This window comes from Wyeomyia smithii, chromosome 1 (assembly GCF_029784165.1).
Source record: "Wyeomyia smithii strain HCP4-BCI-WySm-NY-G18 chromosome 1, ASM2978416v1, whole genome shotgun sequence".
Lineage (NCBI taxonomy): Eukaryota > Metazoa > Arthropoda > Insecta > Diptera > Culicidae > Wyeomyia > Wyeomyia smithii.
The window spans coordinates 134,066,093-134,210,271 of NC_073694.1; the positions used below are offsets into that span (position 1 = coordinate 134,066,093).

At 38.3% G+C, this 144,179-nt stretch overlaps 6 protein-coding genes and 1 pseudogene across 10 annotated transcripts; 4 read left to right on the top strand and 3 right to left on the bottom strand.

Moving 5' to 3' along the window:
• Positions 1 to 3,900: 3,900 nt before the first annotated feature.
• LOC129718294 (non-specific lipid-transfer protein-like 1) lies at positions 3,901 to 4,445 on the bottom strand. Its single transcript, XM_055668932.1, has 2 exons — positions 4,248 to 4,445; positions 3,901 to 4,183 (listed from the first exon to the last, which is right to left on the bottom strand). Exons 1-2 carry the CDS (start codon positions 4,372 to 4,374, stop codon positions 3,993 to 3,995), a joined length of 318 nt encoding a protein of 105 aa, XP_055524907.1. The 5' UTR covers positions 4,375 to 4,445; the 3' UTR covers positions 3,901 to 3,992.
• Positions 4,446 to 7,936: 3,491 nt separating this feature from the next.
• LOC129728097 (uncharacterized) lies at positions 7,937 to 20,883 on the top strand. Of its 5 annotated transcripts, none has more exons than XM_055686490.1 (5): positions 7,937 to 8,088; positions 18,384 to 18,516; positions 18,882 to 19,217; positions 19,460 to 19,562; positions 19,622 to 20,883. In XM_055686490.1, exons 2-5 carry the CDS (start codon positions 18,426 to 18,428, stop codon positions 19,674 to 19,676), a joined length of 585 nt encoding a protein of 194 aa, XP_055542465.1. In that variant the 5' UTR covers positions 7,937 to 8,088; positions 18,384 to 18,425; the 3' UTR covers positions 19,677 to 20,883. The 5 variants fall into 5 exon arrangements, with proteins under 5 accessions (XP_055542465.1, XP_055542489.1, XP_055542498.1 ...); XM_055686514.1 differs by having other exon boundaries at positions 18,384 to 18,507; XM_055686498.1 differs by having other exon boundaries at positions 7,943 to 8,099.
• Positions 20,884 to 21,134: 251 nt separating this feature from the next.
• LOC129717202 (uncharacterized) lies at positions 21,135 to 23,546 on the top strand. Its single transcript, XM_055667055.1, has 3 exons — positions 21,135 to 21,174; positions 21,542 to 21,877; positions 22,120 to 23,546. Exons 1-3 carry the CDS (start codon positions 21,135 to 21,137, stop codon positions 22,227 to 22,229), a joined length of 486 nt encoding a protein of 161 aa, XP_055523030.1. The 3' UTR covers positions 22,230 to 23,546.
• Positions 23,547 to 33,023: 9,477 nt separating this feature from the next.
• On the bottom strand, positions 33,024 to 85,349 carry LOC129725621 (autophagy-related protein 2 homolog A). The gene is made up of 12 exons (XM_055681666.1): positions 84,403 to 85,349; positions 49,320 to 49,647; positions 44,343 to 44,445; positions 38,964 to 41,309; positions 38,685 to 38,902; positions 38,384 to 38,634; positions 38,180 to 38,330; positions 36,728 to 38,097; positions 35,280 to 36,645; positions 35,064 to 35,218; positions 34,867 to 35,013; positions 33,024 to 34,342 (listed from the first exon to the last, which is right to left on the bottom strand). The coding sequence occupies exons 1-12, from the start codon at positions 84,568 to 84,570 to the stop codon at positions 34,112 to 34,114; spliced, it is 6,834 nt and encodes a 2,277-aa protein (XP_055537641.1). The 5' UTR covers positions 84,571 to 85,349; the 3' UTR covers positions 33,024 to 34,111.
• A 2,311-nt stretch (positions 85,350 to 87,660) lies between these two features.
• Positions 87,661 to 89,676, top strand: LOC129717203 (uncharacterized; annotated as a pseudogene).
• LOC129733225 (uncharacterized) lies at positions 89,275 to 92,390 on the top strand. Its single transcript, XM_055694897.1, has 2 exons — positions 89,275 to 89,408; positions 89,462 to 92,390. The coding sequence occupies exon 2, from the start codon at positions 91,036 to 91,038 to the stop codon at positions 92,374 to 92,376; it is 1,341 nt and encodes a 446-aa protein (XP_055550872.1). The 5' UTR covers positions 89,275 to 89,408; positions 89,462 to 91,035; the 3' UTR covers positions 92,377 to 92,390.
• Positions 92,391 to 140,392: 48,002 nt separating this feature from the next.
• Positions 140,393 to 142,015, bottom strand: LOC129733912 (28S ribosomal protein S5, mitochondrial). Its single transcript, XM_055695524.1, has 2 exons — positions 141,664 to 142,015; positions 140,393 to 141,607 (listed from the first exon to the last, which is right to left on the bottom strand). The coding sequence occupies exons 1-2, from the start codon at positions 141,884 to 141,886 to the stop codon at positions 140,457 to 140,459; spliced, it is 1,374 nt and encodes a 457-aa protein (XP_055551499.1). The 5' UTR covers positions 141,887 to 142,015; the 3' UTR covers positions 140,393 to 140,456.
• Positions 142,016 to 144,179: the final 2,164 nt, after the last annotated feature.

Genomic DNA, 144,179 nt, shown 5'->3' on the forward strand with positions numbered 1-144,179 from the left:
CAACGCTAGTCAATCGTTCGTTCCTTTGCCCCGGCGAAAGCCGAATTGAGTATCTGAAAGTAAACCATTTGTTTCGACCCATTTGTCTAACCGTAAGAGGATCATTTTCTCCATTAATTTCCGGAGGCAAGAGAGCATAGCAATCGGCCTATAATAATTGTGATCAGAGGCGGGTTTTCCGGGTTTTTGAATAGCAATGACTTTTACCTCCCTCCAGTCGTGCGGAACAATGTTTCGCTCAAGAAACTTGTTGAACAAGTTCAACAAGCGTCTTTTTGCAGAGTCGGGTACAGATTCTTCAACAAGTTGAATTTAATTCTATTCAACCCTGGAGCTTTATTGTTGCACGAGAGGAGAGCCATTGAAAATTCCAACATCGAAAATGGAGGCTCTTCAGTAGCTACTAAAAACGCGTCGCGAAAGGTCTTCTGTGCGGGGACAGAGTCCGGACAGACCTTTTTGGCGAAATCGAGTATTCAGCGATCTGAATACTCCTCGGACTCGTTCGAAACGTTACGATTCCGCATGCGCCTGGCGGTATCCCAAAGAGTGCTCATCGCTGTTTCCCTCGACAACGCGTTCACAAACCGCCGCCAGTATCCGCGTTTTTTTGCTTTTATCAAGCTCTTCATTTGTCTATCCAGTAAATCGTACTTTCGGTGCAAATCGATAGTGCCTTGTTCTCGGAAGGCCAAATACACCGAGGACCTCCGCGCGTACAGGTTTGAGCACTCTTTGTCCCACCACTTGGAGGGAGGGCGCCGTCTAATCGTTACCCCGGGTATCGGTTTCGTCTGAGCTTGAGTCGCGGCGTCGATGATCAAGCCAGAAAGGAACGCGTATTCTTCCTCCGGAGGAAGTTCCACGTGGGACTCGATTCTTTGCGATATTATGGTCTCATAGGACTTCCAATCAATGTTACGTGTGAGGTCATACGCAATATTGATTGGATCCGTTGGAGTTGACCCATTAGCAATTGAGATAACGATTGGTAGGTGATCACTACCGTGGGGATCATTGATTACCTTCCACTGGCAATCTAACGCTAGTGATGTCGAGCAAAGGGATAGGTCAAGCACGCTTTCGTGTGCTCGAGGATTAGGTACACGTGTCGCTTCCCCAGTATTCAAAAGTGTCATATTGAAGTCGTCGATTAAGTTACAGATTAAAGAAGATCGGTTGTCGTCGTACAGCGACCCCAATAGCGAACAGTGAGAATTAAAATCTCCCAATATCAAAAAAGGCGCGGGAAGCAACTCTGCTATATCAGTGAGATGCCTCTGTTCAATCCGCGCGGATGGAGGGATATATAACGAAACAAGGCAAAGGTCTTTTCCATTCATATTCGTTTGAATGGCAACGACTTCAATATTCGAGATCGAGGGGAGGTCGATTCGGAAGAAGGAATAGCACTTTTTAATCCCTAAAAGTACCCTTCCACCGTGTGAGTCTCGATCTCGACAAATTATGTTAAAATCGTGGAAATTGAGTTGATCGTTTGAATTGAGAAAGGTTTCACAGAGCGCAAATGCGTCACACTTGTATGTATTTATTAAATGAGAAAATAGATCGAATTTGGGGATGATACTTCTGCAATTCCACTGTAATACAGTGATAAAATTCCTAACCTCTTTCGCCGTATTAGTCATCGAAAGATATGATAGCTGAAATGCGGGGCCAAGTTGCTGCTAGTTGCTTCAAAAAGGTTTTCACTGTAGGAAAAAGGGCAAGAAGAATATTTTGTAGGGGATCTGGTATGTTGAATGTTTTAAATATCTAGCCCACAATATCAGAAAATTTTATGAATCCTGTTTCTTTTTTATCTTCTGTTCGAGAAATGGGTGCACGAGGGGTTTTTGGTGCCCCAGGAAGCGGTGGGTACTCCTGGTTTGATTGAAAATTAAAACCGGGAGGTACTTGCTTCGGTTTTTCTGTGTGAATGTTATATTTTAAATGTTCGGTATAGTTGTGCTGTTGGCTACCAAAATTTTGTTGTTTAGAATGAATAACAAATCCAGCAGAAATTATGAAGGTGCATTTTTTAAGTGTTGGTGTTAATCTATTTTAACAAATAATAAGTTCGAATGAGAAAGGCTTTGTTTGACCACTAGGTGGATTAATTTAGGTTTTATTTTCTCATTTCGCCATGATCAGATAATGTATCGCTAACCTTTCGTAATTTCTATAAAAAATAAGATTTTGAAAAACGAAGCTTTTCAGAATAATTTTTAGTTTGTTAAATTTTAATTTAGTTTTTGATTTTATTTTTTTAATTTTTCCGCGGGGTATATTTTTTTCGAAAAAAAAATCACTGTCTTCAACTGGCTCTAATATACTTGTAATCATCACTCCCATATTAAAATTTGAACTTCTCAAAATTTAGTCGTGATAAAAATGAAATTTTTAATAGTACGCATTTATATGTTGCGTAACGCGGAATTTGGCCTTTTTCTTACTTACCTAGCCCCAGACCGATGTGTCGTTGTCTGCAAAGGCCGCGCAGGTCGTATTATAGTTGATTCATTTTGCTCGCTGCGTGCCGAGTCACCTCGTTCCAGTCGGATCGTTTTAGAGAACCATTTTCACCGGACTCTCATCCGACATCCGTACGACATGCCCAGCCCGACTCCCGACTCTTGTCGTTCGAACGATGAGTGGTTTTCTCAGCAGCTGATGCAACTTGTGGTTCATACGCTTCCGCCATGATTCATTTTCGATCTGCACTCCACCACAGATGACACGCAGCACCTTCCGTTCGAAAATTCCAAGCGCGCGTTGGTCCACTACGATCATGGTACAGGTTTCTTGGCCGTAGAGGACTACCGGCCTGATCAGTGTTTTGTAGATGGTCAACTTCGTGCGGCGGCGGATTTTTTTCGAGCGGAGCGTCCTTCGGAGTCCAAGGTAGGATTGCCTGCAATGAGGCATCGACTTATTTATCTGCTGGTGTCGTTGTCAGCAGTCATCAGTGAGCCCATGTACACGGACCCGTCTACCACCTCTATTTCATTCAATATGAATTCGAGGTGGGAGGTTGATAAAGTCTTCTCTGGAACCTCTTCCTCTAATGTACTTAGCCTTCGATACGATACGCTCGTCCAATTCGTCCAGCGTCAGCCTTAATTTTGCATGATGATCTAGCGCAATGTAACCTTAAAACAAAAACCTTCTCGGCTCCGCAAAATGGATTTGTTGAATGCCATCATCGTTTAATGATCTAAGTAAGATTGAAATGTATCGATTGCAGCCCAGGCTTGCCAGGTCTACGGATTCCTCCATAGATCTACGGAATCGTTTCACTTCTTTAGATGTACGGTATATAGATACTAGCGTAATGTCGTGACGTCGGGTCTCGTCATAAGTCATTAATCTTTATTATTTTTATTAACCTTAACCATTTTTTCTGAGTCAAAAAAAAATTAATAGACATTTATACATTTGTATTTTGTCAGGTTGTAATGACACTGCAAATGAGGAAAAATCATAACCAAACTATCAAGAAACGGTCGGACAATACCACAAAAGATCTAAATTATTGCTGGCAGTGGGGTTCATACAAAAAAAAACAACGTTATGATAATAAGAAAATATTAATAAAAATTCAATAAGAAATATGGCCCTCGTTTTAAACGCAACACGACGTGATTTTCCACCTATGTTAGAATTCTATTTGAAAAACACTTGGTTTTGTGTTTGCGGGCTTTGATAACCGTGTGATTTATTTTGTCGGATTTAAATTGACAAACTTCCCGAAAATCATTCAAATCCGACAAAAAATTGTTTTGTAAATTTTCAATTGATCAAGAAGTTTAATGTAAAGTCTCATGTCGAACAGACATTTCAAATTACTTTGTATTCTGTATTTTCTCATTCCAGATAAATTGAATAATATGACAGGTATTGATAAGTTTACCTCAGTAATAATTTATTTCAAATCAGTACACTGGTCATGCGAATGTCACACCAAATATTTTTCGTTTTTCCATTAAAGTTTAAATTGCATCAACAAGCGCCTGGAACAGAGCTTCGTCTCCCTTCATTTTAATCTTCTTTTGCTCTACAGCATCATGTACAGTGATGGCTTTAGTTCCGACAGCAATTAAGTCTTCGTCCTTGAGATTAATGACAACATCAGCATCAGACACTTTACCCTCAGTCACTTTCAGATTCTTCAAATCCACAACTGTAACAACGAAATATAGCATTGCTTCAAACATGCTCTTTATCTGCAAATAAAACACGCTTACCTAACTCATGAACTCCATCAGAAGCTTCAATGATCAGCTGGAAAACTCCCAAAACCTTACGAGGACCATTCGGATCAATTCCGGCCACACGCACTTTGATTTTTTCAATGACAGCGTCGCACTTCATAATTTTTTGATTGTTTGGAAGATCGTTAGCTATGTTTTGGGAAGACTGCCAAATAAATACTGATATCTGTACACAGTGGGTGACACTTTTTATAGGACTGCTTCTAAAATCAAGTTTATCAATGCATCGGGTTTCGAAGTCGTATAAATCGAGAATAATAGTCCTTAATCCGAATGCGAACGCGTATTTGTTATCGCGTTTGAAATCAAACGGATTTTGCATTCGGATTAACCGATTAACGATTAAGTTCGTCTGGTAACATTTGCATGAACTCACCGTCTAAAACTTGTCGTTTTTTAGAAACGTTCAAACAATTTTCAATTTAAAAGTGCTGTCTAAAACAAAAAAAAATTATCGTCAGAGGGATTATTGAAGTCATAAAGAACTAATTTTTCGAAGACAGATGCTCTGCAATATGAAGATTCATCATGCAAGAAATTAAAGCTGTAGTACATCTTTCACCTCCCTGACGATGATAGAACAAACCTGACGATAACAGAACTGGAACTCTATGGTCTTAACGGTCTTAACTGACAGACATTTTTAAACAGATATCCAGCGTTTTACGCACCATAATGGCGGTCGCTATACATACTTAGATTTTATTGCCGAGAACTCAACAGCTGATAAATTCAGCGAAATGATCTACAAATTTACGGCAGAATTTTCAAGAACTTCGACAAACAAAATGTCAATACATGCTGGTTTACGGTAGATCGATATATTTGCTGAATGCTCGTCGAAATAGATTGCTGACATTTGTTAAAAACTTCGCCGAGCTCGATCAGCTGTTGAGAAGTTTGCCGAGATAAATTAAGTGTGTAATGCGTCTTCGTAATATGCGAAATTCTCTGCTTACGTCAGATTTAGGATTTCTGAAAAATTGGTAACACAAATGTTGCCAGATATATTTTTCTCTTGATAAAATTAGAGTAGGGGTACTGGGGGTAATCCCGGCACTGAGGGTAAGACCGTCACCCCTGGGATTTAACTAGAAAACGCTAATTAACTGCATTTTGGAATATGTGAAGTGTTGGTATTTAATATTTTAGACATTTTAAGACACATCGAAGCCACCGTGAAACGTCAAACGTCAAAATAATAGACAAACATACGCTACTGCAGCTGATGCGTAAACGGATGTAATTTTTAGTGAGTGGAACTCAAGCTTTTATTCATTTGAAAAGACTAAAATAGTTTTTCGTTGCTCTACAATTTATTGCCTGTATTGTTAGCAATCACAGGAATTCGATCTGGGATAAATTGGAGCGATAAATTTATAGAAATACTCTTTATGAAAATATGTGTGCTGTGGGGTAACACCGTCACCCAGTGAGTGGGGTAAGCCCGACATTGTCTGAGGCTAGTTGGATGTTACTGACACACATTTCTCATCTATTACCGATGACTCGCTGCCAAATAAATTGATTAATCGACTTAGAACCATGCACCCAAGCTCTTCTGTGATTTATGAATGATTCCAAGGGTTATTAGAGGTGTGTACTGAATCTAGTCACAAAACTGACCGCTTTCCCGATGGTATTTGAAATATGCTCCGGTGTGGTCATTGTGATCCTGGCTTCGGTTAAACTAGTTGATAATATGATTTAGAGTGCTACATGATAGGCTTGCCGAGTATCAAATTCTTTCATTGTTTATACATAATGTTCACCGGAACTTGTTCCGGCAATCTCCCCAGAACCAGGTAACCGACACCAATCAAATTCAACAGTAACATACAGAAATGTAAGATCTCTCATTTGGCGGTTTCCGAATTCAAATTGGTTCAGTTAATTCGAGTAAATTCATGAACACACTTAGGTGCCGGTGTTACCCCCAAGGGGTGCCGGTTTCACCCGCACTAATTGCTAAACGTCGTTTTTATCTTAGTTTCAAAACTTCACTATTCCTTGTAAATTAACAGTTTGAAGGAACTGAAAACCTTCATATCTTGTAGAAAACAATCTGGGCAATGATTCTGTGAAAGAAATATAACAATATTCGCCATCAAGTGCTACTAAAGAATCATTTTCCTAAGGAGGCCGGGCTTACCCCCAGTACCCCTACCTGTAAATATGTATAGAGTGGCGACACTGTCAGAATTGGAATAAAAAATATCTGTCAGTGTCATTCCAATTGAGCAAACAACCTATAAAACTCGTGCGGGAAAAAGAGAAAGGATGTTCAGTGTTATCAGTGTTATCAGCGTTACTTTGGATGAAACGGCGCCACTCTAGTTATTTATAGGCACTCTAGATAAAATATATGAAAACTTCAAACTGACGTAAGTTGTTTAAAGGGTGGGTAATTTATTAGGAACTTTGAATTATAGCGTCCGTCATTACGGCTCATAAAAAGCTGGATAGGGCCCTATTACAGAAGACGAGGCGTGTAAAATGTTGTATTACGGAACGCGAGTGAAACTTAGTTGATGACAGTTGAGTCACAAACGAGTTGAGCAGTGTCGCAGACAAGCCACACGTTTAAAATGTAGTCGACTCACCATCTGTAATACCAAAATCAGACGAGTAACTCGCCGCGTATGTCATTGTCAATGTAATGTTTTTTCTGCAATGATACATACCACTGCAGTATTATATCAGTCACATATGCCATATGTGCGTCAAAACCATCAGCTAGTTGTTAGTATTTGAGTTACCATAATGAATTTGAATTCTTGATAATTTAGTATGAATTACTGTGACTTAATTTAGAAAATTGGATTGTCATAGTTGATCGTTTCCTCTATGTGGAATATTTATGAATATTTATGATTATTCATGTTTCGAATCAGGTGACAACCTTGTTTTCTGCAAAAAAAAAAACCATCGCAGTCAAGTTCTCTTTTTTAGTAGATCATGCAATTGTAACAAAAATGCCCTCAAAATATTACGTGTGGGGTGCAAATTCTCGTAGAATGGACCATTTATTGTCGTCACATACACAACGGTTACATACGATATAGGTAATTCGATCTTCTCAAATTACCTTGGCAGACCTCGTTCAGGGTTTGACCCTTAACGCGTTCCATCCTATTCTGCCCTTGGTATTCACCCAATCACCCATTACTCCAGTCCGAAACTCGTTACGATGACACGCGACTTCCACCTGCGGATTTATTCTATGGTAAGAACAGCAATTGTGTCCAGCGTTAGGATCGGCAGTAGCGCAGCTTTACCGTCAGTAACAATGAATAACGATACCTTTCGTATGCATGTTTTGCCATGGGATAAATCCATCGTACGATCTAATCCAAAAGAAAAACGACAAGGAAGACAAGCCTTTCTTTTTAATCTCATCAAGCCAGTTTACTAGTAACCGGGTAAGTAGCAGAAAAAACCTTCCACGATGTACCGCTATAAGGGTTGTTTGAAAAAGACGTCACTGTCTATGGTGATCTTCTACAATTGTTCACTTAAGCAGCCTTTACGAGCCTCTTATTTTTTTTTTAAATAAAAATAAAATAATAAATGTCTCGCAACCACCCGAGCTGTGGCCATCATTTTTTAATGCCCCGCTGGCGCGCGATTCTCTTCGGTGGCTCAGACAGAATCCCAATACTTCTTCGGATGGTATTTAATATCTAGACTGTTGGTCGCGTTTGCGGATAAAATATTTTCAGTCCTGCTTGAAAAATCGACTCGGAAAGGTGCACAAACGCATTCTCAATCACGTTCAAACTGTTTTATTTACACGTTGCCGGTAGTGTGTATGGTAAGATGAAGGTGAAATCAAACATTTTAACTTATCACATAAATGAATGTGTGATGAGCGTTCGGAACAATCGCTTATCACATAACAGAATACTGAATTTAAATTCATGGCCCATTCAGCCGGTTTGATAGCCACTTGCAAACCTAAACTAAAACAAGCTTTTGTTCGAAATTTTAAAAGATTTTTTTGTGTGTGTACGTATTTTGTGCGTATTAGAATTGTGAACCGTGTTTTTTATACGGGGTGAATATAAATTTAAATCGTACTATAAATTTAAAAAAAATTGACTCCTCATCAACCAAGTTAATTTTGACATTAATTCAAATACCAAGAGATTGAAAAGTGTAGTACATTTTGTTATGAAACGTTTTTTTTTTTGTTAAATCTATAAAAATTGTGGTTCAAAAGTAGTACATAATAAACAAGGAATTGAAATTTTTTTTATTTTGTTTTTTAAAGAAATTTGTATTCAAAATGCTATTTTTAATAAAAAGTTCAGGATGGAAAAATAAGAAGAAAATTCTTGGAAGGTTAGGTTTAAAAAAATATATATTATTTCAACGTTCGTTGCAACGACTTCGAACAATTTAAATAATCCTTTTATATCGAAAAGCTTGTTATAATTTGCTTTGTAAATGCATCCATTTTCTAGGTATTTTGGATTTAAATTGGGAGGATTAGAAAATTCCACATTAAGCAAGGTTTACAGTTCCAAGTGAAGTGAAAAATTTGGCAAGTGAAAAGTGTAATATGTCGCTAGCGAAATCTGTCATGAAAACCCGGTTGTGGAACACACAGGTATTTCACCAGTCTGTCGTTAACAGTTTATGCCAAACAAAATTCATGAGTTTACTCTTCGTGCGAGGTGAAAATTGGTCGGAACTGACAGGACTTGAATGCGCTGAGAAGTTAAGTTTTCGTAAGCTGCGTCTTTTTTAATTGGAGTGTGCATGCGTGCAAAAAGAAATGCCCAAATGAAAAAGATGCGATCCACAACTTTCGATTTTGCTGGATTTAATTCGTTTACAGTTCCAAGCGGAGTGAAATTTTTCAACTTGCATTTTTTATGCGCTTGAAAATAAGAACATTTTGTTCGAGTTTTTTAAATTTTTTTTCCAATTTCAAGAGAATATTTGAGAATATCGATTATTCCAATGATGAAATATATAATATTTTAATAGTAATTTCAAATTCTCAAGCTTTCGACGACTAACTTTCTACATGCATCCGGTCTTGAGATATTTCAATATCAGGTTTGAAAAATTTCAATTGTTTATGAAAATATGTTTTTGTGAGTTATTTTTTGGCTCTCAAACAACAAACACTGATTTATTGAAATGAAGATTTATATAACACATTTCATTCTTTGAAATCAAAGAGATTGAATAAATAGTGAAGTGTGACAAATATAGCATATCAACAAATTTCTGAAGAATACCGTTTGCCAAAAATAGTAGAGACACAGACAATAGGACGTAACACTAAAACCTAGCTCCATCGCCACAAAAAACGATCATTTCAAATTTCCAATCGAAGAACAATCATCGCGCGATAACACCGTCTGGGGCGCTGTCATGCAATCTCATACATATGTTGTGGTTCCCAATGTGACACATGCACATACGCAAGCGCTGATGTCGAAATGCAAGACGCAGCGCGAACACGGCAGCAAATAGTTACTACAGTCACACCTCGATATAAGGCAACTTTATTTTTATTTTCGTTACGTTAAATCGAGTTACCACAGACAAACAGACGTGCCTCTTCGAACAAAAATCCTGAAAAATATTCGTCCCTATTCGAAACGTTACACTCATGCGCCACCATGTGAGCTTATTGCCTACTAACTTGTTTTCGTGAAACGGTTTTTGTCTTTGCTAATGGGAGTGCATGCTTGCTCAAATCAACACAAGCGGCATTACTGGTGGTTTTGGTCTTCGATAATTAAAAGGCACGCTTGCTTACAGCGACACTAGCGGCATTATTGCCCACTAAGAAAAATTTCAAAATTATCGTTATTTTTCTGGTCGATGAAATCGTCATCGAGTGGCACGTCTTTTTGTCTGTGGAGTTACGTTATATCGAAGCAAACAAAAATTTTTTTTAATTAATGTAAGAATGTTAATTATTACTCAAATATGCGCGAAAACCCATTTTCCATCACCTATCAGTATTTTTAAACCTTTCCTATGCCCATTTAGAAATATTTTCAGAAGCAAAAAAAAATTTTTTTTTCAATTGATACACAGGTTACTCAAAGATGCGAGAAAACCTATTTCCAATCACCTATCAGTAATTTTGAACCATTCTTATTCCCATGTAGGACAATATTCAACAAGCAAAAAAAAATTTTTTTTAATTGATGCAAGACTGTTGGCGGTTACTCAGAGATTCGCGAAAACCTATTTCCCATCACCTATCAGTATTTTTTAACCTTTCTTATGCTCATTTAAAGAAAATTTCAACAAGCAAAAAAAGTTTTTTTCTAATTGATGCAAGACTTTGAATTGTAACTAAAGGATGCGTGAAAACCTATTTTCCACCACCTATTATTATTTTAAACCTTTGTTATGCCCATTTAGGACAATTTTCCCATTAGTTTCATTAATTTTAAAACTTACTACAAACATTTTCTTGAAGCAATTTAGGCCCCAAAAACAGTTGCTGTATCATTTATTTTCAATTTCAATACATTTTCAAAGTTACGTTATATCGAGGTAAAAGTTACGTTATATCGAGTTACGTTATATCGAGGTTGCCTTATATCGAGGTATGACTGTATCGTAAAGTACTGTTATCATCCCGAACAATGATTTTATTGAAAATTTGGTCGAAGTGTTATGTCTGTTAGTCTGTGGTAGAGGTATCCACGTGGCGCTCGTATGCTTATAGACTATCTCACCGAATCTTTTTAACCTCACTTTTCTGACAGCTAGTGGTAACTTTGTTTACGTTTTGAACATTTTGCTTTTTTCTGACTGAGCAGTTATGTGCGTAGCGGAAATGCTGCTTAATTTATAATTGTTCTTAGTGTACTGGCACCCCACGCACAACATTAAAAGGTCGTTTTGGTCACAATTGAAATGATCTGCTATAATTGAGAACAAAACTGCATCACCCGAAGGTAAACAAAGTTACCAGTAGCTGTCAAACTCAGGTGCGTGACGTCACCGTACGATGGTCTATACCCAGTCGTAAAATGTGTATCTTTCATTAGACGCCAATGGAGTTGAGTATTTTTACGAGTGAGATTCTTTATACAAACACTACATGAGTTCCTCTGAATTGTTGAGAGAGAATCAAAGATTTACGAGTATTCCAATTTGGACAACAAATATTAGAAGCCTTTAATGCACCATGATGACTGACACTATACAGTATGTTCGTAGCTGGGAGGGAGAAACGAATGCTACACTCAAAACAGAGAACACGCACATGCGTCGTTTTCTGATAGCGTGTAACTATCTTTTTGCTGTAACGCATGCATGACTGAAACGAAGTTTTTAGTAACATCAGGAATTCGCGTTGACGGTGTAGCTCATATTATCGATTGCGGGAGAATTCATCTCGCAAGATGCATGAAAAACCCCATAAAAGTGCGCGGTTATAACCAATCATATTGGTGTCTACAAAAAGTGCGCAAATTGAATTTCCGCACTTTTTGTAGAAGATATAACCGCGATTGGACGTACCCGCGCACTTCTACAAGAATTTTTCACGGGAAAATTTGTCGCAATCAACAATTTTTGTTTGGTTTTTGCGTGCGAAAAAGTAGGAAGGAAATATTCTTGCTTGTGTCATCACCGACATTTTGACAATTGCATGAGAGCTCACATAAGTGCGAACAGCCTTCAAAATCTTTTTCAACGCGAATAATGTGCAAATTTTACAGACTAATTTTTCGAGTCTGTGTTTTTTTTTCTTCAATTTGCCGTTGTATAGAAGTTTTTTCAGAGTTTTGAGTTCGACCGTAGTGAAGTGTGTTCGAAATTGTAACCAAAGCCTTAAATCCAGAGAAGCGCAAGTTTAATAATCGAAGTACGCTAGCATGATTATTACTTAAAGTTTATGAAATTTATTATTTTACGTAAAAACAAACCAAAATATTATGTGAAACGACAATGAATGCAAAAACTGTTTGCGATGAATATTTTTTCGAGCAACTGATCAAATTCAAATTAATTACGAAATTCAGAACTATTTTCTGGCAACACTGCCGGTCAAAACTTATATTGACGTTGACTAACGTCTATATCGAAGTTAGGCCCCTGAATTTAAAAATCTAGTAATTCAACCAGGGAAAACCAGAGAAAAGTGGTCAGGTTTTGAGCGCTTATTTTGCAGTCATCTATAATCAGGTTTTCGAGGTTTTGGCATCAATCGATCAGAAATTCTTTTACGGTTAAATTTATGTAACAAAAACAAACTATTGTTTGAGATACACTATTGAAAAATTGGTAATTAATATCGATTGTCTAAATCATACCGCGCAGCCAATCACTACCTCTCTTCCCAAGCACAGTCGACACTAACGGATACAATCGATCTGACTTTGTTGTTATTGTTGTTGTCACTTTCTGTTTCCGATGTTTATGCTGCTGCTAGCGGAAAAAACCTTGCAAATATGCATCTTTTTGTTGGTGTTAATTTTACGACAGCGGCCGGCGCCCCATCATTCTGATTCCAAAACCGCACCAGTGACATGCGGACGCTAGGTGATAGCAGCTGAAAGGAGGAAATACAAAATAGTACCGGTCATCTCGTGCCGGTTTCACCCGTAATGCTGGTGGCTTTAGTAGTAAATGGCTACTGCAAAACACTTAAATGGCTGGAATTCTGGACGGACTAACCAGGAAACTATAATCGGCAACTGGCACCTTTTGGTGCCTCTAAATTTTGTTACAGAAGCGGCAAATTGAATTTTCTGTTTTACCAAATGATGCTGCTAGCGGAAAAAACCTTGCAAAAATGCATGTTTGTGTTGGTGTTAATATTATGACAGCGGCCGGCGCAGCTTTCAAGAAACATTTGTCTCTTCCATTCCATAATTTGCGTAGCCCATCCCACTTTTAATTTATCTGACGAAGCCTTGGTATAAAACGTACCGTTCGAACATTTCACCCCATCAGTTTCATTACTAAACCGTACCGGCTACATACGGACGCTATCTTGAAAGAATTCTGGACGGACTGACCAAAAAAATGGATATATTCGGCACCTGGCCCCTTTTGGTGCCTCGAAATTTTGTTACAGAAGCGGCTAATTGAATTTTCTGTTTTATTACGAAATGCTGCTGCTAGCGGAAAAAACCTTGCAAATATGCATCTTTTTGTTGGTGTTAATTTTACGACAGCGGCCGGCGCCCCATCATTCTGATTCCAAAACCGCACCAGTGACATGCGGACGCTAGGTGATAGCAGCTGAAAGGAGGAAATACAAAATAGTACCGGTCATCTCGTGCCGGTTTCACCCGTAATGCTGGTGGCTTTAGTAGTAAATGGCCACTGCAAAACACTTAAATGGCTGGAATTCTGGACGGACTAACCAGGAAACTATAATCGGCAACTGGCACCTTTTGGTGCCTCTAAATTTTGTTACAGAAGCGGCAAATTGAATTTTCTGTTTTACCAAATGATGCTGCTAGCGGAAAAAACCTTGCAAAAATGCATGTTTGTGTTGGTGTTAATATTATGACAGCGGCCGGCGCAGCTTTGAAGAAACATTTGTCTCTTCCATTCCATAATTTGCGTAGCCCATCCCACTTTTAATTTATCTGACGAAGCCTTGGTATAAAACGTACCGTTCGAACATTTCACCCCATCAGTTTCATTACTAAACCGTACCGGCTACATACGGACGCTATCTTGAAAGAATTCTGGACGGACTGACCAAAAAAATGGATATATTCGGCACCTGGCCCCTTTTGGTGCCTCGAAATTTTGTTACAGAAGCGGCTAATTGAATTTTCTGTTTTATTACAAAATGCTGCTGCTAGCGGAAAAAACCTTGCAAATATGCATCTTTTTGTTGGTGTTAATTTTACGACAGCGGCCGGCGCCCCATCATTCTGATTCCAAAACCGCACCAGTGACATGCGGACGCTAGGTGATAGCAGCTGAAAGGAGGAAATACAAAATAGTACCGGTCATCTCGTGCCGGTTTCACCCGTAATGCTGGTGGCTTTAGTAGTAAATGGCTACTGCAAAACACTTAAATGGCTGGAATTCTGGACGGACTAACCAGGAAACTATAATCGGCAACTGGCACCTTTTGGTGCCTCTAAATTTTGTTACAGAAGCGGCAAATTGAATTTTCTGTTTTACCAAATGATGCTGCTAGCGGAAAAAACCTTGCAAAAATGCATGTTTGTGTTGGTGTTAATATTATGACAGCGGCCGGCGCAGCTTTCAAGAAACATTTGTCTCTTCCATTCCATAATTTGCGTAGCCCATCCCACTTTTAATTTATCTGACGAAGCCTTGGTATAAAACGTACCGTTCGAACATTTCACCCCATCAGTTTCATTACTAAACCGTACCGGCTACATACGGACGCTATCTTGAAAGAATTCTGGACGGACTGACCAAAAACATGGATATATTCGGCACCTGGCCCCTTTTGGTGCCTCGAAATTTTGTTACAGAAGCGGCTAATTGAATTTTCTGTTTTGTTACGAAATGCTGCTGCTAGCGGAAAAAACCTTGCAAATATGCATCTTTTTGTTGGTGTTAATTTTACGACAGCGGCCGGCGCCCCATCATTCTGATTCCAAAACCGCACCAGTGACATGCGGACGCTAGGTGATAGCAGCTGAAAGGAGGAAATACAAAATAGTACCGGTCATCTCGTGCCGGTTTCACCCGTAATGCTGGTGGCTTTAGTAGTAAATGGCTACTGCAAAACACTTAAATGGCTGGAATTCTGGACGGACTAACCAGGAAAATATAATCGGCAACTGGCACCTTTTGGTGCCTCTAAATTTTGTTACAGAAGCGGCAAATTGAATTTTCTGTTTTACCAAATGATGCTGCTAGCGGAAAAAACCTTGCAAAAATGCATGTTTGTGTTGGTGTTAATATTATGACAGCGGCCGGCGCAGCTTTCAAGAAACATTTGTCTCTTCCATTCCATAATTTGCGTAGCCCATCCCACTTTTAATTTATCTGACGAAGCCTTGGTATAAAACGTACCGTTCGAACATTTCACCCCATCAGTTTCATTACTAAACCGTACCGGCTACATACGGACGCTATCTTGAAAGAATTCTGGACGGACTGACCAAAAAAATGGATATATTCGGCACCTGGCCCCTTTTGGTGCCTCGAAATTTTGTTACAGAAGCGGCTAATTGAATTTTCTGTTTTATTACAAAATGCTGCTGCTAGCGGAAAAAACCTTGCAAATATGCATCTTTTTGTTGGTGTTAATTTTACGACAGCGGCCGGCGCCCCATCATTCTGATTCCAAAACCGCACCAGTGACATGCGGACGCTAGGTGATAGCAGCTGAAAGGAGGAAATACAAAATAGTACCGGTCATCTCGTGCCGGTTTCACCCGTAATGCTGGTGGCTTTAGTAGTAAATGGCTACTGCAAAACACTTAAATGGCTGGAATTCTGGACGGACTAACCAGGAAACTATAATCGGCAACTGGCACCTTTTGGTGCCTCTAAATTTTGTTACAGAAGCGGCAAATTGAATTTTCTGTTTTACCAAATGATGCTGCTAGCGGAAAAAACCTTGCAAAAATGCATGTTTGTGTTGGTGTTAATATTATGACAGCGGCCGGCGCAGCTTTCAAGAAACATTTGTCTCTTCCATTCCATAATTTGCGTAGCCCATCCCACTTTTAATTTATCTGACGAAGCCTTGGTATAAAACGTACCGTTCGAACATTTCACCCCATCAGTTTCATTACTAAACCGTACCGGCTACATACGGACGCTATCTTGAAAGAATTCTGGACGGACTGACCAAAAACATGGATATATTCGGCACCTGGCCCCTTTTGGTGCCTCGAAATTTTGTTACAGAAGCGGCTAATTGAATTTTCTGTTTTGTTACGAAATGCTGCTGCTAGCGGAAAAAACCTTGTAAATATGCATCTTTTTGTTGGTGTTAATTTTACGACAGCGGCCGGCGCCCCATCATTCTGATTCCAAAACCGCACCAGTGACATGCGGACGCTAGGTGATAGCAGCTGAAAGGAGGAAATACAAAATAGTACCGGTCATCTCGTGCCGGTTTCACCCGTAATGCTGGTGGCTTTAGTAGTAAATGGCTACTGCAAAACACTTAAATGGCTGGAATTCTGGACGGACTAACCAGGAAAATATAATCGGCAACTGGCACCTTTTGGTGCCTCTAAATTTTGTTACAGAAGCGGCAAATTGAATTTTCTGTTTTACCAAATGATGCTGCTAGCGGAAAAAACCTTGCAAAAATGCATGTTTGTGTTGGTGTTAATATTATGACAGCGGCCGGCGCAGCTTTCAAGAAACATTTGTCTCTTCCATTCCATAATTTGCGTAGCCCATCCCACTTTTAATTTATCTGACGAAGCCTTGGTATAAAACGTACCGTTCGAACATTTCACCCCATCAGTTTCATTACTAAACCGTACCGGCTACATACGGACGCTATCTTGAAAGAATTCTGGACGGACTGACCAAAAAAATGGATATATTCGGCACCTGGCCCCTTTTGGTGCCTCGAAATTTTGTTACAGAAGCGGCTAATTGAATTTTCTGTTTTATTACAAAATGCTGCTGCTAGCGGAAAAAACCTTGCAAATATGCATCTTTTTGTTGGTGTTAATTTTACGACAGCGGCCGGCGCCCCATCATTCTGATTCCAAAACCGCACCAGTGACATGCGGACGCTAGGTGATAGCAGCTGAAAGGAGGAAATACAAAATAGTACCGGTCATCTCGTGCCGGTTTCACCCGTAATGCTGGTGGCTTTAGTAGTAAATGGCTACTGCAAAACACTTAAATGGCTGGAATTCTGGACGGACTAACCAGGAAACTATAATCGGCAACTGGCACCTTTTGGTGCCTCTAAATTTTGTTACAGAAGCGGCTAATTGAATTTTCTGTTTTACCAAATGCTGCTGCTAGCGGAAAAAAACCTTGCAAAAATGCATGTTTGTGTTGGTGTTAATATTACGACAGCGGCCGGCGCAGCTTTCAAGAAACATTTGTCTCTGCCATTTCATCATCTATGTAGCCCATCCCTCTTTCTATTTATCTGACGAAGCCTTGGTATAAAACGTATCGTTCGAACATTTCACTCCATCAGTTTCATTATTAAACCGTACCGGATACATACGGACGCTCGGAGGAAAAACAAAATAGTACCGGTCATCTCGTGCCGGTTTGATCCGTGATGCTGGTGGCTACTGCAAAGTACTAAAATGGCTGGAATTCTGGACGGAAACCAGTAAACAAGAAATCGGCAACTGGCACCTTTTGGTGCCTCGCAGTTTTATAATAGAAGCGGTTAGTTGAATTTTATGTTTTACAATTGCTGTTGCTAGCGGAAAAAAAACCTTGCAAAAATGCATGTTCATGTTGATGTTAATTTCACGACAGCGCTAGGTGTTAGCAGCTGAAAGGAGGAAAGACAAAATAGTACCGGTCATCTCGTGCCGGTTTCACCCGTTATGCTGGTGGCTGTTAGTAATAAATGGCTACTGCAAAATACTAAAATGGCTGGAATTCTGGACGAAAATAATCGGAAACTGGTACCTTTTGGAGCCTCGAAATTTTGTTACAGAAGTTTTGTAAAAGAAGCGTTGCAATTCCCTATACTATTTGCTTCAATGGAATATTTTTTTTTTAAGAATACGGTAGTCAACGTCATGCGGTCGTGTCTTGAATACCACCCTCCTACTTTTTTTTTTCTAGATTCCTTGGTTTATTTTCTTTAAAAATCATCTATCAATATTTTTCGGACATCTTACGTCTATGAATTGTAAGAAAAAGAAAAAAGAGATTTTTGACAAAAATTGCGCGACTTTGCTATAAAGAGGGGGGTCCTAGAGAGCGGGAGGTATTCCAATCGACACCAAAATTGGGTTTTTTCCAAAGAGACAGTAGATGAATAATTCCCCCAACTTTGAACAAAATCTGTGATGGTCATGTCCAAGTGGCATGTACACTTCGTATGGAATGACCCATATTTCATTTTTTGAGGCAAATAATCTGAGCAGTCGGAATTACGGCGCGTAACTTTTTTTTCTACTCAACTATAGGTATTAACTATATTATTCGAATTTATTTTATTTTTTACAGTGAAAAAAAACTGCACTTAACATCACGTGATTTAGGAGGAAGATGAAAGCATACCAACGGAACAGCACCATGTTCTTACTATTCATTGTTACTTATCTAACTGCAGCCACAATTTCGACGATTGGTAATACCGGTAATACACGAAATATAATATTTCGGTAGAGATAATTTAAAATATTCATATTTCATTTGGCGACCAGAGGTTCGCCCATTCATCAAGCGCGTTAACAAAATTCGCATCACGCAATGGCGAATGAAGAGTTCGTAATATGTTAATCGAATATTAAATTATTCTCTAGCGAAACAATTTACAATAAAACGGACCGTGATCCAAAACTAATAGTTAGGAGAGAAAGATATTTTGAATAACCTTATATTTTGGAAATGATATCAAAATCGATTATTTATATTGATAAAAAAACTTGGCGGTATATGAAAAAATATGCACTGTTCTGCACTCATTACTTATTAACTTATTTAACTTTCTTCGCGGTACAGTACAAGCGCTTCAACAAGATGTTTTGCCTCAACAGCTGATAGTTGCAAATTCCGATCAACTTCCACCGGCTATCGATTTGGAGAAGATCCCTAAAGATACTCGCCCAGAACTAGATGCAAATCCATCTCTTCAACTGATTTTACGTGTGCTTGACACATACCGTTCACCGTTCTCCACACAATCAGTTGTTATGTTACCTGAGCAGCGAGCTCTACCAAGTTGTCCACTATGTGATGCATCGGTTTATAGTTATTGTGATTACAAAGTATACCACGATAGTTGCTGCTGTGGAAGTACAAACGGCATTTATAACCCTGGAGGTTTAGGAAGCAATGGTAGGGTAGGGGATCGTCAACAAATTACGTAAAGGTTTCTGTCGAGAATGGGGTCTAAATTTCTTTCGCTCCACTTGTATTCAAGATTTAAGATGTTGAAAAAAAAACTTATGAAACTACAATATTTTTAAAATTTAAAATTCGAAATAAAAAAAAACAAAAATCAAAATCTCACGTAATTTGTTGATGACCCGGAAACAGAAATTTTCTTCGATAACACATTTCATATAAAATCTTTTCAGGTATCGGGTATGGAGGTTGTGGTTTTCAAGAAGATTGCAGTTTCATTTATGCCAACTCATGTTATGAACATCAGCTCATCGTCAATTGTTGCTGTAATTCACCGTATTGAAAAAAATCATATCACATTGATTAAACAATAATAAAGATAGTGTTTCCAACAGTGATTGTGATTGCTCAGTCGCCACCCTGGAAGGCCGCTGCTGGCCCACCTGCTAGGCCTGAGTGCTAACCTATCAAGCTTATCCGTTTTCTTAGGTAGCAATAGACCATTTTACGAATTGACAGGTGTCACGGATCCTGCTGATGTTGATGATGCTTTTACGTGCGTTATGTCAGCGGTTCCGTGCTTTCTGTCAAAATTTTATTCATGAATTTAGTTCAGAAACGTCTTGTAAAATGGTCTATGAGTATTGTTACTTCGAATCAGCGATGCCAGATTAGAAGACATGTTTTCTATTTTAAGGTATTTAACCAGCAGTGAGGATATCCTTGCTAAGACAAAGTGAAAACATTAGAAAATATGGGAAGACAAGCGCAATTTGCATGCAGAGGTGGCGACTTTTTTTTGCTCGACATCTTTCGATTTGCCGATAATTATTCCAGACCAAGGGAGAATAAACGTCAAAATAATGCCTGCCAATTAATCACAGCGTCAACATTTAATTTAAAATGCTTACAATAACTATCATTTTAATTGAAAACTGAAAACAATCGTTGAGTTTTCGCTTTATTCATCTAAAAGAATATTCATTCGAGAATAAGTTAACTGACAATTGGGTCCTGAAGATATACCAGTTTTTAAATATCATTGGAAAAAGATACGTTTTCTGAACAAAACGTAATTTAAAAAAAAATGTTTGTCGTCGTCTTTCGATTTTTTGAATGGACAATAAATTGAAATTGAATTGAATGGACAGTTCGCTTATGTACGGTATATGAGCGTTTTACTCTGAAAATTACACTACTTTAGCTAATACATAAAAATCTGAAACCGTGTCAAACTTTAGGACCCAATCATGAGACGTTTACTCTATTTCAAACCAACCAAAAAGTGGGTACCAGAATCAAAGAGTGAAAGATGAAAAAAGTATGCCACACGAGCCCCTTGTTCCAGCCTTCGGTCATTTTCACCTGACATTTCGAGTGGAAAGACAAGTGAAGACATATTTTCCCGGAGCGTGAAGACATTTGAAAAAAAAATGACCTGGCATCTCTGCTCCAGATATATGCACCAGACCGCGTAGCCGTTTCACCGTTTCCTTTCGCTAGCAGATGCTGGTTCCATTTATTAGAAAATAGTATTACCATTCCCGCTGAAAACTGCAAAAAACAATCGAGACCGATATTTTTTATATATATGTGCAATGAAATACATAATGATAATAGTATCAATAAATAATAATTTGCCTGTTCTGTTTCCGCCTCCAATTTGTTTTCTTTTTCGTTGTATGTTGGTGTGGAGGCTCGTATGGAATCATCCATAATTTTTTTTATTCTCGCTTATTTTCCGTCGGTCTTGTTCCGCCACTGTTGTTTGTTTCAATCACCGACGCCCGGGGAGGTGACTCCACCCAGGACCCTAACTTACGACCCATTGATTAACGAACTGGCGCCAACGGCTTTATTTCCTCATGCGATGGAAGGCGTGATCCCAGAGTTTTCTCGCCTCAGAAAATGTCCTGGTTCCGGCTAGAATTGAATCTAGACCAGTTGGGTTGGTTGTGAATGGATCACAGGCGTCAAGCTTGGTTTGCGGAGACGATACCAAGTACGCTTGGCCCCCGCTTATCATCCATAAATGACGTAGCTTTTTTTAGGTTAGAAGTTTTAGTTTGCTTTATTTAGTTTTACGTCAAACTTGCGGTCGTGGTTTAGCACACAACTCTTTCTGTTAATTCTTATAAGCACTCACTGTTCTTCACGTTTAAAATCTAGTCGACTCGCCATCTATAATACCAAAATTGGAAATGATATCAAAATCGATTATTTATATTGATAAAAAAACTTGGCGGTATATGAAAAAATATGCACTGTTCTGCACTCATTACTTATTAACTTATTTAACTTTCTTCGCGGTACAGTACAAGCGCTTCAACAAGATGTTTTGCCTCAACAGCTGATAGTTGCAAATTCCGATCAACTTCCACCGGCTATCGATTTGGAGAAGATCCCTAAAGATACTCGCTCAGAACTAGATGCAAATCCATCTCTTCAACTGATTTTACGTGTGCTTGACACATACCGTTCACCGTTCTCCACACAATCAGTTGTTATGTTACCTGAGCAGCGAGCTCTACCAAGTTGTCCACTATGTGATGCATCGGTTTATAGTTATTGTGATTACAAAGTATACCACGATAGTTGCTGCTGTGGAAGTACAAACGGCATTTATAACCCTGGAGGTTTAGGAAGCAATGGTAAGGTAGGGGATCGTCAACAAATTACGTAAAGGTTTCTGTCGAGAATGGGGTCTAAATTTCTTTCGCTCCACTTGTATTCAAGATTTAAGATGTTGAAAAAAAAACTTATGAAACTACAATATTTTTAAAATTTAAAATTCGAAATAAAAAAAAACAAAAATCAAAATCTCACGTAATTTGTTGATGACCCGGAAACAGAAATTTTCTTCGATAACACATTTCATATAAAATCTTTTCAGGTATCGGGTATGGAGGTTGTGGTTTTCAAGAAGATTGCAGTTTCATTTATGCCAACTCATGTTATGAACATCAGCTCATCGTCAATTGTTGCTGTAATTCACCGTATTGAAAAAAATCATATCACATTGATTAAACAATAATATAGATAGTGTTTCCAACAGTGATTGTGATTGCTCAGTCGCCACCCTGGAAGGCCGCTGCTGGCCCACCTGCTAGGCCTGAGTGCTAACCTATCAAGCTTATCCGTTTTCTTAGGTAGCAATAGACCATTTTACGAATTGACAGGTGTCACGGATCCTGCTGATGTTGATGATGCTTTTACGTGCGTTATGTCAGCGGTTCCGTGCTTTCTGTCAAAATTTTATTCATGAATTTAGTTCAGAAACGTCTTGTAAAATGGTCTATGAGTATTGTTACTTCGAATCAGCGATGCCAGATTAGAAGACATGTTTTCTATTTTAAGGTATTTAACCAGCAGTGAGGATATCCTTGCTAAGACAAAGTGAAAACATTAGAAAATATGGGAAGACAAGCGCAATTTGCATGCAGAGGTGGCGACTTTTTTTTGCTCGACATCTTTCGATTTGCCGATAATTATTCCAGACCAAGGGAGAATAAACGTCAAAATAATGCCTGCCAATTAATCACAGCGTCAACATTTAATTTAAAATGCTTACAATAACTATCATTTTAATTGAAAACTGAAAACAATCGTTGAGTTTTCGCTTTATTCATCTAAAAGAATATTCATTCGAGAATAAGTTAACTGACAATTGGGTCCTGAAGATATACCAGTTTTTAAATATCATTGGAAAAAGATACGTTTTCTGAACAAAACGTAATTTAAAAAAAATGTTTGTCGTCGTCTTTCGATTTTTTGAATGGACAATAAATTGAAATTGAATTGAATGGACAGTTCGCTTATGTACGGTATATGAGCGTTTTACTCTGAAAATTACACTACTTTAGCTAATACATAAAAATCTGAAACCGTGTCAAACTTTAGGACCCAATCATGAGACGTTTACTCTATTTCAAACCAACCAAAAAGTGGGTACCAGAATCAAAGAGTGATAGATGAAAAAAGTATGCCACACGAGCCCCTTGTTCCAGCCTTCGGTCATTTTCACCTGACATTTCGAGTGGAAAGACAAGTGAAGACATATTTTCCCGGAGCGTGAAGACATTTGAAAAAAAATGACCTGGCATCTCTGCTCCAGATATATGCACCAGACCGCGTAGCCGTTTCACCGTTTCCTTTCGCTAGCAGATGCTGGTTCCATTTATTAGAAAATAGTATTACCATTCCCGCTGAAAACTGCAAAAAACAATCGAGACCGATATTTTTTATATATATGTGCAATGAAATACATAATGATAATAGTATCAATAAATAATAATTTGCCTGTTCTGTTTCCGCCTCCAATTTGTTTTCTTTTTCGTTGTATGTTGGTGTGGAGGCTCGTATGGAATCATCCATAATTTTTTTTATTCTCGCTTATTTTCCGTCGGTCTTGTTCCGCCACTGTTGTTTGTTTCAATCACCGACGCCCGGGGAGGTGACTCCACCCAGGACCCTAACTTACGACCCATTGATTAACGAACTGGCGCCAACGGCTTTATTTCCTCATGCGATGGAAGGCGTGATCCCAGAGTTTTCTCGCCTCAGAAAATGTCCTGGTTCCGGCTAGAATTGAATCTAGACCAGTTGGGTTGGTTGTGAATGGATCACAGGCGTCAAGCTTGGTTTGCGGAGACGATACCAAGTACGCTTGGCCCCCGCTTATCATCCATAAATGACGTAGCTTTTTTTAGGTTAGAAGTTTTAGTTTGCTTTATTTAGTTTTACGTCAAACTTGCGGTCGTGGTTTAGCACACAACTCTTTCTGTTAATTCTTATAAGCACTCACTGTTCTTCACGTTTAAAATCTAGTCGACTCGCCATCTATAATACCAAAATTGGTCAGACGAGTAACTCGCCGCGCACCTCGTCTTCTGTAATAGGCCCCTCAATATTGACAAAGGAGAAACTCAATACAAATGTGTTTCTGGATATCTTTCAGAACCATGATTAGGTACACTTGCAGTCTTGGCTGCGAAAAACAACGATGTCCAACAACGAAACCATTGAAAATCAACATTTTGTGTTAATAATGCAGTAGATTGTACGAATTATTACAAAGAAGTTAACAACTTATGACGAGTGCCCAAAACTCGACGTAAAAGTCGTCATTGCAATGCAAACGCGTAGGTTGGGAGGGAGAAATTAATTCGTCCGGTCATTGAAAGGCATAGCCTCCACTCGTCAACCAACTGCAGCGCCACAGAGCGTTGCGACCCGAACAGCTGTTTTCTGCTGGCCGTCGACTTTCAGCGGTATAAACTGTAGCGAATAAGCCAGCAATTGACGCCGGTGCCGTTGCCGTTGCGCCGGTGTCGAATGGATTGATATCTTTCAATAAAGAGTCGAGAGTTAGTACTTGTACGATACAGATGTCTTTTAATTGAACAGTCGTCCGTACCATTTTGATGTGATTCCGACTGGCATCACCTAGGAGGTGATTGGCATCCATATAGGATACCGCTTGCACTGAATCTAAACGTCGAGAGAAAACAAGTAAACTGCATCGCGTTTAGTTGTTTGGTCGTGTGTAAGGAAATAGTTTTTACCAAACGCACTAAAAGTGTGACAGCGGGAAAAGCGCCATACAATGAAAACGGCCTGAAGCTGATAAACTTTGCCGCGGCCAGACGAATGGCCATATATAGCTCCTATTTTCCACGTTTAACTAGTCGGAACCATACCTGGAGGCATCCAAATGAAGAAGCCTACTGCCAAATCGATCACGTACTGTTTGGCGGCAGGTACTTTTTGAATGTTATTGATGTTAGGTCTTTTCGGGAACCAAACATTGACTCTGATTATTATCTCGTCGTTTGTAAGATCCAAGCACGGTTGTCGAACGTACTGAAATCTCGCACAGAGAGGAAGATGCGTTTCAACATACAGCGGTTGAAAGCTGATGACTGGCAGAAGAATACGCCAGAGAGCTGGATCAACGAACCGCAGAACAGCAGGAGGAACAAGTGGAAGGCATAGATAAACTGTGGAGTAATATTTAAAGTGCCATTGAAACGACTGCGAGAGAGGTGGTAGGTACGACGCGTGGAAGACAGCGTAACAGCTAGTTTGATGCTGAGTGCCAGAGAGCGACATGCGAAAAGAACCGTGCCAGGAGCCGCATGCTTACTGTGGCTACACGTCAGAACAGAGAGAGATACAGGGGGGCAAGAGCTGTCAAAAATAGAGTTTACCTTCGGAAGAAACGCAGGTAGTGCTCACCAGCGCAGAAGACAACTTTGCTAGAAACGACGTGCGGAGCTCCTATAGAACAGTCAACAGAGTAAGAAGCAGGAATTTTCCCATGCCGGTCATGTGCAATCTGCTTACGGATAAACCAACGGATGCAGCCAGGTGGTAGGAGCACTTTCAGGCTCTATTCAACAGTGAAAAGCGAGAAGAGCAATACAGGAACGGATTAAGATTATGAACGACGAACAAGCTGTGAAGTAGAGAAGGTCGGGTTTCGGGTTTTCGAACCCGAAACCAGAACCCGACCCGTATCCGACGGGCTCGGGTCAGGTTCGGGTTTGAAAATACCAGGCTTAGGTCGGGTTTTGGTATGAAAACCCGAAACCCGACTATAAAATGCCTCTTGAAGGTGCAGTATGAACAGCAAACGTGCAAAAAGACGGTACGATCATCGCGTAATCTAACATGCTTTTTGGTTTTGTGGACGACATTGATATCATCGGCTTCGACCGTAGGGGCGTGGAGTAGGCCTTTAGGCGAGGTTCGGGCTCAAAACCAAAGTACATGGTAGTTGGCAAGGAGCATGATAGTTCCGGTGGTGTTGGTGCTGAAGCGGAGATTGATGGCGAGCGGTTTGAAGCGGTCGATGATGTCGTTTATCTTGGTATGCTTGTGATATGTGACAACGATATGAGCCGCGAAGTGAAACGACAAGTTACAGCTGCGAACAGGGCTTTTCTACGGACTACGTAATCAGCTTAAGTCCCGTAGTTTGCCAACTCGCACAAAACTAGCGCTGTATAGGGCGCTGATCCTCCCGGTTGCCCCCCTTTACGGACATGAAGCATGAACGCTGGTCGACGAATGCTCGGAGTAGTTGAGCGTAATGTTCTGCGATTGATACGATAGATTAAAAGATGAAGTGTGGTGCAGACGCATGAATCACGAGTTATACCAGGTATACTAACATGCTAATATAGTGAAGGTTATACAGCGGGACAGGCTTCAGTGGGCTGGACATGTAGTCAGAATGCCTGACGAGAGGCCCGCTGAAACTATATTCAGCCGAGAACCAGGAAAAGGCCGTCGACTCCGTGGTAGGTCTCGCACTCGGTGGATGGGCGCGGTGGAAGGAGATGCGCGATCTGCTGGTGTACGAGGTGACTGAAGAGCAGCTGCCCAAGACAGAAGAAGCTGAACATCTCTAATTCGTTCGGCCTTAGACCGGTAAACGGTCCGTCGGCCAACAAAGTGAAGTAAGTAGGTTATCAACTATCCAACGAATCATGCTCCGAAGCCTGAACCAACCAAAATAAAGGAATGCGACAAGATTGTACGTAAAGCATCGAAAACCCGATGTATTACAAGCAACGATACTTCAAGGAAAATTGGAGACGTGGATGCTCTCATTCCGTTAAACCCATCATTTCAAACGATTCAACTTTTGAGTTTGAACGTATCCGTTGTAGGGAATAGCTGTTGCTTTGCAAAATTATGTATAATAAGGGAAAACCAGTGCGTCTTGAACTGTCCTACAGATCAGACGTTTTTTCGGTTGCTTGTGGACTGGTCTTTGACTGCCTATAGCTTCAAAGTTTGTGTTTTGTCAGTGTGTCTTTTAAAGACTACCTGAAAGTTATTTCCCATCAGTGTTTCTCAAGACTACCTACTTTTGAATTTAACATTTGTTTTAACTTTTTTCGTATCACCCGAAATGGCTGGACGGAAAAAGAAACCTCGCATCGCTGCGGGGAGGAAAAGAGAGGCATCTCTTTCTGACACATCGAGTGTCTGTAGTGACAATCCTTTTGATATTTTGCCTGAGCAAGAAGCTGGTGAAATGGAAGTTACCAATAATGAAACTATACAAAATATAAAATCTTTAAAAAAGGAGAAAGTTCCACCTATTGTGGTAACTATTTCTTCTGAATTTAATATATTCAAAAAGGAACTTTCAACGTTTGTTTCTGACGTTAAAGTTACCTATCAAATTGGCCGTAGAGGTGAATGCCGCTTATTAGCCGACTCAGTAAAGGGTCGTGATCGTCTTGTTCAGTATTTAACTGACAAGATGTACAAATTTTTTACATATGACACCAAGAACGCCAAGCCGTTCAAGGTTGTCTTGAAAGGTCTCACCAACGATCAAACCGTTGATGAGATCAAACTTACTTTAACAGAATTACTTTGCATAGCCCCTACCCAAGTAATTCTAATGAAACAAAAATCACGAGGCGAAAACAGTCAGAGAACTGGAATTTCCCTTGTTAATTATTTAATTCATTTTAACCGCAATGAGGTTAACAACTTAAAATTTTTTGAAAAAGCACATGCTTTGTATAATGTGCGTGTAAAGTGGGAAACTTATAGGAAGTATGGCGGAGGTGAAAAGCATATCACCCAATGCCGTACTTGCCAACGTTATGGCCATGGTTCCAAATTCTGTAACATGGACCAAAAATGTCTTAATTGTGGAGACTCTTCTCACAAAAAGGACACATGTCCTGTGAAAGAGAGTAAAAATTTTCGCTGTGCGAATTGTAACGGCAACCATATGTCAAATTTTTATCAATGCCCAGTCCGTTTAGCAATTGTTAAGGCAAGGCAAGGTAAACAAAATTAAATTTCTCAATTAAAACCAACTTCAAAACAAAATTCTCCAAGCGTACCAGTGACGCATAGTTTACCTACTCCTTTGCATACCCGTTTAACTTATGCACAGGTTACAGGTAGTTCGAACATTATACCGCCTAGTGTTGGTAGTTCGAAAATGACCGTTAATATGGGTAAGCAAAACACGCTAGAAAATAATTGTACACCTATTACTCCAGCTAATATTGCTGCCGAAAATATTTTTTCTAATGTCAACTGCCTGGGGCCTATTACGACAGGTAAACTTTCTTTTTTGCAACAGGCAATGTTCGATCTTATGAACGCCATGTTGCAGGCAAAATCAATGTTTGAAGCCATTCAAATAGGCACAAATTTTACTATTAAAATTGTTTCTAATTTAAAATTTAGCAAAGATTTTAAATAAAACAATTAAAATATTAAATTGGAATGCTCGCTCATTGAAGGCCAATGAGAATGAGCTTTTTAATTTTTTAACAGTAAATAATGTGCATATTGCAATTATTACTGAAACATTTTTGAAACCTAACATAAAATTAAAATATGATCCCAATTACGTGGTTCATAGATATGATAGGATTCAGGGTTCCGGCGGTGGAGTTGCAATTGTTATTCATCGCCGAATCAAACATCGTGCTCTTCCCCATCTTGAGACGAAAGTTATTGAAACTTTGGGAATTGAAGTTCAAACTGAACTTGGGATTTTATTTATTGCCGCAGCATATTTACCATTTCAATGCACACGCGAGCTCAAAAATTATTTTAAAGGTGATTTACAAAAACTCACCAGAAATCGTTCGAAATTTTTCATAATCGGCGATTTTAACGCTAAACATCGTTCATGGAATAATTCTCAAAGTAATTCCAATGGCAATATTTTATTCAATGATTGTTCTTCAGGATACTATTCTATTTTGACTCCGAATAGTCCTACATGCTTTTCTTCTGTAAGAAACCCTTCAACAATTGATTTGGTGCTGACAGATCAAAGTCATGTATGTAGTGATTTGATCACACATGCTGACTTTGATTCTGACCATATTCCAATAACTTTTTCTTTATCACATGAATCAGTTTTAAACCCTATGAGCTCTGTTTTTAATTATAACAAAGCTAATTGGGAAAGATACAAAAATTATATTGAGAGAAATTTCAATAATGAGCTTGATTTGCAAAACGAAGTTAATATTGATTCCGCTTTGGAAGCATTAAAATGTGCAATTGTTGATGCCAGGAATTATTCTGTTCCAAAGGCTCAAGTGAAATTTGATTCACCAATAATTGACGAAAATCTTCAACTTCTAATTCGTTTGAAAAATGTCCGCAGACGTCAATATCAACGTTCTCGTGACCCTGTTTTTAAAACTATTTATAAAGATTTACAGAAAGAGATTAAACATAGATTTACTCTTCTGAGAAATCAAAATTTTGAGACTAAAGTTGAAAAATTGAAACCATATTCAAAACCATTTTGGAAGCTGTTGAAGATTCTTAAGAAACCTTCAAAGCCTATTTCAGTTTTAAAAGATGGTGAACGTTTTCTTGTATCCAATGAACAAAAGGCTCAAAGACTTGCTCAGCAGTTTGAGAGTGTTCATAACTCAAATTTGAATTTTGTGAGTCCAATTGAAAATGAAGTCACACGTCAATTTGATTTAATTTCTTCCCAGAATTTTTTACCTGCAGAAATAATTGAAACTAACTTGAATGAGATTAAATCAATTATTAAAAATTTCAAAAATATGAAAGCACCTGGTGACGATGGAATCTTTAATATACTAATCAAACATCTCCCTGAGAGCACAATGGATTTTTTAGTGAAAATTTTCAATTGCTGCTTCAAAATTGCATATTTTCCCAAATTATGGAAAAATGCAAAAATTACTCCCATTTTAAAACCGGATAAGAACCCAGCTGAAGTTTCAAGTTATCGACCAATCAGTTTGCTTTCTTCAATAAGTAAACTGTTTGAGAGAGTTATTCTTAACAGAATGATGTCAAACATCAACGAAAATTCAATTTTTGCAAATGAACAGTTTGGATTTCGCAATGGGCATTCCACAACTCATCAATTGCTCAGAGTTACTAATATGATACGAGCTAACAAATCTGAAGGTTATTCCACTGGAGCTGCTCTTTTAGACATAGAAAAAGCATTCGACAGTGTTTGGCATAAAGGTTTGATTGCGAAATTGCAAACTTTTAATTTTCCAATTTTCCTAATCAAAATTTTAAAAAATTATCTTACTGATCGAACTCTGCAGGTTGTCTATCAGAATTCAAAATCTGATAGATTTCCTGTCAGAGCAGGTGTGCCTCAAGGTTCAGTCTTGGGTCCAGTCCTGTACAACATATTCACTTCAGATCTTCCTGATTTGCCTCCAGGATGCACAAAGTCATTGTTCTGCGATGACACAAGCATTTCCGTAAAAGGAAAAAGTCTTCGTGTCATATGCAGTCGATTGCAGAAAAGTTTAGATATTTTTTCTTCCTACTTGCAAAAGTGGAAAATCTCTCCCAATGCTTCTAAAACTCAAATGATAATTTTTCCGCATAAGCCTAGGGCTTCTTTCCTCAAGCCAAACAATAATCACGTTGTCAAGATGAATGGGGTTATTTTAAGTTGGTCCGACAAGGTTAAGTACTTGGGACTAATTTATGATAAAAAACTTATTTTTAAAGAGCACATTGAGAGTATACAAGCCAAGTGCATCAAATATACGAGATGTTTATATCCTCTCATTAACAGGAATTCTAAACTTTGTTTAAAGAACAAACTTTTGATTTACAAACAAATTTTTAGACCAGCAATGCTTTATGCTGTACCGATCTGGTCAAGTTGCTGTTCAACAAGGAAGAAAACGCTCCAAAGGATTCAGAATAAAATTCTGAAAATGATTTTGAAGCGTCCTCCTTGGTTTGGTACACTCGAATTACATAGACTTACTGGTGTTGAACCATTAGAAGCTATGTCAAATAAAATTATTAACAATTTTCGACAAAAATCGTTGCAATCCTCAATTGCTACGATAAGTTCTCTTTATAGCCAATAAGTTAGCAATTAAGTTAGTTGTAAGTTTACTTCCCCTTTTCTGACAAGTAGGTTTAAATCCCTACGAATGATAAGTCCTAATTGCGAAAGCAAACAAATCCTAACAATTAAAATTACAAATTTCTAACAGTGTTGAGAAGTCACCATTTGTGATTGGACACACATACTCATTATTTACTAATATTTATCATAAATACCTTAAGTATATACTAACAAATCCCCCTTAAAAAAAAAAATAAGGGAAAACAATTTCAGTGAAAGAATTTAAATTAAAAACTACATTTTTGGGATAAGTTTCAAAACAAATTTGAAGTTACTTCCAATTATAGTTTAGAAAATTAGGAAATAACAATTAAATTAACAAATAAACAAAGTTTATTTTTCTTTGTTTCATTTGGATTAAATTTGATGCTATTCCTAAAAATACATAAAATATAAAAAACAGCCTAAAATATTAGGCTTGAGTCTAATGAAATCCACCGAAGAAAAATAGTCAGTTTGCTTCACCAAAGTTTGCAAAGTTTCATTCAACTCAAAAATTATGAGATTTTGCTATCTTTAGATCATTTGGCATCCGGATTTTCTCAATGGCAATATGTGATGAACTGTGCAGTATCCAGCAATTGCAATATGTTAAAAAAATTGTAAAGGTATGAAAAAAAAGAACAAATCCACAAATATCTAAATGAATATACAGTGATCACCCGATTATATCTCACCCCGATTATTTTTGGCGTGATAAAATAGGGAAAGTGATAAAATCGGGAAATTTTTAATTTTTTTTTCTTTGAAGATGTTAAAACAATAACTAAATACGTAAAATCAGCGATTTTAATTTTTTTTGGAAAATTTATCTATACAAACATATGAAAAAAGCTGCAGTAGTTTTTTCATAAATCGATATATCTGAATAATGGCAAAAGATAGAGAAAAGTTGTCAAGGGATGAATTTGAGAAAACTGTCTGAGCTTTTAAAAATATTTAAAAAATTCAATTTGAGATCCTGTATTGAAAAAAAATTTCAAAAACAAAAAGTGACTATAAAAAATCGATCATCACTATTTTTTTAGAACATTTTTTTAGATAGATGATTCAGTTGCCTAAAACTTTTCTGAACAAACCTAAAAAAATCGATGTAAAGTTGCAAATAAGTTACAATTAAGTTTTTTATTCGTTCATGTTTTTGTTTGAATTGGTAAAATGAATTACTTGCTTTTTTGTAGCGCAGTACCATAAGCAAAATATTAGATGTTCACACAACACTAAACTTTGCCGAAGACAGCATGCTGATATCTCTCACATATTGCAACCAGAAAACTCTTAAAATGTAAATAACGATTTTTAATGCCTTCTCATAGAAAACTTTATGTTGCTTGCAATATGTAAGAGATAGAAACATGATGTCTTCTGTAAAGTTTCTTGTTTTGAGATCACCTAATACTTTGCCCAAGACACCAAGCGTCTATCTTTATCTAATGAAAAAGTAAATATTCTATCTCATTTTTAGGAGGATTGATCACCAAGCGTCAAAAGATGCGTTTTCAAATATTTTGAAACTTCTCCGAACATATTATACGGTTATAATAAACATTTGTATCACTATTCAATTATTCGCACGATAACAGCAAAATGTAACATTGTGCATCGGTTGAATTTTTAATGTAAACTGCATCCCGAATGATACACAGAATTATGAAAAATATCTTAAATATTGAAGCGTAATAGAAAATCAGTTCACCCTGACATTTTTTTAATTAAATGTTTTATGATGATAAAATCGGGTGAAAAATGTGATAAAATCGGGGGCAGATAAAATCGGGTACAGATATAATCGGGTGATTACTGTATCAACAAAAGTAAAAGATCAGTTAATCTAGCTTTTCTCCGCATAATAATAGAGATAATGGTTTCAAGTATAAATATTTTATTTATGTTCCTTTTTACATTTTCTTTCAAAATGTTTTTAGTTTTTCATATCAGTATAAATACAAACTGTTTGCAAATTCGAACCTAATTCAAGTAAGTTAATTAGATTGTTTTCTTTTATGCGCACTTACATTTACCAAAACATTTTCGATTAGAAAAAAAAACTAAGTGGACTTTTTAATAAACGACTGATAAAAAACTTCATAGTCAATATTCATTCCAAGCCACTCATGTATCTTAATTTATTATTTATCCTTTAGACAAAAAACCGCTGTTTTACGAAAATATGTTATGGGGATATTAGTTTAGAAATATAGGCGATCTCTACAACTTAACTTCAATCCATAAGAAGAGAGCTTCTTCTGCAGTAGAATAAACGTTGTCTTGTAAGAATAAGTTTTAGAGAGTTTTGCCATCTATCATATTCAATTACTGCAATTGGTGCGACTTTTCAGTTTTTATTATCTTTATGCTGCCAAAACAGTTGGAAATCAAGATTATTATTAATAAAATAGAATGCTCCTTTCAAAACCATGATTTTAATTTTTAAACTGCAAATTGATACAGCAAGTTTCAAGTTTATCACATACTTTTTGTATCGGTTAAAAGCTTCTACACACTTAAAATTTTTTGCCGGGTCTCGGTAATTTATTGCCGAGAACGGCACCACTGAGTGCTCGGTTAAAAAAAATAATGACAGCTATCACATTTTTTCGTGAATCTCGGTTCACCTAACTGATATTTCGGCTCGTTAATATTTTGTGCCGAAACTTCAGTTAGGTTGAACCGAGATTTTCGAAAAAATGTGACAGCTGTCATTATTTTTCTAACCGAGCACTGAGTGGTGCCGTTCTCGGCAAAAATTACCGAGATCCGGCAAAAAAATTCCAGTGTGTAGTTCTACTGTAGCTGATATAGGACGCATAGATGTAAAGAGTGAAAATATAAACTGCCTATTTCGCGACGAAACTGAAATCTTATGTTAAAATTTACAACCGAAAGATAACTCATTTTGTATCACGGATCGAACGTCCATAACTCCATTAAAAAATTACAAAAATCGCACTGCTCATTCCACATCATCTTTGTATTTTTCGCGTGCTTCAGCCCGTGCGTCCGGTACAAGTTGATTCTTGACACCACCGAGCACATTGCTAGTGGCTTGTGTGGCCAACACAAGTGGCTGAACAACCATTGGCGGAATTTGACGCATTACAGCTCCGACAGCACCAGTATATCCTTTCTGATCGTGTTCTAAGGCCGTCAACTCAACCAAATTATGCGCAGTGTCACTTATACCCTGAAACAATAATTGGAATAAAATTCCGATTAGTATCTATTTATATCGAATTGGTATCTGAGGTGTAGTTACATCGGTGCTTAAACTAAAATCGACCGTTTTTACAATTAGAGTCACATCCGAACTACCTTGCTTTTTTATTACTACACTTATGGACTAAAACTGTTGATTGTTGAGCTACAACAGAACTACACTTTGTCTGATCCGTAAAGCACGCGAAAGAAACAGTATAGTTTAAAAACATAGGTGTAGCTTCGCTTGTCTGTTAATTTTTCAACCGCAAAACGGTGAAGTACCGCCGCAAAAAAAAATCGACTTAATGCAATGATACTGAAAATATTAGATCGCATAATGTTTTCGTCTGGTGTTTTATGATTTTTATGTTTATATCGGCAATCCAGTTAAACCTCCAGGAATTAATATCGATGGGGCCATCGACTTAGGGTAGGGATATACTTAACAAACTCAACATAGCGTCTCACTAAGCCTGTTAACAAAGTTGTAAAAAAAATTATTCCTCTTACCTCCTTCACGATCTGTAAAGCATTAGTCATTCCCTCACGAATGTCTTGAGGAGGATGCAGTCGTTTTCGCTTGCCTTTCTTATTCCCTCGACCGCGTCGTACTGAAGGTCCTGGGGAAACCATATCGTAAGCGGTTTCCGCCGTTATCTAAAAGTAATTGGATTAACAAAGAACTACTATTGAAACAAAACAATTACCTGTAACAAGTGGATAATTCTGGTGGTGATTTCTAATGCCGCCAGTGCAGTTCTTGCCGTAAAGCTTTGCGCTCCACGCTGAAGGCCGCGAACAATACGACCATCCTTTTGATATTGTTCGATTGGAAGCCAGAATAAATCCCATATACCCTGAACTGTTAAATAAAGAAATATGAAAACATGTGAAACAACTTAAAGTCAAACGCCAATACTTACAGAGTTGTAATAATGAATACATAGGTCCAACACCACCGAGAATTTTGGGAAGTTGCTTCTTTTTAATGTCTTGTAGCCATTCCTGAAGCAAAAAATTAAGTAGACGATCCATTCCCAAAATACCGTGCCTGTGAGATATTTTTTTCAACCTGATCTCAGAACACTGCAGTTGCCCGAGGCCCATTAGCAAACCGGCTAGTGGTCCACGAGACAGTTCAACTCTTTTACCGTGATAGTCAATACGTATAGGAACATCAGGACTGAAAATTACGTTACGGAAATATACTGGAGGTATATCATCCCCTGCTTCGCTGCTGGTTTCCTGTTGCTCTTTATTTTTTTCATCTTCATCAATAAGAAGCATCAAATTTTCCGACACCATTTTTCTAGCTTGTAATTCTTGTGCTGCTTCTGGTAGTTCAACCATCATAACTGGCTGCTGGTGGGACAATGTTGTAATATTACTCCGTCCTGGTTGGTGTTGCATTCCATAATCAGTTAAATCTCCGCCACCCCCAAGTTGGTTAAAGAAGTTAACCATGAAAAGTAGCGAATCTTGATCGATGTTGAGTCGTATGGGTTGCACAGATATCCGCAAACAACACTCTTGTGCTGAAAGTGCAGGATTTGGACGCAGGTGAAGCGATTTGATAACTATCATGTGATTGTGCCCTTTGCTGCTTCGTTGACCGACACTAGACTGGTAGAGAAATTTTTTTATATCTGATACGGCTAAGCGATCCCAAATCTCTAACTCTGTGATTAAAAGCACCTGTCTGGAGGCCTGCTCCGTATTCGATGGATAAACTTCGTGCGAAAATTTGACTTTGTTCAACTGAACTTCCATCATTATATCGTGCCTTCGTTCCGGTCCACCACGACCCTTCCAAGTTAACTTTTGCGTCAATGTTGGACCAAAGCATACCGATGGAGAACCTTTAGAGTAGCTAACACCACATTTATACGCTTCAGACATCGGCAAATGCGCAAAGTTATTCTCTACCTGAGAAATTTTTGTCTTGGCCTTTTTCTTATCTTCTTCCGTTAGAAAATCGTGCCCGCCATACAAATGCCATGTAACAGACATTTCACATATCGTATATCTAGTTACTGCCATCGGGAACTCTTTTGGTGCCAACAGCAAGTCTGGTTTCCCCGTAGGAACACTAAAATGGTTATCTACTATGCGGATAGGTTCCTCAAGAATTGGAACTTCCTGGTTACCACAATGAGGTCGTTCTTCGTCTGCTATGAAGCAAAAATCATCGTCAGTATCAGAGCTAACTTTTCTTTGATCATTTTTGGTAGCGTTGTTTAACTGCTTTGGCATATCAAACTTGTTGACATCGCCGAGATCCATTGTTACCTGTAGCATACAATAATTTGTGTTAATGTTGTGTTTTAGTAAATGTGATCAGTAATGATAAAAAGTTAAAACTGTTTATTACCTGAGGCAACGCTTCTACCACTTCTTCATCCACATCATGCTCCTTCTCCAGTCCCATTACCGAACATTCGAAATTGAGTAAATCTCTCATTTCAGTATTGACACTTCCAGTGTCTTCTGATTGCTCATCGAATTGTCGTGGCTTTAAGTAGTGATCATCATCCTGGTACGACGAAGGAACACTTGAACCTTCTTCTATACTCAGAGAATCATCGTCGGAAGTGAAACGTCTTTTGTTACTGTTGTCTGAAACAAGATTATTCATCAACTTTTTCTTTGCAGCTGTCGAGCTTTGATCTTCGTCGGGAAAGAAGAACACTTCTACGCCTTCGCCATCTGCTATAATCTGATCGTCTCGCAGATCGCCGACATTACTTTGTAGATACAAACTTTCTTCCATTGCGTCAGCCATCAGAGTGTTAACTCTTTGTTGTTGCTTGGGGGTTACCTCTGGCGCACAATTAGGTTTCACTGGCAAAAGATCACCCTCAGATTCACCACTCATAGGCAAAACGGCTATCGTTTCATTAGTTTCTGAATCGCTGGAAACGTCGTCCTGTGCCAACAAATCACCTTCTTCAGCGAGATAACGAATAAGTTGGGCCAGCGCTCTACCAGAATCAGCGCAAGTACGCACATGAACATCATTCATCGCAGTCCGAAGATCAAGCTTTGGAAAAGAACTTGTGGCCTTTTCATTCAAACGAAGAGAAATCTCAAACAGACCCAACTCCACCAAACATACTAGCGCGTTGGCAGGTAAAACGGTTACTTTGTTGTCATCGCGTATTCCGGTATTACTACTGCTACTCTTTCTCCTCTGATTTTCTTTTTCATTTATCACTGGTAACATGGCAGAAATTTGAGGCGCTAGACATAAGGTTGCATCTTCCGCAATGAATCGTAGCGTTAAACCTGAACTTTCATTCGTAATATTACTACTAATCATAAACGATCCGATAGTGATAACAGCCCTATATGGGAAATACAAAGGCCGGTAATCTATCGCGCAGTCCCACAAATGCAGATGCATTTCAGTAATAACGCCAAAAGGAGTATATCCATGCACAGGATAGTCTACAACATTAAACATATCAAGCAATTGAGTCAACCACGAATGCTGGGGTAAAGTCGAGTGATGCCGCAAGGTGGTCAGTTGTACACCCGCTGCCATGCGAATTCGTTTGATACTTTGCTCGGGTACAGTCTTGATTTGAATGGCCATTGTAAACATTTCTCGGTTGGAGCAACCGCGCTGCTCATTTATAGTCAAATTTTTAGGTGTGGGATAAAGGGTACTAAAAACATGCGCCGGAAGTACACTATTCACTAACCGTAGTGGTGGATTGGCAGCTGGTGTGGGAATTAAACCTGTTAAAACAAAAAATGTGTAAGCTTCCTTATCCTGATTTCTATGAAATAAATATAAAAACAAACTAATAGAGATCTTTACCGCAATGATATACATCAGCCGCTTTCCCTTGAATGCATAGATAACCTAGATTGTTATCTCCATGAAAACCATTCACAGAAAAGATACTAGCTGACTGCAGTTTCATTATAAACTCTCCTAATTGACCAGGTATAACATGATTTTGTGCATCCTACAAAAAAAAATAGTATGTGCTGGATACAATAACACAAAACTGCAACTTACCCGAACAGGGGCAAACATAGTCAGCATACCATGACCAATTTTTAAATGAAAAGAAATAGCGTTACTCCTATCAACAAATGATGCTTTTCTGTGCTGTTGTGCTCGGCGTCGGCTATTGTGCTTGCGCTGGTCGGAGTATTCTGCCTCATCGTCCTTTCCTAGTAATCGACGGTTGTTCCGATCATACACGGAATAAAATATTCCATCTGAATCAGATTCAGATTCGGAGTTGGTAGTCGATGAGCTGGAATCTAAAGGTAAATTCAGCAAAAGTTGTTCCTTTAAAAAATACTTTACATACCTAACTGAATAGCACTCTGACACATTGTAAAAGGAACATAAATGCTGTCCATCATTCCCATATTTGCTAACCCGAATGGCGATTCGTCAAATGCTACCTTAGACGCACTCACATTGGCACTAGCCTCTGTCGCAACATTTGCAGCTGGTGCACTCGGTTCCCACAATAAAAGATCAGTACTAATACGATTGTAAATAACCTCATAGAGGTGCTTTGATCTGCAATGCCAGATGAATTAGTGTGTATGGTAAGCAAAATAATACAACCAAAAATACTTACTTTAATTGGAAGCTGACAACAGGAAAATCTATTCTAATTTGCACCTTACTTATGCCCATAGCAGCTTGGCAGAATTTGTTTAATTCCTCACAATCACCAGGGAGAGTAAGTGTTTCTGGATCATCCGCAGAGGCTTTAGTATGGGGGGTGTCACTTTCCCGGCACACACGTTTTGCGCTAAATGGTGTATCAGCTTTACTTTTATTCATTTTAACCTCTATACTCTCACCAGACGTTTGGTCGCTATCACTTTCCTCACACTGTACAACACGATTACTCTGATCGGACGTGTCTTGCATACTTGGTTCCTGTAGTAGCTGAATGGCAGTATCACTTGGAATTTCTATAACTATTCGTGGATATTCGAATCCTGCTCTATCCTGCTTCTTCTGATCAGCAAACTTACTATCTAGAACATTATCTGTCATCACAGCTTTGCCAATATTTACATTGTCGGTCTTTAGTTCACTTTCATGGTAGAAGAACTGGATTTCGTTTGCCGAAATGTCGTAAATAGGATGTGGATTTAGTGTTATTACTCCACGAGCTTGTTGGAGATTAATTAGAATAAAGTCTGGTCGGATGTTGCGACGCCACCAGGGAATTCGCTGTGGGTCGTGGATGGGTCTCAGGTCAGGGATTGGGAAACGCAGTCGGAAGTCAATTAGTGGAGCTTCCACATGTATTTCGCATTTCGGCTCCATTTTCCGATTTGTGGACCCTGGCACACTGGATGATGTCGGAGAATTCACTGGGGTCGTTTGGTTATAGTAAGCAGCAAAGGGATACTGATAAATTAAAGAGCTTAGCCGATCTAGGAGAGTAATGTCGAATTCGGTAAGAAAAGAACCAAGTGAAAGACGAATCTCTGTTTTGGGAGGAGTAAATCTTTTCCCACTTGATCCTTTGAGAGCGTTACAAGTTTGCTTGAAGTTCAGTACCAGTTCCGGTCGCTTTGGCAGCGCACTTGAGTTGTTCTTCCGATAGAATTCAACTAAGGGTACAGACGTATCCGTTAAGATTTCTCGAAGATCTGCCCTAGCAACAGAAATCGAAAAACGTAACACAGTTCCTAGTCGATTTCGCTGTTCCTCTCCTTCCAGTATAATAGGTGCCATGAGCAACCGCAAATGACTGCAATCACAACCAGCATCCATTATAAGACCAGCATTCAGGATATCATTCGCACCAGCCCCGAGGCCTAAGTTACCAACAGACCAAAAAAAATGTTCAGTTTTATTGTGCAATTTTTGAACACTTGCTTCGCTCAATGGAGACTGTTGAGAATCCGTTTGACTACTTTCCACCAAAATGTCCTCGTGTAATAAAACCAACGCTACAGCTGCTACTCTGATATTAAACTTAGAAATATCTGCATCGGCATCAGGATCAATGATACGTCTTCTGCTAGCAGAAGTTGTTCGCGATGCCATACTTGAAGACGTGAACGAACTGGTCATTGAACTGTTGGAAGACTCCACCATTTCCGAAACTCTCTCATCTTCTAGAAAATCATTCACTGAAAATCCCACGTGATCTTGAACCATTGTTTGCGTGGGATCCGCTAGGGACCAACCTTGGTTAAGGCCGATCCCTCCAGACATGCGACTGATATTATGTTTAAAATCCAGTTCTGTCTCATCTAATCGTTTTGGTTTGGAATTCAAATCAGGCGGAGCGCACTTCGTTGGAGTGGGCATTTCGTTGAATCCAAGAAAAGTATTACTAAGCAGTACAATCGCGTGTAGTTGCCGTGGTGACAAAAAAAGCTGCAAACATCCCAGAGACATTTCCAATTCTACATTAGGACCAGTAAGATTACATGCCTGTTTCATTCTAATCCGTATTTCCTGCTTGGAAGTTATCTTGCCTGTTAAAACTTCTCCCGAATGAAAGTACTGTATAGAGTCTTCTTCGTGATCATCATCATCCGAAACCCCAGTGGCATTCCCCATACTTTCGGATTGTTTAAAACTATTATTAATATTGCTACTATCACATACATTTGCATAGCTAAGAAATTCCTTTCCCCCTATGGTTGCTCCTGCCGTCAATGTTGGATCCGTCGGTAAATCCGATATTGTACTTAAAAACTGCTCACTGGCAATTAGACTATCACGCTTACGGAAAAATTCTTGATGCTGTCGTTGTTGCTGTCTAGGATTATGTATCCGGAATTCTTCCGTATAAAATGTAACTCCTTCCATGCAAACATGATGCGTCACATGTGTTGAGATAAGGAAAGATTTTTGTTTGGGTTCCTGCTGTTGTGGCAAGCTACCGTCCTCACTGAAACTATCCTTGCGATCGGGCGGATCATTTCCAGCTTCATTCTGGTACTCGATACTGTTGAAGAGAAAAAATATATGTTTAAGCTTCTTCAGTTAAATAAGCGAATGGTTCAGATACAAGCGCAATTGGTTCCACCAGACGCTGACCTCAACTAGAAAATCTGGTCCATATCACTACTTGTGTCTACGACGTCAAAATAATCGTATACGTTAATCTAGTTATGACTGTATCTTTACTGATTAATGTTCATTACTTATGTAACTGATATGAAAAAAAATCAGAATTCTCTAAAGTACAAAATATATTGATCAAAATCTAGAAAAATTCAACACTCTGCGAAATTAAAGAAAATTGAAAGATACATTAATAATAAACTAGAATTGAAAACAAAACTATCACGTGGTTTAGTATATTTACATTTTTTTCAATTTTTATTTGTTCACACAACATTTATTGGATACGGCACAATTTTCTCTTTTTAATTATTTTTGGTGTCAGAAGCGCAGCTGCCATTAGAAATATCTTCAGAAAAAATAGGGTATCTCCATTGTCGTCAGGTTTTACCTATTATCGTCAGGGGAGTAAAAGGAGTCCAGGATCGTTTTCTTGTATAATGGTTTTCCATGATGCGCGTTCTTCAACACCCCGGACGATAATTGGACAAACCTGACGATAATAGAACCGATAAAAGCAAAGCCTTGGTGCTACATTCCGATTCGGAACTTGACCTTCTGTTTACTATACACAGACTTCGCAGCCAACCGTTAAGTGTACAGGACAATTGCGGGGCTAGGCGCTACGATCCTACTGACACTAACAGTCTCTCCCGAGTCGAGACTCGAACCTACGACGACCGGCTTGTTAGGCCAGCATCGTACCTCGAGACCAGATGGGGATACCATACCATACCACATTTTCCACGATCTTTAGATTGTCCGGGATTTTTGAGGATCACATAGAATTGATGAAAACGAAAAGCGCCGAGTACAGCCTGAACGACATATGCAAACACAATTATTTCGACGGCGAATGGGTTATTTAACGTTACATAATATATTATTTAAACGTTAATTCTATTGGAATTGTTTAGTTCTACTTGGCCGAATGTCTATACCTAGAAACGTTCCTAACCACCCCGAACACATATATAATTATTTTCTCATTGTTACTTTCATTGCACTCTAATCCACATCCGTTAAATAGATAAAAGTATTCCTATAGTACTTATTCTCCAACCCTTGAATGCGCAATATTGTTGTAAAACAACGTTGCGAACAAGCACCGCGATAAGCACCGCGCAGGTAACTTCTCAATAAGTAGTACCGTGCTGGATCGAAACCCGTACAGTATCGAAATCCGTACACCTTGATGTTTTTCTTCAGTTTTAAGCATTATAAAAATGAAAATTCATATGATAGTTACATGTACATGTCCGTTGAGCTGTTGGCCTTCTGTTAAATTAAACTATGCGCCGGTAGACCATGAAATAAAAATATTAAAAATAAAAAATCAATGGTGAATCGGTTTCAGTTGTCATTTCGTTGTATCGTTAGAGAAAATACTAAGGAAACGTTCTTCAGATAAAAACGTTTTTCAAGTGGGACATAAGTGTTTTACTCTGTGAATCTTTTTGAAATTGATGGAAAAGGTAAGTCTTTGTCATTTTCAAGCTGTATATTGGCTGGTAAACTGTGCCGTACGGATTTTGATCTTTCTTAATTGCTTGAATCGAAATCCGTACAGCGTGTGTATCATGCATATATTGTTGAACTTTCTTCTTGTTTTCAGCATATAACGGAAGAAAACAAGTATAAATGTACGGCAGACAATTTCGAAGGAGCTGTGACTGAAATGCGCAAGGGAAAGTCGTACCGGGAAGCTTCGAGAGGTCCCGGCGTTCCGGTCGCTATAATAAGGGGTGCCGCAACGAAACGCTACGAAAATTGCACTATTTCAGCTGATATAAAAAATTAGAAAACCGTGTGAAACTTTAGGAACCAGTTGATCCTCAAAATATTTTTATTCGTAAATTTAAAGATAAATTATAAATTAAAGATGTTCATTTTTGTTCTTTTATATCTATACGGATTTTGATTCTTTGCTGTATGGACTTTGATCCAGTCTATATCGCGTGTGTGCGGATTTCGATTCAAAAGTGTACGGGTTTTGAATCAGACAAAAAACTGTGAACGGATTTCGATTCGAAACATGTTCTATTTAAACATGATTTTTTCGAGTTTCAGAGTGATTTTAATCATTTTGCTTGAAAATAGTGATAAAATATAAGTAGACCTATAAGTAAACAAGTCAGTTTAAAGCAATATGTGATTTCTTGATTTTATATTGACCGTCGAAGATTATCATGCGCTTAGGTGTACGGATTTCGGTCCAGCACGGTACTGCAAAAGGGTGAACGAAAAAAAATGTGCGAACAGCAAAAACGTCCGGAAAATGCCACAAGAGATTAAAAAAAACTACTGGTCGCAGTGGGGTCCATACAAAAAAAAAACTCTTCGCTCCCACAACACTCGCGATCAGAGATGCCAGATGAACGGAATCTACGGATGGTCTCTCCAAAAAGTCCGGCATCTCATTTCGCGATGTTGCGAAATTCAAGAAGGGATTAAAGATATGTACACTAAGGTCTTTTTTACGGCGGGTTTGCTTTCCTCCATTACTCAGAAACAGAACAAGATATCGATTTCATTTCAATCATGTGTTCTGTTTAAGGCTAAAAATAAAATCATATAACAATTTCCAAAAAAAAAACACAATTTTTGGTGTAAATACTGAAAATTTCAAATATTTCATTTTTACCTTGAGGTTGACCACTGTCAAAATCAAACAAGGTTCAAATACTTTAGGACGGTTTTCTTCTTCAAATGTTCAACTCGTTTTTGCGCGGTCCCATAGAAATTTGGAACGCATCCGCCGAGTAAAAACGACCTTAGGCGGCATCCGCTTGCGCATGTGTACGACAATTTAAAATTTTGGACGAATATATTAAAAATTTTGGTTTTGTTTGATAATCCAGAGCGGTTAGATTAATCCAACCTATGGTAATGATATACAGTGATGAATATTTACCTTTTTATTTTCACTATAAGTGCAACTCCACAATCACTTCCAGGGGGTAAGTATTCGATACGCACTTCCGTATTAACCAGTCTGGCTTTGATACGATTAAGAACTACAGGAAAGAAAAGTAATATACAAAAAACGTTATCATACAAATATCAGAATATAAGTCATACTGATACATGTTATTAATATATTCAAAAATTCAATAATTTTTGGGTATGAACAAGCATGTTCGGGTGCAGAACTTCACTTTTGTGCGTCCAATTTCAATTTACTGTATCTCAAACTGTCAAAACTGTCTAGACCATTTCCATGCCAAATGATCCGAAAATAAGCAAAAATTTATGACTATTTTTTAATTGAATGGAACATTACACACGTATTTAACTTAACAAGCTGAGTATTTTTTGCGGGTGGACATATTATTCAGAATTTTTTTTTCTAATCGTTGTTGCCAAGAAACCTTCGGTTGTAGATAAAACTGTCTTAAAATGAGAAATAATGATGCTTTACAAACATATATACACCGTTAGAAAAAAAGTTGTTTCGACCAAAATAAATTATAAATAAACACTGAGTTTTAGTTTACAACATAAAAGAGCCATATTTTTCAGGAAACCCAAAGTTATAACATGTTTTTGATAAAAACTCCAAGATAGAGGAATTAAAGATTTTAAAAATAAACATAATTTTAATTTTGAAAATGAAGGGTAAAGATTTCAAAAAAAAAAACAAAATTAATCCACCTAGCGGTCAGACCCAGCCTTTCTCGTTCAAACTTTTATTTGTTTAAATAGATTTACATGAGCGCTTCCTAAATCCTCCGCTAAATGTATATTCACTCTTTAGGTTCTAAAATATTGATGTTGTAATCCATACATATAAAAATGCAGTCCGGTCTGTCCGTCTCTCTGTCATCCATATAGGCTCGAAAACTACCGAACCGATCGACGTGAAAATTTGTATGTAGGGGTTTTTGGTGCCGATAAAGGTTCCTATGATAGTTTGAGACCCCTCCCTCTCCTGGAAGGGAGGGATTCAATACAAATGAAACATAAATTTCTGCACTACTCAAGAACAAACCAAGCAAATGAAACCGAATTTGGCATGTAGATATTTTAAGGGGTAACAAATATGTCCATAATAGTTGAACGCCTCTCCTTTTTCTGAAAGGAAGGAGTTCCATACAAATGAAACACAAATTTCTGCACATCTCGAGAACTAACCAACTAAATGGAACCAAATATGGCAGGTAAATGTTACTAGTGATAAAAAAATATGTTCATAATATTTTGACACCCCTCTTTCTTTTGGAAGAGAGGGGTGCCATACAAATGAAACACAAGTTTCTGCCCATCTCAAGAACTAACCGAGTAAATGGAACCAAATTTAGCATGTGAATGTTTTTCCTTTTCTGGAAGAGAGGGGTTCCATACAGAAGAAACACAAATTTCTGCACATCTCGAGAGCTAACCAACTAAATGGAATCATATTTGGCAGGTGAATGTTTTTAGTGGTAACAAATTTGTTCCTTAAGCGGCCTCGGACAACATTTTGAATTGTAAGATGGCAACTTCCGGTTTCTGGAAAACAGCCAAAAATGGCAGATTTCCACCCAATATAATAGTATCTGGATCTAAAATGCTACACAGGAGCTAAAATCGATCGAAATTGTCTTCAAATGTCATTATGAAATCCAAAATGGCGACTTCCGGTTTCGGAAAAACATGCGCAAACGACCAAATACCACCCAATAGGGATATTTCCGGAACCGTAATGATGCACTGGAGCCACAAATCGACTTCAGACAACATTTTGAATTGTAAGATGGCAACTTCCGGTTTCTGGAAAACGGCCTGAAATGGACGATTCCCATTAAATATGAGTATCTCCGGAACCAGAAAGATGGACAGAAGCTAAAAATAGATCACAGACACAATCTTGAATTTTAAGGTGGTGACTTCCGGTGTCTGGCAAACGACCGGAAATGACCAAAAACCATTCAATATGAGTATCTCTGGAACCAGAATGATGCAATGAGCTAACAATTGACTTCAGGCACCATTTTGAATTGCTAAATGGCAACTTCTATGAAACAGTCGAAAATAATACTCAATAAGGATATTTCCGTAATCGAGACGATGCATAGAAACCAAACATTGACCCTGGATACCATTTTGAATTTAAAGACGACCACTTTTAGTTTCTGGAAAACAACCAAAATAACTAAATGCCTCCGAATATAGGTATTTCCGGTGTCAGATTGATGCCAGAAAATCTGCTGAAAATGACCGAATACCACCCAATATGAATATATTCAGAATTAAGGCGATGTACAAAAGCCAAAAGTCGAGGATGTTGTCATTTCGATAAAACCAATAATTTTAAACGATTTGTAATTTGACTTTGGCAACAAGACCTTCTATTTGATACTGATTTTATGAAAATCGGTCCAGCCATCTCTGAGAAATATGAGTGAGATTATACAGTCTTCAGAATACGTTTCATATCCTATGACCGATTCTTCATACATTTGCAGATTTTAAACACATGGCAATTAGTGTTGAAATGTCACCAATTGTGGCAGAACACACAATATTAATTCTGAATAGATATTTCAGTACATAAATAAATTATTACAAACCCCCCCCCCCCCCTTTAACAAAAAAAAATTAAAACACATGGCAAGGAATCAATGAATTTGGAACGTTCAAATAGTACGATACCACATTTAAATTATGTTGAGGCCACATATATCGATCAAAGCAGGTATAGTTTTAAAAAGTCTTTGAATTTCTCTTCTTTCCATAACTTTTGAGCCGCATATCAAATTGTTATGATGTTTGTTATTTGTAAGTTTGAAAGATGACTCGTTCGTATGACAATAGTTATGTTCAAATAAGTCATGTTATCTTTGAGATTATAGACTTTCGTTGTTTTATTAAAAAATTATTATATAACGGTTGCTTAGGTTTAATTATAATCAAATGAAATGGGAACGTATAGGGCAGCCAAACTTTGAAATCACGTGTTCAATCATAATTCATCAGTTAACCCTTCACTAGCCCGCTTATCTGATGATGATATTGATCAAATCGGTTGTGTAGTTTCTGAGATAATGATGTTTCGTGGTTTTCACATTCCGGTACATTACATACGAAGTTACAGTCCGTTTACAGTAAAATTCAATAGGGTGTTATGAGGTAGCTGGACTTATTAATTGACACTAATTTCATGGAAATCGGGTCAGCCATCTCTGAGAAAAGTGAGTGAGTTAGTTCAAGTAGTCTTCAGAATATGTTCCTTTTCATAGCTGGATTTAACATTTTTAAACATAACAGGCAAAGTAATAGTCCGATTGCAAAACAAATCAATAAAGTCTTATGGGGCAACTAGGCCTTCCATTTGACACTGATTTTATGAAAATCGGTCCAGCCATCTCTGAGGAACATGAGTGAGATTAAACAGTCTTCAGAACACGTTTCTTTTTATAACTTTTGAACCACAGATTCAATCTTTATGAAATTCAAAAGGTAGGGGTATTTCAGGTAGCCCGTTCATTTGAAACCAATTTTGTTAAAATCAGTTGTGTAGTTTCTGAGATATTGATGTTTCATGATTTTACATTTTGATAAATAACCTCTGAACCAAAAATCCGATTACAATAAAATTGAATAGGGTCTTATGGGACATCAAGATCTTTCATTTGCAATTAATTTCATGAAAATCGGTCCAGCCATCTCTGAGAAAAGTAAGTGAAAATAAAAATCTGCACATAATAATTTATTTCGATCAAAAAAAGGTTTTTTTTTTAGGGTGTATATTTTTTGTTGAAGAGTTCGAATGAAACCTATGCCAAAATGCTCATGCCCTTTTAGAAAATTACTCTTGGGTTATAAAAAATCATCTACTCACGGAAAATACTCAAGTTATATGAGTTGTAACCCCAGTTTATCATTTAGGGTAGGGAACATATTGTAAGCAGCTTTATGAACCGCTTATGTATTTATGCGAAATACTCGAAACATGTTGGGTGAAATTCAAACAGTAGTATATCAATCTGTTCTCTATCGTTTTCTCTGTCAGTTTGAGTGTTTTAATTTGAATTTTAATAATATAAAACAATTCTTCGAGTACACCGCCGCACATTGTTTTGTAAAAAAAAAATTGTTCTTCACCTTATTTAGTAAGGGTTAACAACAAGAGCTGCAAAGAAGTATATACAGTCTACCTAATGACGTTCTATTCTAAATTCAGCCAGCCGAATACAAAATTTACCAGTTGCAAAAATGTTACCAAAGTTACGTTAACTTTTTGAATAAAACTGCTCACCCTTCAATTGAAATGGAAACATTTTGAGTTATTATTCACAAAACGAACAAACTGATTCTGCTTGATATTGCCATATAAAAAAACGGAAAAAGCAAACTACAACCGCTGCTAAAGTATTTCGATACACTAACCAATTTACTTAGCTTATGAAATGATCATTCAGATCTTAGAACAAAGATCTACAATCAGAGTCAATGAAATTATGTATACGCCGCGCCAAAATTTATTCTTTAACTTAGTAGGTAAATATGATTTTCGTAATTAATCTAAATAAATATATAGTGTTATATTTGTGAAACGAAAAAAATCGGCGAATAATCTCTCAAAACCACGAGCACGTTGCACCCGCATCCAATATACGTCAAAAACGAAAAACATGCGGACGCATGCTAAGACTGGTATAAGTAACTGACAAACCCAAACACAGATAAAAACAACACATACTCAAACTTTGCTAATCCACCTTCTAATATATATATATTGTATTCAACTGGCTCAATGCTTTCCTGTAGGTTGCGTTTTTAGAAATTGGGTCAACAGGAATGTGTTCGCAGACAAGAAGGTCTATGATTCTCGTTTGTTTACAACCTTGTACGCGCAGTACCCAGTATTGCGTGTTAGCAAAATGTAATAATAAACCAGCCAACTCACCGTTGTCAATAATTTGCGCAAACTTTTCCAGGCCTTCAATTGTGTTAGTCGGAGCAGCTGATGGCGTCTCGGCGCTGCAACCTTCCCGCTCCAGACACTCCTGAGCCAACTGCATCGAACTAGACATGGATGACCACATCGATTCGAACATGGAGGTGCCATCAGTAAAACGGGCTTTTGGTCGAAGACTGATTGACAGATTTGTCACCTCAATAGAACTGTCCTTGGCCAGCGGAGCATCATAGGGGATGTTGACCGTCACTGCTCCAATATGTCCGCCAATCACTTCGACACCCCAACCCTGTCCTTCGCAGAGATCGTTCAATGCCTGTAAAGAAGAAAAATACTTTGTGTAAACTTCAGAACAACGAATTAAATTGAAATATTATGAACACTTGAAGGATGAAAATTTCAACATTTAGAAAATTCTTCACTTTGCACGCATCCCGAGTGATTTTTGTAGATTTTTACTCTAATTCCTAAAGGTTTACGTGCAAATCTTTCATTAGAGACATAACTCTCTGAAGATGTTGTTTTTTTTTCTCAACTTGTCGGGTAGAAATACGTATACATGAATCGTTTTATTGTGAATAAAAAATGTAAACATATAACTGGATCTTTTAAAGTTTCTCCTAATAATCCAATAGTCTATTCTCAATCCAGAAAAGTATGTGGTTGTGGGATGGCGTGATCCACTCACTCACAATCCAACCGGTTTAGGCTCAATTCTAGCCGGCGCCGATACATTTTCTGGGGCGAAAAATCTCTAAATTTATCCCTTCCATCGCATGAAACACAAGAGACGTTAGGGCCAGCCCTGGTTCGGATCCACTCCAAAAACGTCGGTGAATGGCACAATAGTGGTCTATTGAATCGACAAAATTTTGATTTCCCGCTTTTTTCGATTTCGATTTTCCCGATGTTTCAGTGTTTCCTTGTTAATAAATAGGAGAAGACGAACTTTGGCATGTTTATTTATATCCTTGCAAAAATAGTGTTCAAATAATCAACTTTAGCGAATTCGTTCATAGAGTCCTAGACTACTTTCGCCCATTTTATTTCCAAATCGTTGTTATTAACATTGCAATATATTTTTCTGCTTTGGATTTCATATATGATTTAAGGTATTTTGATGCAAAAACAGTTTGGAGTTTGGACCTATTTCAACTTAAAGGGTGACAGTAGCGCCATTTTGAATTTTTAGAAATCGAACACTTTCAATATTTTTTCGACGCCACTTTTTTTAAAGCAAATAGCAGGAAGGTGGTATTCAAGATGCGATCGCATGACGTTGACTACGGTATTCTTATATTCCATTAAAACAAATAGTAGAGGGAATTGCAATTCCAGTATTTGTTGCAATTTTATTTAACAGTGCATTTCTGAATACTGAGACGTTAAAACGTTATAAATAATAATATACACTAAGGAATTCCGGAATTTACGCGGTTTTTTATTTTTTGCGCGGATTTCGGTTTCCCTTCACTCGGAATGCAGAATTAACGATGGTTTTTTACGCGGATTCCGGAATTTACGCGGTTTGTTTTTACGCGGATTCCGGAATTTACGCGGTTTTTTTACGCGGTATGTATCCCCCGCGTAAAAAGCGACTTCAGTGTATACTAAAAGAATGGGTCTCTCTTATTTAATCGCTGTCATTTAATACATATTCGAATCAAACCTTTGTTCGTAGCTGCACTACCAAGACAATCATTTAATTTAGCGAATGGGGTATAATTTTTCTATTTAAGCAAAAAGCAAACTCAACGAAACTATCTGAAATTGGAGACCAGAACGACTCAAGCGAAAATTTTAAATTTAAAAATTGTTTGATATTAAATCGATAAAGCTCATACTAGTTTAGCTCTAGCCCAGCATATAACTTCATGTATTTAAAAAAAAGTGGAAGAGGTTGTTTATAATATACGACCACAAGTTAATGTAGAATTACGACAGCCTGTCTAATGTCAATATATTTTTTTTGCAATAGCTTTGGAAATACACTCGATTAGGGTTAATCAATTTAATGGTGTGAAGCGTTCGAAATTCTGCTGTGATGTCAAACTATAACCGTCATCTCCAAGACGTTACATCCTTGCTATCATTATGCTCTTCCAAAAACATTTAGTAGCCTTGAAAAAGGCCGGTTGCTGTACGTTGTGAAATGGTATAACTGGGAAAAGGGGTGTGACTTAATTATTTCCAGTTATATCATTCTACAACGTTCGAAAAATTTTATTTCGTATTTCGTAATACTAATGAACGAAAAATACGAAAAATACATCATTCTGGCTCAGAGCGATCTTTTGATAAGCTCCGCCTTTATTTTCAGTTCCAACAGATTTTCTCAGTTTCGTAACACGGATGTTCAAAAATGATTTCTTGTGAACATTCTGTCGAGCCGGACCGATAGAGCTCTCATAGAGGCAACGAAATAACATGACGTATTGTGTCGTGTTGTGCGGCTTGGAGGAAGAAAATGTTCCCGTCTCCGTGTCGAATAGAAGCAGATTATTGCGTGTTTGATATTGCCTATGGTAGACATGAGTATGAAGTTGGAAATTCTGCTGTGATGTCAAGTGATGTGAAGAAACTTGAAATGAAGGCGGAGTCTTGTACTAGTAAAATTCCGCCTTTATTACAAGTTCTTCAAGTTACAACATAGTTCTAAAAATATCAGGAACAGAAAGCGACCTCGAGTAAACAACAACAACAACAAATCGTTTACAAAGTCAAATCGGTTGTATCTGTTAGTGTCGACTGTGCTTGTGAAGAGAGGTAGTGATTGGTTGCTCAGTATGATTTAGACAATCGATGTTATTTATCAACTTTTCAAAAGTGTATCTCAAACACTAGGTTATTTTCGTTACATACATTTAACCGTAAAATAATTTTTGATCGGTTGGACCGAAACCTCGAAATTCTGAAGAGAAATGACTGATATATAAGCGCTCAAAACCTGACCACTTTTCCCTGGTTGAATTACTAGATTTTCAAATTCAGGCGCCTAACTTCGATATAGACGTAAGTCAACGTCAAAAACCAAACATCTAAGAGTCACATTTCAAAAGTATTAACTTTATCGAAGATTCTGTCACGTAGCTTATACGAGATTTTTATATTTTGACCGATCTTAACCAAGAATACGACCCTTTCCCCGCAAAAAGAGGAGCATCATGGTGATTTTGTTGTTAATGTATCTTCGAGTATCGCTTACACTCTTGATATTACATTGAACAGATTCTAAATAAGTTAATCCTACATAGAGATAAACTCATTTCAGTACTGTAGGGGAATTGTGGCAAAATTTACATGTTACTGACATTTTACGTGGATCAGATACCTACAAATAAATTTCTGAGACTGTTTTTGCCTTTCTCCTAGAAAAGTATAGCAATCACTTGCAAAACCGAAGATATAAAAGTGCTCCAAAGGGCCGAATGGCATATATCACTTGACTCAGCTCGACGAGCTGAGCATTTTCTGTATGTATGTGTGTGTGTATGTGTGTGTATATGCAGATTTTTATTCTCACTCACTTTTCTCAGAGATGGCTGGACCGATTTTCATGAAATTAATTGCAAATGAAAGGTCTCGTTGTTCCATAAGACCCTATTAAATTTCATTATGATCGGATTTTTAGTTTAGAGGTTATGGTTCAAAATGTAAAAATCATGAAACATCATTATCTCGAAAACTACACAACCGATTTGAACAAAATTGATTTCAAATGAACGGACTACCTGAAATACCTTTAATAACTTGCGGTTCAAAAGTTATAACAAGAAACGTGTTTTGAAGACTGCTTAATCTCACTCATGTTTCTCAGAGATGGCTGAACCGATTTTCATAAAATTAGTGTCAAATGGACGGTCTAGTTGCCCCATAAGACCCTATTGATTTGTTTTGCAATCAGACTATTACTTTTCCTGTTATGTTAAAAAATGTGAAACCTAGCTATGAAAAGGAACATATTCCGAAGACTCTTTGAACTCACTCACTTTTCTCAGTGATGGCTAACCCGATTTCTACAAAATTAGTGTCAACTAATAAGTCTAGCTGCCTCGTAACACCCTATTGAATTTTACTGTAATCGGACTGTAACTTCGTCTGTAATGTACCGAAATGTGGAAATCACGAAACTTCATTATCTCAGAAACTACACAACCGATTTGATCAATATTATTATCAGATGAGCGGCTAGTGAAGGGTTAACTGATGAACTATGATTGAGCACGTGGTTTCAAAGTTTGGCTGCCCTATTTGTTCCCATTTCATTTGGTTATAATTGAACTTAAGCCACCGTTATGTATTAAATTGTTAATAAAACAACGAAAGTCTATTATTTCAAAATTACATGACTTATTTGAACATAACTAGTGTCATACGAACAAGTCATCTCTCAAACACACAAATAACAAACTTCATAACAATTTGATATGTGGCTCAAAAGTTATGGAAAGAAAAGAAATTCAAAGACTATTTAAAACTATACCTGCTTTGATCGATGTATGTGGTCTCAACATAATTTAAATGTGGTGTAGTACTATTTGAACGTTCCAAATTCATTGATTCCTTGCGATGTGTTTAAAGTCTGCAAATGCACGACGAATCGGCCATAGGATATGATCAAAGTCAAAAGACAAATTGTTTGAAATGATTGGTTTTATCGAAATTACAAAATTTTCGACTTTTGGCTTTTGGTGCCCTAATTCTGAATATATTCACATTGGGTGATATTCGGTCATTTTCAGCAAATTTTCTGGCATCAATCTGACACCGGAAATACTCATATTGCGAGGTATTTAGTTATTTTGGTTGTTTTCTAGAAACTAACAGTGGTCGTGTTTAATTTCAAAATGGTGTCAAGGGTCAATGTTTGGTTTCTATGCATCATCTCGATTACAGAAATATCCAGGTTGAGTATTATTTGGTCATTTTCGACTTTTTCCTATAAGTTGCCATTTAGCGATTCAAAATGGTGCCTGAGGTCAATTGTTAGCTCATTGCATCATTCTGGTTCCAGAGATACTCATATTGGATGGTATTTGGTTATTTTAGACAGTTTTTCACAAACCGGAAGTCGCCATCTTGGATTTCAAAATGGTATTTAAAATAATTTCTGGCCTCTGAGCGTCATTCTGGTTGAAGAAACACCCATATTGGGTGTAATTTTCCGCTGTTTCCCAGGAACCGGAAGTCGCCAACCTAGAATCCAAAATAGGGTCTGTGGTCGATTTCAGCTGCTGTGTATCATTATTGATCCGGAGATACTCATGTTAGACGGAAATCGGCCATTTTGGCTGTTTTCCAGAAACCACAAGTTGCCATCCTACAATTCATAACCCAAGTTACAATCCTAATGCGATTTGGTTTTATTTATATTTTATGGTAGTTTTATCAAAACATTGCTGAATATATCGAGTTTTATCACAAGGTTTTTCAAGAACTTGTGGTTTTTATTTATCAGCAGTTTTCAAGAGCAATTAAAGAACACTTGAAGAGTCCTCCATAAAACTTATTCATCAATAAGTCTAGTGACCTGAGGAGCGGTTTTTAAACCTACTTAATATCCCTTTTAAAATACCTATAAGAAACTTCCATAAAACTTCATGAGAGTTTTACGATAGTATTATGGTACTTATCATTGAGATGAATCTATCTTGAAAATGTGCCCAAAATTTTTCCTTAAGCCCATTTTGTCTCGTGAAAGAGAAAACATTCGTGAAAGAAAAGAATCTAAAATAAACACAAATTTTTCAGCTCATTTAAGCAACTAACTCCTTGAGTCAAGTCAAGTCAAGTCAACCTACATCATATTAAATCAAATCATTTAAGTGTGTATACTTTTGTTGAGAATAAGCATCAAAAAATGATATTCATGCTCCTGCTTCATTCATTATGTTGCATTTCTTCATTTTGCCCATTCATGTTTTAAGGCCCTAGCCTATAACCGATTTGAGAAATTTAAAACATGTAAAAGGAACAAGAAATTTAAGCAATACCATGGGCTTGGATGCAGCAATCATTCCTAGTAATTCTTCCGGTGTCAACACCATTTGCTTGTAAACGTTGTTGAAATCCTTCACTACATTATTATTGCTTGTGAGCTTTGATAGCTTGCGTTTCTTTGGAGGTGGCACTGGATTGTCTTTCACTTTAGTATCAGGCCATATCTCCATCCGTTCGAGCTCATCATCAGCTTGATGCTTGACTGTAAACAAACAGCTCTCAAACGGGAGAGGGAGCTATCCCAGATAAAATTTGTTTGTCTTGAAAAGTTCAAACAATTTTTATTCAAGCGCAAGTATTCTTCTCCGAAAATGCAATAAGTAAATGCCAACTTATCGAGATACTAAAAAATCTTATTAGTCTTGCACAAGAAGTTTTAGTTAGAAGCCGTCTTATGAGGGATTAATATAAAACCATCGACAAATATGGCGAACAGACTGTGATTGACTCCGTCAAAATAATAGCCATTTTTAATTAAACGGTAATAAACGACCGTGATTCTCAATGCTACTAATAAATCTGGCAGGTTAGTAGTGAATGTTGACCATGATGAACACAAAGTTTAGTAAAATTTTCCATAGTCGAGCAAACCTGAACTTAACGAAAATTCAGATATTTTTTTATTTTCTTAATAAATTGTTTATTTGGCAGTAATATCATGGCGCGTTGAATATTACAAACTTTTTTGCCACATAACACGTATAAACTGAGCTCGGCAATTAAAAATTCTCATATATGAACTTGAAAATACGTGAAGATTTACCTACCTATTTTATTTAACGACTACGATGACATTCTTTTTGGAGAAGGAATAGATCGATGGGGTTTGTTTCATAAATTGCTCTATGTAAATAATAAAAAAATTCTGATCGAAGCGAAATAAGCTAAAAGGAAGGATCGCGAACCTAATTTATAAAACTCTCGAAATTTGTTATAGTTTTTTCATGGCTGTGAGTAACTCCTAAATGCTATTATGAGTACATATCGATGAAAATATAGAGTTTTAAGCGAATTTCAGGAACTATTCTCGAGCACCTTCTCTAGTATGGGCCTCCTCGATCTTATGAGACTTTTACGGCTGCTTTGTAGCAGTTTGTGAGAATAATAAGATTTATGCCCGGTTTTAAGGGAAAAGCAATCAAAAATTCTTCAAGTACATCGTAAAACAGATATTGTTACTTGGGAATGGTGTCTGAAGTCGATTTGTGGTTCCAGTGCATCATTACGATTCCGAAAATACCCATATTGGGTGGTATTTGGTCGTTTGCCGCTGTTTTTTCCGAAACTGGAAGTCGCCATCTTAGAATTCAAAATTGTATCTGTGGTCGAATTTAGCTCCTGTGTATCTTTCTTTATCCGGATATTATTATATTGGGTGGAAATAGTCCATTTTTGGCTGTTTTCCAGAAACCGGAAGTTGCCATCTTACAATCCAAAATATTGTCTGAGGTCGATTATGGAACATATTTGTTACCACTAAAAACATTCACCTGCCAAATATGGTTCCATTTAGTTGATTAGTTCGCGAGATGTGCAGAAATTTGTGCAGAAACATGTGCTTCCATAAGAGGGAGGGGCGTCGAACCATTATGGACATATTTGAGCCGTTGCGAACCAGAGTGGTCTACATAGGCGTAGCCAGAGGGGGGCAGGGGGGGCCGTTGCCCCCCCTAAATGTTGACATTGGTGTAAATTTTTTTTTTCAATAACTCTAATAGCACAAAACGACATCTTTAGCCCATAGAAACATCTGTGTAAAGTATCAGCCAGATCAAAATTAATTAATTGAAATGCTTGCGCTATGTTGCGTGTAATTGCACAGGTTTTTCAGTTGATCCACCAAGGAAATTGCAGCGGCAAAATTACCGGGCAAATCCACCTGCATCAACTGGCTTAGAGTATTGGAACCGAGCTGTTACAATTCTTTACCTTGATACTCTTGTAACCTCACTGGAAACACGGTTCGATGAAGATAGTGCACCTGCCTACGCGTTGTCCTTGCTGCATCTCGCTAACGTAATACGCATGTCGTAGCGCAAAACCGAAAATTTCGTAATTTTTTATGAAGTTGACAATTTTGTTGGAGAGGTGGAAGTTTTGTATTAACATTGCAGCAGTATGAGAGCAGACCGTAAAAACTTGGAAGAGTTGGATCTTATAGATCTGCTAGCTAAAACCCGTTCTTTCTTCCCTGCGACTGAGAAAGCAGTTAAAATTGCACTTGCTCTACCATGAAAACATGCACGATTGAACGCTCGTTCAGCACATTACGTCGGGTGAAAACCTGGCTGAGGTCAACAATATTTGAACAGCGGTTGAGTGCTCTCTGCTTGCTGAGTGTTCATCGGCAGATGGTCAACAACAATCTTGAAAAGACACATGAACCGCTTCCGGGACGTTTGACGTTTGATGCCCGAAGATTTTATTGAGAATCTTGACTGTGTCTTCAATCTTCACGTCCTTGGGAAGCTTTCACAGGATGTAGTTGAGATAGCGGCTGTGTGAATGGGTGTCCAGCTTCCGGAGAAGTAAACGTACCTTCGCCGCATTATTCAGCTGGCCTGCATCGTTCTCGAAGAGGTCCTGGTAGCGGTTAAACAACAACGTCCGAACGTAACTCCGTTTTCTTCGTCGAAGACAAACTCGATGATGTTCGAAAAGAGGGACTCCAAAATCTGCTCCGGGGTTTTATTCTGACGCTGCTGCTGCTGGACCGCTATCCACTGTAAAAGTTGGGTCACCTTGTGAATCATATCTTGAATTCCCGGTTGCAGCTGCTGATCAACTCTATCTTCTGCCACGTTTGTGGATTCTTGAGATCCTCGTCACCAAAATAATATGTCCGAAGGTTTGAATGAACTTAAGAGTTATTAGTAAAGAACATCTATTTATATTCACGGTTGGACAAAGAATAATCAAATTCTCCACTCTGATGTCAAGGACAACTGGTTGCCTTGATGTAACAATCACTAAAGATTTTTCAAAACACACTACAGTCGCTTTTACGCGGGGGATACGTGCGCGTAAAAAAACGCGTAAATTCCGGAATCCGCGTAGAAAAAACGCGTAAATTTCGAAATCCGCGTAAAAACCGCGTAAACTCCAGAATCCACGTAAAAAAAGCCGCGTAAAAAGCAACCTTAGTGTACCATTTTTTTACTTCTAAAATTTTGAAGAGCTTGCCCCCCCCCCCCCCCCTATTTGAAATTCTGGCTACGCCCATGGTGGTCTATGTGCCATCGAGCAAATTGTTCAGGAGAAGCAATTTTCGAAAAATCTCTGAATAAAACTCTGTTCAACGGATTCTTTCAAACAAAATGTTCTAATATAAAGGTTATGAAATGGTTTAACATTGGGATACAAAAATATAACAGTTTTTTGCGAAATCGGTGATTTTATCTTACCAATGTACATAGACCACTCTAACTTCATATAAATATTCACTGTAAACCTCGAATCGTTTCGGAACAGAGTGGTCTATGTACACAAATCTGGTAAATGAAAATGAAAATGACGGTAAATCGTATAAAATGGCTAGTGTCACATGTTATATGATACATATACCATGTCACATGTAAGATGTAACGTGTAACATTATATGTAACACAAAATGTTACATATTACATAATATTTTACATGTTACATTTTTCGTGTTACATTACGTATAACATGTTACATTTCACGTGTGACATGTACAGAACAAGTGACATGTTACTTATCACATGTAATATGCTACATGTTACATGTTACATGATAGTATTACACCGATTTATGTACATAGACCACTCTGTTCCGAAACAGAATGGCCATTCTGTTTCGGACGCAATTTCAACATGGTATAAATCACCTTTAAAGTTTGATTTTTTGAAATATTTTTGATCTCCCAAGTACAGTTTTTTGTGTAGATGCGGAATATGCAAAAAACTCAACTCGCAACGGCTCATTTATTACCCTTTAAAACATCCACATGCCAATTTCGGTTTCATTTGCTTGGTTTGTTCTTGAGTTGTGCAGAAATGTATGTTTCATTTGTATTGGACCCCTCCTGTTCAGAAGAGGAAGGGGTCTCAAACTATCATAGGAACCTTTGTCGGGACCAAAAACCCCTACATACAAATTTTCACGTCGATCGGTTCAGTAGTTTTTGAGGCTATATGGATCAAACAGACTGACAGACCGGACTACATTTTTATATGTATAGATTACAACATCAATATTTTAGAACCTAAAGAGTGAATATACATTTATTGGATTGAAGGGTTCATGTAAATCTATTTTTACAAATAAAAGTTTGAATGAGAAAGGCTGGGTCTGACCGCTAGGTGGATTAATTTAGTAGCGGAAAAAATGCAGAGTAAAGCAGCCCGTGAAGCGCCGAAAACGAACAACAACTTACTGAATAAACAACTTACTGAATAAACAACTTACTGAATAAACAACTTACTGAATAAACAACTTACTGAATAAACAACTTTGTTGAAACAATCATTGTTATTTTTTGGCTGCGCAGAATTAAAGTGCGAAGGATTAGGCACCAAACATAAATGCAAAATTTTCTTCTCATACTGTGGTTTTTGGTTGTACAGGGGTCTAACTTTTTTTCTTATTTTTGAAAGTCAAACAACATGTGAGACCTATAATTTGTTTGAATGCTTGTAAAAATGTGCGAAGTAGGGTTAAACTTTTGAAATTGTCTTAAGGGGTTATATACCTTTTTGCTCGAGAGTAAAGAGCAAAGATTGTTTTTTTAAGCGTGTAGCACCGTTCCTATTACAAAAGTTCACATCAATGGACAACGTAATTCTAATTCCCTAACAAAAAAAAGCACCGTTCCTATTGCATAAAAGTAGTAATTTTCAGAGAATTTAGTTATTTAACAACAACAAAACAAGTTTGTTCATGAGAAATACCAACAAACACTTTTTTGGCAGAGGATTGCGGTGTTTATGTTAGCGACGCAGCAGATCAACTGAAATAAAAAAAACTCATATTATTTCAAAGAAATAGTTATCGGTTTCCGTTATACTCTACTAGAAAATTTTTTGGAAATAAATATTGAAATTCAGTCCGCGCAAATATATATTTCGACTGTGACTTACAGTCTTCCTCAGTGCTTATGTGGACTGGTAAAGAGCAAAGCGTGAATCCTGTTTTTTATTTGTAGTAGGTAAAAATGAAAATTTAGCACTCTTAATTGGAGTTAGGTAGGGAATTATGCGGTCGATTGTTTACCGTAAGCAGATTGAATAGCCATGAGGGGTGATTACCTGCGTCTTTGTTGAGAATCGTGCATGAGTGTTGTTCATAAATTTCTAAACTTTCAGCTACGTCTAATTTCCATAAATAATTAACGGGGCGGTGAATGTTATCCGAAGTTAGTGAATGTTCCTCGTTAAAAATATGTGCAGCCACTTTTGATTTGAAGAAGTGTGGTGGGGCATTTTTTGAAACTTTACTCGCTTTTGTCACTTCTGCGAAATGTTCTTTGAAACGTATCCCTAGGTTACGTTTAGTTTGTCCAATGTAAACCATGTCACAGTGACTGCATGCAATTTTATAAATTCCAGCTTTGTTCAGGGTATCAATAGGGTCTTTGGTAGACCCCAATTTTGTTTTGAGTTGGGTATTTCTACTAGTGTAGACAATATCCATCCCAAATTTCCTAAATTTTGAACGAAGTGGGCGTGTCAAGTTAACGTCATATTCAACGGCTACCCTCTTCAGATCTTCTGTTATTGGGGTGAGTGTTGTAAAAGATTTCCGAATTTGAGCACGCTTCTTCTTATCAACAATGGCTTGAATGATACTTTCATTGTAGCCATTAAGTTTAGCAATTTCGAAAATATATTCCAGTTCCTTTTGCTTGGCTACTTCACTTAGAGGTAAAGTTTCCATGCGGTGGATCATATGATGGAAGGATGCCATTTTATGCTGGAAGGCATGGTTTGAAGTGTTAGGTATTACCCGTTTTGTATTCATGGGTTTCCGATAAATTTCAAATTCCAAGTCCGTAGACTTTCTGACTACAACGACGTCCAAGAAAGGGAGTCTGTTGTTTAGTTCTTTTTCAATTGTGAAGTTTATATTTTTATGGGTATTATTAAGGGATATGAAAAAAGTTTCAAGATCCGCCCTCTTATTTTTTTTCATATTATTTCATTAGTTAAGAAGTGTGGCAGGTATATGAAATGTTTTCATGAGTATTTTGTTTTCAGTGCAAACGGGAACGTTTTTTCCCGAAAAAAAAACCATGTTTTCAGCGCTGAAAATTGCAATGAAAATTTTTTTTAGGCAAAGTTAAGCTTCGTGTATCAAAAATCGATCATTCAACGACCGGGAAATTTAATAACGAACAGTTTAAAAAAAAAGATGAAGAAAATCGGTTCAGTAGTTTCGCCGCAATCGTAAACACGGTAAAGTTATTTTTTGAGAAACACCATTCCGAGATAAACGCGTATAAAGTTTCAAGTTACGCTTATGCGGCCGTGGCGAGGCGCGCTGCAAATCTCTCTAACTTTCTCCCTTTTGCTCAGATCTTTATGAAAATTTGTGAAAATGTTCTCAAGATGTTGTACTTTAAGAAAATGCATTAAAAAAATTTCGATTTTTTTAAAACTAAAAATAAATATAAACATAACCTTTTAACTGCGCAGAATATGACACCTTCACGGTGATTTACTGCTATGGACTAATAGCGAATTTCTTTATTCTACCAGCTCACCTAGCTTTGACCTGGAACCAACCTAACCCAGTATTGACCTGGCGTGCTGCCCGAGGCGCACCGTAAAATTTGTCAGCTTTAATACACCACCGCACGTGCTTGGTATGGCGAAAACTAGGCTCATAACCTTATGCAGAATGAAGCTTTAGTATTAAACATGATTCAACATTCTGAGTCTAGTTTTTGATTTTCAAGGTGACTTTAAAATATAATAATGGTTAAAAAAAAGTTTTCGATGTCATTTTTTTTTTAATCAAAGCAGGTAAGAACTTTATAAATCTTTAACTATTTGTTGTTTTTTTAATAAAGTTTATCAGACGCGGCACATAATTTGCACTAATGATGTTTTTCTGAACAAAAACAATCGCCAATTGGCATCCATTAGCTTGTTTCTACACAGAGTACATGATTGGAACAGCTGATCGCTGTCTCGTACCTCTAAGGCGGCATAGGAACTCATATGATTTCGATTGCTATTTAATAAGCAGCCTTTAAAGTGTGCAACGTCAACTCTATTCAATTGTCTATCCATGAAGTAAACGATAAGCACATACAATCATAAAATGACCGAATAATTGCGTTTCAGGTTTGCCGGGTTGCGTGTATGCGTAGGTGAGGAAATGTGTTTATTTAGTCATCATATGACGAGTGGCGATACTACAAATCTTATGGTTTAACACCGCAAAAATCTTGCTATATGTATTCGGAACACCGCTCAAATACTAGGATGTCTGTTATAACTGGTCTTATATCTGAACAAAGGCAAGAACAGTTGCTCGCAAAGGCAATCGGTTAGGGGCAGCTACGTACGTACTACGTATAAATAAGCTCATAGTTCATTGTTTCATTCATATTTGCAGATTTCCTGCTTCGCTCATATCTTTATATCAAACACTGCGACGTAAAACTAGATATTTACATTCTTACTGAAAACATCCATAGATTGTTTTCACTAACACATGCTACTGTGATATAGCACGAGGCGCTACGAGCGTGAGATTCTAAGTATTTAGTATCAAAATAACAACAACGTCCACATCGCGCAACTGCTCTTGCATTTTATGACGTGATGGATAGTTAAAAGTCATGCACCTAAACTGTATATCATAACTGAAATATGTGTAAAGTAAGACAAAATGATGCAAACCAACCATTACAAATGCAATTGCAAGCATTCAAATTCAATATAACCGGTTCTTAGTAAATTGAGTGATATTGTTCAAGAAAAGATGAAAATCACTCAAATATTAAGATTTTTACAAAAAATCCAAACAAAATAGCATACACAGAATTCTACTACAATAGTTCTTTTTAATGGACGCAGTAGTCTAATTCCACAACAACAAAAAATACACAGAATTTGTGGAATTATTTTTATTTTAAGGTATAGTTTAAAAAAAATAGATATCTCAAAAATTTAAAATGGTATCTCTTCATAATAAGGTGATTCAATCTTAAGGTATTTTAACGTGCAACCTGCAATGCAAGAAGAAAAAATTAACTAATCAACTAATCGATCGATCATAAACTTTTACTTTAAAATCTGTTGATTATGATTAGTAAGCTAGCACTGCTGATTCTGCCCTATTAACATCAATGTTAAACGAATAATTCATCAATGAGTTAATGTCAAATCGGTTTGGAGGCACCCAACACTGGCAACTTCAAATTTATCTGCTTGTGCCAGTCGATAGGATGTTATGTATCTACAATTGAATTTAAATCAAACTTAAATGCATGGGGAAACTGTATTTACATTCCTCGTCACAATGTCGCCAATTTTTCGGTATAAATTTTACATTGCTTTGAAACATCTGATTTATTGGTGTTCGCATGTATTCGAGATGTCCTTGAAACACCAAACAGAGAACAACAGCACCGTTTTACGCCGAGCTCTATGTTGATAGACCGATTAGTCAGCAGGCGGTGAATTCAGTACGTACCACACATTAGAGCAAACTTATTTTGTATGGTGAAATGTACATGTCGCTATATGAGTTTGCATTTTTTAACAGTAACAAGGAAATGAATTATGCATTTCTATATCAAAGCATAACCCTCGCCTCATTATACATCAGAAGTAATGACGTCATCATTAAACATCGCTATTTGATTCATTAATGCGTAATACGCATTAATGATTGTTATAAAATTATACTCTTTTTTTACTTCTTACTATTTTTAATCAACAGGTTTGCAAAAATTTTCGACACAATTGTGTACGCGTAGCTTTTTTATGGTCTATCTGTTATCACAGTATGTAATCAGCATCGTAGCAGAAGTCTGTTTATCTGTGTTACACATATGTACTTCTAAACAAAACTGCACAATAAAAACAATACGGTCAGCTGCTTCTCGGGAACACAAAATCATTCGCAAAGGGGAAGTATTATTTTTCATCCGTTGATCCGTTAAGTACATATATACCAGTGAATTACTCATACGTGATCTAACAAAACATTGCACGTGCTCGCAGATCGTTTGTCTACGTTTTGTATTTGTGATGATCTGGCAAGCAAAAACGATTCGACCAAGCTTTTGCAAGCCAGCTACCGTACATATGGCGAACGCATTCCAGTATTTATTACGACGTCGTCTAACTTAGCGGTGAACAGAGTTGAAGAAAAAAATTCACCTCAGAAGCTGAACGAAATCGAAAATACTCGTATAATTTATGATCTGCGAATCTGTTCTTTAATCTAAACAAAAATTTAACCCTAGAAAGCTAACCTTCGTCGCTCCGACGAACACAAAAACTTTTGAAAAGTGATTAACAAACTCAGCATACATGAACAAGACTCAGAATTCCTTTAATTTTTTGTCAAATCGACAGAAGATGTGTGTCATTTGTTGTATGCATGTATGCATGATAAAATTTTTAAAGATACTATTAAACGATGTTTTGATAATTTATTTACCAATACAAACTGTTTGAATGTGATGAAAGTAAATCGTGGACAACTGTTTTTAGTTTTTTCGTCAGTTTTTCGAAATAAGATGTAAAAATACCAGCTCTGGGATAGTAATAAATTTCATACTTCCAACAACTGTCAATTTTAAACTAGACTCAATATGTTTCCTTGAAAATAACAAAAATGTATAAGATGCCTCATGAGCAAAATCATTTCAAATCAACTGGAAATACGCGAAAATTTAATCGACCATTTTTGATTTGAATGAAACTTTGCACACGTATTTGGCTTAGCAAACTGAGCATTTTTCACAGGTGGAGAGATTTTATACACCCATGAGTTACATTCTTAAAGGGCGTATGCCTTTTGGCATAGGTTTTATTCGAAGCATTGTAGCCCAGAAACCATTGGTTGTATAGAAGAACTGTCTGAGAATGAGTTGTAGGGAATTAAAAATGCACCATAAAAAAAAATATTCACTGTACAAAAAAAAAATTTTTTTACCAAAAAAAATAAAAATAAACATTAAATTCAATTTAAAAAAAAGAGTTGATTTTTTTTTTATTTTTTTTTTAAAGAAACTTGACGTTAATACGCAACTTTAAAAAAAAAGTCCAGGATGGAGAAATGAAAAATAATTTTTTTATAGTAGATTAATTTTTTTATGAAAATTCTAATTCAAACATTTTTCAAAATATTTGTATTCTGATGATTTTAAAAGATACAGAGAGTCATTTTGAATCAAAAAGCTTTTGGTAGTAAACATTTTAAAGGCATTGGTTTTCGAGTTATTTCTAATTTAAGCTCGAAAAATTATAATTATTTAGGAAAATACACGTTTTTCTTAATTTGTCCATGGTTCTCCAGCAAAAACCATACGTTCATTAGTAAGCTTGATCAAATATATACAATTTATTCTTTGACAACAAAACGATTGGGCGAACGGTTCTCAAGAAAAAAGTTAAGTGTTCTAAGTGATATAAACATATATGAGAATCAAATATTTATTTTCGAGTTTAATTATCTTAGGAACATATTTTTTTATGACATAGATACTTTACAGAACTAGTTTCACCTTATATTTTATAAACATCATAAGTAAATGATTCGTCATCTTTTGAAAACAGCTTCGTTTGTATCTTATTTTCTGAAATCGGAACAAAAGAGTAATACTTTTGTGTGGCAGCTATCATTATAGATTTTTTGAAAATATTGCTCCATTCTGTTACTCCTTGTTCATATGCTTCATATGATACCCAACTAAATGACATTTTTGATGAATTTTTATTACTTTTCTGATTAGACCAATCATACAATTCTTTTGCACTTGTAATGGGATGTTCATGTTCTTTAGCTAAACTTGCATTTCCTGCCATTCGTTTTAATATGCCACCAATTGCATCGCATGGGCCTTTAACATGAGAAGTCGCAAAAAAATGCCACTCTGCATCGACGTTATATTTTGTTTTGAACTTGCTAAGACTTGCCAAGTTTTTCCTATTTTTATATTGTGAGGCAGCTCTATCAGACATTAATATCGCTTTTTTCAACTCTATTGTTGTTTTCAAAAAACTCATTAATTTGGCAATGAACACCTGAACCGCAACAGTATCATGATGGAGTACTTCCAATATTATGATGAAGCAGATATTCTTAAGTGTTCCAGATTCTGAATAGTAAACAACGAAGGGATGAATGGTGACTTGACTATCATTCCAATAACTACACGAATCACAAATTGATAAAGACGTATTAAAATGAGCTTGACTGTTCAATATTTTTAATTTTGCAATAACGTTTTCGTTTAATTTGCGTAAGCTTGATGAGCACCGATGATCAGGAAAGGGTTTACAGCATTTGGGCTTGGTGTATTCCATTTTCACTTTATTCATCTTCACAAAATGCAAACTGTTACTAACACATCTGGAGTAGTGCAATCGTATTCATATACGAAAACAGATATTATAGGTGACCCAGTAGTTATTGGTTGCGTACTTTACAAACAGTTATTATTAGTAAACAAGTAGGTAGTGTTGCACGACAAACATATTTTTTTATAAAACATTTTTATAAAACATTCGAACAAACTTATGATGTATATAAAATATAAAGTGAAACTAGTTCTGTAAAGTATCTATGTCATAAAAGAATATGTTCCTAAGATAATAATACTCGAAAATAAATATTCGATTTTTATATATATTTATATCACTTAGAACGATTCGTTGTTTTGCTTTCGTCTCGATTAGACGCAAATTGTTCATCTCCGTTCGAGTTCGCAAAATAACAATACACGAGTTATCGTACGGGTGTTTTTTTGTCGATTAGTTCTTGTGCTGCGCGATAACAATAGCCGGCAGTTTATCGGCAGAAACATCTTCTGCACACTGGTAGGGGCAGGCTACCCCGCCAGTGATCCGATACGCAGCTGATATATCAGCAAGAATAATTCTCCCGCACCGCTGTTACCCCGCTAGCAGCACGGACCACCATACGATCGAGCGAGTGGAAGTCAACTACAAGTGGCATCTACAAGGTCGCGTGTAGGATACGGCCACTGTGTCACAACACGAAGCTGGATCGTCATTATTTGTTCTGCGGAGACGCTCGATTAATCCTACTATCAGCCGTGAGGTCGTGACTTAGACGTTCGGTGAAGTAGTCACTTTAGAATTTTTATCATTATTATTATTAGTATTATTATTATTGTTATTATTATAATTATTATTACTATTATTATTATTATTAATATAATTATTATTATTATTATTACTATTGTTATTAGTATTAGTATTACTGCCTTTTTTTTATTTTGATCCATTGTAGTTTGAAAAATTGTTTTTAAAATTTAATAGCAACTACTTGACCCCCCCCCCCCCCCCACATTCGAATATTTATCGTTTGTGTGCGGTAGAGCGTAATGCTCCAGCAAAATGGACGACATGCAGGTGCAACTATTCCTGGATGTGGAAACAAATGGGGAAGAGATTGAGATCTCCCCCATCAATTCCCCTCTACCTTCCCCGCTACCTAGCCCCGTACCAAGGGTACCGGCAACACGGGTGAACGCTTACCCAGATGCTTCGAAAGGTCCGTTCGTAGTTTACTTCAGGCCCATAAAGAAGCCTCTAAATATAATTCAAATCGGCAAGGACCTGGCAAAACAGTTTTCGGACGTAACCGAAATTACAAAGGTTAGACCGAACAAACTGCGAGTTGTTGTGAGTAGCTTGAAGAAAGCAAACGCAATTGCTAGCTACGAGCTCTTCACGAGAGAGTACCGCGTGTACATCCCTGCCAAGGACGTGGAGATCGACGGTGTGGTTACCGAAGGAAGCCTCACGGTCGATGACATTTTGCGTCACGGGGTTGGCTGCTTCAAAAACCCCCAGTATCCATCGAAGAAGGGAAGAAGAAATTCTTCCCTTCGTATTCCTTCCGTGTAACATTCGCCGGATCCGCACTGCCGAACTACATCTCTTTGGACAGGGTTCGTCTGCCTGTACGCCTGTTCGTACCGCGGGTCATGCATTGCCAAAACTGCAAGCAGTTAGGTCATACAGCCACCTACTGCTGCATCAAGGCACGCTGCAGCAAGTGCGGAGGCAATCATGCTGAGACCGCTTGCAGTGAGGATACTGAAAAGTGTCTTTACTGCGAGGGAACTCGGCATGACCTTTCGGCGTGTCCCGCGTACAAACAGCGCGAGGAAAAAATAAAGCGTTCCCTCAAGGAACGATCAAAGCGCTCTTTCGCAGAAATGCTGAAGAGTGCTGAGCCACCCTCGACAGGAAACATCTTTTCCTTTTTGCCAACCGATGAGGGTACATCTGACGATCCCGTCGAAGGGTGTTCTTATGCCATGCCAGAAGGATCTAGGAAGAGGAGAATGATCTACTCTCCTAATCTTTCTCGCAAAGGTTGCAAGATAACCCCTAGCGGAATGACCAATAAGCCAACACAAAAAGGAAGCGGTGAAGAAAAACCGAAGCAAGTACCTCCCGGTTTTAATTTTAAATCAAACCAGGAGTACCCACCGCTTCCTGGGGCACCAAAAACCCCTCGTGCACCCATTTCTCGATCAGAAGATAAAAAAGAAACGTGGTTCATAAAATTTTCTGATATTGTGGACTGGATATCTAAAACATTCAACATACCAGATCCCCTACAAAATATTCTTCTTGCCCTTCTTCCTACAGTGAAAACCTTTTTGATGCAACTAGCAGCAACTTGGCCCCTCATTTCAGCTATCATATCTTTCGATGACTAATACGGCGAAAGAGGTTAGGAATTTTATCACTGTATTACAGTGGAATTGCAGAAGTATCATCCCCAAATTCGATCTATTTTCTCATTTAATAAATACATACAATTGTGACGCATTTGCGCTCTGTGAAACCTTTCTCAATTCAAACGATCAACTCAATTTCCACGATTTTAACATTATTCGTCGAGATCGAGACTCACACGGTGGAGGGGTACTTTTAGGGATTAAAAAGTGCTATTCCTTCTTCCGAATCGACCTCCCCTCGATCTCGAATATTGAAGTCGTTGCCATTCAAACGAATATGAATGGAAAAGACCTATGCCTTGTTTCGTTATATATGCCTCCATTCGCGCGGATTGAACAGAAGCATCTCACTGATATAGCAGAGTTGCTTCCCGCGCCTTTTTTGATATTGGGAGATTTTAATTCTCACTGTTCGCTATGGGGGTCGCTGTACGACGACAACCAATCTTCTTTAATCTGTAACTTGATCGACGACTTCAATATGACAGTTTTGAATACTGGGGAAGCGACACGTGTACCTAATCCTCCAGCACGTGAAAGCGTGCTTGACCTATCCCTTTGCTCGACATCACTAGCGTTAGATTGCCGGTGGAAAGTAATCAATGATCCCCACGGTAGTGATCATCTTCCAATCGTTATATCAATTGCTAATGGTTCAACTCCCCCGAACCCAATCAATATTTCCTACGACCTTACACGTAATATTGATTGGAAGTGTTATGAGTCTATTATAGCGCAATCTATCGAGACTCACGAGGAACTTCCTCCGGAGGAAGAATACGCGTTCTTAGCTGGCTTGATAATCGACGCCGCGACTCAAGCTCAGACGAAACCGATACCCGGGGTAACGATTAGACAGCGCCCTCCCAACAAATGGTGGGACAAAGAGTGCTCTGAGCTGTACGCGCGAAGGTCCGCGGCGTATAAGGACTACCGGGAGTACGGCACTGTCAACCTACTACGAAAGTACGAGGCACTGGGCAGGCAGATGAAGAGCTTAGTAAAGGCGAAAAAACGCGGGTACTGGCGGCGGTTCGTGAACGCGTTGTCCAGGGAAACAGCGATGAGCACTCTTTGGGATACCGCCAGGCGCATGCGGAACCGTGAAGTTTCGAATGAAAGCAAGGAGTATTCAGATCGCTGGATACTCGATTTTGCCAAAAAGGTCTGTCCGGACTCTGTACCGGAACAGAAAACCTTTCGCGACGCGTTATTAGTAACTACGGAAGAGCCTCCATTTTCGATGTTGGAATTTTCAATGGCTCTCCTGTCGTGCAACAATAAGGCTCCAGGGTTAGATAGAATAAAATTCAACCTGTTGAAGAATCTACCCGACTCTGCAAAAAGACGCTTGTTGAATTTGTTCAACAAGTTTCTTGAGCTAAATATTGTTCCGCATGACTGGAGGGAGGTAAAAGTCATTGCTATTCGGAAACCCGGGAAACCTGCCTCTGATCACAATTCATATAGGCCGATTGCGATGCTCTCTTGCCTCCGGAAATTAATGGAGAAAATGATCCTCTTACGGTTAGACAAATGGGTCGAAACAAACGGGTTACTTTCAGATACTCAATTTGGCTTTCGCCGGGGCAAAGGGACGAACGATTGCCTAGCGTTGCTTTCTACTGAAATTCAACTAGCCTTTGCTCGAAAAGAGCAAATGGCTTCTGCGTTCATGGATATTAAGGGGGCTTTTGACTCTGTCTCTGTAGAAGTTTTAAGCGCGAAATTTCATTCGCAGGGACTTTCACCAAATTTGAATAACTTTTTGCTCAATTTGTTGTCAGAAAAGCATATGTATTTCTCACATGGCGATTCGACAACTTCCCGAATTAGTTACATGGGCCTCCCCCAGGGCTCATGTTTAAGTCCTCTCTTATATAATTTTTACGTCAATGACATCGATGAATGTCTTGCAAATTCATGCACGCTAAGGCAACTTGCAGACGATAGCGTTGTATCCATTACTGGTGGCGAGGCTAGCGATCTGCAAGGACCATTGCAAGATACCTTAGACAATTTGTCTGAATGGGCTCTTAAGCTGGGTATCGAATTCTCTCCGGAGAAAACTGAGCTGGTCGTTTTTTCTAGGAAGCATAACCCAGCTCAGCTGCAGCTCCTACTAACGGGTAAAACGATCTCTCAGGTTTTAGTCGCTAAATATCTCGGGGTCTGGTTCGACTCTAAATGCACCTGGGCTTGTCATATTAGGTATCTGACACAAAAATGCCAACAGAGGATTAATTTTATTCGTACGATTACCGGAACTTGGTGGGGTACTCACCCAGGAGACCTTCTAAGGTTATACCAAACAACGTTATTGTCAGTTCTTGAGTACGGCTGTTTCTGCTTTCGCTCCGCCGCGAACACGCACATTATAAAATTAGAGAGAATACAATATCGTTGTTTGCGTATTGCCTTGGGTTGCATGCAGTCGAGCCATACGATGAGTCTTGAAGTGTTAGCGGGTATTCTTCCGTTGAAACATCGTTTTTGGAATCTCTCTTACCGGTTGCTTATTCGATGCACAGTTATGAACCCATTAGTAATTGAAAATTTCGAGAGGTTGATCGACCTTCAATCTCAATCCAGATTTATGACTTTATATTTTGACTATATGGCTCAAGATATTAATCCTTCTTCATACGATTCCTCCAATGTCGCACTTTTAGATACTTCTAATAATGCTATATTCTTCGACACCACCATGAAACAAGACATTTCTGGTATCCCGGATCAATTGCGACCCCAAGAGATCCCTAAGATTTTTTCCAATAAGTTTAAACATGTTAGTTATGATAAAAGGTTTTACACTGACGGATCTAATCTAGATGAGTCCACTGCCTTCGGTGTTTTCCACGAAAATTTTACCGCCTCCTACAAACTCGATGCTCCTGCTTCCGTGTACGTCGCAGAACTTGCTGCTATTCAGTACTCTCTTGGAATCATCGAAACCCTACCCATAGACCACTACTTCATCTTCACAGATAGTCTCAGTGCCATTGAGGCTCTGCGATCAATGAAGCCTGTGAAGTACACCCCGTATTTCCTGGGGAAAATACGGCGGTTTTTAAGTGCTTTAACAGATAAAAATTACCGGGTTACCTTAGCGTGGGTCCCTTCTCATTGCTCGATTCCGGGTAACGAAAAGGCTGACTCTTTAGCTAAGGTGGGTGCTATTGACGGCGATATTTATGAAAGACCAATTGCTTATGATGAATTTTATAGCATTTTGCGTCAGAGAACACTCAACAGTTGGCAATCATCATGGAACTCAGATGAACTGGGACGGTGGCTACATTCCATTTTTCCTAAGGTATCGACGAAAGCATGGTTCAAGGGGTTGGATGTAGGTCGGGACTTCATTCGCGTGATGTCCAGACTTATGTCCAATCACTATACGTTAAACACGCATCTCTTTCGTATAGGGCTTGTAGACAGTAATCACTGCGTTTGTGGCGATGGCTACCATGACATCGAGCATGTTGTTTGGTCGTGTACCGAATACTGTGGTGTTAGGTCTGAGCTTATAGATTCCCTTCGGGCCCGAGGAAAACAACCGAACGTACCCGTTAGAGACATTCTGGGAAGCGGTGATCTCCAGTACATGACACAGCTATACGTGTTCATAAAACACGCTGGTATTAAAATATGAAACTCTTCTATCTATTTGTTAGATTACCATTCCCGCTACCCGCTGAAAGAAGATGATACGCTAAGCTGGAGACACTCAAACGAAGACTCGGCATCTTCATGTTCACGCAGACACATCAGTCCAAACTGCTCAAATAGAACATCACTGCTTAGCCATGTACAAATAAATAAATCGTATAACTCAATATAGTTAAAATCAAAATTGTAACTCCCCTCCTCTCACCTTAAATCCCCACTAGCTCGTAGTCGGCCGCGAGAATAAAGAAAAGGCCTCCCTCTTTTCCCTGCTAATTTAGAATTTAAAAAAAATGTACTTGGCTCAGTTAAACAAAAATTGTATCGTGCCGTGTCAAATAAACTATTTAAAACTAAAAAAACTAAAAAATATCACTTAGAACATTAAACTCTTTTCTTGAGAACCGTTCGCCTAATCGTTTTGTTGTCAAAGAATGAATTGTATATTTTTGATCAAGCATTGCAATGAACGTATGGTTTTTGCTGGAGAACCATGGACGAATTAAAAAAAAAGTGAATTTTCCGAAATATTAATAATTTATTGAGCTTAAATTTAAAATAACTCGAAAACCGATGCCTTTAGAATGTTTACTACCAAGAGCTTTTTGATTCAAAATGACTCTCTGCATCTTTTAAAATCATCAGAATAGCAGTGTATATTTTTTTTATGGTGCATTTTTAGTTCCCTACAACTCATTCTCAGACAGTTTTTCTATACAACCAACGGTTTCTGGGCTACAATGCTTCGAATAAAACCTATGCCAAAAGGCATACGCCCTTTTAGAATGTAACTCATGGGTGTAAAAAATCTCTCCATCTGTGAAAAATGCTCAGTTTGCTAAGCCAAATACGTGTGCAAAGTTTCATTCAAATCAAAAATGGTCGATATTCGACCATAGGTCATTTCGCGCGATCTTGCTCTCATACACATTATAAATACATGGGAGAACGTGACAACACAAGTGTAAAGTTGACTGCGTATGCGCTGTACGTGAGTCAGTTGAGTGTAGGTAAAAGTAAACACGCTCTCGTCGTGTGATAGATTGTTTATATAGGTTTCAACGAGGCAAACTAATAACTATTCACGTCCTAGTAGTAGCCCATGTTTCCCTTCTTCCAAGGAAAGTAAAAAAAGAAACATTTTTGCCTCTGTCACCTCGCATACATTGAAAGTGTTAGCAGGTTTAAAAATCTGCTAACTTTGCGTAAGTATAGCTGCACAGGGTATAAAGCAGATAAATTTGCTACAGCTGATTCTGTTACTCACTTCAATACACGCTTAATTTTTCATGTAGCTGGCTGACGCACAGTGGTCGAAAGCCGGAAAAAAACTCGATTTTTCATGTCAATATTTTTGATGTTTTGCATTTTTCTGAAGATTTTCAAAGTGTAAATGACCTTTTCCCAAAGTTTTATGACAATCGGTTGAGATATCAATTTTTAATCGCACTTTGAGTGTTGCTATATCAGGCAATTTCGATGATTTTCATGTTTGAAATCACAATTTTTAGCTCAACTTCAAACACTTGAAACTTTCCTCAGTTTTGATCCGATTTTGATTCAACAAATTTCATTTTGAAGGGAAATTTGTGTACTTTTTGGTTGATTTTCAAGACTTTCCAAAAATATAACCAATTTCTCAATCGAGGTAAAACATATTGCAGGGAAGCTGAAAAATCATGTATTTCTAATTTCATTTCTACCGTACAATCTTGTGAAACAGTTCGGAACGATCGGATAGCCAACATTCAATGGGGAATTTATTGTACTTTTCAGATTTTTGGGTCTCATTTTGCACATAGTTGCTCATAGGGAGATAATTTGAAAATAAAATTATGGAGACGTATGGTGGTCAGTTGTAAAATATTCATTTTCGTATATTTAAACAACATGATTGACTGGGAAGCATACATGAAGTTTTTTCCAGTAGTTTCAAGCATTTTTGTATAAACTTGTAAACCGCTTTCAGTACTGTATGATGTATAAAAAAAGAATAAGTTGAATTAATGAGAAAAAAAACATATCGTCTTTTATATTTTCAATGACATTGAAATAAACTACCATACCATCTCATAATTTTCCTTAAAGACCTCTAGCTTGTTGGAGAAAGATCTTGAATTGGTCAAACAGCTTAAAAGCTAAAATATTTTCAAAATAAAATTAATTGAATTATGATTCTTGCACCACCCTAAATTAGAAAGGAGTACCCTAAGAACCAAACAAAAAAAAATGCGATTCTAAAATTTTTCGATGAAGAACAAGTGTGAGAACCACCCTAGAAAGGTATAGCAATCACTTGCAAAACCGAAGATATAAAAGTGCTCCAAAGGGCCGAATGGCATATATCACTCGACTCAGCTCGACGAGCTGAGCATTTTCTGTATGTGTGTGTGTGTGTATGTGTGTGTGTGTGTGTGTGTGTGTGTGTGTGCAGATTTTTATTCTCACTTACTTTTCTCAGAGATGGCTGGACCGATTTTCATGAAATTAATTGCAAATTGAAAGTCTTGTTGTCCCATAAGACCCTATTAAATTTTATTGTAATCGGATTTTTAGTTTAGAGGTTATGTATCAAAATGTAAAAATCATGAAACATCATTATCTCTAGAACCACACAACCGATTTGAACAAAATTGGTTTCAAATGAACGAGCTACCTGAAAAACCCTTAACTTTTGAATTTTATAAAGATTGGACTTGTGGTTCAGAAGTTATAAACAGAAACGTGTTCTGAAGACTGTTTAATCTCACTCATGTTTCTCAGAGATGCCTGGACCGATTTTCATACAATCAGTGTCAAATGGAAGGTCTAGTTGCCCCATAAGACCCTATTGATTTGTTTTGCAATCGGACTATTACTTTGCCTGTTATGTTTAAAAATGTGAAATCCAGCTATTAAAAGGAACATATTCCGAAGACTACTTGAACTCACTCACTTTTCTCAAAGATGGCTGATCCGATTTCCACAAAATTAGTGTCAAATAATGAGTCTAGCTGCCTCATAACACCCTATTGAATTTTACTGTAATTGGACTGTAACTTCGTCTGTAAAGTACCAAAATGTGAAAATCACGAAACTTCATTATCTCAGAAACTACACAACCGATTTGATCAATATTATTATCAGATGAGCGGGCTAGTTAAGGGTTAAGGGTGGCTGCCCTATACGTTCCCATTTCATTTGATTATAATTGAACTTAAGCCACCGTTATGTATTAAATTGTTAATAAAACAACGGAAGTCTATTATTTCAAAGATTACATGACTTATTTGAACATAACTAGTGTGATACGAACGAGTCATCTCTCAAACTTACAAATAACAAACTTCATAACAATTCGATATGTGGCTCAAAAGTTATGGAGAGAAAAGAATTTCAAAGGCTATTTGAAACTATACCTGCTTTGATTGATATATGTGGTCTCAACATAATTTAAATGTGGTTTTGTACTATTTGAACGTTTCAAATTCATTGATTCCTTGCGATGTGTTTAAAGTCTGCGAATGCACGACTAATCGGCCATAGGATATGATCAAAGTCAAAAGACAAATCGTTTGAAATGATTGGTTTTATCGAAATGACAACATCCTCGACTTTTGGCTTATGTACATCGCCCTAGTTCTGAATATATTCATATTGGGTGGTATTCTGTCATTTTCAGCAAATTTTCTGGCATCAATCTGACACCGGAAATACTCATATTGGGCGGTATTTAGTTATCTTGGTTGTTTTCCAGAAACTAAAAGTGGTCGTCTTTAAATTCAAAATGGTGTCCAGGGTCAATGTTTGGTTTCTATGCATCATCTCGATTACGGAAATATCCATGTTGAGTATTATTTGGTCATTTTCGACTATTTCCTATAAGTTGCCATTCAGCGATTCAAAATGGTGCCTGAGGTCAATTGTTAGCTCATTGCATCATTCTGGTTCCAGAGATACTCATATTGGATGGTATTTGGTTATTTTAGGCTGTTTTTCACAAACCGAAAGTCGCCATCTTGGATTTAAAAACGGTATTTAAGATATATTCTGGTCTCTGAGCGTCATTCTGGTTGAAGAAACACCCATAAATTCGATCATTTTCCGCTGTTTCCCAGGAACCGGAAGTCACCAACCTAGAATCCAAAATGGGGTCTATGGTCGATTTCAGCTGCTGTGTATCATTCTAGATCCGGAGATACACATGTTAGACGGGAATCGGCCATTTTTGGCTGTTTTCCAGAAACCACAAGTTGCCATCCTACAATTCATAATGCTGTCTGAAGTCGATTTGTGGCTCCAGTGCATCATTACGATTCCGAAAATACCCATATTGGGTGGTATTTGGTCGTTTGCCGCTGTTTTCCGAAACCGGAAGTCGCCATCTTAGAATTCAAAATGGTATCTGTGGTCGAATTTAGCTCCTGTGTATCTTTCTCTATCCGGATCCGGATAATCCGGATAAAGTGGAAATCGTCCATTTTTGGCTGTTTTCCAGAAACCGGAAGTTGCCATCTTACAATCCAAAAGGTTGCCTGAGGTCGATTATGGAACATATTTGTTACCACTAAAAACAATCACCTGCCAAATATGGTTCCATGGTTCCAACTTGTGCAGAAACATGTGCTTCCATAAGAGGGAGGGGCGTCGAACCATTATGGACATATTTATTACCCTTTAAAACATCCATATGCCAAATTCGGTTTCATTTGCTTGGTTTGTTCTTGAGTTGTGCAGAAATGTATGTTTCATTTGTATTGAACATCTTCTTTTCAGAAGAGGGATGGGTCGCAAACTATCATAGGAACCATTGTCGGGACCAAAAACCCCTACATACAAATTTTCACGTCGATCGGTTCGGTAGTTTTTGAGCCTATATGGATCAAACAGACTGACAGACCGGACTACATTTTTATATGTATAGATTACAACATCAATATTTTAGAACCTAAAGAGTGATTATACATTTATTGGATTGAAGTGTTCATGTAAATCTCTTTTTACAAATAAAAGTTTAAATGAGAAAGGCTGGGTCTGACCGCTAGGTGGATTAATTTAATTAAATTAAATTAATCCACCTAGCGGTCAGACCCAGCCTTTCTCATTCAATTTTTTATTTGTAAAAATAGATTTACATGAACGCTTCAATCCAATAAATGTATATTCACTCTTTAGGTTCTAAAATATTGATGTTGTAATCTTTACATATAAAACCTAAATTAATCCACCTAGCGGTCAGACCCAGCCTTTCTCATTCAATTTTTTATTTGTAAAAATAGATTTACATGAACGCTTCAATCCAATAAATGTATATTCACTCTTTAGGTTCTAAAATATTGATGTTGTAATCTTTACATATAAAAATGCAGTCAAGTCTGTCTGTCTGTCTGATCCATATAGGCCCGAAAACTACCGAACCGATCGACGTGAAAATTTGTATGTAGGGGTTTTTGGTGCCGATAAAAGTTCCTATGATAGTTTGAGACCCCTCCCTCTTCTGGAAGGGAGGGGTCCCATACAAATGAAACATAAATTTCTGCACAACTCAAGAACAAACCAAGCAAATGAAACCGAATTGTGCATGTGGATGTTTTAAGGGGAAACTAATATGTGCATAATAGTTGGATGAAACACAAATTTGTGCACATCTCGAGAACTAATCAACCAAATGGAACAAAATTTGGCAGGTAAATGCTTTTAGTGGTAACAAATATGTACATAATGATTTGAAACCCGACTCCCTCTTCTATAAGGGAGGGATCCCATGAAAATGAAACACAAATTTCGCACAGCTCAAGAACCAATCAAGCAAATACAACCAAATTTGGTATGTGAATGTTTTTAGAGGTAACAAATATGTCCATAAAGGTTTGACGCCCCTCCCTTTTCTGGAAATACATGTTTCTTCACAAATTTCTGCACATCTCGCGAACTAATCAACTAAATGGAACCATATTGGCAGGTGAATGTTTTTAGTGGTAACAAATATGTTCCATAACCTCAGACAACATTTTGGATTGTAAGATGGCAACTTCCGGTTTCTGAAAACAGCAGAAAATGACCAAATACCACCCAATATGAGTTTTTCTTTAACCAGTATGCCGTTCAAAATCCAGAAATTGTCTCCAAATGCCATTATGAAATCCAAAATGGCGACTTCCGGTGTCGAAAAAACAGCGGCAAATGACCAAATACCACCCAATATGGGTATTTCCGGAACCGGAATGATGCACTGGAGCCACAAATCGACTTCAGACAACATTTTGAATTGTAAGATGGCAACTTCCGGTTTCTGGAAAACAGCCTGAAATGGACGATTCCCATTAAATATTAGTATTTCTGGAACCAGAAAGATGCACAGAAGCTAAAAATTGATCACAGACACAATCTTGAATTTTAAGAAGGTGACTTCCGGTGTCTGGCAAACAGCCGGAAATGACCAAATTCCATTCAAAATTAATGTTTTCGGAACCATAATTACGCCCAGATGACAGAAATTGATTTCACAGGCAATTTTAAAGTCCAAAATGACGACTTTCGGCTTCTGAAAAATAGTCCGAAGTGACCAAATATCACCCAATATGAGTTTTTTTTTTAACCAGTATCCTAAATACCATTTTGAAATCCAAGCTGGCGACTATCGGTTTGTGAAAAACAGCCTAAAATAAACAAATACTATCCAATATGAGTATCTCTGGAACCAGAATGATGCAAGGAGCTAACAATTGACCTCAGGCACCATTTTGAATTGCTAAATGGCAACTTATAGGCAACAGTCGGAATTGACCGAATAATACTCAATATGGATATTTCCGAAAACGTGATGATGCATACAAAACCAAACATTGAGCCTGGACACTATTTTGAATTTGAAGACGACCACTTTTAGTTTCTGGAAAACAACCAAAAATACCTCCCAATATGGGTATTTCCGATGTCAGATTGATGCCAGAAAGTCTGCTGTTAATGACCGAATACCACCCAATATGAATATATTCAGAATTAAGGCGATGTACAGAAGCCAAAAGACGAGGATGTTGTCATTTCGATAAAACCAATCATTTCAAACGATTTGTTATTTGACTTTGATCATATCCTATGGCCGATTCGTCGTGCATTTGCAGACTTCAAACAAACCGCAAGGAATCAATGAACTTGGAACGTTCAAATAGTATGACACCACATTTAAATTATGTTGAGGCCACATATATCGATCAAAGCAGGTATAGTTTTAAATAGTCTTCGAATTTCTCTTCTTTCCATAACTTTTGAGCCACATATCAAATTGTTATGAAGTTTGTTATTTGTAAGTTTGAGAGATGACTCGTTCGTATGACACTAGTTATGTTCAAATAAGTCATGTAATCTTCGAGATAATAGACTTTCGTTGTTTTATTAACAATCCAATACATAACGGTTGCTTAGGTTCGTTTATAATCAAATAAAATGGGAACGTGTAGGGCAGCCAAACTTTGAAACCACGTGTTCAATCATAATTCATCAGTTAACCCTTAACAAGCCCGCTCATCTGATAATAATAATCAAATCGGTTGTGTAGTTTCTGAGATAATGAAGTTTCGTGGTTTTCACAAGTCGGCACATTACAAATGAAGTTACAGTTCGATTACAGTAAAATTCAATAGGGTCTTCTGAGGCAGCTAGACCATTAATTTGACACTAATTTTGTGGAAATCGGGTCGGCCATCTCTGAGAAAAGTGAGTGAGTCCAAGTAGTTTTCGGAATATGTTCCTTTGCATAGCTGGATTTCACATTTTCAAACATAACAGGCAAAGTAATAGTCCGACTGCGAAACAAATCAATAGGGTCTTATGGGGTAATTAGACCTTCCATTTGACACTGATTTTATGAAAATCGGTACAGCCATCTCTGAGAAACATGAGTGAGATTAAACAGTCTTCAGAACACTTTTTTTTTCATAACTTTTGAACCACAAGTTCAATCTTAATGCAATTCAAAACTTAAGGGTTTTCTGGGTAGCCCGTTCTTTTGAGACCAATCTTGTTCAAATCTGTTGTGTAGTTTCTGAGATATTGATGGTTCATGATTTTCACATTTTTAAACATAACCTCTAAACTTAAAATCCGATTACAATAAAATTCAATAGGGTCTTATGGGGCAACAAGACCTTTCATTTGCAATTAATTTCATGAAAATCGGTCCAGCCATCTCTGAGAAAAGTGAGTGAGAATAAAAATCTGCACACACACACACACACACACACACACACACACACACACACACACACACACACACACACACACATAAACACACACACACATACAGAAAATATTCAGCTCGTCGAGCTGAGTCGAGTGGTATATGCCATTCCGCCCTTTGGAGCACTTTTATACTTTCGGTTTTGCAAGTGATTGCTATACCTTTCTAGGAGAAAGGCAAAAATGCGATTCTAAAATTTTTCGATGAAGAACAAGTGTGAGAACCACCCTAATATTCAACTTGGCACCTATATTCTACCCGTCGCTTTTATTTCGCTCTTCTCATCGCTCTCAAGTTCCGACTACTCGACTTAATTAAAAGGTACAATAAAACTACTTTAACTTTAAAAAAGGTGAATTTTACAGTACATTGAATAAATAAAAGCAATGAGATGAATATAGGTGTTGAGATGAATATAAGAGCAGTTCTCCTATCAAAATTATGAGCAAGATTGAAGCAAAAACAAAAACCTGATCATGAGAAAGGTCTAACAAGCTGATGGATCATCGTGGCTGAAGCCAAGCTGATGGATCATCGTGGCTGAAGCCAAGCGGATTGAACTGGCCACAGATCGTCGAAGACTAGGTAGGAACCTCAAAGCACAGATTAGCGGTGATGGAATCGACGTAGTAGACGAGTTCGTGTACCTGGGCTAACTGAAGAGCGGTGACTGTTGACAATCACACTAACAGAGAAATTCGTCGACGACTTATAACCGAAAATCGGCACGATTTGGACTCCAGAGGACGCTCCGCGTGAATAAGGTTCACCGCTGCAAGAAGTTGACCATCTACAAAATTATCAGAACGGTAGTTCTCTACAGCCAGGAAATTTGGACCATGCTCGTGGATGACCAACATGCCCTAGGGATCTTCGGATGGAATGTTCTGCGTACCATTTGCGGTGGAGTGCAGATGGAACATGAATCGTGGCGGAGGTGGATGAACCACGGGTTGTATCAGCTACTGGGAGATCCACTCATCGTCAATACGACGAATATCGGGAGGCTGTGGTGGCCTGGGAATGTCGTAAGAATGTCGGGTTACAGCCCAGCAATAATGGCTCTTGATAACTACCCGACTGCAACCCAGCGACAAGGCGTGCAGCGAACAAGGTGGCTCAATCAGGTGAAAGACGGCTGTAGCTGCAGCCATGGACCGAGTTGAATGGAGGCAACTTCTTCGAACAGCTATGGACACTTTGGTCTGGAGGTAAGTAACAGGAGGTAAATAACTAGGAACTCCTCTTAGTTACTTACTTTAGAAGTCATCTTTAGGGGGCGGTGTATATCAACCAGGATTCCCAATAAAATATTTAAATAACCTGGAAGGATACTGAAAATAAAACTGAGAAACCCCAATTTCAAATATAAGAGGATTATAACTAAATATATAGCTTTGGATGAGATTATAACAAACAATGTTGTTGATTCACAGCTCAGCTCACAAAGCTACTATTAGGCAAATTTCGGCTGAAACAAAGCTTAATCAACTGCTACACAACACAATTGCTTGCTAAGATATGCCCAGGCTTCTTCCGTTCTCTTGCTTTTTGCTCAAATTTCCTTTTCTACCTGCCAAACCCCTTGGAGAACTAGACTTTCTCTCACACAGAGTGAGTAATTATCCACATTTAGGCGTAGAGTATTCCAGTCGCAGAGTTCCTTTCACTCTTATTCATCGCGTGTTAGGGGTAATAATTTGTTTGCTCTCTCAGTTTAAGAGGGAGAAGTTTTCGTTAGCTTCTCCTTTACTAGAAAAGAAGTTGGCCAAATATCAAAACGTTTAGGTTCGCGTTGAAGCCACATCCTAACCGTTTTCGTTTTCACAACTCAGCATCGGTGCGAATTCTGCAGAAAGTTCGATTTTATACCGCACCTCAGAGCGATGAGAACGGTAACGCGATGCTCAGTTAATCGCCGAGCAATTTATTTCACTTTTCTTGCGTGCGCAGATGAGCAATTTACAAGAGTTTCACTGGGCTTTTGCTCTGTCAAATTAGAAGCGTTTTTCGTCAGAGAAATTATAACTCTGCGCTCTCTCTTCAGCAGATGGTGTGATTCACATTGAATGTAAGCTCACAGTTGTTAAGAGGGATGAAAACTGTTTTCTCTTTAAGATGAAGATGAGCAAAACAAAGATTGGATATGCCCAATAATGTACTTAAATTTTTGCTTGACAGGATTTTTATGTACATGTCTTGATTCAATGAATATCAGTTTAGGTCAGCCCTTTATATTTACATGTTACTTTCAAACAGATTAGTTTATACTGTTTTCTTTGCTTTTTTCTACAGTTGTTGATGTTTCTGTTAAAACTCGGTTTCATGGAATTTTGCCCGCAATTTGGCTGGGTTTTATGGTAGAAGTTATAATGGGTCAAATACAAAATTTTTAGAGATAAATCAATTTACTCTTTTTTCAGTCTGAACCATTTTCAAAAAAGATAGAAACAATAAACCTTTGAACTGATAAAAATCTGTACAAAACTGGCAAACATATAGATACACTGGAAGATTTTTGGATTCAACTGTTTGACTGCATTCCTTGAAAAAAAAGGAGAGACTAAATTAAACTGGAACATTGCCATCTGTGATATCAACGGTAATTTATGCAACTCTCGTCTTGGTGCTTATATTCAAGACTGCAACGTGAGAATTAGCCCTATCATCAATAAGGCAGTATACTGACAGTAGCTCCTAATACAAATATTTTATCCAAGAACAGTACATTCAAGTGCAACATCCAGTACAGAATAGACGAATTGCATAACTAACGCATAACTGCACCGGTTCGCATTTTACAAGACTTTGGTGATGAGCTTATTCATGAACGAAGCATGGAGGTTAAAATCAGGATCAATTCTGCGTGATTAGTTAGAAGAACTAGATGCGGCGCAAATGTATGAAACAGCTATACCAGCTCCTATTTGCATTGCAATGATGATTTAAAGAACAAGCCACTATAATATCTGACAATAAACCAAATGTTGCGGAAAATTCTAAAAGGTTACGTTAATCAATGCTGATGGTTGGGTAAATCACACTTTGAATTTATTAACATATAACCCTCTCAATTAGTGAATATTATTAATAAACGTTAATTAATCAGATACGATTTGTGTAAGGTTCAAATTAGAGCAGGAAGTATGAAGTACGAATACAAATACGAATGCTTCTGCTGTTCATATCAAGGGCTAGGTAAAATATAAAAATGATACAATGAATATGCATGCTATTAGAATAGCAAAAATAGTATTCACCTGGCAGTACAGAGTGACATCATACACTGTACCGGTTCCATTGTAGAAATCAACATTCAGCTGATCTAGACTGAGCTTTTCCTCGAGGAACTGACCCAGGTAGCGCTGAAGAAGGAAGCGGCATACTTTTTTCTTTATCACGTTGGTCCAAGGAGCATACCAGGGCATTATCGCTTCGATTTTTGCAGCAATATTATATTCAATAACTTCTTTGCTTAACCGGTTCAACCTATGGCCACTGTGATCTCAGGTCACTTGTTTCTTTCCGTTTTGGTGTTTATTCTACACACTCACGAATTTACTCTCAAGGTTTCTCAGCTGTTCGATTATTTTGCCCGTCTGTCTGTTTCACTGGTTCTGTGATTGGTGTGATTGCTTCGCACACATCCGCTTGTTTTGCGTTTTGTTGAAAAACTTTCCACGCTTCTCTCCGAGTAATGTAGTATATGTAACATTAATATACCAATCCAAAATGCTCTACAGCTGGGTGTGTGTATTCAAAAGAAAACTGCACTTGATTTTATATTTTCTTACTTCCAAACTCCTTTTGCTCCCGCAATGACTTCCTTTTTTCAATAATCCTCTTTGTGCACTAAGCAGTCAAAAATAATATAAAATTTTCGGCTAGAGCTACACAACCAGGACTGTCTCCCATTGAATGAAAAGGACCAATGTCTTAACAGCTTTAGTAACTTTTTTCACTATCATCCAGTTTGATTTCAAAATTGTTCGCGATAAGTGATAATCAGTCGGATGTTTCGATTCACAGCGGTCGCAATTACGACAGAAACTGCTAATACGCATTTAATATTTGCAAGTTGAACTGAAGTAAAACCATATCAAAGATTCTTTCATGAAACGCGATCCCCCACAACTGATTCCTCTTCTGTTGGCCAACTGACGACTGAACGGAACAAGGTAATTCTTTCTTTGTTTCGATAATCTCGCCAAAGAGCTTCATATTTACTAACACACGTAACCTGCTCAAGACACACTGCAGAGATGCCAGACTTTTTGACATGCTATGATAGTTTATAAATCTGTATTGAACGAGACAGAAGGAAACAAATTTACAACTCTATTTAAAAATGAACCAGTGAAGAGCGTGTAAGACTCTATTCGAACTACATAAAACAAAAAACAAGCTTGCACTTGCACACATCAAACAAAACCTGCTCAAAAGCCTATTCACATGCATTGCTGAAATTTATCCGAAAACATAGACGTACAAAAGTAGACAAATTCATTATTAAGTTTTTAGTAATATTCATGCTTGTCTGCATATCTGGCATTCTTGGTGTCGGAGTTCCAGTAAGATGCTGTCAACGTACAGACAAAAATAAAAACACCCGATTATACGTATTTTTGCCTTTCGGAACGTATACACGCTCACTCTGGGCTACTCAGCGGCTGAGTTGAATTTTAATCATTTTATTCACTGCCGGTAATCGCAAGTCAGTCTCATCTGTATTTTTGTCAATTTTGAGTTAGCATCGTATTTTGGCCTAGCTTTGAGTATATTTTCAGATGTACCGATAAAAAATAGTGGTTTGTTCAACAAAAGTGGAAATCAATACCAAGTCGAATTGTCACATTAGGCAAAGTAACCGCAAGTCAGTCCCAGAAGAAAAATAACCGAAAGTCAGTCCCGATTTACAAAAAAACATGCATAAAACAACAGTTAAAATGAATGGGGAGTAAAAAAGAGTTCGATACGACCGTTTAGATGAAAATAAGTTATCTAGTAATAATTATCAATTATTGGGATTATTTTTTAGTTTGAATTGGTGATGAATTTATGTGGAGCGATTTTCTGCTAATACGAATCCAAGTCAATTTGTTTTCTTGGTTCGCTTCTTCGTAGATCTATCCGCAAAATCTTGAGTATCGAAAAAACTTCCATCAGAATCCAGGGAATCGTTCCAAGAAATCTCCAAAGGTGATGCTCGAACCTCAAATGGATTTGGATCATCTTGACATTTGTTGTCGGATGAACCAACTGCAGTCCCGGCTTCAGTTTTTTTTATCCGAGTCCTCACCGGATAAGCTTTCATCGGTTCCGTACATCATGAGATTTTCCAACGTCGACATTTCTTAAAAGGTTCTTATACACTTCCTAACAGCGAAGGATTGACAGTTTTCCACGGCAACGAATAACAACACGTCAACACGCACTATAGTTTCAACATGGCAATGTGACTGACTTGCGGTTACTTTTCTCTTCGGTGTAGAATGTAACGGCAAGTCAGTCACACTCAAGGTTTTTATCTTAAAATCAATTAGATCATTGGTTTTTACAACGTAATTAGTGCAGGCTAGTATGCAAACTATATTTTAGCATGAATGTTGTCAATATAATTCATCTTAAATAAGTGATAACTGAGCGTGAATGAAATATCTTTCGAAGCTGTTTTCTCGTTCTAACTTTTTTACAGATGGGACTGACTTGCGGTTACCGGCAGTTCAGTTGTTCGAAGACGTCAAAAAATGAGTAGAATTAAATTGATCATGGCGGCAAATTTCCTCAAAATTGGGTAACTGGTGCTTGCGTGTTGTTTTTGTTATTTTTTTGCAATTAAAAGCAAACAGCAAACCAAGCAAACCGTCTGAAAAAAGGAAGAAATAGAAATGTTTGAAATTAGTTGTTATCGGTAGGTAATTCATAATTTGAAATAATTGACTGCAACTAATGCAAATTTTTCTTTTTCACCAGGACTCGTTGGTTGGATATACGGCGAATGAATTCAAAGATCTCCCGTGTCCCGGCGAACAAAGGTAAATTTCTTGAAATAAGCCTTTTTTGAAATAAAATTCATTAAAAAGGCAAAATATAATAATATCGAGTCAATAATATTAATTTTTCCGAAATTCCCTCATTGAAATTTTTGAGTCGAAAATGAGTAACTTTTACGCATCGCGCATCAGGTATAATATGGGTAATATTTACTCAATTTTTATAACATTCGGCGGTATTCAAAAATGAGTAAAACAACTTCTACTCAATTTTGAGTACATACACAGAAAGCAATGATCTGGTACGGCTAATAACAAAATATTAGTTAAAAATACTATACCTGAAAATAGTAACTTTGATGTACAATCCATTAAAAAGGACTGCATTATAGTAGAAAATACCATTGCTTAACGAAAGAAACAAACTGTTTTATTAACTATGCTGCGTTATTAAATTGAATGATGTTGTATATGAAAATTGACTGGCAACCCTAGTCAATATCACAACCAATATGGTAAAACTGACTGGAAATAATGTCAATTCGATGTTTGTGTTCTTGTTGAAAATACGACTCATGTAAGCATTGGTGAACTTACTACGTTACTTTGAAATTAACTTCAAATATTGTCGATAGAACTATTGCGATCGTTACGTCGTTTTTTTCCCGAAATTTACCATGAACGTGTTGGTTTTCGTTATATGTTGAAAGCCCCTCAAGAGCAGCCATTTTTCTCATGCGCAGTTTTTTCAGGACGCTGCTAAGTGAGTGTTGACAATTTTAATTTGAATATTTACTGTGAAACACAACACATGGGCACCGAAAAAGTGGAATTAATAGTGGATGATCTGTTTTCCAACCCGGAGTTGATTGCAGGTTTGTATGAGCGTAACATTATAAAAGTATAAGTCATGACGGTAAAAATATCTCAGATGCTGAACAAATACCGGAGCTGCGGCAACTGATGCTTGATGATTGGCAACTTGATCCGACTATTTACGCTATTCTGATTAGTAAGTCTTAAATTTATCATAACTACATAATCATTTAGGTATAGAGTTTGCCGTGCTCCGCATTATAGGTCATGGAAAAACGTTTCAGTACCTGAAAATGCTTGACGGAAAAGCATAATGACGATATGCAATGTGCGAGCTGTAGTTCCGAGCGATGGTTACTTCCGACAATCGTTACCACCCGTTTGTTAGATGATATTCTAAGCCGTAATGAAAAAGGAAAAATCGTTGTTAAATATTACGAATGGCACAATGCGTTAGATATTTCACACCGGAAGGCTTTGTCTCATACAGTGGTCGATTATTACATAGCCAATCAGAAGCATTTTACTCTACCGGACATGGCTAAATTTGCAGAACTAATCGCACAAAGATTCCCCACAGAGATTGCCGTAATTATAATTTTTAAGCTGTATTTTTAAAATTTCTAATCTTTTAGTTTCTAATCATTTTCAGGAAACGTATTATAATCCGCGCGATTCCAAAGCAAACAAAACCATCCATCTGGACTGTTATATGATCGTTTCCATAACAGGAAAAAGGAAAAGATTCAGAAATCGAAACCCGAAGAGACAAGTTTGCTGCTTTCCAGACGGGCTGCTGCGGTTAATTTATCTGAACCAGGTAATTATTCTGTTTAATTGTATTGGTATTGAATAACTAGAGAACCTTGAATTGAGAAAAGAAATTGAGGCACTTATTTTGAACCAAAGAGGATCGAGTTCCATTCCGTTCAAAAAAAGCCTCGTCGCGTCTCTCAATTTAAGGTTCTCTAGAAATAACATTTACTTAAATAACAACTTAAATTTAAAACTAAAATTTTTCGTTAATAGAAATAGAATCACAAACTTCACTTAAAACATGGTTACGGAACAACAGTGCACCAGCTGAGCGAGTCATTCAACAGTGGACTGAAACCTTTCTCTTGCGCCTCAAGAACATCATTGAAGACAAGGATTTATCGAAAAGCAACGTTTTGAACGAATGGCCGAGAATTACAGACGATAATGGATACCTTTTGGTACGAAATAAAAATTATGGCATCCCTGTTCCGGACAATTCCAATATTTCCACTTTTTTAATTTGTTTTAGATTGAAGCGGATTTCGATTATCTTTACGAAGCTGTTGGAATTAATAAGCTCTACGATCGCTGGGAGCACTTCGTGGTAAACTTTCGTGACTATGTTCAAATCAGTAACGTGAAAGATGATCATTCATTGTATTTGATCGCCTTGTTAGACAAACCTTCTATCTCCCAGGGTAATATTTAATTCAGTTGTAAATTAACCATATAATAAAAAAAACTATTCCAGATACGCGTGATTACATCTTATGTACTATTTTTCATGCAGTCATCAAACCTTCAAGAACATCATCTAGAAAGCTACCAACGATTATGCAAGCACAACTCGACGTCTGCTACATTTTCGAATCTGATAAGGAGTTCAAGGAAAACTTGAGTGATGCTGATTACGTGCTGATTACGAATCAAAAGCCATATCACTACCTCCAAGAATTTGTGCAGTAGGTAGACCACAGGAATTGGAATCGTTTTATGTCGTCACACAGAAACTGCAATATAAGCTTCCAACATTCTTACGTTGCTTGGACTTGGTTGTAAAGCTTACATTTGCTCTTAATTTCAACTTTCCCGAGAGCTGTGAATTGTTCTGGTGTTTTATCAGTCGGCATTTCTACGGCATCGATTACACAAGGAAATCAAAAAATTCTCAACTGCTACAACTTACGGCCTTTTTAAGAGCGCGTGAAACATGAATTGTTTCCTCTGCGATAATGTTTCAGCTACTTTCGATCAGTACATTCATCACGTTACTGTAATACATGGAACACCGACAATATTCAAATATCTATGCGTGAGTTGTGAGCCTAGAATGTTTTTTTCAAATCGCTATCGATTCAAACGACATATTATCACTAAACATGCGTATATGTTTGTGACTTCAATGGAACATGATGATTCGAGCCAAACCAATTTTCATGAAGAACTTTTTGTAGAAGAGAATAATAACATTGAAAGCACATTCGACGAACGAACGCATAGCAGAGAATATGTAGAAGATGAAACAAGTGGTAGGGAAAATGTAGAAGAAGAAACATGGAGTAGAGCTAAAGTAGAAGGAGAAATACTGAAGTTACGTAACAACCTAAGGAATCTTTCTTTAATTTTACTTTAAATTTATACAGTAAGAAAAATTTTACGCGCAAAGACGTCGTCAATTTACAAAATAGCATAACACAGGATATAATTAACCCTATTTGTGATGTAATTAAAACAGTAGCCTGTCCCCAAGCGGCTGAAAAATATGAAGAATTATTTAATGATATTAGGAACCCTTTTCAGTTCATCGACACAGAGCAGAAATTTAAAAGTAATCTTCATACACTTAACCTAACAGATGAACTCCACGTAGTTAGTTATGAATATCAAAACTCTAACCGTATATCTAAAAGTTGCCTTATGCCGATTAAACATCAAATAGCATCATTTTTTGAAAGTGACAATGTGTACGATGAAACAACTAAAAATATGCAAAATTTAGAAAAAAATGAAAACATTAACAACGTTGTTAATGGGAGTTTGTGAAAATCAGTCAAAGAGGAATTCAAAGGGCGAACTGTAATACCCTATTTTCTTTTTTCGGACGAGGTCGAATTGAATGACGCAATTGGTGCGCACTCTGGAACACACAAAGTTTGTGGAATATATTATTCGTTTCCAACAATTCCATCGTTCTACATATCGAGGCTAAGGAATATTTTTGCAGCAGGTTTCATCAAAGCATCTGATTTAAGTCATCTTGGTCCAGCCAAGCCTTTAGAGGAATTAGTGTCAATTCTAGTAGATATAGAACAAAACGGGTTACTTATGAACATAAAAGGGGTCGAGCGAAAAGTTTACTTTGTACTGTTAGGACTCCTAAGTGATAACTTGAGCATAAATACTTTTATGGGCTATGCAACCTCATTTAGCTCTATGTATTACTGCCGATTTTGTAAGCTGGACAAAAAAGCAGCGCAAACTCAAATTCAACTGCATCGGGAATTAAATCGAACAAAAAGTAACTACGAAGAAGATTTAAATAAACCTTTTAAAGAAACAGGAATCAAAGAAAATTCTGAATCTAATAGACTAAAATATTACCATGCTGAAGAATCGTGTGTGGTTGACGTTATGCACGATTTATTCTCGCATGGTATCTGCGCCTACGATTTCGCCGCAGTTTTAAACTACATGATAAAAACATTGAAAATTTCCTTACATACCATAAACTATCGCATAAAAAAGTTTAAATATGGTGAAAGTGAGAAACAACATTCGTTAAAAAAAAATAAAAAAAATCACATAAGAACAGCTTCTTTCAAAATGACTGCTAAAGACATGTTGCGATTTGTAAGATATTTTCCATTAATTTTTGGAGATCTAGTGCCGCAAAATAACGAAGTTTGGAATTTCGTGTTATCATTGGTCGAATTAGTTGATTTAGTTATGCTTCCTAGTTTCAACGAACATCTATTGAAGATACTAGAAGAACAGATTATATACCATCACACATTATACACACAGTTATTTAATGAGAAGTTGAAGCCAAAATATCATATACTACTCCACTATGTACAAACCATCAGAAAACTAGGCCCACCTCGTTATACATGGAGTTTCCGCTTCGAAGCATTTCACCAGATATTCAAAAAGTATTGCAGAAACATCACCTCTAGACGAAATATTTGTTTAACACTGTGTACAAAGGCTAGTCTAATTTTCTCCAATAACCTAAACAATGCTAATTTTTTTGGAATCGACCTTACATATAAGAATGCAGTCACAGTCAAACTTATAAACATGCCGTACTTTGCACTCCTAGATATTGACAGTAATATTCATTTACATAATTTTCAAGCTTCTAATAATGTGTCATACAAAGGCGTTGAATACAAAATAGGATATTTTCTGTCAAAATCGAGTCGTCGGTTGAGCAACATAGAACTATATGAAATAAGGGACATCCTAATCAAAAATGATGATCTGTACTTTGTGTGTCGTAAATGGCGAATATCAAACTACTCAGAACATTATGCTGCATTCGAAGTTACAGGTCCATGTGATATGTATAAAATTGCTGAGGTTAATGAATTCGATGGGCCTCCGATTCATTTGTATTCCATAGAAAATAAGCTATACATAAGACTGAAGAAATATTTCATTTGAACCAAATTTGTGATACATTATTTCATATATAATACTATACATAACTATAAATACAAACAAAATAAAATAAAGTTTTTATGCTGACAATACGAAACACTGATTTTAAATATTTTCATTGTGAAATATACCGACATTGAATCATGTATAATACCATACATAACCATAATAATAGTAAACCAAACTAAAATAAAGTTTTTATGCTGACAATGCTTAATACTGATTTTATTTATTTTCATTGTGAAATTTACCGCAGCAGATAAACTCGTACAGTGAAAGTGAATTTCGGAATTGTCTGCAGATGGTCGAAAATACTACACAGAATGTTACCCAAATGGTAAAAAACACAATAAATTATATAAATTTAACTACACTTACTACAGTTACTGATGCATGGTAAAAATAACTGTTCATTTTATTCACCCCGAATGTAGTTACTAGTCAGCTAAAATTAAGTGGTGCCTACTTTTCAATTTTACCCTCTGATATGGTAAAAAATACCATATCCTTCGTTTCAGTGTACGGTTTTAGCGAAACTGATTAGGTTTTGACTCAGTTTTGGGTTATCCAGAGTGAGCGTGTATACAGCACACTGTTATTTTTACTCCAAATTGAGTAAAAAGTGCTAAGTTTCGTACAGACTACACACGCTCATTTAATTTAACTCTAAACTGAGTAAAACACCACTATGTTTCGTTAAAAGTGGACGTACTACACGCTTACCGGGAAAACCCTATACATAAGTAGAAATCACTTAAAATCCCCTTAGGCGTCGTACACAAATTACGTAACGCTAAAAACCTAGATTTCAGACCCCCTCCCCCCTATGTAACGATAAGTAACGTTCGATATGACCCCCCCCCCTAAAATTACGTAACGCTGGACATCCCGCCCCCCCCCTTCCAAATTCGCAATTTTGAGCAAACAATACAGTTACGTAACGGTCTCAACTACCCCCCCTCTCCCCTATGTAACAATAAGTAACGTGGACTCAACCCCCCCCCCCCCCCCCCCCTTCATGCATTACGTAATTTGTGTACGACGCCTTGAAGCGCACAAACTCAACAACTGGGTAGAGAGGTTATACCTAGAATGCCAATATATAACTAGAGTGGCGCCGTGTCATCCAAAGTAACGCTGGTAACACTGAACATCCTTTCTCTTTTTCCCACACGTGTTTAATAGGTTGTTTGCTCAATTGGAATGACACTGACAGATAATTTTTATTCCAATTTTGACAGTGTCGCCACTCTATATATTTACAGGCACTCTAGCTATACCTACTTTTGAGTTGTATGATCATACCTATAATTAGATAACGAAATATACCTGAAAATTGGTAACATATGAGATAAAACAAAAAAACAAAAATAACTTGTTTTAACGCATATTGGGATGTTCAAGTTCATGATTATCAACAAAAATTGGTAATTTTAACGAATAAGTTCGTCAATTCAACCAGCAACTAGTTTGTTTTGGTAATGCAAAGTGGATAGTTTTAACATATCAGTGAGTAAACTTCACCCAAAACTAAGTAGCTTTTAATGACATATTTCTAAAAAATAAGTAATTTCAACCCAAAATGAAGTTCTTCGATAAAACTACCCAATATTAAAAACACTGAAGATAATATTTATGAGATTGTTTATTTTCCCTCTAACAACCAAAAGTTGCTTATCACACAATCGATTTTGAGGTGCGTCCGTTCGTTTTCTTGGTGGGATCTTAGACGCTGTAAATTTCCGGAAGACCAAAATCCGGCCCGTGCCACTCTGGCGCACCCCAAGCAGCACACATTGTTGCAATTCTGCATTCAAAGATTGTAATAATTCGCATCCGTTACTTTTGTTCAACATGTAAATAACCGAAAAAGCGCAAGAGGTGGAGCCTATATGCAACTAACAGTGCTATGTGAAATCATCATCTGCATCGGTAGCCGTTGCAGAATAGGAAGAAAAGAGAGGAGAAATAAAATTTAGTTTGTTTACCTTTACTCCTATTACTCTTCGGTGATGGTGTCGCGAAGTTTCATATAACTACATACATTATAAAAACCTCAAATATATCAATTTTTTCTCTACTTACTCTTCTGATAGCTATGTAATTCTACCTGCGATTCAAAACTTACCGTGCAAACAATGTTTTTACTGTTCGCCGGTAAGAATCGAACTATACGTAAGGAAAATGTGGAATTAACCGCGGAAAGAAATAACTCGTCGAAGTAAACTTAATAACGTGTTTATTCAAGTACAGCCTTTAATAGAATGAAAGGTTAGTTTCTCGTGGTTTTATTCCGGCTGTCTCCTCACACATACATGTTTTCGAAGGGTGTATTCGCGCCCTATGTAACTCAGTTGCAGTATTGCCAACACTCCTCCTCGCGAATTCACTCTTTACTTTGTTGGTTGCGAATAAGACCAATGCGGGTGGCAAACTTTTGTATTTTTATTGATCCCAGTGGTTTGGTTAGGACATCTGCTAACATCTCATCCGGTGTACAATATCGAAGCTCGATCACTCCTCTAGACACAAGTTCACGAGTGTAATGATACTTGGTATCGATGTGTTTTGACCGTTTCTTCTGCTGATCCAAACTAGCAAACTGCAGGCAACTCTTGTTGTCCTCATAAACCACAGTTGGTTGGATTTGTTTTTCATTTAGCTCCCCCAATAAACTTCTCAGCCACATCAACTCCTGCGCAGCCTCAGCTAGGGCAACGTATTCTGCCTCCATTGTCGAAGTTGTTACACAAGGTTGTTTCCTGCTGACCCAACTAATGGTAGCTCCTCCTATACGAAACACAAAACCGCTGCAAGATTTTCTATCACTGCTATCTCCGGCCCAATCGGCATCGCAGTAACCAATAGGCTTGAAATCTGCCCCGTTCTCACCTAATTGCAACTTGTATTCCACTGTGTACGCAAGGTAACGGACAATCCTCTTAGCTTCCGTCCAATCCGATTCTGATGGACAGCTGATTTTCCGACTCAAAATACCAACACACGCTGCGATGTCCGGACGGCTATTCGATGATACGTACAGTAGAGATCCGATGAGGCTATGATACTCACTGTTGTCCTCCATCCTTTTATTGTTTTTCAGCTTAAAGTACCCAGGATCAATCGGGTACTTAGACTTTTTCGAGTCTTCCAACCCGAAACGTTTTATGATTTTGCGTATGAAGTTCGCTTGACTTAAGTTGTAAAATCCGTTGCTGTCCTTTTGTACACAAATTCCCAAGAAACAGTTGATATTTCCAAGCTTCGTGATTTTCAACCTCTCTTGCAGTGCGATCTCAACAGCATCAATATTCTCCTCCTGTTTGCATACTACGAGAATATCATCCACGTATATAAGTAGATAAACCCACGTTTCGCCATCAACGCGCTTTTTATATAAGCACGTATCCGCTTTGCATTGGCTGAACCCAAGTTCTGCCAGGATGCCTGTTATTGTCTGATGCCAAACTCTGGCCGCCTGTTTCAAGCCGTATATGCTTTTCACTAATTTACAAACTTGATTCGACCTTTTTTGCATGATGAAACCAGGGGGCTGGCGCATGTAGATCTCTTCGTTTAATGTCCCATTCAAATAGGCGGTTTTTATGTCAAGATGCTTTACCATCATTTTATGATTTCCAGCTATTGCTAACATCAAACGAAATGTCGATTGCATCGCAACCGGGGCAAAAGTCTGGTCGTAATCTGACCCGAATCGTTGCGTATATCCTTGGGCTACCAATCGAGCCTTAAATCTTTGAACATTTCCATTTGCATCTAACTTTTTTCGATAAACCCATTTGCAACCAACAATGTTGCGATTTGTCGGCGGATTAACTAGCTCCCAGGTATTATTCGAGATCAACGATTTGTATTCTTCATTCATAGCTTGCAGCCACTGGTCCTTTTCATCACTTTCAATAGCCTCTCTGTATGTCGTCGGTTCATTCAGCTCCATCACCATTAGACCAAGAACGTAGTCATTGAATCTAACCGGCGGAACGCCTCTCGTCGCTCTCAACCGAGAAACCGGCTGCGTACCGCTAGCACTAGCACTGTCACTATCACGTTCATCTGATTCTTCTTCGTCTAACTCAAGTTCTTTGGCGGTATCGTATCCCTGCATCTCGTCTTCTTGAGCAAGTTCGTCATTTTCATTTTCTGTCGGTTTTAAAACAATCACTGTTTCATCGTTCAATTCACTGTTGTTCATTCGTTTCTTCTGTTCTTCACTACCTTTATTCATTTGTATATCTTCTATAAATTTCACGTCACGACTGATCGTAATCCGATCATTGTCCTTATCAAGAAAACGATATGCTTTTTGTTGTTTTGAGTATCCCACGAACACTAATTTTTGAGCTTTCACTTCCATTTTCTTCCTTTTCTGTGCAGGAATCTGCACCCAAGCCTCACTGCGAAAATCTTCAAATGTTGGTATGATGGTTTTCTGCCATACCACTTCTGAAACGGACTCATTCCAATTGACTTTGTTGGTAAACGGTTCTGAATATAGGTCGCTGCAGAAACCGCTTCACCCCAATATTTCTGCTCCAAACCGGCTTCCAGCAACATACACAATGTCATCTCTTTCAAATAACGGTTTTTTTCTCTCTGCCAAGCCGTTTTGTTGAGGTGAATAGGGAACTGTAAAGTGGCTCACAATACCTTCACCCTTCAGATAAGCTTGCAAGTCCTTTCCTGTGTATTCACCGCCATTGTCTGACTGGATAACACGAGGCGTCTTATCGAACTGCGTTCTACGAAACTGTACAAAATCTTTAATTTTGCTGGCGGCCTCCGACTTCGCCTTCAACAAGTACAAAAACGCCATTCGGGTAAAATCGTCAATGAGAATAAGGGAGTATTCATTTCCGCTAGGGGTGCTTATCATAGGTCCACTAAAATCCGTATGTACTATATCTAACCTCTCTTTCGAACCTCGATCGACTTGCTTCTTGAATGGAGCGCGAGCCATTTTTCCTTCTAAGCAACAGCGGCAGATTGTTTTTAAACCACAGTAGATAAGCTTCATTCCTTCGGCGTGAATCACGTCGGGGTCACGATGACCGAGACGACGGTGCCAGATATGCTGGCAATTCACGGTATGTTGCGACTGTACACTAATCATCGCTTGCTCCGAAGTGCACAATCCGTATAAATTACCGCGGCGAGTCGCCACCGCTGACACCTCCCCACGTTGGTTTCGTATTTCACAACGATTGTCAGTGAATACAACATGGAAATCTTTCGATGCAAGTGTACTCACCGAAATCAATCCACTCGTTAACTTCGGGACAAATAATACATCGCGCAACACAATTTCAACGGTGTCACCTGCACCATTAACACCAACAATCGATCCTTGGCCAGAGCCAATAGCCTCAGCTTTTGCGCCATCCGCTAGCAACACGCTTCAATTTTTTTGAGCACTGAGAAAAAATGTCTGTCACCTGTCATATGACGGGACGCGCCGCTATCAACGCACCAACAATACTGTTCACCGTCACTGACAATCCAAGCAAGAGGGTTATTATCGACACTCATTTGTTTAACCTTTACTTCTTCCTTTTTCTTGGATTGACCCAATGTTTCCGTTTTCTTTGCCGAATATGAACTAGCCCCCCTTTTGAAACTATGACAATTTCGCTTAAAGTGTCCTGGCTTCCTACAATGGAAGCAAACTGGAGCTTCTTCATTCACATCACTAACGGTACTCCTACTTTTGCGAAACTCCGTTCGCAAAGCTTTTTCACCGCTTACACTTGCTGTTCCGTTCCGCTCTCGGCGTTTCTCAGCTTCGGCGAGCAACTTTGATTTTACCAAATCCAACGTTAATTCATCTCGCGGCCGCTGCTCCAATGCTGTCGTTAGAGGGTCGTACGTATCAGGCAACGAACACAAGAGCATCGCCACCTGCCATTTCACCGGGATCGCTTCACCTGCATCTGCAATACGTTGCAGCAAATCTGTAAATTGTTGTAGGTGCTGCTCCATATCGCCATTCTCCCCTAGCTCTAGTCGCGTAAGTTTCTTGAGCAGGTAAACATCAGAAACTTTGTCGTGATAGTCCTTTAATGCTTTCCAAGCATCTTGAGCATTGGTGCAGTTTCGGATCAGACTCGTTTGATTGTCTTCTATGCACAATCCAATCGTGGCTCGCGCTTTTAGATCTGCTTTGGTCCATGCTGCCGTTACGGGTTCCGGCTTCGGCTGCGAAATGACATGCCACAATTCATCGCGAATGAGCAGCATTTCGATCTTGAACTTCCAAGACTGATAATTTTGGTTGTTCAACTTCGGGAGTGAAAAACGTGGCTGGTCCGCCATCGCGAAAAAAAAACTCACTCACGGGATCACGAAATAAAAACGAAAAAAGGGTAACCGACTTTCCGACACCGATTCTATTCGCGGTTTACTCGCTGGGCCCATAACCTGTTCGCCGGTAAGAATCGAACTATACGTAAGGAAAATGTAGAATTAACCGCGGAAAGAAATAACTCGTCGAAGTAAACTTAATAACGTGTTTATTCAAGTACAGTCTTTAATAGAATGAAAAGTTAGTTTCTCGTGGTTTTATTCCGGCTGTCTCCTCACACATACATGTTTTCGAAGGGTGTATTCGCGCCCTATGTAACTCAGCTGCAGTATTGCCAACATTTACTTCGTAATTATTCACGCGCCTTTTATGAAGTGTTGTAAAATAAATTTTACTATTCAAACTCGCCAAATTATGAACATGTTTTGGGAAACGATAGTTCAGAAAACCTTGCTCAGTGGATATGCAGTGTTAATCATGCGAAATATGGAATAACAAAATTATATTTCCAACAAAAATCATTTATCATTCATTTATATTAAAGATGGCTGCTTACTGTGTGGTGATTTTAGCAAATATATGGTTTAACAAGATGTTGCTACACATTTTCATCACTAGTTTGCTTTCCTTAGAAGAAAACATTTGTGAAACAACATTATGCAACATCATGTAAAAAGCAAAGCAAAGCCTTGGTGGTACATTCCGATTCGTAACTTGACCTTCTGTTTATTTATACACAGACTTCGCAGCCGACTGTTCAGTGTACAGGACAATTGCGGGGCTAGCGCTACGATCCTACTGACACTAACAGTCTCCCCCGAGCCGAGACTCGAACCTACGACGACTGGCTTGATAAGCCAGCCAGCATCGTACCTCGAGACCATCTGGGGTGCAACATCATGTAACAATATCGTTATTTAAAAGCATCATGAAATATGCAGTTGGAAATAGATTGCAGGAAACTATTGGAATTACTTCTAGGGCTCAGTTACGAGAATGATACACGTAAATAACAAAATGTTACACATTACACTTTTTATCCACTTTCACTATTTAATTCTATCACTTTACTTTAAAGTGATAGAATTAAATAGTGAAAGTGGATAAAAAGTGTAATGTGTAGTGAAAATATTCTATCAAGACGCTCGAACAGAAGTGAATAAATTTTAACAAAATGTTGCTCAATACTTTTAAATTTCTTTAGAGTAACCGGGAAAATTTCTTGCACCGCTAAAAAAGTTTTAAAACAACAAATGTTGAGTAGCCTCATTTGAAAACATGTTGCAAGTGCTGCTTGGGACACCAACAGTTCATTCTCTGGTCTGGTGTCCCCGCAGACGAAACCACTTCTTTTGCGGTTGGTTTTGATATCGGAAGAAAGTCTACAGAAAACAGAATTTGTATTAGACTATGGAGAATTTCGCATTTCAAAATCACAAACCTTACCTTTCTCTAATCGATGAATATATTTCATTCACTTTGAATATTTCAAAGCAAACAAAATACTACCCCGAACCTTTTTGCACTGGAAAACCGAATTTTTAGCACTCGTTGAAAAAAAAACACTGTTGATTTCACAACTGTTTCTTTCTTGACAGCACTGGCAGGTTAAAAAATTTCATCCAAAATTAGGTAAACCAAAACCTCTCGAGCAGTGAAAATTCTTGAGGGAAGGGATCGAAGGAAACTACCAATTTTATATTAAATACAACCTAAAACATTTCACTCCAAAATAGGTATGCTGCATCGATCCATCATATGAATTTTTTCTACCAATTTCACTTAATCAAAGTTACTCAGAATCGAACTCAAAAATTGGCAGTTTTCGAACTCATAATTAGTTAATTTAACCGTGTAAATTCAATTTTTAGCCAAGGCTGATATCAAAACCATCATATCAAGAAGACTGGCATCTCTGGATCGATCCCATACAAATGACAAGCGTCACATCAAACAGCGCACTCCATCTATTAAAGGTGGAAGTTTGCATCGCTGCGAACAGAATGGGCGTATGTTGTGGGCAAACCTGTGCGTTCGGCTTGCATTCGCATAGCCAGTACACACACTAGCATGCATCAGTTCTACTTTTACTCGAAAGACTGCGCTGCCAAAACTGTCGCTCAATCTCAGGCAGAGTTCCCAGTCTTCTTGATATGATGTTTTTTTGTTGATATCCTGATATACACAGTAGACTTAGGGGCAAGATACTATTGATATATTGCGAAATATTTCCAATATTGGATGTTACAAAGTATTTATCGTTGCATTTTCAGGCACCCGTCTACTTATATCACAACTCCTTGACAGCACATTACTGTCGGAGTGATATGAATGTGACAGATAAACGATAAATATCTAAATATATCCACCAATATCGTATAATATTATCGAAATATTTCTTTTAAAAATAAAGTTGTCTAGCGCCTAGCAGTAGGCTGTTTTTCATGCGATATTTGCGTATAATACCCCGTTCACACTACACCGCATATCACCTGATATCAGGCGATTCGTGCTATCGAGGCCATATCACCATCCATATTACCTGATATCCCATACAATCGAGCTGTCAACAGATATCACCTCGACTACATGCTATCGCGGATATCATGTTCGAAAACCAATATAACCACATTTCAAGCAGTTGGCAACACGGCCAACAGACATTTGACGCAACCCTACAAATTTCGCACTTCGCGTTGCATGCGAGAAAAAAGGAAGGAGATATTTTTGATACTTTCATCCCGCACATGTTGTCAATTGCATATGAGAGTTCGCGTTGGTGCGAGGCAACTCACTGACATCTCTATCCTAATCCCATTGCTCTTGTTATTTTGTTTTAGCTTTGACCTGATTTTGTTTTCTTCTTTTTTCAATCACCAACGCAAATGTAAAATCATATCAGCTCACTCCAATGTGAACGCCGGTGTAGTCTGAATAAGGCATAAAATGGTTGTTCTTGGCGTCAAAAAGAGTACAACTGTTTAGAAACTTACCGCAGCATCTAGTAGACTGCTTACTGTCAAGAAAATTCATATGAAATTACAAATATATGAGATCCGGTTTCGTTTCAAATTTGAGGCTAGGTTTTTACAGGAGTAGGTAGGTACATAGCGTGTTGGAATTGCATTTTCTTAGTTTAAACGGTAGATCGTTTAGTGAAAAAAATCTAAATTTTTAAAGTTTCCCGCTACGTAACCTCGTAATAACTCACTGCAAATAGAATCTTAATAAGTTAAAATGCTACCTATAAATCATCATTATCATTTTGACTGCAGTGCCAGCTGTCAGTCGAACAGTCATTTTAATCGCCCATATGCACAGGAGACTGTTTTTCATGCGATATTTGCGTAAAATGGATGTTCTTGACGTCAATAACAGTGCAGCTGATTAGAAACTTTAAGCAGCATCTAGTAGACTGATTACTGTCAAGGAAATACATATGAAATTGCAAATATATGAGATCCAAATCTATAGGCTGACCAGATTTCGAGATAAAAAACGGGACAAATGGGTTCAAAAAAACGGGACACATGATAAAATTGATTTTTGAAAATTTTACCAACCAAAGCATGCAAAAAATTATTCATTGCTTTGATAAACTTACCCGATCCTGAAGAGTGTGATTTTTTGCAATGAGTTCCTGAAGGCACAAAACGCACTCAGCATAGGCGCCAACTTCGGGGGAGGGGCAAGGCCCTTTTTTTTAAGGAGTATCCGAAAACTGTACAAAATGGCAAAAAACAGGACGGTTAAAACAGTCGAGAAAACGGTACTGTCCCGTTCAAAACGGTACGTCTGGTCAGCCTACAAATCTACCGCTTAGTAAAAAAAAACTGAATATTTAAAGTTTCCCGCTACGTAAACTCGTGATAACTCACTGCAAATAGAATCTTGATAGATAAAATCTAGAAGAAGACTGCTTGATATGATGTTTTCGGTAAAATGGTGCCTACAAATCATCAGTCGAACAGTCATTTTAATCGCCTATATCTACCGTCATCGTGTATTACCGAAATATTTCTCTTGAAAATAAAGTTGTCTAGCTTTTAGGTTCACGTTCAACTATAAAAATGTTTGTTTCAATCACCAATTTTTCTATCAGTATATACGTTGCGGTTGAGCCTTAACAAATATTTGAGATTTAAAACAATGGGACACCCGAAACAATGTTAAATTCTTAGAGATGGCGCTGTAGTGGTAATAAAATCGAAATTTCTACGAACATTTTGCTCATTGACCGTAAAAACTGCTATTAGTTACTTTATTTTTATATTATTCTAACTTTCTAATAGTTACTTTTACTAGATGCAATCTATTTTCATCAAAAAACTTGATTTTCTTAAACAACTCCGTTGACACAATATAGTAGTACAGCAAAATCAAGTTTTTTGATAAAAATAGATTGAATATAGTAAAAGTAAGCACTAGAAAGTTAGAATAATATAAAAATCACAGGAGGGTTGTGTACAAAGCCACGACCGCAAGGTGGAAGTAGAATACTTTTACAAGAAAGATAACCCGGCTGTTTGCGTGTCAGTCATTTTGAAGTAGAATACTTCTCTCAGGAAGTTCGGCTACATAGGGATGTGAAATGAAAATCTAAAACCGAAAAAAGTGAAAAATATGTCCAATTTCAAACGCTAATAAATCGGTTAGTATTCGGTGGATTTCCTTCGTTCTTGCAGCAATAGATTGGAAAATCTTCTAAGATTCTTCCCAAAATAAGATAATTGTAATTTTATTATTCACACTATTGTACTATTGAAAATAGTCAAGCCTTGTCAAAACGAAAAATTCGACCTCTGATTGGTCGTTATATGCTCGCTTCCCAAGCACGGTCGACAGGATCATATACCTTACAATTGAAAACATGCTATTTGGCCTATATAATAGCCTGTTTCAGCCGGAGCCGCTCATAATAGCTCTAGACAGCGACAACAGCAGTCGTCCTTCCTTAGCAGCAGCACTAGCCCTGTGGTTGGTCACCACGTCTCAGGAGCAGCGCGGTTTTTCTCAGCGTGTGTCGCCAGACAGCCATTATTCCCCCCCGTGTTGGGGCAGCATGAAGATTGCCATCAGGAAATCCAATTTCGGAAATCAAAATGCTTTTTTCAAGGCGAACAAACAAGTCATTGAAAGTTAATAATTTTTGTCAACGCAAGCAAGCATTCTGTGTTGCATCCTAGCAATTTAAATTTGTCGCACCCGTCTAATTTACTGAATGTGAAATAGCTTCCACAGTGCACGTGTCCGTGTATCTTAATTCCCCCAATGTTTGGGCAGCTCAAAGGTTGTAATTAGCAACCAATTTTGAACCGCAACATGCTTTTTTTAAGGCAAATAAACAAATAATTGAAGGTTAATAATCTTTTGGCATCAACACAAGCAGACATTCTGTGCGGGATGCAATCAAATTCTGTTGTAGTTGTCTAATTTTCACTTTATTTAGTAAACCCCCCACTGTAGGGGCAGCGCAAAGGCTGCGATCAGCATAACCGACATTGAATAATAAACTGCCCTGTTAGACCGCATTCACAAAGACAGTTAGTTCGACTAGGCAGAGCTAATATGAAGTCGATTCAATCAATCAGCAGTAACAGAATTTCGTCGTCTCCCAGTTGCCAAGTTGCAACATGATGCAACACGCAACAGCGAGCAAACGAAATCGCTTGATGTTACAAACCGCAATAAGATACGGGTTAAAACCGTTGCGTGTGTGAGAGCACCATCGGTGTTTATTCGCTGGATACAAAAATCAAATGCAAATTGTGGAATAATTCGTCTAAAGAACATAAGGAAATGGTAAACCTGAATTGAATGGCGTGGCCTATTACGTAGCACCCTTCGGCTATAAAAGAGTGTTTCTGGGAAAACTAGCTACATTCATTAGTCGGAAGGTGAACTGGATGGACCGTCCACAACGTTGAACGCAGTAACAGCAGATATCGGCACTCAGCAGTAACAGACCATAGCAGCGGGTCGCGCCTGTGGCTGCCTTCACTGCCTTCACAAATCACTTGCCCTGTGGTTGGTCACCACGTCTCAGGTTCTGCCAGGCTGAACGCCAACGCGAGCGATCGGGCGAGATTTTTGCGGTACATCAGCCGGCACTCCCTCTAATGGAAAAGTAGGATCATTTTGTTTAGAAGAATATTACTGTCGGTAATATTACAGAGATGCGATTGCATCATATCCGATATGGAATTGAACAATTGTTTTTTTGAGGACAAATAAAACACTTAATTTGAAGAGTTAATAGCTTTGGGTACCAGTAGCAGTATGGTAACAGCCTCAGCGGTAGGTGCAGCCGGTACTTCCCTAAGGCCGATGTAATAAGGAAGTAAATGGAAGCGGCACGGCGAAACAGTTCGGGTGTTCTTAGACGCGCGTCATTTTTCGTACGATAGCGGCGGTATTAGCGGTAGATGCATTTGCCAATACTTACTCAGCCGTGTCTAATTTTCAATGTGAAAACACCTTTCTATTGTATTGGCCGTGCGCATTAGGCCTCTGCCAGGCTAAACGCGATAAGCGGCGCGAACCGATACGCCGGCCGTAGGTTAATTCACAGCCGTAAGTAGAGCTGTGTAAAAGTATTCTACTTCAACCTTGCGGTCGTGGCTTTGCACACAACCCTCCTGTGATTTTTTTCTAGTAAATAAACGTTGACTAATCAGATCAATCGAATTTTGCGTTTCAACAAAGATTGACCATTTTTAATAATATACAGTCGTCGTTCGCTAACTGCAACATGTTTACATTGCAGTTATCGAATGCCGTTCGATAACTGCAACACTTGACACATGCCAAAATTTAGAGGGGGGTCCGTCACTACTATTTTTGTTTTCAATTTTTCAATGATGTCGAAATGTATTTTTTCAATGGAATAGTGGCAAAAAATAGCAGAAAACTAAAATAGGCAAGCATTTTGATTAATCAATTTGATAGTCATATTTCCGCATCATAATTTATTGCGTTTTAGTAACTACTTTACATAACTAATATGTAGGCGAAGATAAAGTTCATCACTACAGAAGACTATTTTACGAGAGGTTTCTGAACTCAATTCACGAATGAAATTTTGACAGAACTGGTGACATAACGCAAGTAAAAGCAACATCAATGTCAGCATGATCCGTGACACCTGTCAGTTCCTAAAATGGTCTATTTAACGCTAGGTCACAAAATATTGTTCGTGATCTACTATACACTGCCTCACTGAGTAGGGAAAGCTAGCCAAACAATGCACAAGAAATAATTTTTTTCTCTTATAATAATTACGGGAAGTGAACCACATAACATGGTGATTTTGCTTTATTGATTAATATTGGAGATCTATAATCTCCCATTTAGAATGAAGAGACAACAAGTAAACGAAATCGAAAAAAATCGAGAAAAATGAAAAAGTCCTTTTGAAATGTTTCAAGAGATTCAACAATTTTCATTTTCGAATGCATTTAGAACCCTCCCGCGAGATTTGTCACTTCAATGTCAAACATGACTTTGATTTCAGATTTGACGGATTGCGGTCCGATAATTGCAAAGTTGTTGCAGTTATCGGTCTTGCAGTTGAAAAGCGTTGCAGTTAAAAAACTTTCAGTTATCGAACGGCGACTGTAGTAAGTTGCTTGTCATGATTGGGGCTTAACAATTTTTAAATTTTGGTTCTGCGAAAAATTAATTTTTATGCAGAAAATGAAAATTTTTCGGATGTCGTGCTCATGACTGAAGAAAAAAATAATTCAGTACGTTCTGAGACACGGAGATAAAGTAAAATTTATAACTTTTAACAAATTTAAAAATGTCAATTAACTCATTAGAAAATATTAACACTTCAATCATCAGGTTTCTATTTCATCCTGAAAAGGACAATATCGGATAAGATACCGATCACATCTTGGCGTTATCACTGACAGTGCGAATAAATTGCTACTGCTGCTGTTAAAGGAGGACTGCTGTTGTCGCTGTCTAGAACTATTATGAGCGGCTTCGGCTGAAACAGGCTCTTATATAGGCCAAATAGCATATTTAAAATTGCAAGGTATATGATTCTGTCGACCGTGCTTGGGAAGCAATCATATAACGACCAATCATAGGTCGAATTTATCGTTTTGATAAGGCTTGACTATTTTCAATAGTACAATAGTTCGAATAATAAAATTACAATTATCTTCATTTGGGAACAATCTTAGAAGATTTTCCAATCTATTGCTGCAAGAACGAAGGAAATCCATCGAATACTAACCGATTTATTAGCATTTGAAATTGGACACCCGAAATAAAATAACATTAACAAAACATTAAAAAAACCTTAAAAATTGCTGTTACTGTACATAGTAATACCATAATTTAACTATGTTTTTCATTGTAGATACATCAATTTTACAATAAAGATCATTGTCCAGAACAATAAAAAACATCGTTTTTGCCATTTTTACAATGAAAAAGGGGGGTCGTTATGTATCTTAACAGCATTTTTTCAGGCATTTTTCCCATACATTTAGAAGTCACTGACAATGTTTTCCATGGTAAAATTATTGTCGGTGGTAGATTCAACAACAAAAAACGTTGTTAAAACATGGTAATGACAACAATAGTTTACAAGCTTACAGTAAAGAGACCGTGTTTTTTATGGTTCATAAAAAACACGATGTTTTTAGTGTAAGCTTGTAAACGATTGTTGTCATTACCATGTTTTAACAACGTTTTTTGTTGTTGAATCTACCACCGACAATAATTTTACCATGGAAAACATTGTCAGTGACTTCTAAATGTATGGGAAAAATGCCCGAAAAAATGCTGTTAGGATACATAACGACCCCCCTTTTTCATTGTAACAATGGCAAAAACGATGTTTTTTATTGTTCTGGACAATGATATTTAATGTAAAATTGATGTATCTACAATGAAAAACATAGTTAAATCATGGTATAACTATGTACAGTAACAGCAATTTTTAAGGTTTTTTTAATGTTTTGTTAATGTTATTTTTTTTGGGCATATTTTTCACTTTTTTCAGTTTTAGATTTTCATTTCACATCCCTATGTAGCCGAACTTCCTGAGAGAAGTATTCTACTTCAAAACAGAAAAATTTATAGCAGTTTTTCCGGTCATTAAACAAAATGCTCGTTGAAATTTCGATTTTACTACCACTACACCTGCAGCGCCATCTTTTAGAATTGAACATTGTTTCGAGGATTGGTTGGTGGCATCTATTACACTTATAATACAAAATTTTTATTTGTTATGAAAAAATGAAAATATAAAGAGATGTCGTTAGTGCTCATAAAAATTTCCTTCACTAGATGACACTGAATGTAGTTGGCTTCAAATACCACCATATCTCATGACATATGAATAAATTCTAACCGTCAAACTTACCCAAACTAGTACTACATTACATTTGACAGTATAAAATTAATACAAAATTTTCAATGGGACACCCGAAAAATGTTTAATGCTAAGAGATGGCGCTGTAATGGTAGTGGTAGTAAAATCGAAATTTTCACGAGCATTTTGCTTAATGACGGGAAAAATTACTATTAGTTACCCTGTTTTTAAATTATTGTAACTTTCTAGTACTTACTTCTACTATATGCAACCTATTTTTATCAAAAAACTAGATTTTCCTATACAACTTCATTGAGTCAATGGATTACGATTTTACTACCACTACCACTACAGCGTCATCTCTTAGCATTGAGCATTTTTTCGAGTATCCCATTGTTCGATCGTCTATAATAAAATGAAAATATTCGAAGATGTCGCTGGTGCTAATAAATATTTTCTTTACTAGATGTCACTGAATGTAGTTTGTTTCAAGTATCACCCCATCTCATGACAAATATTTACATAAATTCTAACAGTCAAACGTACCAAAACTAGTATTACATTAAATTTGACAGTACGATTTCTAAGCAATCCCATCGCAATTTTGTGTCTCAATGGAATAAAGGTACGGAGATGGTTCGAGTCTTAGGTTTAAAGGGTTTCTTTTTTGTTAACACTGCAAAGTAGGCAGTGTGACTTTGTACTCATATCCAAGTGAGTTTTAAAACTTGCCTGCACATTTAATTTCGGTTTGCACGTAAACCCTACTAACAGTGCAGTACACTTGAGTTAGATTTAAGTTTGAATCCTGCACAACAAAAGTTGCATAAAAATCGAATTACGATGAAATTCGCGCCGCATCTGCTGCAACAGTTTGTTGCATTGTCCTTTGAAAGCATAAATTCGATCTAACAACAAAACTCATCGTGTTACATCATCGCCTGCATCGTTGAATATATCGTGCACTGCATGCATTGCACACATTTAAACTCAATCGAGTGTGCGGTGCAAAACAACTCAAACTATCTAAAGGAAGCAGATTCAAGTTGAATTCAAATCTGGAAATTTCAACTTTGCATGAGGTCATGCCATCACTGGTTAACACTTTAACAGTAATGATGAAGAACTCCAAAAACATTGTGAAAAAAACAATGTTCAATAGATTTTTTTCACGAGTTTTGAACTGAAAATGCCTTACTGCGCCATTAAACAATGCAGGATACCGTTTTGAATGGCACTTTCTCGTTGACCGAGATCTACGTAACAAACAACCCGAGCTCGTGTTTTTTGTCTCTTTTGCTTCTAATACCGACAAATATCTTCTTTTTCCGCACCTGTATATCTCATAAAATTAATCTAACAAAACAGTGACGTCATTATTCATACCGATAGTTTAATATTCAAGGTGGTAGTGTGTAGAAACCACCACGTGGTCGACTGTGAATTTTCAGTGCCACTAGACTCGGGAATAGTTTTTTTTTTTTTTTTTAAACTCTAATATTTATTTAGGCCCAACCGCGAAGCATAACGGGGCCGAATATCTTTTGGAGTAGGGAAAAGCCAGCTTGAGTAGAGCCTGTATCCCGACTGCTCCTCCTCAAACAGGCATAAAAACCCTCTCATCTTTTCTCTTTCAAAAATACAATTCAAAAATACATGTCATTTAAGCCTACGACTAACATTAACATCAAAGTTTTTCTCTTTATAATTAAATACTAATCCTTACTACTATTCGTTGAGGGTGATGGTTCCTTATCTCTTTGAAATCAAAACTTATATCTAAGTTCGGTGGATCATGTCTCTCAAAAAGAAGCGATGATTCATGTTTCTATAAAAAAGATGAACGAAAGAAAGAAGAAAAAAAACAGAATTAGTGTGAAACTTTTTAAGATTGTTGTGTTGGGAGAAATTAGGGGAGAAAGCATAGAGATAATCAAATTCGATACTTGATATCTCTTAAAAAGTCGTAAATGGGTATTACAAGCGCGGGGTTGCGGCTAGCAAGCACATCCCGTACTTGCATTGTAAACGTCACTTTCTGTTTCCGGAGAGAATCTATAAGCTTGGCCCTTGCTCTGTGGTACTTAGGGCATACGAAGACTATGTGGTCAATATCTTCGTACCCTCCACATTCGCACAGATTACTATCGACTAAGTTTATTCGATAGAGGTGTGCGTTTGCAACATAGTGATTGGACATTAGGCGCGAAATAACTCGAATGAAATCACGAGTTAAATCTAACCCTTTGAACCAAGCTTTTGTAGACACTTTGGGCGAGATCGAGTGCATCCATCGCCCAAGGACGTCTTTACCCCACTTTTCCTGCCAGTTTTCCAGAGCCAGTTGTCGGGGCAGATGAAAATACTCGGTATAGGCGATCGGTCTATCAAATATCTCTCCTTCTATGGCACCCCTTTTTGCTAATAAATCAGCTTCTTCATTGCCTGGGATTGAGCAATGAGAAGGGACCCACACAAAGCAGATAATGAAAGACCGATCAACCAGCACTTCTAATATCCGTCTAATTTCCGGAAGGAAATAGGACGGGTGCTTGACCGGTTTAATCGATCGGAGAGCTTCGATAGAACTGAGGCTGTCCGAGAAGATGAAGTAATTGTCTGGTGTCTTGAGCATGATAATTTGCAGCGAATTGTGTATGGCAGCTAATTCAGCACGTATATGGAGCAGGGCTGTGCCAGTTTGCGAGATATGCGATGATCTGTGTTGAAAACGCCATATCCGGATTGTCCATCCATCACAGATCCGTCCGTGAAAAAGGAATTCTGTTTTGGGAGGTGGCCAAATTTTGCCGAGAATATTGATGGCACAACTGTTGGTTTGAGGTGATCGGGAATTCCATGGATTTCTTGTTTCATCGTCAAATCAAATACAACAGAAGAATTGTTGAGCGATGTTGAAATCTCATGGGATGGAGCAACAATCGAAGGGTTTATCTCCATGGACATGAACCGCTGGTATACTGACATACAGGGTTTCTGAACAACTTCCAAACATTTCTCATAGTTCGCAATAAGCATTGGATTTGCTATTTCCGATCTAATGAGGAAACGAAAAGCCAACTCAAACAGCCTCTCTTTGAGTGGTAGTATTCCAGCTATGACCTCTAGGGACATGGTATGTGTCGACTGCATGCAGCCTAGAGCGATACGCAAACAACGGTATTGTATCCTCTCGAGTTTCAGCATGTGTGAAGCTGCGACACCTCTGAAGCATATGCTGCCGTATTCTATTACGGGCAGAATCGTGGTTTGATAGAGTCGTATCAAATCCTCTGGATGGGCTCCCCATGATGTTCCTGTTACCATTCGAAGGAAATTGATCCTTGGTTGGCATCTTTGCTTCAGGTAATTGACATGTTTTTCCCATGTGCACTTAGAGTCATACCATACTCCGAGATATTTGAAGCTAGGTGACTGAGTGATGGGTCTTCCGGACAGAACTAGCTCAAAACGAGGTGGTGGTCGCTTTTTTGAAAAGACTACCATCTCCGTTTTTTCAAGCGAGAACTCGATTCCAAGACAACTGGCCCAAACGGTCAGATTGTCGAGCGTGTTTTGCAGGCTGTTCTTCATGTCTGCGGCTAGAGACGCCGTGACTGAAACTACACAGTCGTCAGCTAACTGGCACATCGTGCAGCCGTCCGTCAAGCATGTGTCGATGTCACTGATGTAGAAGTTGTACAACAGCGGACTCAGACAAGAGCCTTGGGGGAGACCCATGTAGCTTGTTCGTGTTGTTGTTGAAGAACCGTGGTTGAAAAGTAAATGCTTTTCAGACAGCAGGTTGATCAAAAAATTTGTCAATATAGGGGAGAATCCTCTTTGATGCAGTTTCTCGGAGAGAATTTCGATTGAAATTGAATCAAATGCGCCTGTGATATCCAGGAAAACCGAGGTCATTTGTTGTTTGCTACCAAGAGCCATTTCCGCTTCTGTGGCTAGCAATGCCAGGCAATCGTTAGGGCCCTTGCCCCTACGAAAGCCGAACTGGGTCTCTGATAGTTGGTTAGTTGACTCTGCCCAGTTGTCAAGTCTACGAAGGATCATTTTTTCAAGCAATTTGCGTATGCATGAGAGCATCGCAATCGGCCTATACGAGCGGTGATCTGCGGCAGGTTTATCTGGCTTTTTGATTGCGATAATCTTAACCTGTCTCCAAGCTTTCGGGATCATATTGTTCCTGATAAGCTTATTAAACAGTTTAAGAAATCGTATCTTGGCAGAGTCCGGCAGGTTTTTCATCAAATTAAATTTGATCCTGTCCGGTCCTGGAGCCTTGTTCTTGCAAGACGCGAGGGCAATTGAAAACTCCAACATGGTAAATTCTGGTTCTTCAAAAGCCGTTGTATCGCTGAATTTTTGCTGTGATGGGACAGCGTCTGGGCATACCTTTTTTGCGACATCATAGATCCAACGTTCAGAGTATTCATTTGCCTCATTACTGTCGGACCTATTGCGCATTTTTCGAGCTGTATTCCAGAGATAGCTCATAGAAGCATCTCTGGGTAACGTGCTTATGAAACTTTGCCAGTATGATCTTTTTTTCAGTTTGTGCAGCTTAGACTGTTTTATTTCCAGCTCCCTAAACTGATCATAAAGCTCAATTGAACCACCATCCCTGAATGCTATGTATGATGCTTTTAGAGCTTTTTTCATCTCGGTGCATTCTTTGTCCCACCATTGCTTGTTGGGACGAATTTTCAGCTTGTTCTCAGGGGCAGGTCTCTTCTGAGATTGCAACGCGCTATCTAGCACTAATGTTGCAAGGAAGTTGTATTCGTCGGATGGAGAAAGCTCATCCGTTGTTTCGAGACCCTGGGATATTGTGTACGAGAATTTTTCCCAATCAATATTCCGGGTAAGATCATACTCTACTTCGACTGTGGTAGCAGAATGGAGCCTGCTCATAATCGAAATACTGATTGGCAAATGGTCGCTACCGTGGGGATCATGAATAATCTCCCATTTGCAGTCCAAAGCCATTGAGGAGGAACACATCGACAAGTCTAATGTGCTCTCTCGTATTGGAGGCCTTGCAATTCTCGTAGCTAACCCAGGTATGTTCAATAAGGTCATATCGAAGTCATCGAGAAAGCTTTCAATAAGAACAGCGCGGCTATCATCCCTGGATGCGCCCCACGCCGTACCGTGAGAATTGAAATCTCCCAGGATGAGGCGTGGAGTCGGAAGAAGTTCCGTTATTTGCGACAGCTGCAACCGGTTAATAACCGCTCTAGGCGGAATGTAGACTGATGCGACAGTGTGGCCCTCCCCAGCAATTGTTATATGGCAAGCAACAATTTCTATTGCATCAATTGCTGGGAGAGGAATACGGAAGAATTGGTAGCATTTTTTGATACCAAGGAGCACTCCGCCATAAGAGTTTCCTTGGTCTAAACGGATTATATTGAAGTCTTGAACGGCTAGTGTCGTATCAGTTGACAACCATGTTTCAGATAGCGCGAAAATATCGCATTTGCTATCGTAAAGTAGGAGTTTAAATTTATCTAATTTGGGGATCAAACTTCTACAGTTCCATTGTATGATCCTTGTTGTCGATTCGTCACTTCGGCTGTCTGAATTAGACATCGAAGGATATGAACGCGAGGAGGGGCCATTTGGTGCTTAGTTGCTTACCCAACATGCAAATTGTTGGAAGCCAAGCCGAAATCATACTCTTGAGGGAATCAGATAGACCAAAAGTGGTAAATATCCATTCAACGATCATTTTGAATGAGATACGTCCATCAGTGGTCGGTATTTCAGATTCCGATGACTGTGTTTCGGCGGAAGCAGATTGTTTTCCTGGTAATTTGGGAAACTCTTTATCGAAATTGTTAGCCTCAGCATTAAGTTTGAATCCTGGAGGTGACGATTTTGCGTTGTTTTGCTTAGGGGGGGTTCCTCTTGGAGTGTCTGTAAGCGTCTTTTTCTGCTCCTTTCTAGGAAGTTTAGGAGAGGACGCGTTGGGCCGTTTTCGCACTGCTCCGCTTGACGGAAGCGGTTGATATGTCTCTTCATCATCATTGGATTCGTCATTTTCCAAGCTGGAGTATGGATTTTCCTCTTGCTGTAAGGCAGTCTTCAGCATCTGTGCAAATGACTGCTTACAGCGTTGCTTGGTCGCTTTTTTCAACGCTTCTGAGCGTGATTTATATGTTGGGCACGCTTCTGTTTTATGTGGTTCACCTCCACATAGACAGCATTTTACGTCCCGTTCGCTACAAGTGTGGTTAATCTCGGAGATTTCACCACACTTGGAGCACTTAGATTTCTTATTGCAGTGGGTTTTCGTGTGCCCTAACTGCAAACAGTTCGTACACGTCATGACTTTCGGAAAAAAAAGTCTTACGGGTAGTCGAAGCTTGTGGAGCTCGACAAAATCCGGGAGTACTTTTCCCTCAAAAGTGACTCTAAACGAGTCATTTGGGGAATATTTGCCCGTATTATCCTTGGAGTACATTCTCCTGCATTCAAGGATCTTTATTTCAGGAAGGGATGGATTTTTAAAACATCCAACACCATTCATGACATCTTCTTCAGTGAGGTCAGCCTCGGTAATAACCCCTTCTATTTCAACAACGCGTGCCGGTATATAAACGCGGTACTCGATGTTGAAATTTGGATCCTGGACGACAGCATTTGCTTGTCGAGGATCGGAAAAAGTTGCCTTCAGCTTGTCCGTTTTGACTTTAAAAATCTCAGTCAAGCTGGTGTAATCTTTCTTCAGAGTTTTGCATATCTGCATAACTCTGAGAGGTTTATTTTTGGGTCGGAAAAACACGACCCAACGAAGACCGGGTTGGTTCACCTGGTACTTTTTGACCCGTATTGGCACATCATCAGTGGATGGGACAATCGGGGCAGTTTTACGGGGCCTTTTACGCTTCTTTACTACGTCAAAGAAAGCGTTGTTGTCATTTATGGGAATCTCGGCAAAGTCCATGCCGGACTCTTCAGCCTCTGAGGAGGATGAAAGGTCCGGTGGGGTAGCCAGACCCCCAACCGCCATTCAACGGCTGCGCAATGTATCAAATATAAGAATATATAATATACTAATGCTAACAAGGTAAAAAAAAGTGAATATATGTATGTATAAAAAGAATGAAAGATGGATCAGTTATGTATATACACAAGTGGGAGAGAGAATAAATAAAAAGTGTCACTTATCTTTGTATGTAGTTGTAATCAGCACTAGCGGTTCGAGTTGCATCGACTGCAAAACGGCGCCGCCGATTTTTCCTCTGTCAGCGTACGCGCCAAAAACTAGCACGACATCTTCCAGCACAGTTGCGATGTTGCACCGTCTGAGAAACGGCGTCACCGCCTCCTACACCTCGCCGGAGCTTCGATCGAATCGCCCTGTTCTTCTGGGAGAAGAAGCAAACCAAAAAACAAGCGCCGCACCTTCCAGCACACGCGCCAAAAGCAAGCACTTCACCACTACCACACACTGTTCTTCACCAGCGAGCGCTAGAAAAAACGGTAAATTAATTTAAGCGAACTGCGGAGCACACAAGAAAATAAACTTTCCTCTTCGGCTGCCGAATAAGCAATGACTCGGGAATAGTTAATGCGTTATCTACGAAAACACTATCTTATGTTTTTGTCACCATAATAAACATGATGATAAGTTTTCACAAGTCATAGTCTTTTCGGCAGCCGAGCAGGAAAGTCGTTTTTCTGGAGTGCTCTGCGGATCACCGAAACTAATTTCCCGCTCTCTTTTTTAGCGTACGCGTGTGCAGTAGTGTTGTTTGGTGTGCGAATACGCGTCGTTTTTGGTGGGGGAGCCCCGACTGCCGAACAGCGCCAGTGGTAGTGGTGCTAATCGGCGCGATTGCTGCGTGCGCGTGTGAAGGTGGTGAGTCGTGCTTGTTTTGGCGCGAGTGCTGAAAGGTGTCGTGCTGGTCCAGCATCAGCGTAGGTCGATTCCCGCAGCAGAGGAGTACGGAGCTGTGGTAGTGGTTAGTTGGCGCGTGTGCTGTGGAACCCTGACGGGAGGAAAGCGTACGGCGTCGCCACTCTGCAGTTGAAGAGACAGCGCAAGCAGTGCTGCTGATTCACATACATATAAAGATAAGTGACACAACCTTTATATATTTTTTTTTAAACTTTTTATTTCCGTATATACATACAGATATATTTCGATTTCGTATTTCCTCTCCTATTTATATATAGTCATACTCTTTAGCTTTAAATATATAAGTATTTCAATATATTCCATATATTAATTATTAGCGGCATATAGTTCACAACCGCTATGGCGGTAGGTGGATTGCCTATTCCACCGGACATCTCATCTTGCTCAGAAGGTGACGAGCCCGGGATGGATTTTTCTGACATCCCGAATAATGAAAATAACGCTTTTTTCGATGTCGTTAAAAAGCGCAAAAGACCCCGTAAAACTGCCCCGGTTATCCCATCCAGTAAAGATGAGTCAACTCGGGTTAAAATGTATCAGGTTAACCAACCTGGTCTACGTTGGGTCGTGTATTTCCGACCCAAAAACAAGCCTCTTAGAGTTTTACAGATATGCAAAACTCTAAAGGAAAAGTACTCGAGCTTGACCGAGGTCTACAAGGTCAAAGCGGATAGACTCAAGGCAACATTCTCGGATCCCCGACAAGCAAATGCTGTCGTCCAGGATCCAAATTTCAATATCGAGTACCGCGTTTATATACCGGCACGCGTAGTTGAAATAGAGGGTGTTATAACCGAGGCTGACCTCACAGAAGAGGATGTTGTGAAAGGTATTATAATGTTTTAAAAATCCATCCCTTCCTGAAATAAAAATCCTCGAATGCAGGAGAATGTATTCGAAGGATAATACGGGCAATTATTCCCCAAATGACTCGTTTAGAGTGACTTTTGAGGGAAAAGTACTCCCGGATTTTGTCGAGCTCCACAAGCTTCGACTACCCGTGAGACTTTTCTTTCCAAAAGTCATGACGTGTACGAATTGTTTGCAGTTAGGGCACACGAAGACCTACTGCAACAAAAAACCTAAATGCTCCAAGTGTGGTGAAATCTCCGAGATTAACCACGCTTGCGGCGATCAAGAGACAAAATGCTGTCTTTGTGGTGGTGATCCACATGAAGTCGAGGCGTGTCCAAAATATAAACAACGTCTCCACGCCTCATCCTGGGAGATTTCAATTCTCACGGTACGGCGTGGGGCGCACCCAGGGATGATAGCCGCGCTGTTCTTATTGAAAGTTTTCTCGATGACTTCGATATGACCTTATTGAACATACCTGGGTTAGCTACGAGAATTGCAAGGCCTCCAATACGAGAGAGCACATTAGACTTGTCGATGTGTTCCTCCTCAATGGCTTTGGACTGCAAATGGGAGATTATTCAAGATCCCCACGGTAGCGACCATTTGCCAATCAGTATTTCGATTAAGAGCAGGCTCCATTCTGCTACCACAATCGAAGTAGAGTATGATCTTACCCGGAATATTGATTGGGAAAAATTCTCGAACACAATATCCCAGGGTCTCGAAACAACGGATGAGCTTTCTTCAACCGACGAATACAACTTCCTTGCAACATTAGTGCTAGATAGCGCGTTGCAATCTCAGAAGAGACCTGCCCCTGAGAACAAGTTGAAAATTCGTCCCAACAAGCAATGGTGGGACAAAGAATGCACCGAGATAAAAAAAGCTCTAAAAGCATCATACATAGCATTCAGGGATGGTGGTTCAATTGAGCTTTATTATCAGTTTAGGGAGCTGGAAATAAAACAGTCTAAGCTACACAAACTGAAAAAAAGATCATACTGGCAAAATTTCATAAGCACGTTACCCAGAGATGCTTCTATGAGCTATCTCTGGAATACGGCTCGAAAAATGCGCAATAGGTCGGACAGTAATGAGGCTAATGAATACTCTGAACGTTGGATCTATGATTTCGCGAAAAAGGTATGCCCAGACGCTGTCCCATCACAGCAAAAATTTAGCGATACAACAGCTATTGAAGAATCAGAATTTACCATGTTGGAGTTTTCAATTGCCCTCGCGTCTTGCAAGAACAAGGCTCCAGGACCGGACAGGATCAAATTTAATTTGATGAAAAACCTGCCGGACTCGGCCAAGCTACGATTTCTTAAACTGTTTAATAAGCTTATCAGGAACAATATGATTCCGGAAGCTTGGAGACAGGTTAAGATTATCGCAATCAAAAAGCCAGACAAACCTGCCGCAGATCACCGCTCGTACAGGCCGATTGCGATGCTCTCATGCATACGCAAATTGCTTGAAAAAATAATCCTGCGTAGACTTGACAACTGGGCAGAAACAACTAACCAACTTTCAGAGACCCAGTTCGGCTTCCGTAGGGGCAAGGGCCCTAACGATTGCCTGGCATTGCTAGCCACAGAAGCGGAAATGGCTCTTGGCAGCAAACAACAAATGACCTCGGTTTTCCTGGATATCACAGACGCATTTGATTCAGTTTCAATCGAAATTCTTTCCGAGAAACTGCATCAGAGAGGATTCTCCCCTATATTAACAAACTTTTTGATCAACCTGCTGTCTGAAAAGCATTTACTTTTCAACCACGGTTCTTCAACAATAACACGAACAAGCTACATGGGTCTCCCCCAAGGCTCTTGTCTGAGTCCGCTGTTGTACAACTTCTACATCAGTGACATCGACACATGCTTGACGGACGGCTGTACAATGCGCCAGTTAGCTGACGACTGCGTTGTATCAGTCACGGCGACTCTAGCTGTAGACATGAAAAACAGCCTGCAAAATACGCTAGATAATCTGACCGGTTGGGCCAGTTGTCTTGGAATCGAATTCTCGCTTGAAAAACGGAGATGGTAGTCTTTTCAAAAAAGCGACCACCACCTCGCTTCGAGCTAGTTCTGTCCGGAATACCCATCACTCAGTCACCTAGCTTCAAGTATCTAGGAGTATGGTATGACTCTAAGTGCACATGGGAAAAACATGCCAATTACCTGAAGCAAAGATGCCAACCGAGAATTAATTTTCTTCGGATGGTAACAGGAACATCATGGGGAGCGCATCCAGAGGATTTAATACGACTCTACCAAACCACTTTTCTCCCCGTAATAGAATACGGCAGCATATGCTTCAGAGGAGTCGCAGCTTCACACATGCTGAAGCTAGAGAGGATACAATACCGTTGTTTGCGTATCGCTCTAGGCTGCATGCAATCGACACATACCATGTCCCTAGAGGTCATTGCGGGAGTACTACCACTCAAATAGAGGCTATTCGAGTTGGCTCTTCGTTTCCTCATCAGATCGGAGATAGCAAACCCAATGATAATCGAGAACTATGAGAGGTGTTTGGAAGTTGTTCAGAAACCCTGTATGTCAGTATACCAGCGGTTCATGACCATGGAGATAAACCCTTCGGTTGTTGCTCCATCCCGTGAGATTTCAACATCGCTCAACAATTCTTCTGTTGTATTTGATTTGACGATGAAACAAGAAATCCATGGAATTCCCGAACACCTTAAACCAACAGTTGTGCCATCAATATTTTCGGCAAAATTCGGCCACCTCCCAGTACAGAACTCCTTTTTCACGGACGGATCTGTGATGGATGGACAATCCGGATATGGCGTTTTTAACACAGATCATCACATATCCCGCAAACTGGCACAGCCTTGCTCCATATATGTAGCTGAATTAGCTGCCATACACAATTCGCTGCGAATTATCGAGCTCAAGACACCAGGCAATTATTTCATCTTTTCGGACAGCCTCAGTTCTATCGAAGCTCTCCGATCGATTAAACCGGTCAAGCACCCGTCCTATTTCCTTCCGGAAATTAGACGGATACTAGAAGCAGCGTTGTTAAACTCGCTCGCAAAAAGCATGCGATACTCCAAGTGGCGTTCTCGCCGCTACCGAAATCTCACACTAGAGATACTCCTGTCGTACTGTTTCTCATTCTCTTTTCCTTTTTTCATTTCACACTACCGAGCGTTGATGCTTGCGAGTTTTCTCATAGGCCGACACGCACTCTCGCTCGCGTACTTTCCCACTCGCGTGTACCTCCCTTTCTCGCGAGCACAACCGTCAAGACGCATTATGACGATACGGAGTGACAAGGTACGACAAAGCGGAGTGGCGAAAAAAATATTTCGATGGGTAGGCAGGGATGCCACATATACAGATTTTTCAGTACTTATACAGATTTTTGCGTATTTTTTATACAGATATCTGTATATACAGATTACAGATTTTCTGGAAATAGTACAGAACTATACAGATTTTTTTTTTTTTGATTTTCGTGGATCGCGAAACAAACTTTTCGATATAGTTGAAAATCGAAAAAGAACTCAAATGCTATTGAGCGTATTGGAGGTTTCATTATATTTATATGTTACGCATAAACGTGTGCATAATTGTGTTTTTTATTTTAAGGGATATGTCCAGTACATATGCAGATATTTATACAGATTGAAATACCACCAAGGTGATTTTCTGAGATTCGAAATACAGTTGAAATTGTGGCATCACTGCGAGTAGGTGGTCGAATATCATACACGTTCAAGCATGCGATTCTATATAGATTTATCACCCCACTTTCGCTCGTCGGTGCACGATGCAAAACTGCTTGGCATCAGTTTAGCGATGGACAAGCCGCATGCGTGAGTCGGTGAACGAAGCATTTTTGTTTTCGGGCACATTTTTTCAAGCACTCCTAGTCAAGTACTCTTATTCGAGTACTCGCGTATTTGGCGTGAGTAAAAAAGCAAAAGAGAATTTGCGAGCGGCTGTATGCTGGCTGCTGCTCTGGCAAATGCATGGATAATAAAGAGTTTCTCGAAAGTGTGTGTGCGAACGACTGGAGAAGCGTAGCACACATCTCAGTCTCGAGCAGAAAGGAGTGGATATGTTTTGCTTCTCGCTCGTTTAGCAACGCTGATTAGAAGTGCTGGTTGATCGGTCTTTCATTATCTGCTTTGTGTGGGTCCCCTCTCATTGCCCAGGCAATGAAGAAGCTGATTTATTAGCGAAAAGGGGTGCCATAGAAGGAGATATATTTGATAGACCGATCATCTATACCGAGTATTTTCACCTGCCTCGACAACTGGCCCTGGCAAACTGGCAGGAAAAATGGGATAAAGACGATCTTGGGCGATGGATGCACTCGATTTCGCCCAAAGTGTCTACAAAAGCTTGGTTCAAAGGGTTAGATTTAACTCGAGATTTCATTCGAGTTATTTCGCGCCTAATGTCCAATCACTATGTTGCAAACGCACACCTCTATCGAATAAACTTAGTCGATAGTAATCTGTGCGAATGTGGAGGGTACGAAGATATAGATCATATAGTCTTCGTATGCCCTAAGTACCACAGAGCAAGGACCAAGCTTATTGATTCTCTCCGAAAACAGAAAGTGACATTTACAATGCAAGTACGGGATGCGCTTGCTAGCCGCAACCCAGCGCTTGTAATACCTATTTATGACTTTTTAAGAGATATCAAGTATCGAATTTGATTATCTCCTTGCTTCTTCTTCTAATTTTTCCAACACAACCTCCATCAAAAAGTTTCACACTAATTCTGTTCCTTTTTTTTTCTTTTATTGATCTTTTTAGAGACACATGAATCATCGCTTCTTTCTGAGAGACATGATCCACCAAACATAGATATAAGTTTTGATTTCTAAAGATATAAGGAACCATCACACCTTACAAATAGTATTAAGAATTGATATTTACTCATACAGAGAAGAACTTTATTTATTATTGTTATTGTTAGCCGTAGGTTTAAATGATATGTATTTTTAAATTGTATTTATAAAAGAGAAAAGATGAGAGGGTTTTTATGCCTGTTTGAGGAGGAGCAGTCGGGATACAGGCTCTACTCAAGCTGGCTTTTCCCTACTCCAAAAGATATTCGGCCCCGTTATGCTTTGCGGTTGGGCCTAAATAAATATTAGAGTTTAAAAAAAAAAAAAAGTTTTCACAAGTCATTGCTTATTCGGCAGCCGAAGAGGAAAGTTCATTTTCTTGTGCGCTCCACAGTTCGCTTAAATTTACCGTTTTTTCTAGCGCTCGCTGGTGAAGAACAGTGTGTGGTAGTGGTGAAGTGCTTGCTTTTGGCGCGTGTGCTGGAAGGTGCAGCGCTTGTTTTTTGGTTTGCTTCTTCTCCCAGCAGAACAGGGCGATTTGATCGGAGCTCCGGTGAGGGAAAGGAGGCGGTGGCGCCGTTTCTCAGACGGTGCAACATCGCAACTGTGCTGGAAGGTGTCGTGCTAGTTTTTGGCGCGTGCGTTGACAGAGGAGAAAATCGGCGGCGCCGTTTTGCAGTCGATGTAACTCCCGCTAGTGCTGATTACAACTACATACAAAGATAAGTGACACTTTTTATTTATTCTCTCTCCCACTTGTGTATATACATAACTGATCCATCTTTCATTCTTTTTATACATACATATATTCACTTTTTTTTTACCTTGTTAGCATTAGTATATTACATATTCTTATATTTGATACATTGCGCAGCCGTTGAATGGCGGTTGGGGGTCTGGCTACCCCACCGGACCTTTCATCCTCCTCAGAGGCTGAAGAGTCCGGCATGGACTTTGCCGAGATTCCCATAAATGACAACAACGCTTTCTTTGACGTAGTAAAGAAGCGTAAAAGGCCCCGTAAAACTGCCCCGATTGTCCCATCCACTGATGATGTGCCAATACGGGTCAAAAAGTACCAGGTGAACCAACCCGGTCTTCGTTGGGTCGTGTTTTTCCGACCCAAAAATAAACCTCTCAGAGTTATGCAGATATGCAAAACTCTGAAGAAAGATTACACCAGCTTGACTGAGATTTTTAAAGTCAAAACGGACAAGCTGAAGGCAACTTTTTCCGATCCTCAACAAGCAAATGCTGTCGTCCAGGATCCAAATTTCAACATCGAGTACCGCGTTTATATACCGGCACGCGTTGTTGAAATAGAAGGGGTTATTACCGAGGCTGACCTCACTGAAGAAGATGTCATGAATGGTGTTGGATGTTTTAAAAATCCATCCCTTCCTGAAATAAAGATCCTTGAATGCAGGAGAATGTACTCCAAGGATAATACGGGCAAATATTCCCCAAATGACTCGTTTAGAGTCACTTTTGAGGGAAAAGTACTCCCGGATTTTGTCGAGCTCCACAAGCTTCGACTACCCGTAAGACTTTTTTTTCCGAAAGTCATGACGTGTACGAACTGTTTGCAGTTAGGGCACACGAAAACCCACTGCAATAAGAAATCTAAGTGCTCCAAGTGTGGTGAAATCTCCGAGATTAACCACACTTGTAGCGAACGGGACGTAAAATGCTGTCTATGTGGAGGTGAACCACAAAAAACAGAAGCGTGCCCAACATATAAATCACGCTCAGAAGCGTTGAAAAAAGCGACCAAGCAACGCTGTAAGCAGTCATTTGCACAGATGCTGAAGACTGCCTTACAGCAACAGGAAAATCCATACTCCAGCTTGGAAAATGACGAATCCAATGATGATGAAAAGACATATCAACCGCTTCCGTCAAGCGGAGCTGTGCGAAAACGGCCCAACGCGTCCTCTCCTAAACTTACTAGAAAGGAGCAGAAAAAGACGCTTACAGACACTCCAAAAGGAACCCCCCCTCCTAAGCAAAACAACGCAAAATCGTCGCCTCCAGGATTCAAACTTAATGCTGAGGCTAACAATTTCGATAAAGAGTTTCCCAAATTACCAGGAAAACAATCTGCTTCCGCCAAAACACAGTCATCGGAATCTGAAATACCGACCACTGATGGACGTATCTCATTCAAACTGATCGTTGAATGGATATTTACCACTTTTGGTCTATCTGATTCCCTCAAGAGTATGATTTCGGCTTGGCTTCCAACAATTTGCATGTTGGGTAAGCAACTAAGCACCAAATGGCCCCTCCTCGCGTTCGTATCCTTCGATGTCTAATTCAGACAGCCGAAGTGACGAATCGACAACAAGGATCATACAATGGAACTGTGGAAGTTTGATCCCCAAATTAGATAAATTTAAACTCCTACTTCACAATAGCAAATGCGATATTTTCGCGCTATCTGAAACATGGTTGTCAACTGATACGACACTAGCCGTTCAAGACTTCAATATAATCCGTTTAGACCGAGGAAACTCTTATGGCGGAGTGCTCCTTGGTATCAAAAAATGCTACCCATTCTTCCGTATTCCTCTCCCAGCAATTGATGCAATAGAAATTGTTGCTTGCCATATAACAATTGCTGGGGAGGGCCTCACTGTCGCATCAGTCTACATTCCGCCTAGGGCGGTTATTAACCGGTTGCAGCTGTCGCAAATAACGGAACTTCTTCCGACTCCACGCCTCATCCTGGGAGATTTCAATTCTCACGGTACGGCGTGGGGCGCATCCAGGGATGATAGCCGCGCTGTTCTTATTGAAAGCTTTCTCGATGACTTCGATATGACCTTATTGAACATACCTGGGTTAGCTACGAGAATTGCAAGGCCTCCAATACGAGAGAGCACATTAGACTTGTCGATGTGTTCCTCCTCAATGGCTTTGGACTGCAAATGGGAGATTATTTATGATCCCCACGGTAGCGACCATGTGCCAATCAGTATTTCGATTATGAGCAGGCTCCATTCTGCTACCACAGTCGAAGTAGAGTATGATCTTACCCGGAATATTGATTGGGAAAAATTCTCGTACACAATATCCCAGGGTCTCGAAACAACGGATGAGCTTTCTCCATCCGACGAATACAACTTCCTTGCAACATTAGTGCTAGATAGCGCGTTGCAATCTCAGTAGAGACCTGCCCCTGAGAACAAGCTGAAAATTCGTCCCAACAAGCAATGGTGGGACAAAGAATGCACCGAGATGAAAAAAGCTCTAAAAGCATCATACATAGCATTCAGGGATGGTGTTTCAATTGAGCTTTATGATCAGTTTAGGGAGCTGGAAATAGAACAGTCTAAGCTGCACAAACTGAAAAAAAGATCATACTGGCAAAGTTTCATAAGCACGTTACCCAGAGATGCTTCTATGAGCTATCTCTGGAATACAGCTCGAAAAATGCGCAATAGGTCCGACAGTAATGAGGCAAATGAATACTCTGAACGTTGGATCTATGATTTCGCAAAAAAAGGTATGCCCAGACGCTGTCCCATCACAACAAAAATTCAGCGATACAACGGCTTTTGAAGAACCAGAATTTACCATGTTGGAGTTTTCAATTGCCCTCGCGTCTTGCAAGAACAAGGCTCCAGGACCGGACAGGATCAAATTTAATTTGATGAAAAACCTGCCGGACTCGGCCAAGATACGATTTCTTAAACTGTTTAATAAGCTTATCAGGAACAATATGATCCCGAAAGCTTGGAGACAGGTTAAGATTGATACGACTCTATCAAACCACGATTCTGCCCGTAATAGAATACGGCAGCATATGCTTCAGAGGTGTCGCAGCTTCACACATGCTGAAACTCGAGAGGATACAATACCGTTGTTTGCGTATCGCTCTAGGCTGCATGCAGTCGACACATACCATGTCCCTAGAGGTCATAGCTGGAATACTACCACTCAAAGAGAGGCTGTTTGAGTTGGCTTTTCGTTTCCTCATTAGATCGGATATAGCAAATCCAATGCTTATTGCGAACTATGAGAAATGTTTGGAAGTTGTTCAGAAACCCTGTATGTCAGTATACCAGCGGTTCATGTCCATGGAGATAAACCCTTCGGTTGTTGCTCCATCCCATGAGATTTCAACATCGCTCAACAATTCTTCTGTTGTATTTGATTTGACGATGAAACAAGGAATCCATGGAATTCCCGATCACCTCAAACCAACAGTTGTGCCATCAATATTTTCGGCAAAATTTGGCCACCTCCCAAAACAGAATTCCTTTTTCACGGACGGATCTGTGATGGATGGACAATCCGGATATGGCGTTTTCAACACAGATCATCGCATATCTCGCAAACTGGCACAGCCCTGCTCCATATACATAGCTGAATTAGCTGCCATACACAATTCGCTGCGAATTATCGAGCTCAAGGCACCAGACAATTACTTCATCTTCTCGGACAGCCTCAGTTCTATCGAAGCTCTCCGATCGATTAAACCGGTCAAGCACCCGTCCTATTTCCTTCCGGAAATTAGACGGATATTAGAAGTGCTGGTTGATCGGTCTTTCATTATCTGCTTTGTGTGGGTCCCCTCTCATTGCTCAATCCCAGGCAATGAAGAAGCTGATTTATTAGCAAAAAGGTGTGCCATAGAAGGAGAGATATTTGATAGACCGATCACCTATACCGAGTATTTTCATCTGCCCCGACAACTGGCTCTGGAAAACTGGCAGGAAAAGTGGGATAAAGACGACCTTGGGCGATGGATGCACTCGATCTCGCCCAAAGTGTCTACAAAAGCTTGGTTCAAAGGGTTAGATTTAACTCGTGATTTCATTCGAGTTATTTCGCGCCTAATGTCCAATCACTATGTTGCAAACGCACACCTCTATCGAATAAACTTAGTCGATAGTAATCTGTGCGAATGTGGAGGGTACGAAGATATTGACCACATAGTCTTCGTATGCCCTAAGTACCACAGAGCAAGGGCCAAGCTTATAGATTCTCTCCGGAAACAGAAAGTGACGTTTACAATGCAAGTACGGGATGTGCTTGCTAGCCGCAACCCCGCGCTTGTAATACCCATTTACGACTTTTTAAGAGATATCAAGTATCGAATTTGATTATCTCTATGCTTTCTCTCCTAATTTCTCCCAACACAACAATCTTAAAAAGTTTCACACTAATTCTGTTTTTTTTTTCTTCTTTCTTTCGTTCATCTTTTTTATAGAAACATGAATCATCGCTTCTTTTTGAGAGACATGATCCACCGAACTTAGATATAAGTTTTGATTTCAAAGAGATAAGGAACCATCACCCTCAACGAATAGTAGTAAGGATTAGTATTTAGTTATAAAGAGAAAAACTTTGATGTTAATGTTAGTCGTAGGCTTAAATGACATGTATTTTTAAATTGTATTTTTGAAAGAGAAAAGATGAGAGGGTTTTTATGCCTGTTTGAGGAGGAGCAGTCGGGATACAGGCTCAACTCAAGCTGGCTTTTCCCTACTCCAAAAGATATTCGGCCCCGTTATGCTTCGCGGTTGGGCCTAAATAAATATTAGAGTTATAAAAAAAAAGTTTTCACAAGTGACGCAATAACTATTACCGAGTGGTGAGCATTTGAAAATTCGAAGTCGACCACGTGGTGACTCGAAGTCAGCCATTTTTGACTTCAACACACTTCCACCTTAAGCCCCATAAAAAGATATCATCTTCCGCAACAGAGTTCATCCGTGCACTTATTAAATTTTTTTTTTTTTTTAAACTCTAATATTTATTTAGGCCCAACCACAAAGTTTGTGGAATATATTACTCGTTTCCAACAATTCCATCGTTCTACATATCGAGGCTAAGGAATATTTTTGCAGCAGGTTTTATCAAAGCATCTGATTTAAGTCAACTTGGTCCAGCAAAGCCTTTAGAGGAATTAGTGTCAATTCTAGTAGATATAGAACAAAACGGGTTACTTATGAACATAAAAGGGGTCGAGCGAAAAGCTTACTTTGTACTGTTAGGACTCCTAAGTGATAACTTGAGCATAAATACTTTTATGGGCTATGCAACCTCATTTAGCTCTATGTATTACTGCCGATTTTGTAAGCTGGACAAAAAAGCAGCGCAAACTCAAATTCAACTGCATCGGGAATTAAATCGAACAAAAAGTAACTACGAAGAAGATTTAAATAAACCTTTTAAAGAAACAGGAATCAAAGAAAATTCTGAATCTAATAGACTAAAATATTACCATGCTGAAGAATCGTGTGTGGTTGACGTTATGCACGATTTATTCTCGCATGGTAGCTGCGCCTACGATTTCGCCGCAGTTTTAAACTACATGATAAAAACATTGAAAATTTCCTTACATACCATAAACTATCGCATAAAAAAGTTTAAATATGGTGAAAGTGAGAAACAACATTCGTTAAAAAAAAATAAAAAAAATCACATAAGAACAGCTTCTTTCAAAATGACTGCTAAAGACATGTTGCGATTTGTAAGATATTTTCCATTAATTTTTGGAGATCTAGTGCCGCAAAATAACGAAGTTTGGAATTTCGTGTTATCATTGGTCGAATTAGTTGATTTAGTTTTGCTTCCTAGTTTCAACGAACATCTATTGAAGATACTAGAAGAACAGATTATATACCATCACACATTATACACACAGTTATTTAATGAAAAGTTGAAGCCAAAATATCATATACTACTCCACTATGTACAAACCATCAGAAAACTAGGCCCACCTCGTTATACATGGAGTTTCCGCTTCGAAGCATTTCACCAGATATTCAAACAGTATTGCAGAAACATCACCTCTAGACGAAATATTTGTTTAACACTGTGTACAAAGGCTAGTCTAGTTTTCTCCAATAACCTAAACAAAGCTAATTTTTTTTGGAATCGACCTTACATATAAGAATGCAGTCACAGTCAAACTTATAAACATGCCGTACTTTGCACTCCTAGATATTGACAGTAATATTCATTTACATAATTTTCAAGCTTCTAATAATGTGTCATACAAAGGCGTTGAATACAAAATAGGATATTTTCTGTCAAAATCGAGTCGTCGGTTGAGCAACATAGAACTATATGAAATAAGGGACATCCTAATTAAAAATGATGATCTGTACTTTGTGTGTCGTAAATGGCGAATATCAAACTACTCAGAACATTATGCTGCATTCGAAGTTACAGGTCCATGTGATATGTATAAAATTGCTGAGGTTAATGAATTCGATGGGCCTCCGATTCCTTTGTATTCCATAGAAAATAAGCTATACATAAGACTGAAGAAATATTTCATTTGAACCAAATTTGTGATACATTATTTCATATATAATACTATACATAACTATAAATGCAAACAGAAATAAAATAAAGTTTTTATGCTGACAATACGAAACACTGATTTTAAATATTTTCATTGTGAAATATACCGACATTGAATCATGTATAATACCATACATAACCATAATAATAGTAAACCAAACTAAAATAAAGTTTTTATGCTGACAATGCTTAATACTGATTTTATTTATTTTCATTGTGAAATTTACCGCAGCAGATAAACTCGTACAGTGAAATTGAATTTCGGAATTGTCTGCAGATTGTCGAAAATACTACACAGAATGTTTACCCAAATGGTAAAAAACACAATAAATTATATAAATTTAACTACACTTACTACAGTTACTGATGCATGGTAAAAATAACTGTTCATTTTATTCAGCCCGGATGTAGTCACTAGTCAGCTAAAATTAAGTGGTGCCTACTTTTCAATTTTACCCTCTGATATGGTAAAAAATACCATATCCTTCGTTTCAGTGTACGGTTTTAGCGAAACTGATTAGGTTTTGACTCAGTTTTGGGTTATCCAGAGTGAGCGTGTATACAGCACACTGTTATTTTTACTCCAAATTGAGTAAAAAGTGCTAAGTTTCGTACAGACTACACACGCTCATTTAATTTAACTCTAAACTGAGTAAAACACCACTATGTTTCGTTAAAAGTGGACGTACTACACGCTTACCGGGAAAACCCTATACATAAGTAGAAATCACTTAAAATCCCCTTAGGCGTCGTACACAAATTACGTAACGCTAAAAACCTAGATTTCAGACCCCCTCCCCCCTATGTAACGATAGGTAACGTTCGATATGAACACCCCCCCCTAAAATTACGTAACGCTGGACATCCCGCCCCCCCCTTCCAAATTCGCAATTTTGAGCAAACATTACAGTTACGTAACGGTCTCAACTACCCCCCCTCTCCCCTATGTAACAATAAGTAACGTGGACTCAACCCCCCCCCCCTTCATGCATTACTTAATTTGTGTACGACGCCTTGAAGCGCACAAACTCAACATCTGGGTAGAGAGGCTATACCTAGAATGCCTATATATAACTAGAGTGGCGCCGTGTCATCCAAAGTAACGCTGGTAACACTGAACATCCTTTCTCTTTTTCCCACACGTGTTTAATAGGTTGTTTGCTCAATTGGAATGACACTGACAGATAATTTTTATTCCAATTTTGACAGTGTCGCCACTCTATATATTTACAGGCACTCTAGCTATACCTACTTTTGAGTTGTATGATCATACCTATAATTAGATAACGAAATATACCTGAAAATTGGTAACATATGAGATAAAACAAAAAAAAAAACAAAAATGACTGGTTTTAACGCTGGCAGGTTAAAAATTTTCATCCAAAATTAGGTAAACCAAAACCTCTCGAGCAGTGAAAATTCTTGAGGGAAGGGATCGAAGGAAACTACCAATTTTATATTAAATACAACCTAAAACATTTCACTCAAAAATAGGTATGCTGCATCGATCCATCATATGAATTTTTTCTACCAATTTCACTTAATCAAAGTTACTCAGAATCGAACTCAAAAATTGGCAGTTTTCGAACTCATAATTAGTTAATTTAACCGTGTAAATTCAATTTTTAGCCAAGGCTGATATCAAAACCATCATATCAAGAAGACTGGCATCTCTGGATCGATCCCATACAAATGACAAGCGTCACATCAAACAGCGCACTCCATCTATTAAAGGTGGAAGTTTGGATCGCTGCGAACAGAATGGGCGTATGTTGTGGGCAAACCTGTGCGTTCGGCTTGCATTCGCATAGCCAGTACACACACTAGCATGCATCAGTTCTACTTTTACTCGAAAGACTGCGCTGCCAAAACTGTCGCTCAATCTCAGGCAGAGTTCCCAGTCTTCTTGATATGATGTTTTTTTGTTGATATCCTGATATACACAGTAGACCTAGGGGCAAGATACTATTGATATATTGCGAAATATTTCCAATATTCGATGTTACAAAGTATTTATCGTTGCATTTTCAGGCACCCGTCTACTTATATCACAACTCCTTGACAGCACATTACTGTCGGAGTGATATGAATGTGACAGATAAACGATAAATATCTAAATATATCCACCAATATCGTATAATATTATCGAAATATTTCTTTTAAAAATAAAGTTGTCTAGCGTCTAGCAGTAGGCTGTTTTTCATGCGATATTTGCGTATAATACCCCGTTCACACTACACCGCATATCACCTTATATCAGGCGATTCGTGCTACCGAGGCCATATCACCATCCATATTACCTGATATCCCATACAATCGAGCTGTCAACAGATATCACCTCGACTACATGCTATCGCGGATATCATGTTCGAAAACCAATATAACCACATTTCAAGCAGTTGGCAACACGGCCAACAGACATTTGACGCAACCCTACAAATTTCGCACTTCGCGTTGCATGCGAGAAAAAAGGAAGGAGATATTTTTGATACTTTCATCCCGCACATGTTGTCAATTGCATATGAGAGTTCGCGTTGGTGCGAGGCAACTCACTGACATCTCTATCCTAATCCCATTGCTCTTGTTGTTTTGTTTTAGCTTTGACCTGATTTTGTTTTCTTCTTTTTTCAATCACCAACGCAAATGTAAAATCATATCAGCTCACTCCAATGTGAACGCCAGTGTAGTCTGAATAAGGCATAAAATGGTTGTTCTTGGCGTCAAAAAGAGTACAGCTGTTTAGAAACTTACCGCAGCATCTAGTAGACTGCTTACTGTCAAGAAAATTCATATGAAATTACAAATATATGAGATCCGGTTTCGTTTCAAATTTGAGGCTAGGTTTTTACAGGAGTAGGTAGGTACATAGCGTGTTGGAATTGCATTTTCTTAGTTTAAACGGTAGATCGTTTAGTGAAAAAAATCTAAATTTTTAAAGTTTCCCGCTACGTAAACTCGTAATAACTCACTGCAAATAGAATCTTAATGAGTTAAAATGCTACCTATAAATCATCATTATCATTTTGACTGCAGTGCCAGCTGTCAGTCGAACAGTCATTTTAATCGCCCATATGCACAGGAGACTGTTTTTCATGCGATATTTGCGTAAAATGGATGTTCTTGACGTCAATAACAGTGCAGCTGATTAGAAACTTTAAGCAGCATCTAGTAGACTGATTACTGTCAAGGAAATACATATGAAATTGCAAATATATGAGATCCAAATCTATAGGCTGACCAGATTTCGAGATAAAAAACGGGACAAATGGGTTCAAAAAAACGGGACACATGATAAAATTGATTTTTGAAAATTTTACCAACCAAAGCATGCAAAAAATTATTCATTGCTTTGATAAACTTACCCGATCCTGAAGAGTGTGATTTTTTGCAATGAGTTCCTGAAATTTGTCACATGATGATCGAGATTTTGACTGACAATTATCATGGTCTCAACTTTCAAACGCGACTTTTTCGTCAGTTCACGATAGGGGATGGCCTTCCAGTGGTGCGGTACTGTCAGGAAGGCACAAAACGCACTCAGCATAGGCGCCAACTTCGGGGGAGGGGCAAGGCCCTTTTTTTTAAGGAGTATCCGAAAACTGTACAAAATGGCAAAAAACAGGACGGTTAAAACAGTCGAGAAAACGGTACTGTCCCGTTCAAAACGGTACGTCTGGTCAGCCTACAAATCTACCGCTTAGTAAAAAAAAACTGAATATTCAAAGTTTCCCGCTACGTAAACTCGTGATAACTCACTGCAAATAGAATCTTGATAGATAAAATCTAAAACATCATATCAAGAAGACTGCTTGATATGATGTTTTCGGTAAAATGGTGCCTACAAATCATCAGTCGAACAGTCATTTTAATCGCCTATATCTACCGTCATCGTGTATTACCGAAATATTTCTCTTGAAAATAAAGTTGTCTAGCTTTTAGGTTCACGTTCAACTATAAAAATGTTTGTTTCAATCACCAATTTTTCTATCAGTATATACGTTGCGGTTGAGCCTTAACAAATATTTGAGATTTAAAACAATGGGACACCCGAAACAATGTTAAATTCTTAGAGATGGCGCTGTAGTGGTAATAAAATCGAAATTTCTACGAACATTTTGCTCATTGACCGTAAAAACTGCTATTAGTTACTTTATTTTTATATTATTCTAACTTTCTAATAGTTACTTTTACTAGATGCAATCTATTTTCATCAAAAAACTTGATTTTCTTAAACAACTCCGTTGACACAATATAGTAGTACAGCAAAATCAAGTTTTTTGATAAAAATAGATTGAATATAGTAAAAGTAAGCACTAGAAAGTTAGAATAATATAAAAATCACAGGAGGGTTGTGTACAAAGCCACGACCGCAAGGTTGAAGTAGAATACTTTTACAAGAAAGATAACCCGGCTGTTTGCGTGTCAGTCATTTTGAAGTAGAATACTTCTCTCAGGAAGTTCGGCTACATAGGGATGTGAAATGAAAATCTAAAACCGAAAAAAGTGAAAAATATGTCCAATTTCAAACGCTAATAAATCGGTTAGTATTCGGTGGATTTCCTTCGTTCTTGCAGCAATAGATTGGAAAATCTTCTAAGATTCTTCCCAAAATAAGATAATTGTAATTTTATTATTCACACTATTGTACTATTGAAAATAGTCAAGCCTTGTCAAAACGAAAAATTCGACCTCTGATTGGTCGTTATATGCTCGCTTCCCAAGCACGGTCGACAGGATCATATACCTTACAATTGAAAACATGCTATTTGGCCTATATAATAGCCTGTTTCAGCCGGAGCCGCTCATAATAGTTCTAGACAGCGACAACAGCAGTCGTCCTTCCTTAGCAGCAGCACTAGCCCTGTGGTTCGTCACCACGTCTCAGGAGCAGCGCGGTTTTTCTCAGCGTGTGTCGCCAGACAGCCATTATTCCCCCCGTGTTGGGGCAGCATGAAGATTGCCATCAGGAAATCCAATTTCGGAAATCAAAATGCTTTTTTCAAGGCGAATAAACAAGTAATTGAAAGTTAATAATTTTTGTCAACGCAAGCAAGCATTCTGTGTTGCATCCTAGCAATTTAAATTTGTCGCACCCGTCTAATTTACTGAATGTGAAATAGCTTCCACAGTGCACGTGTCCGTGTATCTTAATTCCCTCAATGTTTGGGCAGCTCAAAGGTTGTAATTAGCAACCAATTTTGAACCGCAACATGCTTTTTTCAAGGCAAATAAACAAATAATTGAAGGTTAATAATTTTTTGGCATCAACACAAGCAGACATTCTGTTGTAGTTGTCTAATTTTCACTTTATTTAGTAAACCCCCCACTGTAGGGGCAGCGCAAAGGCTGCGATCAGCATAACCGACATTGAATAATAAACTGCCCTGTTAGACCGCATTCACAAAGACAGTTAGTTCGACTAGGCAGAGCTAATATGAAGTCGATTCAATCAATCAGCAGTAACAGAATTTCGTCGTCTCCCAGTTGCCAAGTTGCAACATGATGCAACACGCAAACGGTATGTGAGAGCACCATCGGTGTTTATTCGCTGGATACAAAAATCAAATGCAAATTGTGGAATAATTCGTCTAAAGAACATAAGGAAATGGTAAACCTGAATTGAATGGCGTGGCCTATTACGTAGCACCCTTCGGCTATAAAAGAGTGTTTCTGGGAAAACTAGCTACATTCATTAGTCGGAAGGTGAACTGGATGGACCGTCCACAACGTTGAACGCAGTAACAGCAGATATCGGCACTCAGCAGTAACAGACCATAGCAGCGGGTCGCGCCTGTGGCTGCCTTCACTGCCTTCACAAATCACTTGCCCTGTGGTTGGTCACCACGTCTCAGGTTCTGCCAGGCTGAACGCCAACGCGAGCGATCGGGCGAGATTTTTGCGGTACATCAGCCGGCACTCCCTCTAATGGAAAAGTAGGATCATTTTGTTTAGAAGAATATTACTGTCGGTAATATTACAGAGATGCGATTGCATCATATCCGATATGGAATTGAACAATTGTTTTTTTGAGGACAAATAAAACACTTAATTTGAAGAGTTAATAGCTTTGGGTACCAGTAGCAGTATGGTAACAGCCTCAGCGGTAGGTGCAGCCGGTACTTCCCTAAGGCCGATGTAATAAGGAAGTAAATGGAAGCGGCACGGCGAAACAGTTCGGGTGTTCTTAGACGCGCGTCATTTTTCGTACGATAGCGGCGGTATTAGCGGTAGATGCATTTGCCAATACTTACTCAGCCGTGTCTAATTTTCAATGTGAAAACACCTTTCTATTGTATTGGCCGTGCGCATTAGGCCTCTGCCAGGCTAAACGCGATAAGCGGCGCGAACCGATACGCCGGCCGTAGGTTAATTCACAGCCGTAAGTAGAGCTGTGTAAAAGTATTCTACTTCAACCTTGCGGTCGTGGCTTTGCACACAACCCTCCTGTGATTTTTTTCTAGTAAATAAACGTTGACTAATCAGATCAATCGAATTTTGCGTTTCAACAAAGATTGACCATTTTTAATAATATACAGTCGTCGTTCGCTAACTGCAACATGTTTACATTGCAGTTATCGAATGCCGTTCGATAACTGCAACACTTGACACATCCAAAATTTAGAGGGGGGTCCGTCACTACTATTTTTGTTTTCAATTTTTCAATGATGTCGAAATGTATTTTTTCAATGGAATAGTGGCAAAAAATAGCAGAAAACTAAAATAGGCAAGCATTTTGTTTAATCAATTTGATAGTCATATTTCCGCATCATAATTTATTGCGTTTTAGTAACTACTTTACATAACTAATATGTAGGCGAAGATAAAGTTCATCACTACAGAAGACTATTTTACGAGAGGTTTCTGAACTCAATTCACGAATGAAATTTTGACAGAACTGGTGACATAACGCAAGTAAAAGCAACATCAATGTCAGCAGGATCCGTGACACCTGTCAGTTCCTAAAATGGTCTATTTAACGCTAGGTCACAAAATATTGTTCGTGATCTACTATACACTGCCTCACTGAGTAGGGAAAGCTAGCCAAACAATGCACAAGAAATAATTTTTTTTTCTCTTATAATAATTACGGGAAGTGAACCACATAACATGGTGATTTTGCTTTATTGATTAATATTGGAGATCTATAATCTCCCATTTAGAATGAAGAGACAACAAGTAAACGAAATCGAAAAAAATCGAGAAAAATGAAAAAGTCCTTTTGAAATGTTTCAAGAGATTCAACAATTTTCATTTTCGAATGCATTTAGAACCCTCCCGCGAGATTTGTCACTTCAATGTCAAACATGACTTTGACTTCAGATTTGACGGATTGCGGTCCGATAACTGCAAAGTTGTTGCAGTTATCGGTCTTGCAGTTGAAAAGCGTTGCAGTTAAAAAACTTTCAGTTATCGAACGGCGACTGTAGTAAGTTGCTTGTCATGATTGGGGCTTAACAATTTTTAAATTTTGGTTCTGCGAAAAATTAATTTTTATGCAGAAAATGAAAATTTTTCGGATGTCGTGCTCATGACTGAAGAAAAAAATAATTCAGTACGTTCTGAGACACGGAGATAAAGTAAAATTTATAACTTTTAACAAATTTAAAAATGTCAATTAACTCATTAGAAAATATTAACACTTCAATCATCAGGTTTCTATTTCATCCTGAAAAGGACAATATCGGATAAGATACCGATCACATCTTGGCGTTATCACTGACAGTGCGAATAAATTGCTACTGCTGCTGTTAAAGGAGGACTGCTGTTGTCGCTGTCTAGAACTATTATGAGCGGCTTCGGCTGAAACAGGCTCTTATATAGGCCAAATAGCATATTTAAAATTGCAAGGTATATGATTCTGTCGACCGTGCTTGGGAAGCAATCATATAACGACCAATCATAGGTCGAATTTTTCGTTTTGATAAGGCTTGACTATTTTCAATAGTACAATAGTTCGAATAATAAAATTACAATTATCTTCATTTGGGAATTATCTTAGAAGATTTTCCAATCTATTGCTGCAAGAACGAAGGAAATCCATTGAATACTAACCGATTTATTAGCATTTGAAATTGGACACCCGAAAAAAATAACATTAACAAAACATTAAATAAAACCTTAAAAATTGCTGTTACTGTACATAGTAATACCATAATTTAACTATGTTTTTCATTGTAGATACATCAATTTTACAATAAAGATCATTGTCCAGAACAATAAAAAACATCGTTTTTGCCATTTTTACAATGAAAAAGGGGGGTCGTTATGTATCTTGACAGCATTTTTTCAGGCATTTTTCCCATACATTTAGAAGTCACTGACAATGTTTTCCATGGTAAAATTATTGTCGGTGGTAGATTCAACAACAAAAAACGTTGTTAAAACATGGTAATGACAACAATCGTTTTCAAGCTTACAGTAAAAAGACCGTGTTTTTTATGGTTCATAAAAAACACGGTGTTTTTACTGTAAGCTTGTAAACGATTGTTGTCATTACCATGTTTTAACAACGTTTTTTGTTGTTGAATCTACCACCGACAATAATTTTACTATGGAAAACATTGTCAGTGACTTCTAAATGTATGGGAAAAATGCCCGAAAAACTGCTGTTAAGATACATAACGACCCCCCTTTTTCATTGTAACAATGGCAAAAACGATGTTTTTTATTGTTCTGGACAATGATATTTAATGTAAAATTGATGTATCTACAATGAAAAACATAGTTAAATCATGGTATAACTATGTACAGTAACAGCAATTTTTAAGGTTTTTTTAATTTTTTTTTTTTTTTTTTTTCTCGCTTGTTTTCCGTCGGTCTAGTTCCGCCACTGTTGTGGCCAATCACCGACGCCCAGGGAGGCGACTCCACACCCAGGACCCTAACTCACGACCCGTTTATTAACGGACCGGCGCCAACGGCTTTACTTCCTCATGCGATGGAAGGCGTGATCCCAGAGATTTTTCGCCTCAGAAAATCTCCCGGTGTCGGCTAGGATTGAATCTAGACCAGTTGGGTTGGTTGTGAGTGGATCACGCCACCTCACAACCATCGACACCTATGTTGTGTAGGTTTTTTTAATGTTGTGTTAATGTTATTTTTTTTGGGCATATTTTTCACTTTTTTCAGTTTTAGATTTTCATTTCACATCCCTATGTAGCCGAACTTCCTGAGAGAAGTATTCTACTTCAAAACAGAAAAATTTATAGCAGTTTTTCCGGTCATTAAACAAAATGCTCGTTGAAATTTCGATTTTACTACCACTACACCTGCAGCGCCATCTTTTAGAATTGAACATTGTTTCGAGGATCGGTTGGTGGCATCTATTACACTTATAATACAAAATTTTTATTTGTTATGAAAAAATGAAAATATAAAGAGATGTCGATAGTGCTCATAAAAATTTCCTTCACTAGATGACACTGAATGTAGTTGGCTTCAAATACCACCATATCTCATGACATATGAATAAATTCTAACCCTCAAGCTTACCCAAGCTAGTACTACATTACATTTGACAGTATAAAATTAATACAAAATTTTCAATGGGACACCCGAAAAATGTTTAATGCTAAGAAATGGGGCTGTAATGGTAGTGGTAGTAAAATCGAAATTTTCACGAGCATTTTGCTTAATGACGGGAAAAATTACTATTAGTTACCCTGTTTTTAAATTATTGTAACTTTCTAGTACTTACTTCTACTATATGCAACCTATTTTTATCAAAAAACTAGATTTTCCTATACAACTTCATTGAGTCAATGGATTACGATTTTACTACCACTACCACTACAGCGTCATCTCTTAGCATTGAGCATTTTTTCGAGTATCCCATTGTTCGATCGTCTATAATAAAATGAAAATATTCGAAGATGTCGCTGGTGCTAATAAATATTTTCTTTAATAGATGTCACTGAATGTAGTTTGTTTCAAGTATCACCCCATCTCATGACAAATATTTACATAAATTCTAACAGTCAAACGTACCAAAACTAGTATTACATTAAATTTGACAGTACTATTTCTAAGCAATCCCATCGCAATTTTGTGTCACAATGGAATAAAGGTACGGAGATGGTTCGAGTCTTAGGTTTAAAGGGTTTCTTTTTTGTTAACACTGCAAAGTAGGCAGTGTGACTTTGTACTCATATCCAAGTGAGTTTTAAAACTTGCCTGCACATTTAATTTCGGTTTGCACGTAAACCCTACTAACAGTGCAGTACACTTGAGTTAGATTTAAGTTTGAATCCTGCACAACAAAAGTTGCATAAAAATCTAATTACGATGAAATTCGCGCCGCATCTGCTGCAACAGTTTGTTGCATTGTCCTTTGAAAGCATAAATTCGATCTAACAACAAAACTCATCGTGTTACATCATCGCCTGCATCGTTGAATACATCGTGCACTGCATGCATTGCACACATTTAAACTCAATCGAGTGTGCGGTGCAAAACAACTCAAACTATCTAAAGGAAGCAGATTCAAGTTGAATTCAAATCTGGAAAGTTCAACTTTGCATGAGGTCATGCCATCACTGGTTAACAGTAATGATGAAGAACTCCAAAAACATTGTGAAAAAAACAATGTTCAATAGATTTTTTTCACGAGTTTTGAACTAAAAATGCCTTACTGCGCCATTAAACAATGCGGGATACCGTTTTGAATGGCACTTTCTCGTTGACCGAGATCTACGTAACAAACAACCCGAGCTCGTGTTTTTTGCCTCTTTTGCTTCTAATACCGACAAATATCATCTTTTTCCGCACCTGTATATCTCATAAAATTAATCTAACAAAACAGTGACGTCATTATTCATACCGATAGTTTAATATTTAAGGTGGTAGTGTGTAGAAACCACCACGTGGTCGACTGTGAATTTTCAGTGCCACTAGACTCGGGAATAGTTAATGCGTTATCTACGAAAACACTATCTTATGTTTTTGTCACCATAATAAACATGATGATAAGTTTTCACAAGTGACGCAATAACTATTACCGAGTGGTGAGCATTTGAAAATTCGAAGTCGACCACGTGGTGACTCGAAGTCAGCCATTTTTGACTTCAACACACTTCCACCTTAAGCCCCATAAAAAGATATCATCTTCCGCAACAGAGTTCATCCGTGCACTTATTAAATTGAAATTTAGTGAAACAAATGAAACCATCGTGGGCGACCTCTGTAAACGAATATCTGCTGTGTGAACAGCAATATACAGTTGATTACTCTAGTCACGTTGGTAAAAAATTACTACAGATGTCACTGTTGCGCAATTATAAAATGTTTAGTTTACTGGATGTCGCTACATTTAATTGGTTTCTCTGGATTTGTAGCTTCATTCAATCGGCAGATTGAGCGTGTTCACATTATGCATTCTGCTCATTCGCCTGGAAAGTTTCCATTTTAAAGTGTCTTTAGAGATAAACTAGTTTATTTTTCTACATTCAACCATTCAAAGTACCATTTTATTCTTCTTTTGGAGCAGGTCCCATTTTACATTCTGGATATTTTTCGGTCATGAAACTGCAAATTTTCCCCGATTCAGCCAGCATCCGTAATCGCACCTTGTCTTGATTTCGCAAATATTCTTGTTTTTTAAGGTATATTTCCCATGAACGATGCTTTGTATAGAACGGTGGGAACTTTTTTCTTTTCAATTGAATTTTTCCGTCCATGCAGAATTGTGTGTAGTCAAGGATTTCGTTCGAATCCAATTCTTTTTCAGAGCGACAAATAGTTGGGCTCGCAACTACTTTAGGAAAATTTTGATTTTCAGGTCTCAACTCAACAACATGCAATCCCTTGGATTCAGCAATCTGTTGATGATTTTTCTGTTGTAGCAGTCCGACAAGAAAAGCCTTGACAACATGCTGAACATTCGTCGACCCTTCACATTTTGCCCGAAGATCCTTAATTCCTACCACCTCGCAAACGGTTTTTATCGCACGATGACATTTTAAACCATAACCTTCGGGTTTGCGTTCTACAAATATTTTTGTTGCTCCAAAGGCACAGTAGAAATCATGAAATACCGTATGTTCATTACAAAGTTCAAAATACATCAACTTTTGACCAGCGCGATTTTTTGCTTGTCTCAGTGCTGTCTTTATATCAATTGCTTTGCCGAACCCAAAGCCGGCAAGTCCATTTCCATTTCCCGTTACCGCCATAGCCGATATACGACGTTTTCTACCAAGATTACCTTTCATATTAACAACCGTTTTTAATTCCAAGCATTTTGTATCGAACCCTTCGAAAACGTCATCCTCAATGGGATCTGGAGGTCCGATGCTTCGACCGGGCATCTTGGAACCGGACCAACCGCGCTCAAGTGGGCTTAGTTTCATTCGCTTGAAATTTACCATTCCATCGCGAATTTTTTTCAACTTTGCTTCTCGTTCCACATCTTCTGGTAGTTGATGTTGTTGTACTAACTCACGTCCGCGCATAACTGGTGCCGACAGCCCAGGCCAAACAATATTTGCCTTTCCAAAACCAATGACCTGTCCCTTGTTTAAATCCTTTGGAATAATTCTTCCTGATCCTTTTCCACGTCCCCGTTTTTTACCGGCATTGCTCACCGAAATAATTCCTTTCCAGATTTGCTCAGCTGGCACTAAAATTATATAAACTATTAAAAACTCTACTGTTCTTGCAAGACACTAAACATACACTTATTAAAAAAGCTTGTTCCTCGACAATTATGTAATGCAGGAGTAAACGGTTGAAGAAGGTGAGGTTTACTGATGGCACTCGTTGGAAATTGTGGTACTTGTTTATTCACCGACACAATAAAACACGCGTTTACTGTGCTCGTGTATCTAATCTGGCTTATTTGAAGCGCAGAAAAACGGCGAGTTAGTGGAACGCTGTATTGAGTGACAGCTCGTAACATTTTGCAAATCTTCAAATTTATTTGTAGCCTCCACTATTTCACATCTTCCACGAAAACGAAAGGCAAAAAGTTTCCAAATTCAAAAGCTGCGAATAAACTACTGTTTTCTTTTTCGAAAGAATTTTGACGTTTATATCTTCCGCCAGGGATGCCAGGAAATATCTGGCAAAAATCGATCAAAGGGTGCATACCGCGAACATATGTACCAGAGCTGCCAGACTTTATTTTAAAAGCTCTGTATGCACTCGTAAAAAAATCTGTATTTTTCTGTATTTCATTCGTGTGTCTACAAATGCTTGGGGTTGTGGTAGTTAGGCTTGAGATCAAACCTTAAATCTCGCCTAAAACCGGTAAAAGGCTGGTCAAATTTTCTGAAAGAAAACTCAGGGGTATAACCGTGTTTTTGTTCTCTCGAATCAGGTATTTTTCCCGCTTAGACAAATGTCGGATGTCCAGAAGAAATCAAAGAAAAGCAAGTTCCCGCTTAGTTAAATGCCGGACGCCCAGCAGAAATCGAAGAGAAGTAATAAAAGAGCAAAAGAAGAGCGTTGGTTGTCGTCAACGCAAATACAATATAATTACAATCAGGCGCAAATATTCCACGTTGGACGAAGAAACAGATTTTAAAGCCTATTCGAACCTATAAAAATTCCCATTTGGAACTGCTTGTGAAAACCGAATCGGCTAGTTTGGCGGTTATGCGGGAAACGCATTCGAAAAACTGAAAACTGATGTTCGGATGAAATATAGCTACAAGTGCTTTAGTACGAACATTTTGTGAAACACAGTTTCACACCGAAACTTCAAAAATTTCGATTGCTGAAATTCTGTACAAATCTGTATAAAAAATCAAAATTCTGTATGAATTCTGTATTCTGTATCATTTCTGTATCGTTGTCAAAAAATCTGTATATTATACAGAAAAATCTGTATACTTGGCAGCCCTGATATGTACACAAAGTACTGTATTGAGTTGAGAGGTACGCGATATCGCATTGAATAGAAATTTATACGAGGAATAGAAAATTAGTAGAAATGCCAAAAATTGATTGTTTTGCACGTATTTTCACAGAATCACAACAACAGAAATTTTTTCTAATGCCAAATTTGCTAAACTTGTAACTTTTAACGAGATTCTCGGTAATATTTCACCGAGTTATTCATGAAATAATTCCGAAACTTGTTTTAATACAGTGATGATCCGCTCGTTGGGTGTTCGTTAGTTGGGGGTCCGTTAGTTAGGTGTTCGCTAGTTGGGCTGTCATCCAACTAAAAAGCACTATAATGTCAGAATTCAACGTCATTCAAATGCATTTCAGGGGTCCGAAAAGTGGCAAAAATATTACTAAAATAATTTTGTTTAAAAAGATTTGTAAACATGTTTAATTATTACGCTCAATCCATTCACCATTGTTAAGTTTGTTTCTCAGCGCAATTAGCTGGACACTTCTGGCATAATCAATTGTGTAATTTGAAAAGTACATGTTATATATTCACAACATTTTGTGTGTAATTTAAAGGTTTATTGTTCGGTTGTTTGTTATTTTATTTCTTCAACGCCTTCACCGGAAATATCCAGCGTAGCGATCCTCCATTTTTTAAGCAAGAAGTAGAGTGATGTGCTTGCGCTTTATTATTTGGCTTCTCGTTGGATTTTTTGTATGAAAAAGTAATGACCAAATACATTAAATAATTATGATGAGCAAATTTCTGTTTTGTTTGACATAATTTTACCGCAATGAAATTAGAAAAACTTTTAAAAGCAGGAAGAAAATAAACAATCGGCGTTTCCCTTTGAAAAATTTGCCCAGTTGTCAGTTCATCCAACTAACGAATACGATTCGCTAGTTGGGTGGCAGTCGTGTTCCAACCAACGAATTTCGGCTGTATGCTGAACACTCGGAAGTTTCAACTGTCAAATTATTGCCAATTTTATTATCAAAAACATACATTGTATCATTAATGAATAAGGAAATACAAGAAAGTATGAACGACCCTTAGCAGATTATACACATAGACGTGAGATTGAGGAAAAATGGACTTTTATTTTCAAATTTTAATATTTGCTAAAGCCTGTATTACACTCTTTGTCCAATGGTCAAATATTTGACCTTCTGACATTATGGTCAAATTTATTTGACATCATGGTTGTTGTTTGCCCGTGTTTGCCCCATGTTAAAATTGGAGAGTGACAAACAATTATCTTTGGCCGAATTTTTATCTGTCAAGAGTGACAAATATTTGACGCTTGGTCAAAGAGTGTATTAAGCCTGTAGTACACTTTTTGTCTAAT

Excerpts from the sequence above, each read along its gene's own strand:
- LOC129733225 (XM_055694897.1), top strand. The coding sequence starts at position 91,036 with ATGAACATAAAAGGGGTCGAGCGAAAAGTTTACTTTGTACTGTTAGGA.
- LOC129718294 (XM_055668932.1), bottom strand. The coding sequence starts at position 4,374 with ATGAAGTGCGACGCTGTCATTGAAAAAATCAAAGTGCGTGTGGCCGGA. Across the intron at positions 4,184-4,247 it reads TGATGGAGTTCATGAGTTAG|TTGTGGATTTGAAGAATCTG; the intron begins GTAAGCGTGTTT and ends TCGTTGTTACAG.
- LOC129728097 (XM_055686490.1), top strand. The coding sequence starts at position 18,426 with ATGAAAGCATACCAACGGAACAGCACCATGTTCTTACTATTCATTGTT. Across the intron at positions 19,218-19,459 it reads TGGAGGTTTAGGAAGCAATG|GTATCGGGTATGGAGGTTGT; the intron begins GTAGGGTAGGGG and ends AAATCTTTTCAG. Across the intron at positions 19,563-19,621 it reads AATTGTTGCTGTAATTCACC|TGATTGTGATTGCTCAGTCG; the intron begins GTATTGAAAAAA and ends TGTTTCCAACAG.
- LOC129717202 (XM_055667055.1), top strand. The coding sequence starts at position 21,135 with ATGTCCTGGTTCCGGCTAGAATTGAATCTAGACCAGTTGG. Across the intron at positions 21,175-21,541 it reads ATTGAATCTAGACCAGTTGG|TACAAGCGCTTCAACAAGAT; the intron begins GTTGGTTGTGAA and ends TTCGCGGTACAG. Across the intron at positions 21,878-22,119 it reads TGGAGGTTTAGGAAGCAATG|GTATCGGGTATGGAGGTTGT; the intron begins GTAAGGTAGGGG and ends AAATCTTTTCAG.
- LOC129733912 (XM_055695524.1), bottom strand. The coding sequence starts at position 141,886 with ATGTTACGAGCTGTCACTCAATACAGCGTTCCACTAACTCGCCGTTTT. Across the intron at positions 141,608-141,663 it reads AACAAGCTTTTTTAATAAGT|TGCCAGCTGAGCAAATCTGG; the intron begins GTATGTTTAGTG and ends ATATAATTTTAG.
- LOC129725621 (XM_055681666.1), bottom strand. The coding sequence starts at position 84,570 with ATGCCCTGGTATGCTCCTTGGACCAACGTGATAAAGAAAAAAGTATGC. Across the intron at positions 49,648-84,402 it reads ATGTCACTCTGTACTGCCAG|GCATTGAACGATCTCTGCGA; the intron begins GTGAATACTATT and ends TCTTCTTTACAG. Across the intron at positions 35,219-35,279 it reads GTATTCATTATTACAACTCT|TTCAGGGTATATGGGATTTA; the intron begins GTAAGTATTGGC and ends TTTATTTAACAG.